Below are 144179 nucleotides of genomic sequence, written 5' to 3' on the forward strand. Positions count from 1 at the left end.
CTCTTGAATTTTAAGGGTGCATTTAGATGCTTAGTTGCAGTTGGTTATGAAAATCCAGTTAAACATAGAGGAAAGGACTAAAATAGAGATGGTCTGTTTCAACACATTGTGATGGCCAGCCCTTAAATGCAATTCCATGTAGTTTGAGTTTGGCTTGAAATAATCTGAATTGTTATTTGGGGCTGGATCTTCATTGTGGATGGAAAGGGGTTATTCCAATGACGGTCATTTCAATTTCATTGAATTGAATGATTTCAATTCAATTAAGCATTCAAATGCAGCATGGTGTGTGCGATTTATGTTATTTCAGTCTTTCTTAAACATGGTTTTTCCATACTCAACTGGCTTACCAATCTTAGAAAGAAAAAAACTCAACTAGCTTACCCCATTTGCAACAAACGAGCAAATTGAGCAAACTGAAATGAATTCCATGCTCTTGTATTCGTCAGAATTTTCTTGTTGGTTTGGACCTGCTAAGTCCTAACTAATAAGAAATTATGATTGTTTCCTATTCATGCACATAAGCACAATTGGTGGGATGTAGTTAGGCTTGGAAGATTCAAACAAGAAACATGTAACTATGGACTAGATGAGTTGGATTCATGAATTCAACAAATTGAAGTTGCCAAAAAAAAAAGATTAAAAAAAGAAAAGAAAAGAAGAAGTAATAATGCCCTGAATTGGATGGACTTATTTTGCAAAGTGATATCAGCAAATTGAATTCTATAGGCATCACATGAATAATTGCTGACTAATCCCATTTCAAATCAATCATGAAACTGAAAACTATTAGCAATATTTCTATCAATCTGATGTGTACGTGCTTATGTTATTTGTGTTGTTAGAAATTTTGACTGTTGAGTTTTGAGCAGTGGAGTGTGTTTCAATCTAAATAGAACTGATCACCAATAAATGGTCTTAGAGAATCTAAATAGAACTGATCCCCAGCAAGTCATGGTGGACCATGGATGTTATAAAGGTGTTAGATTGGCATCAGTCGAGATCTATTTGGCCCATCAGCTAATTGCAGATCCGTCTTTTATAGTTTGACCACTAGTCTTCCAGTAGCTTAGATTTGCAGTGGTATTCATCGATGACATCCTGATATATTCGAGGACCCGTGAGGAGTATATGTAGCATCTGAAGATCGCATTGCACACCCTCCATGTCCACCAGCTATATGCGAAGATGGAGAAGTGCGAGTTTTGGCAGGAGGAGGTGAGATTCCTCGATCACAGGGTGACGAGGGAGGGTGTCGCAGTGGACCCCTCGAAGGTTGAGGCAGTACGTCAGTGGGGCCAGCCCATGACTGCGTCTGAGATCCGCTGTTTCCTTGGTTTAGCGGGATATTATCGGCGTTTCATTGAGGGCTTTCCCGTATTGTAGCCCCGTTGACCAGGTTGACTCGGAACGACGCAGATTTTGTTTGGACTAACGCATGTGAGCAGTCATTCATGGAGCTGAAGGACCGTCTAACGTCCACTCTTATCCTCACTCTTCCCTCTGGGAGTGATGGATTTGTTGTATTTACCGAGGCCTCATGTATTGGTTTAGGTGTTGTCTTGATGCAACACGGCAGGCCTGTAGCCTTCGCGTCTCGTCAGCTCAAGGTCCATGAGCTGAACTACCCCACGCATGATTTAGAGCTAGCAGCAGTCATCTTTGCACTTAAGGTGTGGAGGCATTATCTCTATAGGATCAGGTTCGAGCTCTTCTCTAACCATAAGAGCTTGAAGTATCTATTTTCTCAGTCCGAGTTAAACATGAGGCAGAGACGCTGGATGGAGCTTCTGAAGGACTATGATTTCGACCTCCAGTACCACCCAGGTAAGGCGAATGTGGTGGTGGATGCCCTCAATCGTCAGCCACGAGGCCTGATGCACACATGATGATTCAGGAGTGGAGGATTCTCGAGGATATAATAGAGTACGACTTCGAGTTTGATCTACAGTCTTCTATTATTCAACTATTGAGCTTGTCGATTCAACCCTCTCTTGTCGCAAGGGTGATCGAGGCTCAGCAAATAGACGAGTCGTTATAGGATTAACGAGCAAAGGTAGCATCTGAGAGTCAGACAGATTGGCAGATTGGTTCTGATGGTGGACTTCACGTCAGAGGCTAATTATGTGTCCCGGATATTCCTGAGTTATGCAGAGATCTTATGACCGAGGCACATCGATCGCGGTTTTCTATCCACCCTGGCTCGACGAAGATGTATTGTGATATAAGGAGACAGTATTTTTAGGCGGGGATGAAGTGTCAGATCGCCAGTTTTGTGGCTGAGTGTGACACATGCCAGCGTGTCAAGGCCGATCATCAAAGACCCCTTAGTCCATTGCAGCTATTGAGCGTCCCGACGTGGAAGTGGGAGCACATATCTATAGATTTTATGATGGGCTTGTCGAGGACTCAATGCGGTCACGACGCCATCTGGGTCGTCGTTGATCGTCTGACGAAGTCGGCACAATTTCTTGCGATTCGTACGACTTGACCTTTGGACTGACTTGCGAGGTTATTCATCGAGGAGATTGTGAGATTAACGTTCCAGTCTCAATCGTTTCTGATCGAGACCCGAAGTTCACATCTCAGTTTTGAAGGAGCTTTAGAGAGCGATGGGCACTGATTCACAACTCAGCACCGCGTATCATCCGCAGACTGATGGCCAGACCGAGAGGGTCAACTAGATCCTTGAGGATATGCTTCGGGCCTATGAGATTGACTTCGGGAGTAACTGGGATGAGCATCTGCGATTGACTGAGTTCGTATAAAATAACAGCTATCAGGTGACCATTGGTATGACTCCTTTTAAGGCATTGTATGGCAGACCGTGTAGATCTCCGAGTTGTTAGACCGAGGTCGGAGAGCGGTGTCTCCTAGGTCCCGAGCTTATGCAGTAGACGTCAAAGGCTATAGATATCATTAGACAGAGGATGCACACAGCTCAGATCCGGCAGAAGAGTTTTGCTGATCGCCGGTGTCATCCCTTGGAGTTTACTGTAGGGAACCATGTGTATCTCAAGGTCTCGCCCATGAAGGACGTAGTTCGATTTGGAGCGAAGGGCAAGCTTGCTCCGAGATTCATAGGACATTTCGAGATCACTGGGCATGTTGGTGCCGTGGGCTATTGGCTTGCCTTACCATCTCAGTTGTCCAGCGTCCACAATATTTTTCATGTCTTTATACTGAGGAAGTGTGGGTCAGACATCATTCCTGTTATTGATTGGCAGCCATTGTAGGTTCGTGAGGACGCTTCTTACATTGAGCAGCCAGTTCGTATCCTTGATCGAAAGAAGAAAGTCCTCCGGACCAAGGTCATTCCCTTGGTGAAGGTTCAGTGGGGTCACCATTCTGTTGATGAGGCATCTTGGGAGCGCGAGGCTGAGATTCGAGAGCGTTATCCCCATCTCTTTGACGATTGATTATATGTTGTATCAAATATGCTATTTCCGATTTTATGTGATGATGCTTTGTTTCCTCTTCTATTATGAGTTATGTTTGCTTGCACTGATTGTGTAAATTTCGAGGATGAAATTTTTATTTGGAGGGGAGAGCTGTAAGACCCATATCCTAGACCATACCATTCCGTAGGCTTCCGCAGTCCTTCCAGTCAAATTCTGGTAACCCTCAACCTGTATCCGACACTTGCGCGCGATCCTAAGCCAAGTCCTGCATACCAAAGTCAGCTCGACCTGAAACATGTACCCTATCGACTGCGCCGTCACCGTGGTTCCAACGACGCGACTCGCACACTGATCCAATATCCGGGCTAGAAGATGTGGGCCCGCGTTTATTCTGAAGAAACATCGCGCGTTGCAAATTTCGAGGGAATCTCTACAATATGTCTCATCAATCAATCAATCAAGTATACTCCATACCTCAAGTACCAACACCCATTCCTTCTTTTTTCCACAAGTCAACTCTCTCTCCCCTACCCATCCCTCTTTTACAAAAGTTTCAAACAAGACCTTACCACTCCATCTCTTTTCCTTACAACCACCACTCCATCCATCCCTTCATCCATTATTTTTATCTCTCTCTCTCTCTCTCTCTCTCTCTCTCTCTCTCTCTCTAGCAACTTTCCAAATCCCATGAGAAATATCCAACAACCAAGCTCTCTCCCAAAAATCTAAGTGTGGCCCACCTTCTCATCTCTCATCTCAACCTTCTAATACCCATCAACCTCCATCAAAGTTGAAGGCAAGGAGCATACAAGTCTAAGGATCTAAAGAAGAAGGCTGATGGGTGGGTGATCCACTGTTGATTTCTATTTTAAGGGCCCACTTGTTGTGGGACCCACTTGATGTATGCATTGTATTTGAGAGGTCCCAATAGTGGCGGATTCCCTCCCCTTCACATCTCTCTCTCTCTACCTCTTTGTGATGAAGTGGGCCCCACCAATATGTGTTTTACCCTCGCCATCCATTCATTGCCAGCTCATTCAAGGCCTGGCCCAAACGAGCAGGTCCAAAGTCAAGTGGACTGCTCGGCAAAAAGCAGTGAAGATGAGTTCCCACCATTGAAATTGATGTGGGCCCACTGAAATGGTTTGTATATAACATATATAATATATTATATAATATAATATGTTATACTGATCCATGCATCCAACGTCCAGCGTCCAGCAATGGACGGACGGCTGGAGGCTGGATGAGTATATTATATATAATATTAAATAATATATTATAATTATAATATATAATTATATAATATATATTATATTCATCTGGTGGCCCCACGTGGGACCCACCTACCGAGAAGCCTATTGGCTGGTGCACCATATCAGCTACATAGCTGCTGATTTAATGTTAACAGCCCTGGAGGGTCTGACCGTGAGGCATGTGTAATGATCCAGATCGTTCACTCTTGTGGACCCCACGTTTCTGAGTGTATTGCTGCCACGTGTGGCCTGCCCTGATGCATGCATGGGTTTATCCAGCCGTCCATCTATTTGCCTTATGGGACGTACCTATGATGTATGTGTTTTAGCACCATCCAGCAGTTGCTGGACGGTGGGGCCCACATTGATGGATGTGCTTTATCCTGGCCGTCCACCTCCAACTACATGGGGCCCACCTTGAAGACGTACTACCTCCAGCACGTGTGACCCACCTTGAAGATGGGCTGCTTCCAGCACGTGCAGCTGCTATTATACTAGCTGGTGTACAGCAGCTATGTAGCTACTGTGTTGACATCACTAAGCTCCGTGGGACCCACTGATGTGTGTATTGTATTCCACACCGTTCAGATGGCTGGACGGTGGGACCCACCATTAATGTATTTATTCTATATCCACGCTGCCTATCAGGTGGACCATGTTGCAACAGTGGAGATTGGACATCTACCATTGAAACCCTTTTTGGGTCACTAAAGTTTTGAACCAATATGATATTTATTTTCTCAGGCCGGTCCAGGTCCTTATGACCTTATGAATAGTTTAGATGGAAAATAAATGTCATGGTGGGACCTCTAAATTTTAACAGTGGAAATCATCATCACCACTGTTATTTGTGGTTTGGTCCAGATGATCTTTTAATCTAATTCATTGTTTGGATAATGCTCTAAAATGATCTCTATAGATGGATGAATGGTGCAGTGCAAGCAGTGCGGCCTACTTATTGTATCTGAGAGGCCTAACATGACGTATTTAGAGCCCATGGGTTGAGGCCCATAGTGATGTGTATTATGCCCATTTGATTTGGCCAATTTGATCACCCAGTTGACTCGGTCCATTTGATCTACCCATTTGATTCGGCCCATTTGTATCGGTCCATTTGATTGATTCGACCCATTTGATGTAACTAAGGCCCATGATGATGTATATTAGACCTTTGTGCTAGGCCATGGGCCTCTATCCGATTGGCCCTATGAGAGTCATTTCATGGGAACAATGTTGGTTAAATGACCACATTGATGGGCAATGATGGTTGAACGTCCATATCGTGACCTTCTAGTAGCCCTTTAGGCCCATTATCATCATTCTCCAGTGGTTAACCCAAACGCTTGGGCCCCATTGATTTTAATTGGTCCATCATCGTTCGTCTATCTGTGGACCCCGCCTTGCGCCGAGGTTGATTATCGGTGCCGATTGCCAATACCGTCTACCGTTGCCGATTATGAGTTTGTGACAGCATAACATCATGATACATGCCCATACGCATCATTTGCATGATTGTTCTGAGACGTGATTAGCCATTGCATGTGCCATAGTGCGTGTGGTTTATAGACTCCCTAATAGGTGAAATTATCCCACATGAGCATACGATATGTGCAGGATTGATGCGTGATTGGACTGCGTGACTCATGCACTTTGCATTTGTGTGATTGTGATTACTATATGCCCTAGCGACATAACGGCTGTGGCCTCCACAACACATCGTGGGTGGCTGGATTAGATACCGAAAATACTGTTTCTAGCATTGAGGCATCATAGATGTCCTTGGGTAAAAATTTCTAAACCCGATGGTACCAGAGGATGACTCCAACATTGAGACCGAGTGGATGCATGAGCGCGCGAGGGCCGTATACCAATAGGCCGCGACTCCCACTATGTCATGGTTAGTTGGAAAGGGGTGTGACCTTACTTGCCTGAGTGAGGGGGCAATTTCTAGGTTGAGTTTAACCAGCTTAAGGAATCGGTCCGCTATCTACGAGCCGGGCCCGATATTGGCAGGCGGATAGTGAGGTCTCTTTCACTCACCTAGTTGTGCGTTTGGATAGGGGCGGCAAGCTGGCGTTGAGTGTACTAGACCCCGGTGATTATCCAGAATAAGAACTGTATTGATATTTGATTAGTTGTATGAGGATTTGGATGAGGATTGGCATGCTTGAGTTGCATCTCGCATCGCATGGTCTCGATATGGTTGATAGCATTTATATCTTGCATCGCATAGCCTTAGTACGGCTGATTGTATTCACATACCCATCAGCATGATTCCGCATTACTCTGGCATTGTATTCTGAGCACATTCATACTACGCACATACTTACACCACCCTCTAAGCTTTCTATAAGCTTATGCACGATCGATACGTGCAGGTGACACCCGGACACAGCCATAGCCTCGCCGCAGTTGGAGTGTGTAGTCGAGCTTCTGGAGTTTCTGTTATTTTTATTATCTTGCATTTCCCTTTCATATGCATTATATTCAAAGTTTTTAATCATAATGGATTGTGTGATGGTTTTCTTGTGATTATTGTTCGTGGGTTTGCTTATACTGAATCAAAAATCATGTTTGAAATCCCATGATCGGAACCTGGTGTATTGGTGCTGGGAGCCGAGAATGGTGAACTATGGAGGTTGTCGGTGCCGAATCCGGCGATCGGAAATTTTGTGAGCCCAATTTTTGAGTTCGAGGCGTGACAACAAAAGTATCCATTCACAAGAATAAAATCATCTTTGCCTATTATTTCATTAAGATATAAAATTCATCTAACTGTCTAATGCCCTCTCAAATGGGAGTTTATTACATTATTCAAAGTATGCATCGGAAAAATAAATAAAACTAAACATAAACCTATTTCTTCCTTTATTCAGAATAATCTTTTGTAGGAAGATCGTCATCGTCATCTTCAATCTGTACATCACACGCATCATCTGTATGGTTGGAGAAGGTCAATAACCTACTCATAGTGATGGTTATCCTTTAATATTAATAATAATTCAATAGATTCATAAGAATAATGTGAAGGTTCTGATACGTCTTGTACTCCACCACTACGAGTGGTATCGGTATATGCAACCAATCTATATGAATGTATGCCTAACATTGTGTGTGGTCCATTATACGTAGTAGTCAATACAATGTAGACTATAATTCATAGAAAACCCGGATCGCCCCGCATCTCATACTACGGAGATTCATTAGTGTGTCCATCATTAACGTGGATTTATGCGAACATCTCAAGGTATTGTAACATATGATTGGAAGATTTACGTGACATGATTTATTCATGGAGCGATTATTTACGACATCCAATCCCAAGAAGTGTTGTAACACGCAAGGCGATTTACTTATATCGATTGTGCACCACTACCTAACTCACAGGATTCTGTGCCGACCAAGAGGGTCGCTACCCAAAAAGCATTATGTCCATGATAAAATATATGAACCACTATATATGAGGCCTATAATGCATCACTTGCATCAATAGAGAAATAAATCGAACCATTAGTGTAACGACCTTGGAATTTCTGTGCTAATCTTTCCTTAAGTAGTTGTTTTGGGGTAATTAGCACTTTACTCGATTGCTTGTGAAATCCGCATCAATCACTTTAAATTGTATCTGCATGGCTCTAAACGTGTAGATTAGTGAGCGCTACGTTACTCTGAAATCTGGGATCCATTGCTAAATCCAGTTGTTCTGGGGAATTTTTGGAAGATCTGGATCGGACCTGGACCGTGCGTCGAAAGTCCGATGGCGATGATCTTAGGCTGTTGCGGTCACCGAGTTGGGCTTGATCTTCACCTCGAAAATCAAGTCGATCTGATGTTCTGGGTCGATTTGCTTGAGCTCGGAGTGAAGAGTGTGAGAACGGTTGGAATTTAATAAGCTTTTATTGAAATCTGAGTTGTGTCGCTTGCGCGACGATTTTAAGCATTCTGACCATTGGATTCTGACCCAATTTCACCCTCTGATCAGGATGGTTGGCCCAGGCATATCCTAGTGCTTGTGGACCTGATCGAGTTTCCGTGACCGTTGAATTGAGTGTGGTCCGCCACGGCTGATCTGAAGAGCCGGTCGGTATGAAATCTCTGCTTGACCTAGATCCATGGTCAAGGAGCTTAAGTCCGACCTTTCGTGGTTATAGGCCCACCAGAAGTGCTTCGTTGGATCGAGAAAGGTGTGCTTTGGTTATAACCTAAGTATACCTTGACCCTGGGGTTATTTCCATCATTTTAAGGCCTATATATAGTCCTTAAACCCTAGCTCTCATTTCCATACGAATTTTCTCTAACCCTAGCTTGGAAAGAGAGTGGAAAAGAGAGAGAAAGTGAGAGAGATAAGTTGGTGAATCATCTTGATTCTTCCTTGTTCTTCTTCATCTTCGAACCTTCACTTTGAATCGTTCTTCTGACGAGTTCCTTTGGGGTAAGTTAACCTAACCCTAACTTGTGTTAGAGCTTAGACTAGACTTGGTGTTGTGGTATCTCATTTCTATCCTTATTTTAGGGTATTCTGGCGCCGTTGACGAAGACAACTCGTCTAAATCAGTTCGACGGTTCTTTCTTTGCTTAAGGTGCGGACTTTAAGTGTATAGGTTATGGTTTTCAAGGCTTTCAATCCCAGTTAGTGATTTATTCTTACTATGGATGAGATTTCACATGCCAAATGTTGTGTTTACATTGCTTTCCTGACATGCATGTGCTATATTGAGATTTGTGTATTCTAAGTGTATTTATAAAGTACCGTATACGTATAAAATACGCACTTGTGTTTGCCATGATTATTTGTCATGTATGTATGCTAGATGCATGTATGACGACTCCTTGGTAAAAGGAATTGTCTAAGTGCATGTATTTCAACATGCGTCATGTATGTTGTTCCATGTATGCTAAGTGTTTGTAGAAATGCATGAATGATCTAAGTGTAACTTATTACACTTGTTGCGGGCGTTGAGAAGTGATTCTCAATACTCCTATGGTTGCGCATGTTTTCCTTTATGCAGTTACATTCCAAGTTATTTAAATTCAAGCATCTCCTATGCTTACATTTATGTTAAGTTGATATTCTTCAGATGTATATGTACCATGATCTGAGTTGTTGATCCATTACTGCTTTACATTCCATATGAATATCTGTAGTTGTGTAAGGTGTCTGGGACTATGCCTTAGTCCAGGAAATCGGTAATTAACCCTTTGAATCGTGGTTGAGATTGCTTTCGCCACGTAAGACGTATTAGACGAACCCGATTCGTATTAGAGTTGTCGGCAGTGGTTTGGCCACGCGGAGTGTTTGCACACTCTATGTCGCTCAATTCGACGTGCGCTCGTGCTAGTCGAGTTCGTCAAGTAACCCGATTGTCCGATGTATGTTAACCATGTATGGACGCTACTGCTTGAATCTAGGGTACCGAACTTACCAGTGAAATCCTAATAACCATGGTACCTGATCCGCTAAGACTCATGAGCCGGACATGGTGGTATGGGACATCGTGGTCGAGCTGTCGGCCTACGCTGGGGTGACGAGCCTCCCCGTAGTGACCAGTGAGCAACTAAACTCGTGATCCGATTATGGTGGTATGGGACACTATATTCGTGCTGTCGGCCTACATTGATTGGTGACGAGCCCTTTGTAGTGACCTCGAGCATACCTGGATACCGCAAGGAGGTGACGAGCCGATCTGTGGTAGTAAGGGCATGAAAGACATGCATTGATTGGTGACGAGCCCTTTGCTATGACCTCAACTATATGATCGTATGAGATATCTAGGATTGACGACCCTAGTATGGATCACTGTTTGGATGGTGATATGAGGAAGGTATCTTAGCTTCCCAATCCTGTTGTGTGAAATGGACTAATAACAACTTGGTAATCATATCCATGCACCGCATTTGCATGTGCTTTGTAGATGTGGCGCACTTTGAGGCGATGTCATGAGTAACGTAAGATGAAGACGCTGAGGGTGTACGCGTAAGGGCACGCATCATATTGCATTCATACTTGCATTAACAAGAGTACTTAGGATTTAATTACTTATCCTGCTTTATCATTACTGTTTGATTGAACTGATAACATGTTAACCAGTGCCTTATTGTTCCACTGAGTTGATCACTCACTCCCACGTTTCGGGCGGTGTTAAACACCCACCAGACTCTGTCTTAGGCCCTGATGTTGCAGATGTGGATGCGACGTCTGAGGCAGAGCGGGAGCTGGATGACGACGAGGCTGCCTTCTCCTATATGCAGTTTTCAGACGGGTTCTAGCGAGCCTCGGTCTGTTGCGCGGGATCTTTGAGATTATTTTTGAAATCTTAAATGATGTAACTTGATACTTATAATTTTGTTAAATAACACTTTCAAATGATCTGGCTTGTATATGTAATTCAGGGGTTTACACTTGTACACATATTTTCCTATAAGTCTTCCGCTTGCTTTATTCACTTATCCCTGAATCATATCTGTGTTTTGGCTTAATCTATTCCATGTTTTATGCACTAATACAGTCAACATACATCCATCATTAAATATGTTGCATAAGTGATGTTTTGGAACTCGGGAGCTGAGTTATGCTCGACCCCTGAATTTCAGGGCGTTACAATTAGGGTTTTGGAATTCCAAGACACATGCCTAAGCCATAAAAGAAGGTAACACAAGGCTGATCTAATAAAGGAGAAGAGTAGTAATAAGCTAACTCAATAAGAGAGAAGAGTAGAAAATAGGATAACTCAACAAAAATAAGGGAAAACGAGTAAAAGGCTAACTCAATATAGAGTAGAAGAACGTGTCACTTTCAAAATTTGCAAAAAGGCAAGGCTTTTATCCATCACCTCACATAAATTCATAAAAATCACTCAAAATTAAAATCATACCTTAACTATAATTCTCAAAAGGCTAAATAATTGATAGTGGTACATCAATTAATTGCATGAAAAATCACAGTAATATAAAATTATATAAAAACAAGAGTGTAAGCTTTAAAGGAATCTCTCACCTTAGCCTTAGATCTAAACCCTATAAAGATCTTGATGTGGGAAAGATTTTACATGAATCACAACATCGCTTAAGCAAGAGGGAGACACCACATATGTGGAGAATGAGAGGATGATGGGCGTCTATGCTTCTCTCTCTTTGTCTCTCTCTCTCTCTCTCTCTCTCTCTCTCTCTCTCTCTCTCCTCCTTGACGTTGTGGGGAGGTGGTGTGTGAGTGTAGAAGGGACGCACACCCCTTTTGTAAAGGAGTGGACATGTGGGAGGGTGTGTATTTCACATCCTACTTAGATTGGGTTTCTCCAATTTGACCTTTTTTAGCGATCTTTCTTTAAATCTAATTCCTTCAGTGTGTTGGGATTGTCAAATAGATTCGGGGTGTATGATTTTCTTGGTGATCCAAAATTTATATTGACCAATCTTGAAAATTATCCTAACGGGTACTAAAACAAACTTGATCTCAATTAACGGTCCACACATAATGATCAGGGCCCAATTTTGAGAGAAATGTGTAGTCAAGATAGGCAAATGGTTAGACAAAAGTTGGTAGTTAATCAATGGTGAAAAATGTCTAAATATGAAATTTCACCTTTTGCACCAAAAGGAAGGAATTAGAGTAAACACGGTCATCATTCAATGGTGTAAGATCATAGATCAAGGTCTAAATTTTGTATGATATTGTATTCACATGAAGCCAAAGTGTCATATTTAAGTTACCATTGACAGTTTTATGTGGGACAATCTGAAGCTCTAGATTTAGGAAGAGTTGATAATAGCCTAAAACGGCTTACTTCACGCCCAAGGAAAAGCCTACCCAGGTGGGGTCCTCACATTTTTCACTGGTCCATATGATAGGCAATCTAAGTAATTCATATGGAGGAAAATATCCTACTACAACTACCCACAGACTTTCCTCACTTGATTGACACCAAAATCAACAGTTAATGGGATGATTTGTTAATTGGTTCACTTTTACAATGATCTAAGGTCTAAAATTCGACATGTATGGTTAATTCATGATAAATAGGCATGGTATAAAATTTCACATGAAACGGATCATGAGAACTATGTGATTTAGAATACCCTTGGTATCGGTTAATGACATTAAGTATTTACAATTTTGCTATAGTTTATTTCTCTAACTTCCACCATCCATAACTTCGGACTACACCTATTAAAGTTTGACAGATATTCTTTATTTTTTATGCTCTTTCCATCGCCCCATTTTGGGCATTGATCACTTACAGATGACCAAGATACCTTTTTAATAGCTATATCGCCCCGAGGTCTAAATCAACGCTTTCATATATCTAATTGAGAAGTCAGTCGGTAGTTGTAGCATATACCTTACGAACTTCGAACTGAGTAGTTCATTATGATATTTAGGCAACCCATTTGGCAATTCTAAATATGATGGATGGCCATATGACATGTTAAAAATAGGAAAACTTGGTGGTTAGTAATTTGATCATGTATGTAGGTGGTTGTACGGTCGGTTTAGTAAACGGATGAATACCAATAGGTTTTTGAGGTGATCAAGAGGTAGAACATGTATACTGTTATATTCAAGTGTCTCGTTCACATGTGTAAGTTCCTCGAATTGCAGTCCTGATGGTGAGTTAAGTATATTCATAGGTGGTGAACTAGATGAACGGATCAGCATCTCGATTCGATACGTGTACAAGCAGATGTAGAGATCATATAGTTAGTTTTCCATGATCAGGTGGTCCAAACTCAAAGTGGACGGTCAGATATCTTTATTAGTTTTTTTTACACACGCACACACACCTCACACACACGCCGTGAGATTTCACCACTGATGGGTACTCGAACCCTTGACCCATTGAGAATACTTAGATATATGATGATCTTGTCCTAAAAATCAACGGTCGGATGACTTGATCTATGGAGATTATTCCCAATGGTCAAATTCAAGTTAAAGAATAGATGTAAAGTTAGGATATGCTAAATTGGCGACATACATATGTATATAATAAATTAAATTTCATGGTAACACTCGAGAACTTTCAATACTCGGGTATGAAAAAGTTTGGGGTGTTACACTCCCCAACTCAAGTGACTCCTATTGTGATCAATCTGCACTCATAGATTTTAAGTAAGCACCTTGGTAATGGAAAATGATGGATTTAAGCATATTTTTTAAGTATGCACAATTATGCAGTCTCTTCTACTTTACATGATTTTGGGATTTTTTGGGGACTAACAAACCTCTAAAGTATTAATGCATCCAAAGTCAAAACTATGAAGATCGTGTTTTCAAGTTTGCCTAATCCATCAAAATATGAAAAAGAAAAAAGTAATGAACAAAATACTATGACTAAGATTACGGAGACCAGGAGGTCGATGTTAATCTTAGTTATTATTTGTTGAAAAAGTAAATAAAGAAAGAAAGAAATGCATGAAAAGTAAATGCAAACTTGGATGAGATGTGAGAGGGAAAGGGGAGATTAGATATTCTCTTTTATTATCCCTTTATTTTTTTTCTCTTTTCTCTTTTTTCTCTACCCGTGGAGTTTTATGAGTATTCTAACCATAGCCCATTCTACCTCGACTCTTTTTCTTGTTCTTTTAAGTGAGAGGGGTGAAATGTTTTTATAAGTAACGATAGCGAGAATCGTTTTCTTATAGGTGACTACAAGATAGTTTGTGCCTCTCGAGGCATCTTTGAAGTGCCAGGAGTTATCACCCTAACATCATCTAACTTCGGATGCCAACGGTAATTGGATACTCACTAATATATAGTGCATGCTAATCAAGAATTTTCACCAAGCTACTGGTCAAGGTGCCATGTGGCAGCCCTGATCGTTATTGGTAGCTAGTGGGAATCTAATTCTTACTAGCACCCTTTTGCTATTTTTCCTTATAATTGGATTATGGAATTTGTGAGGGTGTTCTTTAACCGATTGATTTGGTCTTGTGGGCCAATCAGGTGTCTTATTTTGAGGTTTTGACTCAATTCTTATGAAGTATTCAGTCATCTCATGTGGTGTGATAAAGATGCTCCTCTATGACAAAGATCGCGGGAAATTAAATCCAAAATTGAGTGAACACCCCAACATCCTAGTCAACCACAAACTAGTTGCACTATGCCAAAAGTATGAATTTGCGACGGATTTTTCGCAGAAGTCGCTTGGTTTAACGACGGATTTAATCCGTCGCTAACGGAAAAGGTCCGTCGCCAAGCTTGTGTTTCTCGAAAATCCATAGTTCAAACGTCGCGGAATTTCGCAACGGACCAAATTCCGTCGCTAAAATCTGATTTACGACGGATTCTAGTCCGTCGTAAATTTGCGACAGACTAAATCCGTCGCAAATTTTGATTTTGTGACGGAATTTGATCAGTTCAAATTCCCACCCAAAATACCAATTGGCGACGCTTTTAAGTTGCTTTTGCGACGGATCATGGTCCGTCGTAAAAAGACTTTTGCCATGAACATTAATTTTTTCTTTTTTTTAGAATATGGTGGAAATTTATGTTTTTTTTTTTTTTTTAATAGTCTAAGAATTGTTTTTTAATAGAATTTCAGTGGTTTAATTGTACACATTTCTATCTAAGATTATTTTTTGACAATTGATTGAATGAAAAAAAAAAATTTATTTTGTTTTTATATCAAATGAGTGAATTTTTTTTTTTTATAAATTTAAAACTAATATTTAAATGATTTGTAATATCACATGAAAAAAGAATATTGAGAAGTTTAAAATTTTTAACAATGTTTGAGAAAATTTGAGATTTTGAAAAAAAAAAAATCGTGATTTAATAAAAATCTAGTGGAAAAAAAAAAGAATATTGAATAAAGTTGATAATTTTGAAAAAAAAAAAAGAATTTGATTTAGAGAAAAAATAATATCCTGAAAAAGAAAATTAAAAAAATGTGAAAATTTTGACACATTGAAGAATGAAAATATTTTGAAAAAGAAAATGAAAGTTTGTATTTCGAAAAATAAAATAAAATTTTGAAAAAAATTGACAAGTTCGAAAAAAATGCTTTTAAAAAATGGAAAAGTTCGTAAGAATTGAAAATTTTAAAATAAAACAATATTAAAAAATCGATACTTTAACAAAAAAACAAACATTTTGAAACGAAAAATAAAGAAGTTAAAAAAAATTGTGATTTTGAAAAATAATTAAAAATGTTCAAAATTTGAAATTAAAAGAAAAAATTATTTATAAAAATTGAAGAAAAAAATCGGCATTTTGAAATTTTTGAGGAAAAAATAGGTTAAAATTTGAGAAAATTTTTTGAGATTTTGAAAATAAAAATTCAGAATTTGTATTTTATTTTATTTTAAATATTTTATAATAAAAATGATATTTTGTAAAATTAAGAGTAAAAAATATACATTTTCAAAAAAATGTTCCTTTTAAATGGAAATTGGAATTTATCTGTGAAAAAAAAAATATGTTTTTTATTAAATTATTAGGCACATCCACTAATTGAACATTTAACTGTTTTTGGACAATCTAATCAGTCCAAATTGAAAAGTAAATAACTTCAGATGTTTAAATCAAATTTCACTCAAATTGTTAATCAATCTTGTATGCCTAATATCTTTCTCATATGTAGCTTGATCAAGGCAAGTAACTAGTCTAATTGAGGATATTGATCAGTAAAATAGAGTGAATGGACCAGACATGTAAAATGGCCTAAATATTCTGGTTGAAATTGTGAGCCAACTTATTGATCTCACGAGAACCTAAGAATTGATGTTAGTAAGTTTTGTGGGCCCCATCATGATGTGTGTCGAACATCAACACCGTGCATTTGATGTACCCTCTAGGTTATGAGATATCTCAAAAATCATCCGTATACAAAACTCAGGTGAGCCATACCATTTAAAACCATGTGAGACATCCTAAAAAAATATAAAAACACTTGGTGGGGCCCACATGAGTTTTGGATGCAACTGAAATTTGGTCTGACCCCTCATCCAAGTGGGACACACATAATGAGCGGGTTGGATATGTGAATCACATTTAGGCAGGCCCAATATATGATTATGAATGTTTTAAGGAAACCCCTCTCCACTAAATTTAGGTGAATTACTCATTGCCCTTACTAGAGTAAACTCTGTGGGGTTCACCGTTATTTATTTATTTTATCCACTCCGTTCATCCATGTTAACATCTAATTTGAGGTCTAAAAAACAAAAAGGAAGCATATCCAAAGCTCAAGTGGACCACACCACAGTTAATAGTGTGATTGAACCTCTACCATTGATAAATTCTTGGAGGCCATAGAAGTTTTGGATCAAGTTGATGTTTGTGTTTTCTCTCCATTCATATCTTTTTAATATTATGAACAGGTTGGATGGCAAATAAACATTACTGTGGGCCTAAGGAAGGTATCAACGGTGGAAATATTATTCCACACTGTTTCGTATGGCATGGTCCACTTGAGTTTTGGATTTACCAAAAATTTGGGATCAACCCACACCGTTGATCCATTTTTTGAGATCATTTTAGAGAATTATCCAAAAAATGAATTAGATCCAAAAATTAAATGAACCACACCACAAATAAAGGGAACAAATTGCTTACTCCCCCTGACATCGGCCAATGGCTAGTGGTTGGTGCTCTATGGGCCCCACCATGATGTATTGTTTCATCCATGTTGTCCATCTATTTTTAAAGATCATCTCACGGTACGAGACTAGAAATGAAGTATATCCCAATCTGAAATGGACCGAGATGATTTTTGTTTTTCCCCTTCATCTAGGCCTGTATGACTTAATAAAGAGATTGGATGTCAAATAAACAACACAATGGGCCTTAGGAGGATTTTAATGATGGATATCCAATCAATATTGTTTTCATGTGGTGTGGTCCACCTAAGATTTATATACCTCTCATTTTTGGTATAAATCCCTAAAATTATCTTTAAAAATGGATGAACATAATGGATGAAATACATACATCATGGTGGAGCCCACATAGCACCGACCATCCGCCCCGAGCTGGTCTCAGGGGGAGTAGCGATACTAGCTACTGAAGTGACGTTAGCAAGTTCCGTGGGCTCCAACATGATGTATGTTTTGTATCTACACCTTCCATCCATTTGGAGAGATCATTTTAGGGCAATATCCAAAGTACGAGTTAAATCCAAAGCTCCAGTGGATCCCAACACAGAAAACAGTGGGACAGTGACGCCCACCATTAAAATCTTCTAAAGGCCACAAAAGTATTAGATCAAGCTGGTATTTGTGTTTTCCCTTATTTCATGTCTTTTTAAACTTTTTAACAGGTTGGATTTCAAATAAACATTATGATGGGCCTTAGGATAGTTTCAACGGTGGGAATCACTCTCTTCACTGTTTTCTTTGGTGGGGTCCACTACAGATTATGATTTTGCCTCATTCTTTCGTTACTACCATAAAATGATATCTAAAAATGGATGGGCGGTGTAGATATAACACATACATCATAGTGGGGCCCACGGAACTTGGTGACGTCAGTATCCAAACCGCGTCCACCCTAATCCGCGATCGTCTCCTCTCTCTCTGTATCTGTTGCACCCTCTCCTCTCTCTCTCTCTCTCTCTCTCTCTCTGATCTCTCCACCACAGATCTACTGTTGCCGAACGCCCTACCAATGCACGCCCTCTCTCTCTCTCTCTCAAGCTCGGTTGAAGGCTAGCTCATTCACGACCGTGAGGCGGTTGAATGCTAGCTCATTCACGACCGTGAGGTATCTCTCTCTCTCTCTCTCTCTCTCTCTCTCTCTCTCTCTCTCTCTCTCTCTCAATCTCTCTCAATCTCAATACCGATTTAGGGATTTGGGGATTTGAGGATTTCTTGCTGTTTCTTTCTTCAAATGCATTGTAATGAGCAGCTATCTTTGTGATTGATATATGTAATTTTCTTGTACAACTGAAGGAATAATTAATAAAATTGAGAATGTAATTGGGAGATTCACTGACTCTTTTTTTATTTTTTTTTATTTTTTTGTCTTAGTGGAAAATTTCTGGCATTTTCTTTATTCGCATGCATTGTAATGAATAGGTAGCTTTGTTTCTAGATATTTGAATTTTTTGCATAAATCTCGAAGAATGTCAAAAAAAAAAAAAAAAGAAAGAATGTCACATACCCTACCAAGGAGCCTGGCACACCAATCCAGCTCTTTGCCGGCCTGAATGCGTTCTTCTACAAGTATTTTAACTCTCTGTAATGACCAAATTACTCTTATTCTGGATTGAGTAAACAGTTCTCGGAGTCAACTATATTTGATTGACTTCTTATTTCAGTTGAAGTGCATTTTCCTTCATGTACTGATGTACACTTCTTTCTCAATGAATTTCTTGTTTTTAGTTGAAGTTTTCTTGCATTAAAAAATAAAAAAAATTCCAGGGTGGGACTATTGTTTCTTGATTTTTGGAGTCTTTGTAGAATCACGGGAGTAATCTTAAAAGTCTAGAGAATATGGGGAAATTAAATGATGAAATTCAATAAATCTTTTATTTAGTGTATTTTTTCTTTGCTTTTTTATTTTATTTTCATGGCTAGCTTTGTTTCTTGAGTAATTAGCAAGAGATGGAAATTTTGATCCAACTTGTTTTCTTTCTTTTGTTTTTTCTTTTTCCAGAGGTTTGAATTAACTATTAAGTGCAAAAACCACACCAATTTTAATTTAAGATTGTTTGCTTATGGAACCATCAATATTTTATTGCATGCACTAAGCATCAATAAATCAAACCAAACGTGAAAATGGGCTCTTAATCTAAGTCAGTTTGTGACATAATTGGAGTACTTGCTTTTTTTTTTTTTATAGGTGTGCCTTTGTGGTCTGATTTATTTTTCAATCTATGTTAAGCTCATGAATTTTGTGCTCATCTTCATGATCTCTTTTTATTGATGGGAAATGTTTTTTTTTTTTCCTTTTTTGGGTGGAAATATTCAACTTTTTCTTTGGCATCAGTGATACTTGCATGGCACACATCCCTTCACGTAAGAGGAGCTTAAAAGATGTGGAGGATCCATCACCTGCTCAATTTGAGAGAAACTGAAAGTCTGGGAAAAGGAAATGGCAGCCTTCTGATAGAGGTAGAAACCCTGCTCACATGGAGCACTTTATTTCTAAAATATGGGCAGTTGGTTTGACAGATGATGTTTGTTTCCCCACTTCGGTTCGGCTGGAGTCGGTTTCTTGCGAGACCTTTGAGTGCGAAAAGAGGGAAAGACCAAAGGTTTTAGTGCATGACCATCCATCAAGAGGTTTATACTAGAAACTTAATAGACATTTCTTCATTTATGGTTGATTCTCTATCTTATTGAGAAGAATATAATTAAGAGGGTAAATATCGTTTTGGTTTCCCAGATGTGAACAAGACGTCAACAAGCTCTACGAAGAGCCCATGGCTGTTTATAGCACAGAGAAGATACAACAGGACCTACACACATCTTTTCAAGATGTGATGAATGGGATGGGGTCCCAAAAGTCCGGAGAAGTGAAGCCTTCATTTGTAGCTCGAATCGGTAAAGTCTACTTTCATGGGTAAGAATAAGATTTTCCCGTGTTGTATTTTAATGATTACAGATTTATTTTTTTCATTATAGAGTGATTTCTTTTCTTGTGGGAATTTGTTCATCGTTTGCCGGTTTCATATATGACATTAATTGCCATAATTTCGCAATAGAAGTAACTACAGGGGTTGACCATAATTTCTGGGAGCCTTGCTTGTTTCTGTGGTGGTAAAATTGCGTTTCTACTTCCCATAACCCTAGACCTTAATAGAATAGCCGTTTGGTCCACTTTTGCCATTTCCTTTTTTTTTTTTTTTTTTTTCCGATCAACTGATTTATCCTATTTTCTGAACTGAATCTTTGCTTAGAAATGGTGTGATTTTCAGCTGCATACTATGTTTACATCAGAGTTGTTTTTCTTTTCTTTTCTTTTCCCATTTTTTTCCTTTCATTTTAGTACCATGATCTTGCTAGATAGGTCCAGTATGCTTCAGTTATTTCTATTGGAAGTCACTTCGAATATGGACGAATCAAATCTCTCTCTCTCTCTCTCTCTCTCTCTCTCTCTCTCTCTCTCTCTGGTTCTTTTTCTTTTCTTTTCTGTACAAATTTTCCTACTTATATGGTTAATGATGTCCCAACTTGGTCAGTAGATGCATTAGACATTACAGAACTCGAAATTTTCTACCGGAGGTAAACTGCATAAAGACAGCGGAGTGGCAAATGTTTGCGAATCTGACCACGAACATTTGAGCAACATATGTTGGAGAATTAAAGACAATCTCTACTCATTGTGCCTTCTAAACGGCCCACACTCTGCACCATATAGCACATCCAATTGAACAATTGTCTTTTCTAAAAAAATTAGTAAGAATGTATTAGTGAAAATTAAAGACAAACATTTTAATCAAAATGGAATGAAAATCTGATATATTTCGCACTTCTAATGTAAATTGTAAGCCTACATTTATGTATGCAGAAGCCCCTTCATTAGCTTAGACACCATTTGGAAGAGTTTAGTTGCTGAGACTTCTTCTCAGAATAAACTGAAAAAAACATTTTGTACAAATGTTCCTGATGTAGATATGGAAGCTGTTGAACGTATGCTTGTACCAAAGACGAGATTTGGTAATGTATCAAGGAAAGAGCATTATAATGTGAAGGTATTATTTTAGCCTCTATGGCTACTCACTCCTTTGTTATCTATTGCCATTTAATAGAGGAAGTTATAAATTAATGCTCAGTTTTTTGTCATTTCATGTAGGTGCTTGACAAATTAGGGGCAACTATTTCATGCAAATGTTCTCCAACAGAAGACGGTGGAAAACTCGAACTTCATAAGGCAAGTATTATGCATCCCTCTAATTAATATTTGTACCTGGATACTACTATACTAGTAAAATTCACTTGATGTGGGAGATCATTCAAAGTGGCAAAGAATAGTAAAATCACGTATTGCTCCATGATTTAGGGTCAAGGTTACTCTACATGAGTATAAAACCTTTTTTTTTCCTTTTTGTATATGGCATGTCCACGTGTACTACTTATTGAATAACGAAAGGTCGATCGATGGTGGAAGCCTTGCATGGTAGCTGTGAGGCGGATCCCACATTCTATCAAAACCCACGTGGTACATATGTGATGCTTATCATATATTAATATCATACACAAATGGGAAAAACAGACCCTTCAATCGATGACCGGCAAATAGACAATTATGGAAAGAGTCCTTACTGACCTTTTTGCCCATCTTCATTTCTAGGAGAAGCTTTCATGTCATAGTTGATTGAGCACATCAAACTTCCAGCTTCCTCATTTCTTTAGCCCCTGTCTGAACTTGTCCATTTTGAAACTCCACCATTTTGCACAAACTGACTCCAACTAGCTGTCCGACCTGCCCCATTACCTCCTTGATCTAGTTACATTTCCCAGGCCGTAGTGACCTTCCCTCTACTTTTTACTGCATGATCTTCATTTGGTACCAACAACTGACCTGTCCAAATTCTGTGCATTTACTGCCCCTTCCTCGGTCACAATCTGTAAAGGATCTCCCACTTTTGCTACCTGCACGACCTTTGGCTCGAACAGTAGGAGGGCTTCTGACATCTCTTTGAATCCATCGCCACTATCGTTCTCTGCCAACTGTCGTAGCCATTCCTCGCCTATCCTTCAGTATTGAAATGAGGCCCATGGCTTGGTTATCTAGGCAACTGGTTTGTTGGGTTCCACCACAGTGGCCCATGCCACAGAAAATCTCTCAATTTGAGAAATCTTTACCATCATGGTTCCCTTTCATTTTCTCATCATCATCGTCTTCATCTTCATCTAAGCCTTGTCCCAACTACTTGGGGTTAGCTACATGAATCCTGTTCTGTCATTCCACTCTACACTTTTGCAAAAACCGATAGACAACTATGAGGACACGCTCCCACACAAAACAAATGAGCAGACAATTTATTCACTCAGACAAATACGGAGGTTTGGGAACATACACAAATGTACATGCACAGGCACATTGACAGTTCTGTGGCATATGCACCTCAATCATATCACCGTGCCCTTTTATTTTCGCAGATTGATAAATAAAGATTTACTGAAAAGATCAGAAGAAACAGATCTTACAGAGAGAAACCGACTCCAAAAATTCCTAGATGCTTATAGATTGAAATTCGTTTGTCTCATTTTACAGGCTGAATCAGTCACAGCACGGCACTTAATTGCCGATATATTGTGCCTCGATAAGGATTTTGACCTGAGGCTGATGCTGGCAAACAGAGACTTTCGGAAAACTGCATGTGAGTTCTCTCCAGCCATATATTATATACCTGTCGAACTGAAGCATGACCAGATTTTAATTGATTTTTGGCATTCATGTTTGGACGCACTTCCTCAAAAGGGGGTTTCAAGCCTGCTTTTTCGATGGACTTTGTAAAAACCAATCTCATTGGTTTTTGCTTAGTTGGTGTTTTAGCACCTATTTCGTCGAATGTGAGATGAGACGGCTTTGCAAAGTGCATCCAAACGCATACTATCAATTGTCGTTTGGATCAAAATGGCATGTAGGCCTCAAACACCCCTTCAAAGGGTGCGTCCGTACAGGCCGCCTACTTTCTGTGGCCAAACCTATGCAATTTCTTTCTTTTCTCAGGATGACATGGATCAAGAGGTAAGAGAGCTAATAAAGTCTGCAAATATAGGTCCAAATGCAAAGGGGGGGCTTAGCTGGCCTTCAGGAAAGGAGTCTTTCGGAGATGGGTTCTCTGTATCCACAGTTTGGCACACTAAATTTAAAGTTTTTAAAGGTCCAACAATGACAGTGAAGTTAAGAGATGCGGACCGCTTTGATTTCAAGAGCTCAACGGTGCAAGTTACAAAGGAAGTTATTGTGAAGATGACTGAAATAGCTAGGCAGTTGAGGGTGAGTTTGTTTGTCTTATCTTCGGGACAACTATACCATGCTTATCTGGAAAACTTATTGAAATCCCCTGAAACTGATGCATCTAGAATTCCAGTAATCTTCCTTATTTGGTTCCAGGAAGAGATAATTGCTCTCTCGTCTCTTTGTCGTATGCACCCCTTTTCTCTACTCTCATAGAATGGAACAGTTCCGGTGGCTCATGTGGCACATGTGCTATGCATGTGTACAAAGTTGCTACTCATTTGTGTATTACATCGTGTAATGATCTAGTGGGCTAGTGCATGGAAACCTTTCCATGCTCATGGTTGCATTTGGACTGCTTGGCATCTATGTCACTTATCTGGACCATTCATTAGTTCCAGTTCCCTCTTCATAAGCTTCCTTGAAGAAATCACACTGATTGGATAATCCATCCAATCAGCAGCAAGTAAAAATGAAGGTACAAGATCGCTCGTGGAAGATAGGTCCAGTCGTGTATGTATAGGGCCATCCAATTGCTGTGACTTTTTCCTAGTAATGAAAGAGGAAGGTGCTGGACCTAATGGATGGTCTAGATGCATGATATGAATGCTAGTAACTCCTAGTACGACTATGTACATGGGAGAACTATCCATGGCAGTAAATACATCTCTATCCATACGTCAGATAAACCTTAGCAAGTCTGTTAGATCTTAGATACGGAGGAAAGGTCATTGAAATGTTCCAAATGTTGTTTCAACATACTCTGTCATTTTATGAATTTATCTGGATACCTTCCCATTATGATAGTATCTACTTTGATATGATGTTGAATTCCATTCAAATTATCTCGGGGAGATATGAAGATACATTTCGTATCAGAATCGATTGACAACAGAAACAGTAGTTGTCGGTACTTATCCGTACCACAAAATGAACCATTGTATCATTTCCATGTGATTTTTTTGTGACACTTCCCCGATACAATATGATATATTTAGATATTTGAAACTTAGGTTCAGTGTTTTATGCGTATGGTGAGCTGACAGTAGCCTTTACCACTGGTTAAAGGCATGGACCTGCTTCGTGGGCCTGGGCGTTCCTAGTCGATGACCTCACTGTCTGATGATGCTTATCTGAGAGGGATTGCTCCACTACATGAAAATTTTCCAGTGGTTATACACTGGATCATTCTTCTCAAGATTATGTCAATTTTCCTAGGGAATGCAGTGAAGGCTAGAATTAAAATAGTTGACATTTTCATGTCTGTTGCTTCCTGTCATATTCCTCTAAGAACAAATGCTAGGTCATTTTAACTGCCGGTGCATGTTAGCATGGCTAGTGGAGCATCTCCTTGTTTTCCTTTGGCAAAACATGCTTCATTCAAGTTGGGCATTGGCCTGATACGTGTGTGTGTGTGTGTGTGTGTGTGTGTGTGTGTGTGTGTGTGTGTGTATTAATGCTTTGGGGAGCCTAATAACAGGATTTCCTAATTAGGCCATCCATTTTGTTTCTTGCTTTGATGAAAGGCAGCAGATTGGAAATGGGTGCATTTTTAATGTTTACTTGCTTTCAAACAGAACATTTTGATAGACCAAACACCTGATTCTTTTAATGATGAGTTCAATCACCACTGCTTTCATTAATCTAATGTTTATGTATCCTCATCATGGATGTAGAGCTGAAGGCAAGTGGTGACCTCACCAAGGATGTTGAGCTAAGGGCGTGTTCTTAGCCATTGGTTAGAGTGAGAGGCTACAGAGGCTATTGACGTCTATTGGTTGAAATTTAAGTTTGTTCAGGTAAGCATGATTTTCGAGCATGGATTTTCTCAATACTTTAGTCTATTTCTATGATAAGAGTACTCATCTATACATAAATGTGGCAATGCTTATTAGTTGGAATGGGTTTTATATGTGGCCATGTGCATTGCTTAATATAGTTGATGTGGGCATTTCCTTAACATGGTTAAAAAGTGAGCTTTAGACGAGGCAGTTAATAACTCGATTTAGAGAATTTTTTCTTGTGATACTTACTCACATATATCGTCTGTTGAGAAAGATAAACTAGACCAAATAAAAAAATGATAATAAAAAGTGTACATTTGTTGTCTATGGAGATGGGGTGAAAGGTTACAGGTTGCCAGACCATGCTTCACGAAAGATAATTATTAGTCAGGACATTAAATTTGATGATGATTCCTTGTTTTGAAAATATGAGCAAAATAAAATGGAAAAATCAGTTGTTGATATAGAATAAGACAAAGGGTGAGACACTTAAGGAACCTAAGCTGTAGGCTGATGTACATGAAGAGGTAGAGCCACCACTTATCAAGAGAAATCCACCGAGGGATCGCATGTTACTGGTGAGATACAGGGATGACTTTAATATTTCACTTGCTCTCAATATAGATGTGGGGGATATATCTACCTTACTGGAAGCTTTAGAAGATAAAGATGCAGAAAAGTTGATAGTAACTATGCACGAAGATATCGATTCTCTGTATAAAAATCAAGCATGCGATCTAGTTAAACTGCTTTTTGGGAGGAAGGTGATCAGGTGCAAGTGAATATGTCACGCTCCAAATCCGGGGACGGACAACTTCCGTGATGCCCTGAATCTGGCACTTGACTTCCATACATCAAGTCCCGAGTTCAATGCACTATAAGAAAGATTTTTGATTAAATTTTTTTATCTAATAATACCTGAGCATGAAGATCCATGATCAAAATACCAAGCAACACTCTCCATCATAAATTATGATGGTTATAAGTACAATGCTCTTCGAAAGGTACATAACATCAACATTGGCAAATAGATGCAATGCATCAAGAAAGCTGAGTCTTCTAAGCTACTCCAGCCCTGAAAAAAATGAAAAATAGGAAGCTTAGGCAAACAGGCTAGTGAGTACACACGTGTGTGCAGTGTCTTAGATGCAAGCAAGATAAATATGCCACGAAGAAATCGTGTATAGTGAAAGGCGTGTAGTATGTAAGGTATGATGTCGATGCCAATGCAATGCATATGCAACATAAGAACACCCGAGTCAATGCTACCAGCATCACTAAGTCATATTTTCATTTCTCCTATACCACAGTCATAACCGTATTACACGCATCTGCAATCATATCATCATCATCATATTGTCATGCCATATCATAACTGTATATCTCGGGAAATACTGTGATCGACACCCATGCAACAGACATTAGTAATCGACCTTGCATACCCACCTTGTGGACTTCCAGCGACTCTATATCATGGGAAATACTGTGGTTGACACCCATGCACCAGACAACACTAATTGACCTCGCATACCCACCCCGCAGTGGAATTCCACCCAACATGCTAGTAACGGACTTCATTTGCGCTTCTCCTCGCTGGCGAGTCAGACCGGTCCCTGTTTGCACCTCTGCCCTTAAGCAGGTTGGACCCACCTCTTCTCAACCCGACCTTGTCAGTGGGAGTCAAATCCATGACCCATGTATCCACTCGGCCCAACGGTGAGGTAACCCTAGCTAGCATCAGGGTTTAAGGACTTTCAACCTAAGGGGCACATCATCCCCTACTATTTCCACACTTCCGGTGTCCCGTTCATTTTCAGGGAAAAGCCAAGTCATCATCATAGATGTACATTTCGTCGTCAAGATCTAACTCATGTTATACGGCACTACTGTGGTATTTTGATCATTATGTATGCCATAATTATGCATGAATTCAAGCAATTATGATAAGGCATACGTTCAAGTGCATGTGGTATGCATATAATGCCATAAGTTTAGGGTCTGCTTAACATTTAAGGTAAAGTGACATTGTAACGTCTCAAAAAAATCCATACAAGGACCCGAGTACCACCTCAGGCAGAAATCACCCATGACCAAAACCTTTAGAGATTTGGTTAATATTAGCAAGTGCTAAACTAGAATACTTGTGAAATTAGCACTAATCACTTTAAATATAATCTACAAGATCCAAAACGTGCAGAATCATTGACGCTACGTTACCCTGAAATCTAGAATCCATCCTTAAACTTGGTTGCTCTCGGGAGCACACCGAAACTCCGTATCGGACTTGAACCGCACGTCGAAAGTCTGATTACCCCGAAACTATACAGATATGACCGCATTACTGGACTTGACAAATCCCTCGAAAATCAAGTCCTAATTATGTCTAGAAATGCACAACTTGAGCCTGGAGCAAAGTGTCTAAGAAACGTGAAAATATTTAGAAATAAAATTCTGAATTTAAGTAATCTGAGTCATGTCACTTGCAGGCCAAATATAAAGATTCAGACCGTCAGAATCTGACCCAAATACACACTTGAATCAGGAGAAATGTCATACACATGTCAGTGTACTTGTGACCCTGATCGAGTGACCGTGACTGTTGAACTGAAACGGGTCCGCCACGGCTGATCTGTAAACCCGATCGGAACGAAAATTCAACCTGATCTAGATCCATGGTCAGGAAGCTTAGGTCCAACCGTACGCAGAAAAAGGGTCACCAGAAGTGCTCCGTTGGACCGGAACAGTCCGTATTTGGATATAACCTAAGTATACCTTGGCCCCGGGGCCATTCCCATCAAACCTGGGCCTATATAAGGACCTTAAACCCCCTCTCTCTCTCACCTCATACGAATTTGAGAAACCCTAAGAGAGAGAGAAGAGAAAAGAGAAAGGAAAAGCGAGAAAGTGAGAGTGAGAGTTGGAGATTCTTTCTGGGATTCAATCCCGCTACTCCACGCACTCAACTGTCATTCCTGTATCGCTATACAGGCGACTCTGACTCCGTACTTAGGTAAGAAAACCTAACCCTAACCTGTTTTAGGATTTCTAACTATTGTAATAGATGAAATAGCTGACCTATTCCCTGATATAGGTTATTGTGGTGCCGTAGACAAAGACCTAGCTTTAAAACTGAGTTTGCTACGAGTCTACCGGCGAAAGGTGCGGACTATAAACGTATAAGTTATGGTTTTCAAGGCTTTCAATGTCGGTTAATGGTTTATTACTGATGTGGGTGCTATTTCACATGCCAAATGCGATGTTTGTTTTACGTTTTAGATATATATATATGAACTATATGGAGTTTAGTATATTCCATGTATTTGTAGAAAGGGTCGTATACGTATGGAATTTGAATGTGCGTTTGCCATGATTAATTGTCGTGTGGTTATGCTAGTTGTATGTGTAACAACTCCTTGGCAAAAGGATTTACCCTAAGACGTGCTATCACCGACATACATCATGTATGTTGGAATATGTAGTCTAAGTGTTTGTAGAAATGTCTGAATGAGCAAATGTGTAATAAATTGTACTTTATATGGGCGTTAAGAAGAGATTCTCAACTACTTTAACGATGTGTATGATTTCCTCCATGTAACTTATATTCTTTGTCTGTTTTACTCAGACACTGCATATGTGTGAATTCATGTTTAAGTTGAAATCCATTAAATGCTCACATGCTTGTATGATTGGAATTGTTGATCCATTACTGTTTTGATTAGCTTGTATGATTATCTGTTATAATTGAATGTGTTTGGGACTACGGAATAGTCCAAGCAATTGGTAACAGGCATTGAATAGGTGGCTGAGGTTATCTCGCCACATAGGACGTTCACCATGTATGGACGCTACTACTTGAATCTAAGGTACCAAACTCACCAGTGAAAACTCCTTTAAACCTTGGTACCTCGATCCGCTAAGACTCATGAGCCGGGCATGGTGGTCTGGAACACCGTGGTCGAGCTGTCGCCCTACGTTGGGGTGACGATCCTCCTCGTAGTGTCCAGTGAGCAACACAGTCTCGTGAGCCGAATATGGTGGTATGAGAAACTGTATTCGAGCTGTCGGCCTACACTGATAAGGTGACGAGCTCTTTGTAATGACCTCGAGCGTACGCTAAGACTACGTAGAGGCGACAACCCTTACGTAGCAACAAGAGTACATTAGGCCTGCACTGATAAGGTGACGAGCCCTTTGTAGTGACCTAGAACCGTAACATCGTATGAGATTTACTAAGATTAATGACCCTAAAATGGATCATTGTTTGGAAATTGATATAAGGAAGGTACCTTAGCTTCCCAATCCTGCTGTATGAAAAGGATTAATAAGAACTTGGTAATCATATTTATGCACCATATTGCATGTGCCGTTTGGTGATATGTAGAGAGCATGAGGAAGTGACTGACATGCGCGACCGTTAGATGAAGATCGCTGAAGGAGTACAGGCGAGGACATACATCATTTATTCATACCATTCCTGCATTAATCCGAGTATCTAGGGATGTTCGATTGTATTGCTTTATCATTACTGTTTGACTGAATTGATAACATGTTAACCTTTGTTTTATTTTTCCACTGAGTTGATCACTCACTCCCACGTTACGAGATGGTGTTTTAAACACCAACCAGACCCTGTTGTAGGTTCAGATGATGGCGTAGCCCGCGAGGCGAAGCCAGACTTTGAGGATGATAAGGAGGCATTCTCATATATGCAGTATTCAGGAGGGTTCTTGTAGACCGTTCTGAATCGACGGGGCTTCAAGGTTATACTTGTAGTGGACTATTACATTTTTGACATTTTGTATTTTGAAACAATACATGTAATTATTAACTTGGTAATACATACATACTTTGAGGACTTATACATATTCATTTCAGTCTTCCGCTTGCATATTACAACTGTCCCTGGATTATGTTTTGCTGATTTGGCTTAATCTTATTCATGTTTTATGCACTAATACAGACAACTTTAATCATCATTAAATATGTTGCATAAGTGATGCGTTGGAACTCGGGAGTTGGACTTCTACTCGACCCCCGATTTTCAGCGCGTTACAAGTTGGTATCAGAGCATGATTTGAATTAAATCGGACTTGGGTTATGGTCACACGACATACGCTGACGCATTTAGACCTAGGTGGGTGCGAGAAAAATGTAGAGACAAGCTTAGGATTTCCAGTTTCGCCGATTGGTGAAATTTGCCGAAAACGATTGCTGAGATCGGGTCCGTACATATCCGCAATCGCTTGAGTCGACCCCGGACCACTTCTAGACCGTCATTCGACGGGTTTAGACCATAATTTACCCAATCCCAGCCTTCAACAATAAAAAAAATACGAGGTTACATCAGAAATTAGACGAAATGACCTGAAACGTAATCGGGGGCCAAACGAAACACTTCCAAGGGGACCCAGGGTGGGCCCCACATATTTTTAAAGTCCAGGGGGCGGGAGGACCTCGCCTCATCGGCGAGCCATCGCCGAACAGTCCAGAGGTCTGCGAGGACCTCGCCGGTTCCATGAGGTCTCGCCGGCTAATGGGCCTGGCTGGGCAGGTCGGTTCGGGCCGACGCCCCTAGGGTGCTGTGTGGCCCACTAATGCATGTTGGGTTGATTTTAAACCCTCCTAACACACCTTCCCTTCATAACCTACCCCTCCAAGATTTTCTTTTTCTTCAAAAACTTTTGTATCTCTCTCTAATCTCTCCTCCATTCACCCATTTCATCATTTTCCTTCAACACATACGCCCTCCCACCATTTTCCATTAAAACCCTATCCTATCTCTCTCTTTTCCCTTGATTTGAGAGCACAAATCCCTCATTTGTGTCCCACATACCTTCAAGTTTAACAACCCCTCCTTTTTCCACCTATCTTCCCTTTTCCATGGCCTTATTCGAGCTTGTTACGGCCATCTTCTCGATTTCCACGCTTCTTTCTCTCATGGGGAAGAAGAGGACTCCTACGGATGAGGTCGGGCCTAGTCACCCTACTCGTTCAAGGAGGCCTAGAGGCGCCGCTACAAGTGCTAATATTGGTTGGGAGATACGGACCAAGCGGGAGCTTGATCCCCAGGCTCCCCTCGAAAGGATCCTCCTGATGGATATGTCTCATGGAAGATTTTAGGGTCTCAGGGTCCTCTTTGAAGCTCATGTAAATGAGAAGCTCTTTGGGGAATATCTGGTGATGGACCGCCTGATCGAAGTTGGGTGGGGTCTTGTGTTCGAGGGTGAGTATCGCGCAAATGTGGGCACAGTCCGAGCCTTCTACGCCCACATTCGAGAGCTTACATTGGAGCCCTTGTAGTTTAAGATCCCCATTGGTAGAGATTGAGAAGCCACAATTGATGCTGGGTTGATAGCTCGGCTTATGAAGATGCCGCTCGGCGAACTGCATGTAAGCGAGAAGAATTTGAAGAGTGTAAGTGAAATGGATCGCCGCACGCAATTTCTTTGTGGACAACTCGCTCACTGGAATCCGAACAACGGTCTCCTAGTTACTAACATGACTGATGACTTCGCCTGCTCCACCACATCTTCACTTACAACGTGTACCCTAAGTGAAGCAACCGCAGCGAGTGCACCCGTCTGATGGTTGATTTCCTATACCAAGTGGGGCAGGGAGAGAAGTTGTGCGTGCCTACGCACGTTTGCGGCAGATAGTTCTTATCGCATGCTCCAATAGAGCGTCTGATTCGCTCCGGTCGGCCGACTCATATGCAAGATTGCACGTGAGTTTGGCTATAGACTTGGGGCAAAAGTGTCGGTGCCGACCCATTACATCAATGAGACTACTCTCAATCAGATGTAAATTGGGCCACGACAGTGACAAGCCCGCCTCGATGAGAGTGAGGACGAGACGGTTAGTGAAGAGTATGAAAGCAAGGAGGAAAGCAGAGAAGAGATGGAAGAAGAGAAGGAAGAAGAAGTGAAGGCTCAGGACACGGATGAGAGCTCCCCTCCTATGGCAACAGAGCATGACCCTGATCGGGCTGCTAGGGAAGCCCGTTTAGTTCGACTTGAGGAGGGTCAGGCAGCCCTGCGACAGGAGATCATTGATACCCAAGCCCTCGTGAAGCATAAATTTAAGAAGGTGACTCGCACCTTGAAAGCTATCTTGTGTTGCTTGCAGGATAAGGGCGCCTCTCCTTCGTCGCCAGACTCAGATGTCTAGTCATCCATGCCGTTGTCGTGTAGTTTGTTTGTTTGCTGTCTTAGAATGTTTGTGTTTTAATGTTTAAGAGCTTAGTAGTATCGTAGGTAGATAGTGTGTTTGTGTTTGGTAGTTGCTCTACGTTTGTAGTCTTGCTTTGTAATAGCTTATATGCGTTTCCTATCATGATTCATGTAATGTGTATTTCATGTATTGTGACAATTTTGGTAAATGAAATGTATGAAGTTTCTTTAAACTGTGTGTAAATGCTGTGTGGTTGAGGTTGTGGGCATGCTGAATCTGACCTGGGTTGCACCCTACGTTGTATATAGGGAATGTCACCTAAGGCCACACGGAGTACAGCACGTATCATTCTTGGTGATTCGTTTGACGGGGCACCTCCCCTAAGCGATAGCCATACGGACCCCAGTTTGAGCCCTTCTCCCTCTGACACCATGCCGGACTCTCAGCCAGCCACTGGCCCCACCAATGGGCCTACACCTGTCGTACCACCTGTTCCAGAGCAGAACCGCGCGTCTTCCTCGACGCCACCTATATCTCAGTCGGCTCCCCCTCCTGATAGGTTGGAGCAGATGATGTTGTTGATGCAGCAGCAACAGGTACAGCAGCAGCAGCAGTAGGCACAGCAGCAACAACAGTTTTTGGCCACCATGGCGGAGATTTTCGCCCAGAGCATGGGTGTGGCTTCGCCTACTCCATTTACATCCCCTGCTGGGAATGCAGGTGCCAGCGGCCACTTTAAGCGATTCAGCGCTTATAACCCCCTACCTTTGGGGGTACTCACAGACCCGAGGAGGCCTAGTATTGGCTTGACCGCATCTCTAAGATGCTAAAGCTGCTGCACTGCACAGAGCCTGAGCAGGTGGAGTTGGTCACCTTCATGTTCGAGAAGGAGGCCAGCTTATGGTGGGATAGTGTCCTCCGTACTGTTGTGGTCGGACACATATGGACGTGGGCAAATTTTGAGACCCGCTTCCACGAGAAATACTATCCCATCACCTATCACCACGAGAAGGAGAGTGAGTTCCTTCGCTTTCGATAGGGAGGGATGTCAGTAGCAGAGTATGAGAACAAGTTTACAAAGTTGGGCAGGTACGCCTCGTTGATTCTGGCAGATGAGCCGATGCATATGCGGCGTTTTTCTGGGGGCTTGCGACCAGATATTCGGTCGAAGATGTGCTGCGGTAACATACCTAGCTGTTTTGAGCTAGTGAGCATGTTCATAAGTGCTGAGCAGGACGGGGATAGGCAGTCCCGTATGCGAGCACTGATGGCTCCTAGGCCGCGACCAGAGATTTAGAGCAGACCATTCCTCGGGAAGAGGCCACGGGCAGATTCACCGCCGAGGCTAATGGCTCCATCTGCCCTTGTGAGGCGACTTGATGTGTGGTGTATTTGCTGCAAGAGGCCAGGCCACACGAAGGTGACTTGCTTCACCAGGATGAGGGATAGCGGCTTCTCACCACTCCAGAGGATCAACCACCAGTTTCCCCAGACTATATCACCACCACCTCTACACTCGGCACCAGCTCATCCATCATTCCGGCCACCCTTGCCTCGATCTAGGCCGCCTCAGCGACCTATGGTACCTCAGCTTAACCGTTTTCAGTAGGCTCGAGTGCACTCACTTACAGCTGAAGCATCAGAAGCAGCACATACGCCAGCTATGACTTTTGATGTTACGACACATATTCAAGGTACTTCAGTCTTTTTATTAGTGGACACTGAGTCTACTGTCTTTATCATATCGTGCGCAGCAGTCAAGCGGCTAGGGTTGGAAACTAGTCCTATGGTTGGGGTGAGAATCCTTACCGCCACAGGGACTTTCTCGGATGCTACCAAGATCTGTAAGGGATGTTCGATAGATGTAGGGAGTGGGACAGCGCTCGTCGACTTGATTGTCACCCCATTACATCATTACGATGTCATTCTCGGTATGGATTGACTCACAGAGATGAAGGCAGAGATCGACTGCGATTGTAGAGTAGTGATAACTTATGGACCAGAGGGCATAGCCTTTACTTTCCCGGTGCAGGTCAGTTGGCCCTATCGCATTGATTGTTATGCTTCTATGCTGGAGGACGCTCATAATCCAGCACTTGAGGGCACTCCTGTGGTCCAAGAGTTCCCAAACGTGTTCAGGAAGATACTTGGACTACCCCCTCAGCGCGAAATTGATTTTGCGATCGACCTAGTGCCTGGTACGACACCTGTATCTCTTCCGACCTATCGCATGGATCCGTGCGAGATGGAGGAGCTGAGAAAACAGATCGATGATCTGTTGGATGCGGGCTTTATACGACCCAGCGTGTCTCCATGGGGAGTGCCCGTGTTGTTTGTAAAGAAGAAGGATGGATCTCTGCGATTATGTATTGATTATCGCAGATTGAACCAAGTAACGGTAAAGAACAAGTATCATTTGCCCAAGATAGATGACACGTTTGATTAGTTGAAGGGGGCAAGGTATTTCTCGAAGATTGACTTGCAGTCGGGGTATCATTAGTTGCGCGTCAGGGATGAGGACATGCAGAAGACGGCCTTCAGGACCAATTTTAGACACTATGAGTTTCTCATAATGTCGTTCGGCCTTACGAACGCACCGGCCGTGTTCATGGACCTAATAAACAGGGTATTCCGGCCATTTCTATTCCGATTCGTCATCGTGTTTATTGATGATATTCTGATATACTCTAAGAGTCGGGAAGAGCACGAGGAACACTTGCGAGCAGTCTTGGATACTTTGAGGAAGAACTAGTTGTTCACCCAGTACAAGAGGTGCGACTTCTGAAAAGAGGAAGTCAAGTTTCTAGGACACGTGGTGTCCAGAGAAGGGATAGTTATGGACCTTGCTAAGGTAGCCATAGTTCAGGACTGGAAGCAGCCCGGTTCGGTTGCCGAGGTGAGGAGTTTCCTCGGTCTGGCAGGTTACTATCGACGATTCATTCGGAATTTCTCGAAGATAGCTAGACCCTTGTCTCAGTTGACATGGAAGGATTTGAAGTTCACCTGGAATGAAAAGGCGGAAGCAGCTTTTCGGGAGCTGAAGGACAAGTTGACGTCCGCCCCTGTGCTAGTATTGCCAGAGCAAGGGTTCAAGTATACGATATACACGGACGCGTCTCACGTCGGTTTGGGTGGTGTTTTGATGCAGAAGGACAGGGTTATTGCCTACCTGTCGCGACAGTTGAGGAAACACGAGGAAAACTACCCTACGCACGACCTGGAGTTAGCTGTCGTCATCTTTGCCTTAAAGATCTGGAGGCATTACCTCTATGGAGAGGAGTTCGAGCTCTTTTGCGACCGCAAGAGCCTTAGATACATATTCACTCAGCGAGACCTGAATATGAGGCAGCGGCGATAGATGGAAACCTTGAAGGACTTCAAGTTCGAGGTTTCTTACCATCCCGGCAAGGCCAACCTTGTGGCAGACGCACTGAGCCGCAAGAAGGCGTTGGCATTTGCGGCTCCATTGATGGTAGCAGAGTGGGATATGGTAGCGTTCGTGCGAGACTTTGCGCAGAAACTCACGGTGGAGGAGCCGAATGAGGGCATTGCACATATTCGAGTACAGCCCCTCATTGATGATAGGATCATCACGGCTTAGACAGACGATAAGCTATTGGCGAAGATGAGAGAACAGGCTAGCAGCGATGAGGACTCAGAGTGGAGAGTTGACACGGATGGGGGCTTACGTTACCGTGGCCGCATATGCGTCCCGAACCTCCCTAACTTGAGGAAGGAAGTTCTTGAGGCCGCTCATGATTCAAGGATGGCTATGCATCCAGACAGTACAAAGATGTATCGTGACAAGAAGAGGTCGTATTGGTGAGACAATATGAAGGCTCACATAGCAGATTATGTATCCCGTTGTCTCACGTGCCAGCAGGTCAAGGCAGAGCATCGCCGACCTCCTGGACTACTTCAGCCCATGCCCGTAGCAGAATGGAAGTGAGACTTCATCTTTATGGATTTCATTTCAGGTCTACCGAAGACGAGGAAGGGGCATGATTCCATTTGGGTGATCGTGGACCGGTTGACGAAATCGGCTCATTTCCTCCCTATCAGAGTTTCGAACTCTGCAGACGAGTTGGTCAGGTTGTACATCAAGGAGATTGTACGTTTGCATGGAGTTCCCTTGGAGATCGTGTCGGACCGAGACACGCGGTTTACATCCATTTTCTGGACTCGCATCCAGGAAGCGATGTGTGTGAAGTTGAAGTTCAGTACCGTGTTCCACCCACAGACTAACGGGCAGACGGAAAGGGTGAATCAGTTTATGGAAGATATGTTGCGGGCCTGTGTGCTGGATTTCAAGGACAGTTGGGATGACTGTCTTCCTTATGCAGAGTTCGGCTATAACAACAGCTTCCAGGCAAGTATTGGCATGGCTCCTTACGAGGCACTGTATGGGCGTTCGTGTAGGGCACCGCATTGTTGGGCAGAGGTTGGCGAGAAGAGCTTGATTGGCCAGGAGTTAGTTCAGGCGACTTCAGAGAAAGTCGACATTATCAGGCGCCGACTTCTAACAGCGCAGAGCAAACAGAAGAGCTACGCCGATACGAGGCGCCGACCACTCGAGTTTGAGATCAGAGACCATGTGTTCCTCAGGGTTTTCCCTATGGAGGGAGTCCTTCGATTTGGCAAGAAGGGGAAGCTTACGTCTCGATTCATTGGCCCATTCCAGATACTTGATCGAGTAGGGGAAGTAGCGTGCCGCCTTGCTTTGCCCACTCCACTTGCGGGTGTGCATAACGTGTTTCATGTTTCTATGCAGAAGAAATACATTCCCGATCCTTCCCACATTATCAGATGAGAGCAGGTGCAGTTGAGCAACGACGATACATATATACTACGACCGATGCGTATCCTAGACAGGAAGGAACAAGTGCTGCGTAGCAAAGTTATTCCACTTGTAAAAGTGTCGTGGAAGCATCACACGGAAGAAGAGGCTACTTGAGAGACAGAAGCCGAGGTTCGAAAGAACTACCCTTAGATTCTTGAGGAGTACGAAAATGTACTAATTTCGAGGACGAAATTTTTCTTTAAGGGGGGTAGATTGTAACGTCTCGGAAAAATCCGTACAAGGACCCGAGTACCACGTCAGGTAGAAATCACCCAGGACCAAAACCTTTAGAGATTTGGCTAATATTAGCAAGTGCTAAACTAGAATACTTATGAAATTAGTAATAATCACTTTAAATATGATCTGTAAGATCCAAAATGTGTAGAATCATTGACGCTACATTACCTTGAAATCTAGAATCCATTCCTAAACCCGGCTGCTCTAGGGAGCACATCGAAACTCCGTATCGGACCTGGACCGTACGTCGAAAGTCCGATTACCCTGAAACTATATGGATATGATCGCATTACTAGACTTGACAACCCCCTTGGAAATCAAGTCCTAATTGTGTCTAAAAATGCACAACTTGAGCTTGGAGCAAAGCGTGTGAGAAACGTGAAAATATTTAGAAATAAAATTTCAAATGTAAGTAATCTGAATCGTGTCGCTTGCAGGCCAAATAAGGATTCAGACCGTCAGAATTTGACCCAAATACACCCTCGGATTAGGAGAAATGTCCCACACATGTCGGTGTACTTGTGACCTTGATTGAGTGACCGTGATCGTTGAACTGAAACGGGTCCGCCACGGCTAATCTGTAAACCCGATCGGAACGAAAACTTAGCTGACCTAGATCCATGGTCAGGGAGCTTAAGTCCGACCGCACGCAGAAAAATGGTCACTAAAAGTGCTCCGTTGGATCGGAACAGTCCGTATTTGGATATAACCTAAGTATACCTTGGCCCTGGGGCCATTCCCATCAAACCTGGGCCTATATAAGGACCTTAAACCCTTTCTCTCTCACCCCATACGAATTTGAGAAACCCTAGGAGAGAGAGAAGAGAAAAGAGAGAAAAAGAGAGAAAGTGAGAGTGAGAGTTGGAGAGTCTTCCTAGGATTCAATCCCGCTACTCCATGCACTCAACTGCCATTCCTTTATCGCTATACAGGCGACTCCGACTCCATACTTAGGTAAGAAAACCTAACCCTAACCTGTTTTAGTATTTCTAACTATTGTAATAGATGAAATAGCTGACATATTCCCTGATATAGGTTATTGTGGTGCCGTAGACAAAGACCTAGCTTTAAAACTGAGTTCGCTACGAGTCTACCGGTGAAAGGTGTGGACTATAAATGTATAGGTTATGGTTTTCAAGGCTTTCAATGTCGGTTAATGTTTTATTACTGATGTGGGTGCTATTTCACATGCTAAATGCGATGTTTGTTTTGCGTTTCAGATATATATGAACTATATGGAGTTTAGTATATTCCATGTATTTGTTGAAAGGGTCGTATATGTATGGAATTTGAATGTGTGTTTGCCATGATTAATTGTCGTGTGGTTATGCTAGTTGTATGTGTAACAACTCCTTGGCGAAAGGATTTGCCCTAAGACGTGCTATCACCGACATACATTATGTATGTTGGAATATGTAGTCTAAGTGTTTGTAGAAATGTCTGAATGAGCAAATGTGTAATAAATTGTACTTTATATGGGCATTGAGAAGAGATTCTCAACTACCTTAACGATGTGTATGATTTCCTCCATGTAACTTATATTCTTTGTCTGTTTTACGTAGACACTGCATATGTGTGAATTCATGTTTAAGTTGAAATGCATCAAATACTCACATGCTTGTATGATTGGAATTGTTAATCCATTACTGTTTTGATTAGCTTGTATGATTATCTGTTATAATTGAATGTGTTTAGGACTACGGAATAGTTCAGGCAATCGGTAACAGGTACTGAATAGGTGGCTGAGGTTGTCTCGCCACATAGGACGTGATCGATGAACCCGAGTCATACTTGGGATGTCGGCAGTGGTTAGGCCACACGGAGTGCTTACGCACTTCATATCGGTCAACTCAACGTGTGCTTGTACTAGTCGAGCTCGTCAAGTAACCCGATTGACCTGATGTATGTTCACCATGTATGGACGCTACTACTTGAATCTAAGGTACCAAACTCACCAGTGAAAACCCCTTTAAACCTTGGAACCTCCATCCGCTAAGACTCATGAGCCGGGCACGGTGGTATGAGACACCGTGGTAGAGCTGTCGGCCTACGCTGGGGTGACGAGCCTCCCCGTAATGTCCAATGAGCAACACAGTCTCGTGAGCCGAATATGGTGGTATGAGAAACTGTATTCGAGTTGTCGGCCTACACTGATAAGGTGACGAGCCCTTTGTAGTGACCTCAAGCGTACGCTAAGACTACGTAGAGGCGACGAGTCCTTACATAGCAACAAGAGTACACTAGGCCTGCACTGATAAGGTGACGAGCCCTTTGTAGTGACGTAGAACTGTAACATCGTATGAGATTTACTAGGATTGACGACCCTAGAATGGATCATTGTTTGGGAATTGATATAAGAGAGGTACCTTAGCTTCCCAATCCCGCTATATGAAAAGGACTAATAAAAACTTGGTAATCATATTCATGCACCACATTGCATGTGCCGTTTGGTGATGTGTAGAGAGCACGAGGAAGTGACTGACATGCGCGACCGTTAGATGAAGATCGCTAAGGGAGTGCAGGCGGGGGCATACATCATTCATTCATACCATTCCTGCATTAATCAGAGAATCTAGGGATGTTCGAATATATTGCTTTATCATTACTGCTTGACTGAATTGATAACATGTTAACCTTTGTTTTATTGTTCTACTGAGTTGATCACTCACTCCCACGTTACGGGACGATGTTTTAAACACCAACCAGACCCTGTTGTAGGTTTAGATGATGGCGTAGCCCGCGAGGCGGAGTCGGACTTTGAGGATGATGAGGAGGCATTCTCATATATGCAGTATTCAGGCGAGTTCTCGTAGACCGTTTTGAATCGACGGGGCTTCAGGGTTATACTTGTAGTGAACTATTATATTCTTGACATTTTGTATTTTGAAACAATACATATAATTATTGACCTAGTAATGCATACATACTTTGGGGACTTATACATATTCGTTTCAGTCTTTCGCTTGCGTATTACAACTGTCCCTCAATTATGTTTTGCTGATTTACCTTAATCTTATTCATGTTTTATGCACTAATACAGACAACTTTAATCATTATTAAATATGTTGCATAAGTGATGCGTTGGAACTTGGGAGTTGGACTTCTACTTGACCCCCGATTTTCAGCGCGTTACAGACATATAATCATCATATGCCATTATCAACTCTATCAATCCATGATCATGTGACTAAACTGAAGAGGACATCTTACACATGAACGAATGTATTCAAGTACACTTGTACATACCATCATTCCATGGTGCATGAGTATGATCAATAACAACATGGTCAAGTAAATGAATTTAGTATGATAGGAAATGGAACAACATTAATCAAGATATTAAATCATATACTTCTATTAACCATAATAACTAACATCACTGATATCATCCATAGCTATCATAATCACGAGCATTAATTGTATTCAGAGTTACACCATATCCTTCGCAAGATAGATATTCCATTAGTGGTTTTGGCCCAACGTGATTTTCTTCTATTGAAACCACATGGTTATACCCTAACTGGACTTTATGGCTAATGAGTGGTAATGATGCAAAGTACATGCACCAAGTGATTATGAGATGAAAGGCATAAACATAACATATAGTAAATGAACCATAGGATGGATGGTGCTGGCGAAACTCTTATAATGTAGTGGACTTCACCTTCACGTGGGTTGTTAGTAGATTGAATTTACAAATAATTATTGTAGTAGTTTTACAATGGTTTGGAAGGCACAGGTAAACTTCATAAGATATAGTGAGCCCTAAGTTGAACGACTTGGTATATAATATACACATAAGAGTTAGTCACGGTTGGATAATGCAGGTTTGTCTTATACAACATAGTGGGTCCTACTTCTAAGTGGTCCTGCAATCAGATGGGTCCACATACAAATATTAAGGTGGGTCTCATCAAGTAGATAATATAGGTAACTCACATATAATAATATAGTATAAGGAAGAACAGTTCAGATGTATAAGGTACACGACAGCGGGCTCCATGATCGAACTGTTTGGTTGGTAAAACAATTGAGCAGTGCAGATAAAATACGTACATTGAGTGGGTTCACAAGTTTTTGAAAGTTATACGTTCAATTAACACTATTTCATGTCATCTGACTTATTTAGGAATTGGATCTAGGCCATTTTGGAATCATATTCTAGAATTAGTTAGCCTAATGGATAAATGGTAAAATATGCAATACTCACATCAAGGTAGGGTCCATAATCAATCTGACACACGCCCTAAGTTCACATACAGAAGAGATTACACCATCAGAATAGTCCATGAGTCTGAGTAATCACACAATTCTTATATGCCCACATGGTCTTATGGCCACTCCATTACCAAAAGTCTGTATGGTTGAGTGGCCAAACAAATGTCACTTTACTTGTTATAATAAGAATTTAAGGTCACATGGTTACTTTATTTTTACTACACCATAACTCGTACATCTATGTACAACCACTTTATTAAGCTCCCTCATGGTTAGGTTGTCGATGCCATAATTTCACTTGGTTGAGTGGACATACAATTAGTATAATGGTCTAGTGACCGCATCTCAAAGCATCCAGGACACAATCACAAGTATACCCACCATACCCGGTTACACTAACTCTTAAACTATGACCGCCCAATACTTTATATAGAGAATGACTCAGATTCGGTGTCACATAATCAAGAGGTCAAGAACTAGCTTCCATCACATCAGATATAGTTTAGTGATCCTCGCATTTGCCTCATCTATGAGCATAATGTAAAGGTTGTATTTATGTCGCATGACACCGAATTGAGGGCCACTCCATTATCAAATTGTATAATTCAACCTATATCATAAGTCTCTTGATTAAGAAAATATACACGTACAACCCGATTGTTCATGGTTTAGGTGACTATGGCTATACTTATAAGCACGTGGTCATGTCATTGGAAGGTTACCAATGCCACCTGACTTCATGTAATTGGTTGGCCTTTTGTGCATTTCGTAATCATACCATTAGACGACTACATATACTCCACAATTGCATATGATTAGGTAACCATACATACGTCACATGCCCACATGATTAAGGGGCCAAACATATATATCACATCCTCACATCACTAAAGTCTACATATTTATTATAATGAAATATGTTTAAGGGTTTAAACATAAGGCACATGATCTTATTACTTGGGGGCGCACTCTAACCAAAGTGCCAAGTGATCAAGGGTTGTCCACAATTAGCCCATTTAAGGGATTAATCATCATTACTTTAAAAATTATAATACCAGTTTGTCATACATTCAATACATGGAGTTTACAAACTCTTATCGAAGAGGCCCAATGGTTGGCCTAAATAAGACTACCACTGATGGGCCCACATGACATTCGCTTAAAATAGGCCTTAACATTCTTGGGCCCACACACCAATGGAATTTATAATGAGTCCTATGTGGTGGAGTCCATGGGGATTTCCCATGAGGTTGAGTTGTGTGTGACCCACCTGAAGTTAGGATCCACTCCAATAATCCGGTGAAGTCGATGGATGGTATAGATATACATTGCATCATTAACCTCGGCCTTAGGAAAATTTTAGTGATAAGAGTTTGTTCATAACTGTTTCAGGTGGTACAGTCTAGGTGGACTTTAGATCAGCTTAGTTTTTGAAACCATACCATGTAATGGGTTGGTCAATGATGATGTACGGATTCAATAAATCAGATGCATCGTGGTAGACCCACGGGGAGTCTTTAATCGTAAATGTTCAATTTCTACTATTCGTGTGGTGCAGCCTACCTAAAATTTGGATCAGCTTTATTTTTTTAATTTCTTTTGGGGGGCTCATGTACTAAAATGGTCTATCAAAGACAATGGACAGTGCAGATCTGATGTAGACATTACATGGGCCTCTTGGCTTAAAATCAAATCAATCTGTGGCTCGTGTGGGCCACACCACACACAAAAGTTGAGAGGGTTACCCTCCATTAAAACATTCATAATCATTTGTTGGGCCATCGGAACGTGGTTCACAAATCCAATCTATCCATTTTGTGTGTCCCACTTGGTTGAGGGTTCAGTCCAAGTTTCAAATGCATCCAAATTTTAAGTGGACCCCACAAGTGCTTTTATAGACTTGAGCTTCGAGTTGTACAAACGGTTCATGGAGATCAAAGTTACATAGGTCCTAAAGTGATGTATTTATTATATCTACACTGTTTATCTATATTTAGAGATCATTTTAGAGAATTATCCAAAAATGAATCATAACCAAAGATTATCTAGACCTCACCACAAATAGCAGTGAAGATAATGATTTCACCATTGAACAATTTACAAAGCCCACCATAATGTTTATTTTCCATCCAATCTGTTCATAAGGTCACAAAGACCTGATTTAAGAGGAAAAACAATTTTCATATTGGTCTAAAACTTCTCTGACCCAAAAAGGGTTCCAATGGTAGACGTTCAATCCCCTGCTCCTTTTGTAGTGTGGACCACTTGATAGTTAGATCTATCTTATTTTTCTTCTCAAGCCTTAAGATAAGCTCACCAAATGGATGGACAGTTTGGATATAATACATATCTCATGATCAGACCCACAAATATTACTGTTTTATCCAGCTTTCTATTTTTATTTATTTATTATTATTTTTTTATGGTGTGGGCCACCTCAGTTCTATATACGGCTGATTTTTGGAGTATCCCATTTTCAAAGGGGGACCCTTTAAATGCACGGTTACATGTCCAACATACATCACGGTGGGACCAGGGGTGGGGCCCACCTTCCCTGCCCATTCCAAGCAGCAGAGGTTGCAGCGTCCTCTGGACACCGGACGTCAGTAGCCAGGGGCGTCAGCCCCTTGGCTATATATATATATATATTTGTTTTTTGGTTTTAGTATAGTTTTTGATAGGTGGGGCCCACATTCTGGCGATTCACCTCAACTACTGGTTTCTCCAACTTATAACAGGTCTAACGAGCCCAATATTCAATATTTTTTGACATATAGAAACATCACAGTGGGCCCTAACAGATTACTACTATTAAAACAATATTTTTGATGGTGTGGCCTACTAGAGATTTAGATTGGCTTCATTTTTCGACTCAATGCCTAAAATGATCTAAAAAATTGGATGGATGATGTGAATTAAATATGTACATAATAGGTAGGGCCCGTTGTGGACCCATAGCCCCTGCCCCTTGTATCATGCAACTGGGACACTACTTACTCCAACGTCCAGAGCTGGCACCGGTCTCTCTCTCTCTCTCTCTCTCTCTCTCTCTCTCTCTGGATATGTGCACGTGTGTGCATGGGTGTACATGTGTGGGTTATGGGTCCCTCATCTTCATCCAAGTGGGCCACAAGTCTTTAATCAAAACGATATTTGTATACTCCCTTCATCTAAATAGGCATGGTTCCGTGAAGGGTTCAGATTGCATCCAAATGCAATGATGGGGGCCATGGTTAGTGAGTCCCATTACATCATCATCATCATTATCATCACATTATTACCACAATTAATCATCCGAATAATCAACAAAGAAAACAAACCACAAGAGTGGAGGGGGGTGTACTCACATTGATGGATTAGATGGATGGTTGAGATGGATGGAAGGGACGAGATTGATGGAGTTGATGGCCCACCAAGATCACTCCTCTCTCTCTCTCTCTCTCTCTCTCTCTTTGTGTAAAAAAATAGTGAAATGTTAAGGAATGAAGGGATATATGAAGAGAAATTGTTAAAATGTGGTTAGATTCAATTAATGTGATCTTGGTTAGCTTAGACTAGGATTATAGCAATTAATTCATGATTTGTAATTAATGGTGGATTAAAGGGACATGATATGGCATGGTGTGATGATGTCATGTATAGGGTAAGATATGGAGAAAAGTTGACTTTACATGCACATGAGAGATAAGAGGTATGGGTGTGTGACATCACACACATAGGTAGAGATTCTCTCACCCATGTGTGGCATGTACATTGTGTATGACATGTGTTGTGCACATGTGTGGAATGAAGTACATGGTGTCATGTGCACATGATACATTAACGATTCTTCACGATGTATCTCACTAACGGAGTATCGTACAGACGCACAGGTTGTGCCTCCACGATCGCGGCGAAGGGGCGGCCGATATTAAATAGGTTTCAAGGTCTTGGGGTTCCGGTCAGACGGGTGTGCACTATGCTCAGCTAGTCCAGGTTTGGCTAAGGGCGTCAATCATCATGTACATAAGCATAAAAAGTCGTACGGAATAAACAGGGTCTTACAGAATATTTCAGAAGAATCTGATTAGGTACAAGGCTAGATTGGTAGCGAAGGGTATGCTTAAAAGGAATGTGTTGACTTCATTGAGATTTTTACGCCAATGGTAAAGCAGGTATCTATCATATTTGTATTGCCTCTAGCTACCTAATGTAATATGAATTTAAAATAATTGGATGTTAAAACTATATTTTTACATGGAGAATTAGAAGAACATATTTATATGAAGCAACCAGAAGGGTTTAAGATGCAAGGAAAGAATGATCTTATTTATAGGTTGAAGAGGTCATTGTACAGCCTACAACAGTCACCTATATAATATTATAAGAAGTTTGATTCTTTCATGTTAATCCTGAGTTTAACTAAAAGTGAATTTGATCATTGTATTTATTTTTAAGTACTGGGTGATAGAAAATTCATCATTCTAAAATTATATGTTGATGATATGCTTATTACCAGTCATACCATTTCTAAAATCAACATGTTGAAAGCTCAGTTATTCGGGACTTTTGAAATGAAAGATCTAAAGGTTATAAAGAGAATTATTGACATTGATATACACAAAGACAATGAGTGAAGTAGGCTATGGTTATATCAGTTAGAGTATCTTGAGAAGGTTTTAATCAAGCTCTAACTAGTAAAGGTAAAACTGGTTAACACTTGTTACGCTGCTCACTTTTGGATTTTTTTTTTTTCAGAATTATGTCGTATGTCATATGAAGAAAAGCGGTATATGTTTCATGTGCTCTATTCTAGAGCAGTTGATAGTCTTATGTATGCCAATGTCTGTACAAGACTGGATATTTTACATGCAATTGGTGTTGTGAGCAGATACATGTCATACCCTGACAAGTAACGTTGAGAGGCAATGAAATGGTTACTTCAGTATATATGGGGTATGACGAATTACGTCTTGTGTTTCATAGATTTAGATGAGAGACTCATAAGTTATGTTGATTTGGATTATACAGGGAATATAAACAATAGAAGGTCTACTTCTAATTACTCGTTTATGCTAGTGGATAGAGCTATTAGTTGGATGTCTAAGCTTCAGTCTATGATCGTATTTTCCACTATTAAAGTTGAATACTTGGTAATGACAGAGGCATTCAAAAAAGTTATATGACTGAAACGAATTATGAATGAGTTGGGGTTTCATCAGGAAGTCGTGCATATGCATCGTGACAACAAGAGTGCAATTAATTTGGCAAAGAACTCAATATATCATTCCCGGATTAAGCATATTGATGCACATCATCACTTTATTCAGCAAATGTTATAAGAATGAGATGTCACTCTTGAGAAGATTTACACTAATAAGAATCCGATAGACATACTTACGGAGGCTATTCTTGTAGAGATGTTCAAGTTTTGCTCGACTTCTCTGAGCTTGTCAACAAATAAATAGAGATGGAGTATACATGAAGCGATGATGGTGATGTTTGGAAGAAGATTAAAAATGTAAGAAAGTGATTTTGCTATTAAGGTTGAAATTGTTAAAATTATGACACTAAAATCACTATGGGTTTATTCACTTTTATAAATCCATTTGACCCATGTTTCACATGTTAATAAGGCCCGAGTATTAGTGGACCCTTGGAGGAGTATTTTGGACATTTCTCTCATGATTGTGTGGCTCTTAGGGTAAGTTATGTTAGGGTTAAGAAAGAGTAATGAATTTTTTTTATTTTTTTTTTTTAATGTTTTGAGATTGTCCAATCGGAGAGAGCTATGGTTTTTTTTTTTAGTAATTATGTTCTTTTCATCCCTATAATCTTCTTTGAATGGTACATTTTTTTAAAAGGAAAGGTGGAATGACCCACCAAATTTACATTTATGAGGAACAGGATTGTAAAGCCATTCAGGCGGGCCCCGACAGAAAGGAATCAGGCCTCGCCTATCATATGTATAAAAAGGGGTAGAAAACAACAGAAATAAAAGCTCAAAAAATCTAGGCAAGGATGGCCTAGGACTTCCTCAAAGAACCCAATCCAACCTTATCTAGGAAAACCAAACCTCGAATCAATGGCGGAAGAGAGGTGGGGAGGGAAAAATAGGACGAGGCCTCTAAATAGTACATTGATCATCGTTGTGCCCTGGTTTTTTTCCACAAGGATTTTTCACATAAAAAATGCCTGTTTTATGTGTGGTTGCTTGGGTTTTTTATTCTCTCTTGTTTATTTCAATCTAGATTATGGTGCTTCCACCGGGCAGTTCTCCATTAATATGTTCATACTAAACACTTTTTACACATATGATGTACTTGGTTTTCCCAGTGAATAATTTTTTTTTAATCCATGCTATGTACATTAAAGACTTGTTTTATGTCATAGCCATGAATGGAACGCCTCCACAATCAACAGAACTGCTCTAAGGGTAAAATATTTTATTGTGTGATTGTTACTTTTATAACAGATCCCCATGTTCCATAGAGTAGTTGATACCCAAAATCTGGTTGCAAACTACAAATAAAATTGCACAGGCAAATTAAAACCAATAAACACAATCCAATATGCTTAAAAGCCAAACATGTACTTGCCCCATCTCTGGTTCGTTAGTTGAGCCGGCAGAGAGTGTACTGTGTGTGCATTATCCAGGGTTCGATCCCTGGCTGTCTTACTTTGTAAACATTGCTGGTACCAAAAAAGTAAAAATAAAAACATTTACTTGCCCTTTTGACTCTAGAACTTTGGATTGCCTACCTTGGATGCATGGACAACTAAAATCTTAATTATATGAATTTATAGATCTCCCCAAGTATTCTATTCAAACATAGCCTAAATAAAGTTGGTCCAGTTAAATATTGGACATTTCACTTTATTTATTACATAGCAATGATCTTTACATCCAAATATAGCCTGAATAATTATGTGACTTCAATTGGTAATAATCACACTTTATCACCATGAGCATTACATGGGTGATTAATACTAACTTATTCTGCATAAATTTAGTATTTTAACTATTAGAAGATGCCACAGATGGAGCCACTCTCTTAACAAGCACAATGGAGCATTTGGCGAGCCATGCAGGGAAAGCATGTGGATTGAAGCTCCGAAATCGTAGGTGATCATAGAGGCTGACGAGAAATCCACCGTTGGAGCATTGCAAGGCCTTCCTTGGGTTTGTACTCTGGACCTGTGTGGCCCGCTCCCTGTATCCAAAACGAAAAGGGTCACATTGGATCAGATGTCTTTCATATATTCATGCAATTTCTTTTTATTTCACATAATAACAACATCAAGAAGTCAGAAAGAGGAATTTCTTGCCTTTAGAGTTGCAAACGTCAAGTTATTCGAATACGTCCTGGTGTACCTGTGAGACGAAAATGCTGTGAGATCATTCTGTAATGCGTTAGGCTGATGATGGGGCCCAGTCCAAGTGCCTTTTGGACTTGGACAACATCAATTGCTACTGGGCTTTGCATCAGACCCACTAGCCAGGCATGGCTAGCTAAAATTCAAGACTGTCACACCATAGTTAGAAGATGTGAAAACTGATCACGTGATCGATCTGAGTGTTTGCGTTGTGCTTGCTTTGTGCAATTGGATTACTTCACTTGATTCATCTACGTGTGTTTCTGTGGTCCCCCAACATGCCCAAATGCTGATGGTTTATGGCTATCATGGTCTGGTATTCAAATGGGATGGCCGGTGCTTTCTTTTGCACCCAAAAATAGATGGCCCAGACTTGGGCTGACCTGAATCGTAACCATTGTAAACGAAATTTGCTTCCTACATGAAATCATAATTCAAAGTTTGGGTTCATGTTACTGATGGTTATGTTATAAAAGTGGACCTCACCCGGCAACTTGTCCATCCACGAACCATGGTCGCCACTCATCGACAATGGAGAAATTAAGAGATCGAATCCATGCTTGTGTGCCCAAAAATGGCACTAGTAGGTCATGATCACCGCTGCGTCCAAAAGGAAAAAAAAAAGAGGAAGAAAAAGAAGAAAATCAGTACCACGTCACTGGATCTAGGAAGAGATCAGTCAGAGGAGATGGACCAAAGATTCACCTGTATATCAGAGCTAGATAGCCTCGAGTGGTCAAATTGAGATGGTATTTTATGGTACTTTTGACACTCTTCTCATAAGGTATGTCATAGTTGCATCTTTTCCATTCTCTGGTTGTTCCCTGTTCAATATGGAAGTTTCATAGTGGTCATCATCATATGGGCATACAAGCTGGTATGATTGGTATTGGGCCCAAGTCGCTTTGCTAAGTCTTGGACCCGAACTTTGGCCATGTGAGTGTAGGTCCAAGCTTTAATTTCTGGACCATGTATGTATGATTATCCCCAGCCTAGCCCAAGGTTTGATAACATTTCATACTAAGGCCTGCCCCGAGGCTGGGTTCAACATAAAATAGATCAAGTTGGCTCCTGATCACAGTTGGGCCCCACCGTCACATGTATGGACTAAAAATAATTAGGTCGGCCACACATGTATGAAGGTAATGGACAGTTGAATAAATTTCTACCGGTCCCCATTCGATGTGCATGTGTTCGCTGCCTGGTGAGCTGATGGTTGCAGCCGGCCACCTTATGTTATGGCCTGGTTCCAAACATGTTGACGGATGTGGATGCACATGGTGTGCGTGCGAGGGCCGGGTTCATGTATGCTAAGGAAGCCTTGTAACAAAATGTCTCTTGAGGGTTTCGGAGATTTTACCTTACGGATGTGGAGTGCCTTTCTAACACTATCATCATTAGCCCAATAATCGGATAGCAAATATGCATATTCCTGTGCAAAATAAAGGTTAGTTCCTGTAAGGGCCTGTTTAGATTAAAAGAATGGAAAGGCAAGCAAATTTGTTTTTTGTGAAACTAACACTTCCTTGCTTGTCAAGCCTCTCTTGAAATTTGTGGAAAACATGCATTGTCAGTCACTTTCTCCTCCATTCTTAAGAAAAGTATTTTCCTACCACCAAAGGAAAACAAACTTTCTAATGGTCAAACCAAAATTTCCCATCGTGTATCTTCACTAGCTTCACATGTGCCACATATGCCAAAGTCCACTTTTTGTTATGCCCCAAACATGCCACTATGCCACATGTACCATCATATATTTTCTCTCGCATTCCACATGTGCTAATGTGCCACCATCCTTCTTCTCCTGTGCTTAACATGTGCTAATGTACCAGATGAATGCTCTTGCACCATGCATGTGCAAAGTGCCCCACATGCATCAATGTGTGACGTGCTACATCCATCTTTAATTGCCCTAAATATGCCAAGAGTGCCAATGGTGGCAATGTGTATTATGCCTGCCATTTAGCAACAAGTACCCACATGTGTTAAATATGCCAATATGTGTCTTGTGTGACATGTACCATTTGTTAAGATGTGGAGCCACATCTGGGGGCCACTCGACCGGTCAAGTGGCCCACTCGACCAGTCGTGGACTGGCTCGACTCAAAGTCCAGCGAGCATAGGTTTTTTGGTTCCGCGGTACTTGACCGGTAAAGGCTCATGCTCGACCAGTTGAGGGGTTCGCTCAGCCAATCGAGCAGTCTCCTCGACCAATCGAGGTTACGCAGATTCGTTTCCGGATTTTGCACGAACTGCGGATTTTTGAGTTGGTTTTCGCAAAGGTGCAAAAGGGGAATTGCCTAAACTATAAATAGGGGTCCCTAGGGCTTTTCTAGGCATTATGAGAGTTATTCTAAGGTGTGGGTAAAAGGGTTTTCTCTGTGTTTCCAAGGGAAAGGTTAGTATATTGCCTCGTAATCTTCGTTTCTTCATAGTGAAAATTTGCATCCGTGGTTTTTTTTACCCTTATTGGGATTTTTCCATGTATATTTTGTCTTGTGGTTTGTTTGGAATGCTTTGATTCTTTTTCTAGTTTATATTTCTTCTTGTTTATCATTTGTAGGTGAGACCGGAGATTGGATCTCGGTTCACTGCGTTGTTGGCGTGCTGTGCAACACCATTGTACAACTTCAAGCACCTCATATATGTTATGATATTTAGATTCAAGCAAGCACATATGATGTTTATGCCACATGTGCACCATTCATCTTTAAGCATCCCAGATGTATCACATTTGCTAATAATTACTTACAAAAATTTCCCAAAAAATTTCTATTTTGCCAAAAATAATAATAACAACTTGAAAATAGCTTATAAATTTTTGAAAGGATCTTATTGAAAGAAAAAATATGCAAACAAGGAGAACAATATTTCATTTCACTTGTTCACTGAGAAGCATCACTTCTCTTTTTATCCTTTCTACAAATCCAAACACAAAAGATTTATCCAATTTAGAAGAAGTTGATTTCATGTTTAATGACTTCGGTGACCCCATTTTTTATTTTTTATTTTCAAAAGGAGCTATGAATATCATTCAAAGGAAACCAGAGAAAATACAAGGACTGTACTTCGGGTGACTAGAAAGCCACAAAAAACCAAGACTCGGGCCACCCATCGTAAAGAAGATTTACAAGAAAACACCCCCAAGAAGGCCCCCAAAACGAGCCCAGAGGACCCAAAAGCTACCTAGATCCACGTGTCCAAATTGCCCCAAGCCCTGCTCTATCGAGGCAAATGAGACCCCTAATCACCCGAGGGAGGTCAGAAATGGGGGAAAACAGAGCTGAATCTTGCTTGATAAAATCCAATTTGGCCATTCCATCTGCTGGCTCGTTGCCTTCCCTGAAGACAACGATTGATTCCTTTGTTGTCAAGTGGAGACACGACTCACCTGAGGTGGGTTGAATGGGTCAAGTAGCCCAAGTCCATCAATTGGACTTGGCCAACCGATGGTGTCATTGTGATGTTGTAATTAAAATAGTCGAGATGCTTAAAGAGATGACGAAATAAAGGTAATGGATATATCAATTAGATTATAAAATTTTGATTGATCAGACGGGTTCATCTACGCGTTCTTGCATAATAATCTTATTCTGTAAGTGTTTTGCATGATAAGTGGTTTCCACCCTAGAGAAAGGTTTCACATATTGCAACTAGTGTCTATTCTTTTTTTTTCTTTTTTCTTTTATATATATATATATATATTAAGAAATATTGTGGAATTACCTCACCTGTATTTTATTGCCAAAAGAAAATTTTATTGCAAGTGGTGTGTATACTTGATATGTACAAGTGTCATTGGCCCATATGGGCCTGAGACCGCAACGTGATATGTGAAAATACTTCCAGTAATATTGGTGGTGACCTTGCCTCTGAGTGCATTTTAAACGATGATGTAAAGCTTTCGTGATCTGGATTTATGTTACCGGGGCTCATAGGAGAAACATTTATTGAACGGGTGTATATGGAGATGATTATTTAATGGCCCGTATTGAAATACTAAAGTCAAAGGTCAGAATCATCAATGAAGCATTATAATACCATAGCTTCTATATGGCAGCTAAGGATCGATGCACAGAGTCTTGGGGTGGAAACAAGGCCCCTACACCTGAGAGAGAGAGAGAGAGAGAGAGTACCCTACACCCAAATTGGGGTTTAGGATCTGGGAGAAGCAGCTCTTCAGATTTCTCCGGTAGAGATCTTCTGTGGCTCACCATATTGTTTGGCCTTGGGGATGCCCTGGGGCATTCGGGCTCTAAAAAGTGGCCTTTATGTAGTCTTGAAGTGCACTGCATGTACCAAAGATCAACACCATTATCCTTTGACCATACAAAGAACACAATTGAAAATAGGAGACTGAGACAGTCCCGTTACCTCATCCACTGCCTCAAGATCCTTTGCACATTTAGGACTTCTTGGATTTATGTAATCTCCTTCACAACTTTTCTTAGCTGACTGCAATAATAATTAGAAAAACTTCATCTAGTACTTCAGAAATCTTTAAAATGGATGGAAGATACGAAGTCCCCAATTATATGACTTTCCCACAACACCTGTTACAGGGAGTCTGTGCACAAAAACTCTGTAGGGCTCACCCCAACGTCCATGTAACATTTATTCTCTCCATCATACGGTTGAATACGGAGCCCAGGATGATGTGTATACTAAATCCAACCCGTTCATCAGGTGCACAGGACAAACAAACACTCCGAATTATACTAACTTTCCAGCAACAATGTGAACATGAGATGATCTGCATGGACCCCACGGTGGACCCGATAAAGCTCTATTGGTTTACTCGCTGTCTAAAACGGGTGCTGTAGAGGATTCCCCTCTGGACACGTAGAGTAGTGAGTAATCAACAATTTTTACACGTGAGGACATTTTGACATGCTTCGATCCGAAATTCACATATGCACCCATAGTACAAGAGTCACCCTGACTCAATCCTATCCGTTGGATCAATGGATGATTTCTCATTGGATGAGGAGCAGCTAACCAGTGACACCGGCTATAACGTTCTTTAGGTGGTGAACGTGAGATTTGTACCATGGGTGTTCATGGTCAGGCTTAGAAGATTGACGGTTCAGATCATCGGGCCATGTAAACATTTGGCCCACATCATGGATAGCCCTACAATGCACAAAAAGGGGTTCACATGCATCCTATTACCTCATAGAGTTCGTCCGATACGAGACCCATCCCATGGGCGTATGGTATCACTGAATTGCTATCATATCTTTTATCCGTCACAGGGTTACCGAGGAAATAACCCTGCAATTAAAAAAAAAAAACCCCTCATTAGTAAGGGTGACTAGTGTACTATCATAGAATGTAATTATCATTCCACTACCTTCCATCACAGTGCAGTCTTGCTAATGAATGGGTCAGTGGCTTGGTGGGCCCCACCATGATGTTTATGTAAAATCCACCTCAACCATTGGGTGTGACCTCATATTAGGCCTACCGTGCAAAAATTAACTCCATTTGTCAATCACTGATGGGTATGATTTTTGGGCTGCCATCTTATTTTTTGACCCAACTGTTTCCCTTGCTTTGGCACACCAAACTCACCTGTCAGATTGATTTTTTGTCTACCGGCCTAATACGGGACTAAATCTCTAATGAGTTGAGTGGAACTTTAGTAAACATCACAATGGGCCTTTTAAAATCAAGTGCAACCTGTCCAACAATTCCCTTTTTCTCTAAATAATCTCTCCAGACAGTTGGAGAGAAACATCAGACTTGATTTTTAGTGAGGCCTGCTATGGTGTGCATTCCAAATTCAGTGCCACCATTACATGCCTAATCCTAGTTTATGCTTAAAGCTAAAAAAATAAAATAAAATAAAATAAAAATATAGGAGAGATGTCCACCCTTGATTTTTACTGGACCCACCATGATGATTCTATGAAATCTACTCCAACCATTAGATGTCACATCAAAAATTTAGTCTGAGGCTTAAACATCAGGATCATTCATAATTCAGGTGAGCCACACAAGGAGAAAGAGTTTGCAGAGTGATCATTACCTTGTACACTGTTTCCAATTATGTGGTCCACTTGAATCACAGATGGAGTGACTTTTGAATCATTTGCCTAATATAAAGGGATTTTATATTAACACCACAGTGGGATCCAACCAAGCAGCCAAGCCACCTGGGACGCAGATTTCCTGCTAAAGACTCTTGCAGGAAGCTCCTGCGCTGGGAATCTATGTAGGGCCCACCATGATGTTTTTGATAAATCCACCACGTCCATCCTTTTTTTAAAGCCCATTTTAGAACAAGAGGCTAAAAATAAGTCGGATCCAAGACTCAAGTGGGCCTCAGCAAAGGAAAAGGTTGGTAGAGAAATTCCTACTGTTGAAACCTTCCTAGGGTCTACAGTGATGCTTACATGCCATCCATGCCGTTCATAACGTCATGCCTACAGGGATGAATTGAAAACGAAAATACTAGCCTGATTCAAAACTTCTGTGGCCCCATGAATATTTCAACCGTGGACATTCAATTCTCCCCTTTTCGGCCCACTTGAGACTTGGATCCGGGTCATTTTTGGTCTCTTGTCTTAAAATGATCTCACAAAACGGATGGACATGGTGGATTTATCAAAAACGTCATGGTGGGCCCTACGCAGGTTCCCTGCCCAGGAGCTTACCACGCCCATCTAACGGGCCCTTAAAAGAAATTTAATGGAAAGCAGCGGAACAATAATTATATTGATTAATAATGTAATTTTTTGAAAAAGGTTCAAAATGTTAATTTTATATTAACTAGCAGGTTTTTTTTTTGTAAAATTTTCTTTAAAAATAAAAATAAAATAAAAATAGCATGCTGTCCAAATTCTAAGGAAAAAAAAAATCATTTTTTGGTCACATTGCAAATGAATCGCATTTTTAAAACCACACTAATCAAGACATCTAAAACAACCAATTGACCACTATCAAATGGACGGTTTAAACTAAATCGGTGAGCAGTACAAATTCCAAGGGCAACATCAGATTTTATAATGTCCCGTCGATAATTGGATCAGCTGGTCAGTTCTGATTGCCGGACAACAATCCCATGCCCTTGGTTGAAAAGTCGCCACCATTTCAAAATAGTAAGATGAACTATCGTCAGAATCTAACCGTTGAAATTTTCATTTTCATAAATTAGATACCTTGAGATTGAGGGTTGGTTCCTGGCCAGCTTCAATACCTGCAATCACATACTAAGTTTGAAAATGTGTGGTACGGAAAGTGTAGCAAAACAAAAATACCAGAAATATGAACACTGAATTGTTAGGATTTCTATATGGTGATCGATACCGTTGATTTGGTGGGCCCCCGCCCATGTAGACGGGAATACCCAGTAATCAATTGTACGTATTGGACTGGGTAACTGACCAACTAGTGCCCAGATGAAGGGATGGTCAATTCATCATATTGGATGGGCATAAATCGCAAGATTGAGGAGTGAATTGACGTGGGTCCTTTTTCTTTTTGTGTTGGGTGGTAGGAAATCAACAGGGCCCACCTCCAATTACTGCAAAGGCTAACAAGATATGAAAAAAAAAAAAACAACTTGCGAGTTTTATCATATTACTCGTTGTTTTCATTCATGTGTGGCTCTTTAACAGTTGGCTGGCCTGATTTTCTTTCGCTCACACAGTGCTTCTTAACTGTGGCTCAGATTACTCCAATATCACATGGACAAGATCGGTTGACGCGTTTAACAAGGAGCCCTTTCTGTTAAGGGATTGCTAGCATCCACAACATAAAGAACTCTCTCTCTCTCTCATGTCATCTTACTTTTTATCTCTCTCATCTTTCTCTTACTTTTTTATGGAGTTTTGCTTTTTGTTTTTTTTATTTTGTTTAAAAATAAATAAATAAATAAATAATCTTTTAGCCTCTTTCTCCTCTTTTCCCTTCTTTCTCTTCACATACACTTTCTCTCAGTCCACTCTTGATGTCTGATATGGCATGGATGCATTCCTAGCTAGCATGGCTGCATCGAAAGAAGGCTAGAAGCAATATATCGTACCCAAGCCTAGTTCTATGTAGGGCATAACATAATTAGGCACCGGCTACATCTGGTTCAAAGAAATTCAATTTGAATAGGGAGAAATTGTCATTTGAAGTGTGAACCGTAAATCTGTCATGACTTTTGATCTGGGTATCCTTACGAGACATGAATTATCAATCTTTATAGTAACAAACCATCCGGTCAACTAACATCACCCTAGATCCAATGAATATAATCGTGGGGAACCACTTAATTAAAATATAATTAATACTAAGTATGCATTAATGACGCAGGGGAGGACGTGAGGTCGAGCACCGTCTTCCTCAAGAGGATAACTATTCCGAATCCACGGAACTTCTCTGGACTCCTCACAGAGACTTCTCGAATCCACGAGGAAAGAAAAGCAGAAAATAGAAATAAATTCTAATAAAATCGAAATTGATTGATGAATGATTAAAATCGAGTTCACAACCCTTTAAATAAGGGTATCAAGCAATGGGAAAGAAATCATAATCAAACTACAACTCAAACTCCTAGAATCCGCGACTTACTATAAACTACAACTAGTGCGCAAGGTTTTCGGCCAAAAATAGTAAGTGTCCTATTTGGCTTCACCAAACCGTTCCCTAATTATTCTAAGCTCTTTTCACGTTGGGCGCAACTCCTAAAGCCCAACGGATGAAGATTTCTGATCCATCTTGGCCATGAAACTGTCCGCGACCCGCTCTACATCAATTAAGCAGAGAAAGATTACCATTTGCTATTTCCTGGACAAAAATTGGAAGAATTATGCCAGAATATGAGTCACCTCCGATATATAGAGGATTCGAAAGGAATTGTGGGTGACCAATTAACCACTGCACCATAAGTTAAACAAACGAAAAAGGTTAACATCCATCCATCTCAATGGGCAATAAGGTTGTCGTCACATGCAACATGTTACATGTGTTCATGATGCAAGCTACTAAAAAGGAAGCACCTTGCAGAAGATGAATTCGAATTTGGAATCCATTGATTCCAAACTCACAACTAATGACAAAGTACCAGCAAAAAGAAACCATAATAAATAAATAAATAATAAAAAGAAATTACCATAGTGTCTTTGGGATGCAAGCTGTTGAATCATAGACCAATTCCATTTTTGGGCTCGGTGCCTAAGTGGTCATTTGATAGCTTTAAGTCAATGGTAATTGCTGATAATTTGTGTGGATAGTATTTATTTTTTTTTAATTTTTAATTTTTGCATTTAGCAGTGTGTACAACAATGTAAATTCAGTCGTTTTGAAATCACTATGCAGAGGCATGATTCATGTGGTAACATTACAAATGAATCACCCTAAATCCACTACAACAATTAGTAGGCTCATCATGATGTTTAAGTGAAATCTACCTTGATCACTAGGCGTGTCACTCCATTTTTGTTGTAGGACCCAAAAATCAGACTATTTCATGATTTATGTGGGCCATTCAAAGGGAAACAATTTGGAGGGGGACTCCCACCCTTAATTTTTTCAGGGACTACAATGATGATTATATGAAATCCACTCCAACTATTAGATGACAATCTAAAGTTTAAGCATCTGGACAAAAACTAGGCCCATCCGTGATTTAGATGGGGCATACGAAGGAAAATAGTTTAGAGGGTGAGCTTTGTCCCGTATGTTGTTTCTAATCATGCGGTCCATGTAAATCATGGATCGGGCTAATGTATCTAGTGATCGGTAAGAATTTTACATGAACATGTTTACATTAATCAGCATGAAAATCATTGGAAATCAACTTAAAGGTGGGCCCTACCTTGATGTTTAAGTGAAATGCAACTCGATCACCAAGTGTGTCATCCCATTTTAGTTACAAGGCTAAAAAATCAGCTTAGTTTGTGATTTAAATGGGACATACGAAGGGAAACATTGGGTAAAGGGATACCTACCCTCGATCTTGTCAAGGCCCACCATGATAATTATATGAAATTCACTCTTAACTATTGGATGACAAGATAAAATTTAGGCCTTGGGACAAAAAACCAAACCCATCTATAATTCAAGTAGGCCACATGAAGGGAACCAATTTAGAGGGTGAGCGTTGCCCCATATACTGTTCCAATCCTATGGTCAACGCGAATCACGGAATATGCTGATTTTTGGACCCTAAGGGTAAAATGGGGAGATATACTCGGTGCTCGGCTTGAATTTCACATAAACATCAAGGTACGCCATGTGCAAGAATTTCTTTTAGCTATTCACTTCGTTGACGTCAATCAACTTTTGCATGAAAACCGCCTCGAATCCTTTTTAAGAATTAGCAGGCCCCATCATGATGTTTAAACCCCCATCATAATGTTTAGTGAAATCCCTAATCACTAGGTTAATCACCCCATTTTAGCCATAGAGCCTAAAAATCAACCTGGTCCGTCATTCTGGTGGGCCATACGTACGTGAGGCCTAAAAATCATGTTGGTTGGATCCAGCTCCCTTTCCAAAAATGATCAATATGCCAAGCACTACATAGATTTATTACATCGGTTACTAAAATATCAATATTTAACCCAAAACTCCACTTGGTTAGTAACCCAAGGAAATCAAAGAATCAGTCACACTTTCATATGCTCTCCTTTTATAGACAGGGCTAACAAAATGGAATAGATCGAGTTCTTTTTTATCACTTGGTCCCTTTATTATTATTTATTTATTTTTATTAATTGACTTATTTTAAATACGAATATATTAATTTCATTTGAAATCATTTTTATTCCTCATTTTCACTTATATATTAATTTCATTTGAAATCATTTTTAATCCTCATTTTTGCTCGTAAGTTCTGTCGGATACATTCGTTTCTAATTTTGTTATTCCTCATTTTTCCACTCATCTATCTTAACATCCCCATTTAATCAAAATCATCCTGTGAACATATTATTCTTTAATTGCCTATTATTTTATCACGTAAATCATTACTGGTCTTATACCTACCCTATAAAAATTTTCTTTCAATTTGAATGATACATAATGATCATATGAATCTCCGTAGTATATTTCCATTTCTTCCACCCAGCTTGAATTATAAGACCAATATCCTCTTCAATCTCCCCACTTTCATATATTATTGACCTAGTGAATCAAAAGTCATCATTTTAAGTAATTTTTTACTCAACAATCTTAATTAATTCATCATTTTCGCCCATATTATTATTAGAATTTCTCTTCATATACTTTGTTTTAGTTAGAATAATTTTAAATTATTTAGATTCTAAAGCTATCCTCCCTCATCTTCTCAATAAAAAATATTTCATTTACAAACAACATATACCGTGGGATCTCTTCTACAAATATTTAATATTTTCTACACGCTAACTCACAAATAGTATCTATTCTTGGTGAGTCTAATCAAATCTTCGTCGAGTTTCATTAAGATGTTCTTCTCTGAGTTGGTTCATGCTTTCTTCCTAGCATCGCTCCAACAGAGGTTTTTTTTTTTTTTTTTTTTTTGGGGGGGGGAGGACTTGTTGAAAATTTTTCCAAGTCCAGCTTACTCGTCAGAGTCTTGTCGAGTTTTTTCATGTTTTAAACTATGGCATGCATTAGACCCTAATATGTGTGGTGCCACTCACCTTCCTTAGAAATTGGTAGAGTTCCTTGGATGCTTTTACATCTCCAATTATATTATCTTTTGAGCCACTTGAATATGAAAATCCAGTCCAAACAGGTGAATCCACGAAGATGATGCTGGAAACCTGAAAATCCAGTCCAAACAGGTGAATCCACGAAGATGATGCTGAAAATCCAACCCCACGCTTCTTAACAAAATGGGTGGGCCATGAAGGGTGAGGACACCAAATTTCATACCTTTGTCCATGAGTGTTGTCTCAACTTCAAAGTTGGAAGAGACCCATCATATCTGACTCTTGGAAAATACAGAGGACCTGCAAAGGTAAGATAGAAACGATAACATTTTTTTTCAGAAGGTAAGCAGGAGAGTTTATCAACGGTCCAAGTGGGTCAAAACCCCTTAAGAAGCAATTTAAAAGCAATGACTTGTTTTTTTTCTTTTCTTTTTTTCACAGCGTGGTTGGTTTTGATAGAATGTAGGCCCACATCATAACTGCCACGCACCATCTTTCCACGTCATGTGTTTCAAATCTAATCCAAACCATCCATCAGGAACTGTATACTATGAACAAGCCCTGATTCAAAAAGTATTTTTGGTCATTGAATATAGGCCACTGGTGATTTTCCCTCCGATCGTCCATCTAATGAGTGGTCATTCGAGACCATTCGCAGGCTTTTTTGATCGGTGTGATGTACGGTGGAGATGGTAAAACAAGGATGTGATAGAACCACCTCTTCAAAATAAACATAGATGGGAAGATCCTAGCCATCTGATCAGTTGGGTCCCACTTCATGGATGGCCTTGATTGACACATCACCCTGATAGGTTTGTCGCTTGTAGAGATAGCTCTACCATATTACGGTTCCATCCTCCCCACGGTACCAACTTCAATCTCTTAGCTGGAAGGGTAATTGGTCAATCCTATCCCTCCATAAATTGAGCTTATGATGGGTGGATTATGTTTCAAAATCACACTTATTAGATCATTCTATCCACACATTTTCAATAGCTTCCCCGCTGAATTCTTGACCATTAGACAATTTTCATTTCCCACCGTTGATTTGATAGCCTACCAAACGGGTAAGATCATCTAATCAATGTTTACTTTCTACCATTCGTTATCATCGGCCACGCTTGGGATATCTAGATGAACAGATGCAACTGACTGATATTTGTGCTCCAGATAGATGGGTATTCCTCTGCCCTAGAGCTGATTCACAACCAACTTTGGTAGAGTGATGTAACAATCTGTGCCATCCATATAGTGACCATACTTAATAAAACTCAGTTGATATATCATCTTCAGAGCGGAAGGATGGCTGACTCAGTATTCCCAATGTATCAATTTCCTCGTGTTTGCTTGGAAAAAAGAAAGGATTATAATTACCATCCGTTGGGACGCATGTGATCATTGCCCATGGACGACAATCCTCTGCAAAAACCGTCTAATCTAAAACTCACGAGGACCACAACACACGGGGGAATGGGGGAGGAGAAGACAACCGTACATGAGAGATCTGCTGCACACCAACTAGGGTGCTCTGTCTAATGTGGACAAATGTCATTTAGGTATGCCAATCTACACCATACAGAGCATGGGCATTGATGTAAATGGAAGATGATCCAGAGGAGGCAGTGATTGGGCGGAGCCTAACACCACATGTGGCAGCCACCGAATGGACGGGTATAAAGGAAAGTGTACATGTGTAATTTTATCCGGCGGAATCGAAAGGAATCGATGCCTGTCAGATTTCTTTTTATGCACGGTCCCATGAACGGACGCCGATTGTTTCCTACCCTAGCCCATCTCCAGCTGGGAATAGGCGGGAGCTTTGAGTTGCCACCGAGGTGTAGCTTTGACTTGCCACCGAGGTGTATGGGTCTTATCCACACCGCTAATTCATTTCTTCATATCGTGCTAGGATGTAAACGCAAAAATGAGGTAGGTACAAGTAGAGCAGGCACGGCGCGACTTGTCTTGCCTAACTTAATTCATCCAACTCGTTTAGAACCGACACGACCTGAATCGAAATGGTGAGTCAATCTGAACCAAGTAGTCTTCGCACAATTCAGTCAGACTCGACTCGACTCAAATTCAGGTATATATATAATAAAAAATCATAAATTTTAACTATATCTAATTCTATACAATGCACCCGACCCTAACCCAATCTTAAACCCTCTCTCTCCCTCCCTCATCATCCTCTTCTTCCAAGCTCGACAACTAGCTACCACCATCACTACCTCTTCTCTCCACTCCCTCCCTCCATTCTCTTCGAAGCTTGGCAGCCACCCGCCACCATCACAAGCCTCTCTCTCTCTCTCTCTCTCTCTCTCTCTCTCTCTCTCCTCTTCCAAGCTTGGCAGTCACCCACCACCATCACCACCCTCCTCGTCTCTCTCTCTCTCTCTCTCTCTCTCTCTCTCTCTCTCTCTCTCTCATCTCTCGATCTGAATCGGTGCTAACTTGAATCGACACAGTTGACCGGGTTGGACTCGGTCAGATTCGGATTTGGATCGGTTCAGGCATGCTGGACTCGGTACCGAGGCGAGTTGAGTTCAGATCAGGCTTATTTCAAAACTAGAGCAAGTCAAGTCAGTCCTAACTCGATTCGACTCAACTCGATGCCCAAATCTAGATACAAGGCTTAAGTGGACTACACAATGGGGATTAAACTCTTACCGTTGAAAACTTTTTAGGTGTCACAAAAGTTTTGGATGGAGCTGATATTTGTTTTTTCTCTTCATTCAGGTTTATTTAACTTTATAAATAGGTTGGATGCCAAATAAACATCAAGGTGAGCCCTAGAAAGTTTCAATGGTGAGAATCATTATCACCGCTACTTCCTGTGGTGTGGTCCACTTGAGCCTTGGAGCTGCCTCATTTTTTGGTTTATAAACTAAAATGATATGAAAAAATGGATGGACAGTGTGGATAAGACCCATACATCACAGTGGCCACTCAAAGCTCCCGTCCATTCCCAGCGTTCCCAGGTGGAGACGGGAGGGGGTAGGACGCAATCCGCTTTCCCCATGAACGGTCCAAATATGCACAACAGGTGGACCGTGGATGAGTTGCACCATGGCCAAGTTCGGGATGCTAGGTGGGACATATTGTAATGTTTTCGAGAAATCCACACCGTCCATCTGCTTTTCCAGATAATTTTAAGGCATAAGAATAAAATTCAGGTGGATCCAAAACTCGAGGCAACCATACAAGAGGGGAGAGGGGAAACTGAGGAAAGAGTTATCTATCGTTGAAACATTCCCACTGGGATGAAGTTAAAACACCAAAAACATGCCCAAACAGTTTATAAGGTCATTCCCACTTTTTAATGCTCTACCTTGATGTTTATATGTCATCCAAACAGTTTATAAGGTCATTCCCACTGGGATGAAGTTAAAACACCAAAAACATACCTGATACAAAACTTTTGTGGCTAAACTAATGTTTCAACAGCTGTCGCTGAATCCCCACTGTTTCCTTTCCTACGGCTGCATTGAGTTTTAAATCTTCTCAATTTTTGGTCTCTAATCTTAAAATGATTTTTTATTTTTTTAAAAAAAAGAAATAGATGGACGGAGTAAATTTAAAACCATTACTCTGGCCCCACCTAAGCATCCGCAGGAACTTCGCTCTAAAAGGAAACGGATGAACTGCATGGATACACCATACACATTCACGGTGGGCCCAATCCGATTTTAAATCGCGGTTGGACCATATTTTAACTTTTTATTGCGGTTGGACTATATTTAAAGGGTTTAACGTATAAGCCCTCCCTTCTTCACCTACCGCAAAATAATCGTCTCATGCATGCGTACTTATAAAAGACATTGTCCGTTTTTCCCATTCGACCACTAGACGAAGAGGAAGGCAAAAGACACCTAACTTTCACATCCACGCTTGTCTGAAATGACAGCAGAATAGGTGAGACAAAGACCTTCACCAACACAGTACGGCATTACTGCGGGGTTACCACGGGCCAGCTTGATGCATGTATTATGTATTCATGCCGTCCATCCGTTTTTTCATACCATTTAAGGACATTATCCTTAAAATGAAGCAGATTAAATTAACAGGTGGACCATACAATAAGAAATAATGATAATTGACCGTCCAATCTGTCAAAAACTTTATAGATCTCAACTTAATGTCTCTGCAGTGTTTATTTACCATCTGATCTATTAATAGGGTCACATAAGCCTGGATGAAGGGAATAAACAAATATCAGCTTGATCCAAAAACTTTTATGGCCCATGAATGGTCAATCACTACTGTTTCTTATGGTAGGGTCTGACTGATAATCTGATCTACTTCATTTTTAGATTAATTTCCTAAATGATATGGAAAAAAAGGATAGACGGCGTGGATATATAATACATACATTAAGGTGAGCCCCAAAGTAGCTCCATCGTCAGGGCGGCACGTCTTTGGTGAGGCCGGATCTCACCTAATCCGTTCTCAGACCCTGATCCAAGGAAGCGGCACCACCGACCTAGATATGATGGTGCGTTGACGTAGCCTGGACGTGTGCATATCCGCACTACCATTCCATTTGGCGGTATCATTTCAAGGGACGCGGATTGCGTCCTGCCCCCGCCCGGGCATGGCTCTGTAGGGCCCACCGTGATGTATTTTATCCACGCTGTTTATCTCTTTTCTCATGTCATTTTAAGGTATGATTCAAAATACGAGGGAGGTCCACAGCTCCAATAGACCACAAAGTGGGGATTCAACGTCCGCCATCAAAAAGTTCTTGGGAGCTGGAGAAGATTCGGATCAAGTTTTTACTTGTGTTTTCATTTCATCCACGTCTACATGACCTTATTAATATTAATAGGTTGGCTGGTAAAACAACATCACAGTAGCCCTTAGAAAGGTTTCAACCGTGAGTGTCATTATCACTGCAGCTTACTTTGGTGTGGTCCACTGGAGCTATGGACCTGCCTTATTTTTAAGATGATAGATTAAAATGGTCTGATAAAAGCGATGAATGGAGTGGATAAAACACTTACATATCTGTGGGCCCCACAGAACGCTGCCCGGACGGATTAGGTTAGGACGCAATCCGCGTCCCATTTCAAGGCATGCTCGTTGCAATAAGTCGGAAGCGGATTGGCTGGTCTAGCACACACCAGATGTACAGCTGATGTATTGTCGTCAGCAAGTTTTGTGGATCTCATCATGAGGTATGTATTATATCCAAACCGTTCGTCCATTTGGCGAGCTAGTATTAAGGCTTGAGATAAAAATAATAAGGATCTAACTATTATCAAGTGGTCCACACTGCAATAAACGTGCCATTGAAACCCTTTTAGGGTCACAGAAGTTTTGGATCAATATGAAATTTGTTTTTCCTCTTCATCCAGGTATTTGTGACCTTGTGAACAGATTGGATGGAAAATAAGCTTTATGGTGGGCCCTACGAATTTTCTAATGGTGAAAATCATTATTCCGGCTGCTATTTGTGGTGTGGTCCATTTGATCCTTAGATATGATTCATTTTTTGAATAATGCTCTAAAATGATTTGAAAAAAATAGATGAACAGTGTAGATATAATACACACATCACCGAGGAGCCCACGTAACTTTGTTCTCCTTTAAACCGTTTATACAACTCCGAGCTCGAGTCGTGTCAGCACTCGTCTTCGCACGATGCATACCTCCACCAGCCAATCCGCTTCGAAAAAGCCATATCCAAAGCTCAAGTTGGCCGCGCTACAAAATGCAGTGGGCCAATGATTCCAACCGTTGAAACATTTACAGGGCCCACCATAACTTTTATTTTCCATCCAACTCACACAAGCTATGATTAAGGGAAGAACAAACATTACATTTATCCAAAACTTTTGTAATCACGAGAAGGTTTCAATGGTAAACGTTGAATCCCCACTGCTTTTTGCAGCGTGGTCCACTTGGGCTTTGTATATGTTTCTTTTTTCAACTCAAGCCTTAAAAGATCTTGCCAAATTAACGGACAGTTTAGATATAACACATGCATCATGGTGGGGCCCATATAACTTTTTCACATCAACACACCACCAAGGTCAGTGGTGTCTGGCACACCACGCAGTTAGTTTACCTAATCTACTACTGGGTTTTGTTCTCTGCAATTCCAATCTCTGAGATATTTTTTTAACAGTAATTTTCTTTAATTTAATTTATTTTATTGTTTTAAAGGCAACGGTGAGTTAACCGCTGGATCACTCGCACATACCACACTCTCTCTATCATCTCATCAAACCAAGGAGACTTTCCAATAATAATTTTCTTGCCAGCATTAAAAAAATCAGGTGATACTCAACAAAGGAAATCTCCAAGCTTTCTAAGCCCAAAAGACCTAGTTTCTTTCCATCCCTTGTTATTACATTGGAATCAGACATTTTAAGAATAGGTTTCTATTTTGTCACCTCTTTCGTTTACTCTAGTTCCATTTTAATTCTGCTTAAATTTAAAGTATTAAAACTATATTTTTATAGATTTTTTCTAGGTTTTTCATGTATCAACTTTAAAAATAAAATAAAAAATAAAAAATAAATCATGTCAAAGCTCTCAACATCAGATTTTTTATGGGACTTGGCGTATCTCCATTAATTTGTAAAATCTATAATTATTTTTTCTTTGGTAGAGTTCTTTACTCCTCATTAATCCTCCTATCCATGAATTGATGTATATCATCTTTTTCATCAATATATAAATCAACCAAAGTTCAAGCTTACGTGACTTTAAAAAGGGATTTTCTTTTTTCAGCTAATGAATTAATTTATGATTCTTCCAACGTCAGATCGTGTAATAGATAAACCACCACCATTTCAGAAATGGCTTTGAACTGTTAGATGTTCTTATCAAATCTTCTTGTATTTGCATACCATGAATGTTCCCTGACAATATCTTGTATGAAAAATATGGAAGCAGTGCAAACAGCAGGATGCATCACAAAGGTAACCAGCAACTATAACCAGGATGGTCCATTCATAAGGCAGGCAATACCATCCAAATCAATGGAAAGCTAATGTCGGACTCAATGTAAGGTGGCCCACATCATGAGTAGGTTTATCTAATGTTTGCTCCAGGTGATCTTCATGATATGGCCCGGATCATAGCATAAAATGAAGAAAAAAAAAAGACGTTGTATGTTATATTTCCCATACAATGACTCTATGTGAACACGCTTCTCTGTACGTACCTATTTCAAAGACAAGACCACTCCATGCAGAGCAACCAGGGCCGCCAGTGAGCCACACAACAAGAGGGTCCTCTTTTGGGTTCTTTTCGGACTCCACAAAGTAGTAAAACAGCTGGTTTTCATCCAATTCTCCCACACCGATGTACCTAGATCAAGACCATAGAATTAGTAGACCACAAGCTGGATTATTGCATACCCAAAAATTACACCGAGTGGAAGTTTACAAGAATCTGGTCCATTTCACATTTCGAGATGGACAAAAAAGGCTTAGATCAACAGCCCAGAAAGAAATTTATTGATCGAATGGTTAGAAACAGGTAAAGGCTGCAATTTTCACAGATTTGACCATTTATAATGTGGCCCATATGTGGGTCTTAAATGGAAATAATCAGATGCTAAGTGTAAGAGATCAGATTTACAAATTACCCGGTTTCTAGATGGAAGGGGAGAGGGCCAGGAAAACCAGGTAGAGATCGAACCGTTGATTGAGAGACTACAAGCCATGGATAAGGGGAAGAAAGCACTATTATTAGACAAGCGAAGACTGCATGCAACCTTACTCTGGTCATTTTGCACCTACGCTATGCAACTTTACTTAAGCTGGGAATAACATATATGATTATCGACCCCAGGACATGGATAGTATTTTATACAAGTGGGGCAATGGTCCAGTGATGTAAACCGTACCATTGATCTGATGTAACCTACGGTGGACGACCCTGGCCACAAATCTTGGTCCTTTCATCTACAGTGGATCTATTATCTTCTTAACCATCTATTTAACGTCTACAATTTGAAAGGTTAGGATTAAACTACGGTGACTTTTAGGGGCATGATAAATCAGTAGGAAGGTCCAACAAACCTCTGAACAATTTGCACATATCACGTTGTCAATGTTGCTGATGAACGTTTATAACGTGAATTGGAAAAATAATTATAAATAAATACATAAAAGAAAATAAAGACACGTGTATTGATACTCCGGCCGAGCAGGGGTATGCTTGTGCCTGCTCATACACCCCGAAAACGGCGCATACACACACACACACACACCTCAATCCAATACCTCCAAATCATTGTTATAATGTTAGATGGACCACCATTAATTTGATAAATAATTCTATATTTGCCGGTAGAAGTTCATTAATTGAAATTGGACCATTCATTATTTTTATTTAAGCATCCTTGGCCACGACCAGTGAAATAGAATTTTTCAATCAATTTATTTCTGTATGATGGTCCATCGATTATTGGTAGCGCTGTTTCAACGGTTTGGATCAAGGTAGCGAGTGCCACCTGTATGGTTAGCTGTGTGTATGTGTACAGAAAATCATAGACGCTCATTGTAAAGAAGTCGCATCCATGATCCGCGTAGGACCGAGGTTTGCGATTCTTTCACGCCACAGAGCGACAAACGAAATCTGAGTGCGGATTGTCCGTGTCGAATGGAAGCGGATTGGCTGGTGTACCACACACCAGCTGTATTAACGTCAGCAAGTTCCGTGGGTCCTATCTTGAGGTATGTGTTATATCCAAATCGTCCGTACATTTTGCGAGCTCATCTTAAAGCTTGTGACGAAAAACAAAACAGTTATAACCATCAAGTGGACCACACTGAAAAAGCAATGATGGATTGAACGTCTGCAATTAAAACCATTTCGAGGTTCAAAGAAGTTTTGGATTAATACGAAAATTGTTTTTCCTTCATCCTGTCATGGGCAGATTTGATAAAAAATAAACGTTATAGTGGGCCTACAAAAACTTTAACAGTGAAAATCATTATCTCAATTGCTATTTGTGGTGTGGTCCAGTTAATCTTTAGTTATAATTATTTTTTTGATATTATTCTAAAATGATATTAAAAAATAAATGAGCAGTATGAATATAATAAATACATCATCGTGGGTCATGTAAATTTGATCTCCTTTGAACCGTTTGCACAACTGGGAGCTCGACGAGCGTAATCGCTAATCTTCGCAGGACACGTGCACTATCATTGGTCTACGTTACGGCATTGCCGATGACTCGGCTAACCATATATGCTGATTTTTATCTCCCGTACAAGGAAGCGATAGATGGCATGGTACACAACACAAGCGGGAAGACGTGCGGGAGAAGACGTACGACTTTTAATGTGCGGAGTGAGAAGACGTGCACAACTTCTCACCCAATATTGTCTTATGTTCGGGATATGTACTGACCATCAATTTTTATTTAACATGATTCGAAAAATGACGCACTTCCTTAGCTCAAGTGGATCACATGTAATGATAGGGATTAAATGTAATTAACATACATATGTACATACATACCAAATCAAACTATACACGCCATATACCTTTCACATGTCACACACACACATGATCCTCATGCGAAAAAAGAGAAGAAATAAATGAATTTAATTAATTTTTATTTTAGAGAAACATAAATAACGGTTGAATACTACACACTCTGCCCATGTAGACCATCTACATCTCACTATATTTGCCTTTATCAACTAGCCAATGTGTCCTCGTATTAATCTGAAACATTTAAAGAGTTCAACCCCTAGTCTACTTTCCAATAGATGGTCTAACCAATTAAAATCATCTAGTCGCGGACTGTATCATCTGGGCTATTGAATTGGAATCTATCATGTGGAGTGTCCATCTAGAAATCTAAACCATTCATTATCTGAACCATCTAAGTATACATCTAATAAACGGTATTCTAACTTCAGATCTTGCTTATGTACACATTATTTTAGATAGATGTAAATGTATTAGCATAAGAGGTATTTACGTAAGTTAGAAATTTTTAGTTTTGACATTATAAGTAGAATTGAAATTAATAATTAAATTAGGAGTTTTTAAATTTATTTTAATTTTTCTCTTCATGCATGAAACAACATTAATTAAAAATAAATAAATAAACAAAACTCATTTGCTTCACATATGAAGTACGTGCATGCAAAACATTTATGGCATGGGCCCTATAAATAGGTGTCTACCCATTAGCTTACAGCATGAAGTGAGAGTATGGGTCCAATAGAGTTTAAGTGTGGGCCGACCCTTAGAATCATAAAAAAATAATCCGTGTGTGCATGGTGCATATGTGTGAGTTAGTCAAGACTCACTCTTAGACATCGTGTACATCAAGTGTATACGTCGGGTGTGTACTGCATAAGGTTTGGCCCACCACTTCAATTAAGTAGAAGATCTTAACGTGAAGTTTAAAATTTTCAGTTAATTATTATGTTCTCTTATTACAAATTTTAATAGTAATATTGCTTAAATTAATTATTTATGTGATTGATCTTTTTATTTAAAATTTATTTAATTATGTAGTTTAATTATTAAAATTTTGAAATATACCTTGAAACAAATGTTAAATTAAATCGGTTTGATTCTTAATTAAATTTTTTATTCAAATTATATTTAAAAAATCTTAATTAGCTTAGATTAATTAATAAATTATTGAAAGTATAATTTATTTATTTTTTTAAAAATCTAATTTTAATTCAAAACTTTTAGAAATTAATAATTTAAATAAATTTTGTTATTGAAATAATTAAATTCATTGGCTTTGGAATTTATTTAGTAAATTAGATTATAATTTGATTGATTTAAATCAATTTCATTAAAAGTTAAATATAAATATAAATATAATTTTTGTGTAAAAATACTTGATCTATATAAATTTATTAAATTTTTATTTAATATTATAACAATAAAAAAATTATTTGTTAAGTTTACATTATAATTAAAATAGAGTTTAAATTTTAGAATTTAGTGAATAAAAATAAAAATAATTTGTTTTATGCTAATATGATTTATTATATTTAATATAATTGAAAAAAGATTTAATTAAGTTAGAATCTAAAATAAAATTTCTTATGCAATATCATATCTCATTAATTCTTAAATTTAATAATAGTAAAAAATATATTTTATTTAAGTATTTTAATTATTAAAGTTTTGACAAAATTATATCTAGAATTATTAATTAGAAATAAAAAATTATATTGTTGATATTTTGATAATGCAAAAATTATTAACTCTTATAATAATTTTTAAAAATAGTAAAAGTATGTAAATAAATTCATGATAGCTTTATGTTGGTATTTGCGATTATGAAACAATGATTCATCTTATATGCATGTTTAGCATTAATTGAGTATTGATATTAATACGTTGAATGTAACGTAAGTAAGTAGGACGATCGCGTCCATTGGGTGAAAGATCCTAAAGCTAGCAAGTAGGACAATTGTGTCCCTTGGACGAAAGACCCTATAACCCACTGGATTCTTTAGAATCTCCTTTGTATATTGGGTATGCGTACAATTATATACGCGGATATACGTCAGAGGTACAATTGGAGCAGTAGTCTAACTACCTAACGTATAAATGAGTCCCTTACCACGAGGTATCGGTGCGTGGGTGTTAATACAACGTGTTATCCACTTAGGCACGATGTTGTAAGAGATGACATATATTGTTTATGAGAATTCATAAAAAGTATCACATGCATAACATGTTTAAAATTTTATTACTTAAATTCATGTTATCTTATTATCCATATTCTATTTTTTTCTCTTGTTTATAAAAATTTAATATAATCTGAACAATTTAAATTTCGAGTAAGAAATGACTATGCTAGGCTGTTATGCTTATCCTAATACAAAAATGCATAGGTGCAGAGCTGAAATACTGCGAGAAGGCAAACCTCTACTATTAGTTTTAAATTTTTTTAAAAAATTAGGTTTAGTTTAAATTCTAAATTTCAATGTAGAAAAAGAAAATTACCAAGAGAGTTGAATTTAATAAACATTTCAGCAGTATTTTCCTTTTAGATGACTTTGAATATCTATTAAATTTGATTGAATCAATGTGAATTGTAATAAATATCGATATATTCACAAACTTGGAATTCGGATCCCGAATACCCTATTTGGATACCGAATATTGGGGCGTGACACGACATCAAAAAAATTAACGCAGATTGAACAACCACTATTGAAAGCTTCCTAGGGTCCACTGTTAAATTTATTTGACATCTAACCTCTTCATAAGGTCACACAGAGCTGGATGAACGGAAAACACATATATTAGCTTCATAGAACCTTATGTGGCTCGTCCAATTCTCACCGTTTCTATAATATGGCCCACTTTAGCCTTGGATTTTTCTCTTTTTTCTGTCTCATTCCATAAAATGGTATGAAAACATGGATGGGCGGTGTGGATTTGATATATATCATAATGAGCCCACAATAGATCTACATGTCGACGCTACCCGTATGCTTCCCTCGACTTGGAATATGCTGCACCAAGAGTGGATTAGGTGAGATGCCGGCTAGTCATTGCGGCATTTATCATAGTGTCCATCTTAACGTGTGTATTTTGTATCCACTCGGCCCATCTATTTTTCTAAATAATTTTAGGGCATTTTCGACAAAAAATAAAAAATGAAGTAGTTCCAATCATCAAGTGGCCCATACTATAGGAAACATATTCAATTGACCATTAACGGACCACAGAAGTTTTGTATGAAGCCTATATTTATGTTCCCTTTTCATCCAGGCTTATCTGAACTTATTAACCGATTGGATGGAAAATAAAACCTATGGAAACATTAAGGTGAGCATTAAAAGGTTTTAACAATAGGGTGTTCAATTGCCACTGTTTCCTGGAATATGGTCCACCTGATATTTTGATCTTCTTAAAATTTGGTATCATGCTCTAAAATGAAAGAATACACAAATCAAGATGGGACCGGAGATAAGGTCTGCACCGTCCTGGGTGAGGCCGGGTCTCACCTAATCGGCTAATTTTCTCACCTGCATGGCATAGCAAGCAACCGAATTTTTTGGAGTGTAAAAGTTATGTGGCCCGACGCTGATGTATTTCTTACACCCACACCGTCTATCCATGTTTTCAGATCATTTCAGATGATGAACCCAAAAATAATGCAGATTCAAACCAAAAGTGAACCACGCCACTAAAGACATTAGGAATTGATGCAACCGTTGAAAACTTCTCAGGACCATAGAAGGTTCTGATCAAGCTGATATTTGTATTTTAACTTCATCCACACTGTCCATCCTATGTATAAGGTCAGTTGGAAAATAAGTCTCATGATTGGCCATAAGAAAGGAAAATAAGTGATTGGCCATGAGAAAGTTTCAATGGTAGTTTGTTCAATTCCACTGCTTTATGCAGTGTGATCCATTTGAGCTTTGGATGTAACTCATTTTTAAGATGGTTTTCTAGATTTATCTGAATAATTTGATGTGCGGTATAGATCTAACACAAAAATCACGGTGGGACCTGAAAAAGTTATACACGTTAAAATTGTGCTCTACATTTATTAATTTATTTGGGAGAGAGAAATGCAGCGTCTCTTGTTAGCTGCATCATCGTAAATGACGTCGTCGAACGAGAAGCGACCGTCAGTGGAATAAAATACCGGGATAAACACTCCAGCACAGCCTCAATTATTGTCCAAGTACTGTATGTGGGGCCCACCAAGCGTGTAAATACATCCAACCTGCAAGCGGATTAGGTACTACTCCCGCCTGTTCGGAGCTCGGAACAGGCAGAGGCTGCGAGGGCCACTGAAGGGTCACCGTGATATATGAATTTTATCCACACCGTCCATCCATTTTTCCATATCATTTTAGATTGTATATCTCAAAATTAGAGCAAAATTAGAGAAGATCCAAAGTTCAAATGAACAACACGGTGGGGATTGAATTCCTACCGTTGAAAAATACTTAGGGGCCACAAGTTTTGGATCCAGCTGTATATGACTGTATCAACAGGTTGGATGGAAAATAAACAACACGGTGGACCCTAAGAAGGTTTCAATGATGAACGTCCTTGGCACCGCTGCTTCCTATGGTGTGGTCCACATGAGGATTGGATCTGCCTTATTTACAATCCAGTATTCTAAAATAATATTAAAAAAAATGAATGGACGGTGTGGATAAAAGTCATACATCACACTGGTCCTTCAGTGGCCCTTGAGCCTCAGCCTGTCCCGAGCTCCAAACAGGCGGGGTGGTATCTAATCCGCGCCCATCCAACCTTTCCAAAAAAACGTTTCCAACAGAAAATTTCGATAACACTAGAAATCATCTTGGTCTAAATGTTTGCCAGTTGTTTTCTACGGTGAGTCCGTCTGTGAATATGCTAACTGATGCAATAGCATCTGAAGTGGGGCCCAACAGTCACCTTGGCCCCACCCCCATTCAAAGCCCCCTCTCCCTAATCTCTCTCTGTCCCCAACGGCTAATCCTCTCTCTTTTCCCTCCCCTATTCAATGTTGCTATCTCTTTCCCCCTTCTAATGGCTACTTCTCTCTTATAAGTAAAGCTTTGTAATTGTTAGTTTGGAATTCGGCCATGTGGTACATGTGTAAAATTTTCGGTTGTGCCAGAACTGATTGGTCTGATTCAAATCAAAACCACTGACCCGTGGCATGGAGATAGAGTGGTGCTTGGTCGGGAGTGTGACCAGCCGTCTATTTAGCCAATTATCGAGTGCGATATCAAGCAATTTGTAGAGGTTGAGGATACTTGAATGAGTTATTTTTTGTGTTGTAAATCATGAACTTTTAAAGGTACAACAATTGCGTGAGTGAGTGAAAGTAAGTTCAAAGATGGATGCGGAGATTACTTACCACTAAATCGGGTTTGTTGCTCGTTGCTTTTAACAATTTGGTCACGTGAGAAATGCAGGCATACTAGAATTGAATTCGTAGCCCAATTCAAACCGAACAACTACGATCCCAAGCGCCGAGATAAGTAGATAAGTAGTATATGACTGAAATCAAATGAGATCGGTTGCTTATTCAGCCACTCGCTTAGTATGTAAATAAGATTAGGCAATATTCAGATGGTAGGGTTCGTCCTCTGATAATGTGTTGCAACTTTTCCTTCTGTACTAAAGGATTTTTTCAATAAAAAGAAATGATAAAAAGTTCTTACAGTCAGTCGTGAAGAACAACTACAAAACACATTCCTGAATGAAGAACTGAATCCAGCCTATGAGCATAGACCCAAATTATAGCTAAGATTATTAGCTACTTGATTAATATTACAGATTACACTATGAAATGTAACCAACCGGCAAAAGTAAAGGATTACACTAGAAAATGTAACTAATTGTTAGATAAGTAGAGTGATTACACACTAAGGAATGTAAATGATATGTAATTGAAATGATAATATAAAGATATGTTTGGGTTTGATTGGGTTGGTATGAGACAAAAATTTCCTGTTGAATTCGTCTGCTATTTATATCCTTACCCTAGCCATTAAGATCCTTCCCATGTTCTGACAGTTGCTGCTATGGGTAAAAATGGACCGACTACGAAGGTCATAATGAGAGACAATACAAAGCATAGGGAGGTCGGATAAGAGCTTGGCTTTGACAACCGAGCACGATCTCTACAACTAGCTCGAGGATCGAACACCAACAATGAGCTTAGCTTTGGCTGACATCTTGCTATCTTGACCTCGGATGCCAGCATCGACCTCAGGTAAATACCAACCTCAACCTTAGATATTGACCATGACCGACAGTTCAGCTCGGTCTGTGGACCTCAGCCAATCCAACTTAGAGGTCGTCCTTGGCCGTCTACCACAATGTCCTCAGAAGCCGACCACCGGGAGATCTCCTTCTTAAACGGGGAAGATCAGTCTTTCAAGATTTTCGCTGAGAACCAAGTCGAGGTTAATGCCATGGATTTTTGGGACGATCCCTTATACGATACGCAATTGAACGATAGATTCATTGCCATATAAATTAACGGCATCATGAGGATATAAATTAGAGCCTCATCTATGGTGAAATGTATGTACAGATAAACCCTAAGTTCTACTGACCCAGTTTCCCGCTCTAACTTTGGCATCGGAGGGTCCCCAACTGTAGACAGGGTATCCATTGTTGTTAGCTTTTGCAAGTGTACAACGGTCTAGTAGGGACATCCAGATCACAATATTAAACAATTGGTGCCATATGTAGGAATGATAATAAAACTCATTCTCATCTCACCCATCATCTATAAGTACTTCAACAATGGCCGAAGGAAGAAAGAAGACTCTAGTAGCCATTACTGCAATAGCTGCCACACCAATCGCTCACATAACAGTCGAGCAGTCCGCAGATCTCTAAGGTCCACCTTCACAACAAGAAGCTGACTTTGCTCTTTTAGCGCATGTTCATCGATCCCGTAATCGGGGTGGCCAGCTTGTCTCTCTAGATAACCAAGTCAAAGCCTTAACCAACAACATGAACCAGTTAATCCAGATACTGGAAAGACATAACCCACCCCCCCGACCATGGACCAGAGGAAGGCACACCTACTGAACAATCCCGACCTCCATAGGCTCCCGATGACTCGCGCAGGGCCAAGCAACATGCAAGGCAGCATAGTCATGCACCTATCCGCACCGCAGAACTATAGAGCTCGCCGAATTCGACTTGCGAGACACCTTGGATGAGAAAAGACGCGGGAAAGTGCCTGAGGTAATGGCTGAGAACGAGGTTCCCTAGGAGGCCAAGCTCAAAGAGATTCGATGTCACATCGATGATATCCAACAGGCTTACCGAACTCAAGCCTTGACCTCAGTTGATACCATGTTGGAGGAAACAGAGCCATCATTCACCAACGACATCATGACATCTCCACTTCCGCCAAGGTTCTGAATGTCATAGATTACTCCTTACTATAGAACAAGAGATGCTGTCGAACATCTAGAATCCTTTAAGGTGTGGATGGAGTTACACAGCGTAACTAATTCGGTAATGTGTCACGCATTCTCCTTGACCTTGTCTGGAACGATACGAAAGTGGTATAGGTAGCTAAAGCCGAGATCCAACAACTCTTTCACACAGCTCGGCAAAGCCTTTATCACCCAGTTCATCGGTGGAAAAGATAAAAGAAAGTTGAGACTCATCTCCTCACCATTACCCAAAAAGAAAACGAGCTGTTGAAAGACTACATCATCCGCTTCAATGCAGAGGCAATATTGGTGGACGGTTATTCGGAACAAATAGACTTAATTGCCATGATATCTGGCCTCAGGGAAGGCCGATTCCTCTTCTCGATTGGCAAGAACCCTCCTACCACATTGGTCGATCTCCTCAACCGAGCACAAAAGTATTTCAATGCGAAGGAGCTTTTTAACTCATGTAAAGCTACTCGAAGTGCGGGGAGCTGGGTTAAAGATCGAAAGCGCAAGGAGGAGCTACCGCCCATGGTCACTAGCAAAAAATGAAGGGATGATGGTCTGAGTAGGGACTAATGTCAGAACCAATGACCAAAGAGCAAGTTTCACTCTTACACCCCACTAAATGCGATTCCTAAACAGGTCCTCATGGAAGTGCACAATAAGAGGATCCTGAAATGGCCAAGTAGAATGAGAGCTGTTGTGGGTCAAATATTGCATATCAGACCCAGTTATTGCATGGATTTACAAACATGATACCGCTTAATGGCCTGATTTAATCGTGTTTGTGATGCAGAGTGTATGTATGAGTATGGATTGAAAAAGGGTGCTTAAAGCATGGATTTAACGCTCTGATGACACCAAAGCATGGGACGGACTCCAGAGGACCAAGAACGACGGAATTACACGCCAGGGATCCGCGAAAATCGAGAAACTGAAGTTCAAGCGGCCTGAAAGTCAGCCAGAATGCAAGATCACTGGGTTTCCATCATCAGTTTGGCTCAAAACTTTATACATGGCTCGAGTACCAAAAACTAACTGTACACGTCAAATTTCAGCCATTGGATCCCTCTGGAAGTGGCCCAACGGACAGATCAGCCCATAAATTAGTGATTTGGGGCCCACTTGATCTCTGGATGCGCTTCAGTTTTGGACTCAACGTCTTAAATTAAAAGGGGAAGAAGATGGACGAAGAGGATTATACAGATACATCACGAGTGGACCCCATTGACAACGCCAGTGCACAGTGCACAAGTGCACTCGATGTGCACTGAATCGAGACGATTGGTCAGCGCCGCTGACCCGATCCATCTGGCGCACGGAGAACAGCGGACGGACGCTATCCGTCCATTTTTGTGTAGTGGGCCCTACCCATCATCCATATCATGAATCTGAACCGTCCAAGGTGTTCAGGGAGGGGGTATTACCCTTGCCTAGGTGGCATAAATACAGAAGATAGTGAGGGTTACAATTCAGCCGTCCAAACGGAAGATGGACTGTGGACTGAACCGGCTTGTGGGCCACACCGAAATCAAACCGAAACTATTCCTTCCAGAACGGTTTTTCATCCTGAATCCAGTGGACGGTGTGGATGTCATAACAAGATTTAATCATGGGACCCACCAGAAGCACAGCGGACGAAGTCCGTTCTCTCTGTTTGCGCACGAACAGAGCTTGCGGACGGAATTTGTGGGCCACCATGGCCCATGATCCAGATAATCGGGATCGTCCGTCAGGGGTAAAAGGGCCCTATAAACATGGCCTAGGTGTCGGAATCGCGGAATGAAGTGCTGGCGGCTGTTGATATTCCAAAACGCAGAATAGACGGTGTAACAAAATAAACTATGGGCCACCATGGTTTTAACCTAGAATCGATCAGGTCTGAACAGTTTTTCGTCCTGAATCCGGTGGACAGTGTGGATTTCTCGAAAGATAGCCAAAGTGGGCCCCATCGAGAGCACAACGCAGCTCTTGTGTGTATGTTATGCACGTCCGAAAATTTCGGGCGTTCTGGACAGTGGTGGCCCATCTCTGCTGATCTATTTGTTGATCCAGACCATTCAAGTTGCAGATCCTGGGGTCTAAACTCCTCCTAGGTGGTCGGATCGACCGGACTGGTTTCACTTTCATCGTGCATTCGATCCAAACGCAAGTCCCCTTAGCGCTTCTTTTGCTGCGCACGCTGCTGCAGCGCCTGGCTGCGTAAAGAGGAGTGCATAACTCCCTCTCCAGGGGGCTGGATGACTATAAGAAGGAGGCAGCCGTGAGAGAATGGGAGGAAAAAAACAGAAGAAAAGAAGAAAAAGCTGTGAAGATTGAGAAGGAGAGAGGGAGTTCTAATTATCAGGTTTCCTTTTTGTTTGATTTATTTTTATTAGCCTAATCATGTTTATGTTAGGCTAAACCCCTTAGCTAGGGCTAAGGGGTGAAGCTTGTAGCGTGATGGGAATAATTTTATGCCTTTAATTCTTGTTTAAACTGAACGGATTTGGTATTGGGTTAATTGTAAGGGAAGGTTTTCAGTTTTTAATGGTCTGTTGTGACTAAAATTACAATAGGTCTGCGATGGCTTTAAGCATATTTCTTCATTATTTTTTATGTTTATGATGTCAGGAAGCCCTGTTGTTCACCATAGTCTCATGGGCATGGTCGGATGACGTTGCCCTTCCTAACCCTCATAACATGTTGATTAGTTGATAATTAGTTTAATTCTTTTGTCTACTTTGTCTCCTGGGCATGGTTTGGTGAAGGAATCCATTCTAATTCTTATACCTTTCATCTCTTGAAACTTATATCAGATAAGTTCAGTTAATTTCCATGATTCTTGAAGCAGGCGTAAGATCTCCCTGATCTCTACAAGTGGATCCTCTGAATCCCTAGTTTCCTTCCTCTCAATTCCTTAAGTTTTAAATTAGTATTTCACCATTATTCATCAATTTATATTTGATTTCGATTCCATCTTAGACTAAGTTGTAGTTCTACTTAGTTTCAGACAACGTACAGGTATCAGTCCCTTGGGATTCGACCTCGGTCTCACCGAGTTTATTACTACATCACAACCCTACACTTGGGGAATGAACAAGAGCTGACACCAACAAGTATGATAAACGAAAGTATTGTCACTTCCTCCGCGATCACAGCCATACCACCGCAGATTGTTTTGATCTCAAGGAAGAGATTGAGTCCCTCATTCGCAATGGGCATTTATAAGAGTACATCCACAAGAAAAGGAACGAGCGACCGGATCAGAGGAACGAATAAAAAAGCAACGAGAATGAAAATGAATTAGTGAGTGAGATCCGCACGATATTCGGAGGACCCGTAGGAGGAGGAGACTCAAACAAAGCTTAAAGGCCTCATGCTTGGAGCATCACTGGTAATAACTCAGAGCATCACATCAACTTCACAAGTAAGGCTGCCAAGGAACATAAGATGGTTTCTTGCAGCTTTACCTTTATCGAGAAAGACACCTGAGGAATCCACCACTCACACGATGATGCCCTGGTTGTGAACTTGGTAGTTAAGAACCACAAGGTGCACTGTATACTAGTGGACACCATACTTTTGAACACCGACAGCTTAACCGACATTCTCTACATCGTCGCTTTTGACAAGATGGGAATTGGGAGACCCCGACTACGTCCAATCCGAATTCCACTGCACGGGTTCATGGGAGAGACAATTTCCTCTGAAGGAAGCATACTACTGCTTGTGATTGCTGGGGAGGGTCACAACCAAACTACAGTGATGATCGACTTCCTCATGGTCGACTGTCCCCCTGTCTACAACATCATGCTGGGACATTTATCCCTGAATGTCATGGTAGTAGTAGTGTCCACCTACCATCTCTCGATGAAGTTCCCGATCGAGCATAGGGTCAACCACGTTAAAGGTGACCAGCACGAGGACCAATAGTACTAGTCGACACCATTAAGGGCAGGGGTATGACAACATATGATGGTTGTCTCCTCCCTTGACCCCCTAAAAGAATAAATCGAGAGAGGATCCCCTGTGGAAGACATGGTGGTTGTCCCCCTCAGCGAGATAGACCTATCTCGCACTGTACAAATCGATTCTCTGCTGGGCCCAAGTCCGTGGGCTGAGATCATCAATTTACTGAAGTAACATGCTAATGTCTTCTTGTGGTCCCACTAAGACATGGCCAGCATCAAACCCAAGGTAATGGTTCACAGGCTGAATGTCGATCTCGACTACCGACCAGTGAAACAAGCGACAAGTGTTTGAACCAAAACGGTATGCCATCATCGAACAGGAGGTCAAAAAGCTCCTTGAAGCTGGGTTCTTTGAAGAAATTTACTATCCCGATTGGATCGCCAACGTCATGCAGTCCCACCAAGACATGCCCGACATCAAACCCGAGGTAATGGTTCACGGGTTGAACGTCAATCCTTACTACAGACTAGTGAGACAGAAGTGACGAGTGTTCGAACGAGAACAATACGCCATCATCAAAGAGGATGTCAAGAAGCTCCTCGAAGCTAGGTTCTTTGAACAAATTTACTATCCCGATTGGATCGCCAGCGTCATGCTGGTGAAGAAGTCCAATGAAAAATGGTGGGTGTGTGTCGACTACACAGACCTGAACAAAACATGTCCTAAAGATAGCTTCCCTCTCCCAATGATCGACCAGTTAGCACTACCAAAAAAATGACCAAAGGCTACGGACTATGCTGGTTTTTGGCTACGGATATAGATCGTAGCTATATTGCTACGGTTTAAATTCGTAGCTAAAAATGCCCAAACCATAGCTGAAAGTTAATCCCTCCACACATTCATACAACCCTACGAGGCCCATTAAAATGTATGTGCTCCATCTAATACGTCTATTCGTTTTGAAAGAGAATGTTAGGGCAAGAGCCCAAAAAAGGAAGTAGATCGAACGCTCAAGTGGACCACACGGCAGGAAATAGTGGAGATTAATACCTACCATTGATTGATGGTGTGGTTCAATTGGACTTTTGATTTGCCTAGATTTTGGGGTCGTTCCCTATAAAAAATTACAAAATTAATGGACGGAGTGGATATATCAAATGCATCACGATGGACCCCATAAAGCCCTTAACAAGACCGTCCGTCTAAAACCCGTCAAATGTGTGTACGTGGAGGGGCTACAAAGGATAGTGCAATAGCTACGGTCCAGGAGGCTTTTAGCTACGGTCTAAAACCATAGCAAGACTGTAGCAGGTAAAAATGCGGAAACCGCTTTGCCTTTTTCTTTTCCCCCTCTCACGAAACGATTCATTTCCCTCCACTCCTTGTAAACAAACCCCATTCCCGGGCTTGAAAGTTTCTCTATCCTCCCTTTTGTTTAGTTTGTGGCTGCCATCGTCCATCCATTTTCCTCTCAAATGCTGGATCTGGTGTGGCGTCTGCACTGAGAAGTGAAGCATCTCTCTCTCTCTCTTCTCTATCTGTATCTTTGTAGCAGATCTCAAAAAGTAATTTTCACTCTCTTTTGTTATTTTATCTTTTTCGGCCCTAATTTCTTCGATCTCTGTTTGTGATGATTTGAGGAGAGGATTTCATTCTGTTTTGAGAAATCTAACATGATTTTTGTTTATTTTTTGACGATTTTGCTTCTTGCTTGGGAGTTCTGAGGCTATTTATTGGAGGTTCTTTTCAAATTAGTAGTTTTGGGTGTGTTGTTTATATTTTTTGCTTAAGTTTCACATTTTCTACTTTTAAAGGAGATTTCTATGGATATTTCACATTTCTAGTGGTGGTTTCTATGGAGTATTTAGGCTTCTCCCTTTTTTTTTTTTATACTAAGAAACTAGATCAAGCAAATAACATGGGTCTTCAAAAAACTCGAAGAAGGCCTGCAAATCCATACGCATGTTTCCCTCATTAGGCTCGACTCAAGCCCATTCGTGCAGACCAGGCTGTTAAATTTTTATGCGAAATCTGAAGAGATTGGGTATGAACGTGGGGTGTTTGATGAAATTCATGAGAGGAATTTAATCGCCTAGAGTGCGATTCAATCATTTCAAAATCTGAGAACCTTAAATTAAAAACTTCATAATGATGAAAGTTGTTAAAACCATCACAGCAGAGTGAATGGTTCAAGCTACTTTGCATAACTAAACATGCAAAATTATACTTGAATCTTCAACACTTTGAATTTCACAAGTTTGGTGGTGTTTTATATAAACAGCACAGTGGGTCCCCCCCACCTAATCAATGGTGGATGTTCATCTCAATGCATGGTCTTGCGGCTGATTTAAGATTTGGATTAGGCTGATTCGTAGGCTCTGGATATCAACCTTGCCACTGCAGATGTTGTCATTCTCTATGAAAGCGATTGGTACATGTTACATTCTGCTTTGCTAGTAGCATTTTAAATTGGTATTTTTTTATTGTCTGTCTTCATCTTGTTATGTATATGCCAGTTTTTCCTGGTTGAGAGAAAAATCAAGCTAATGGGTCTACTTTCTCATATTGGTTTTAATGGTGGATGCCATGCTCTTAGTATATATGTTTTTCATTGATTTCCTTTTTTGTAGAAAAATAATGCCGCCTAGATGCCTAGCAGTGTTGATAGCAATCAGGTTGTAGACCTTTATCCTATATATGCATTGACAGATGCAGGTGAAAAGTTTAGAGCTCTATTATGAGCATTATTTCTTTGATTTCTATTTTCTTTCTAGAATTTTCATGGGGCTTGTGTTGTTATTGTCAGGGCTCAAAGGAGAATATATATTCCTTACAACAACAAAACAAGGAAACTTGCAAAAGCTATGCCATGAAAATATGGTAACATCCATAGATAACTATTCTTTTCGTAAATGGGCCTTTGAGGAATTCCATCCATTTGAAATGGAGAAATGCAATCTCTCTTTTTATAATAGGCCTATTTCAAATTTCTTAAGATGAAACCCTTTAAGAAGCTTTGATTTCGTTCAAGTTTCTCCTTTTTGTTTTATTAACTTGGTCTTATTTTGATGAAAATTTAAGCCTCCATAAGAACTTTATGGCATTGGGTTTGGATTACAAAACTGATAATTCTGCCCCCATTTTTAAATGCACTAGTATGACTTCAATTCAGAGGAGCTTCATACTTGGAGTGTGTTTTAAGAAACATGGCTAGCAAAACCATTAAAGCCAATTTGTTTATTGTCCGAAATGTCAGAAACTTCTAACAGAGTTGATCAAACATCTGGTGAGCAAAGATCATTTTCAAACTTCAACATGATACTTGTTTTTTAGTCTGATTTTGTACACATTTCCCTTCTATGATATTAGATTTTTTGGTTACATGCCTTTGGAACTCGAGGAAAGATGTTATGAGCAAACTATGTTACCAACAATACTTTATTAACTGAGTTTTGGGTTGTCAGAAGGCAAACATGCACCAGGTGGAAGTGTGGGAAGAATATGAAGGATAGAATAGAATTAAGGAAGAGGTAATCCGATGTATCTTGAAAGTTTTCGCTTGGGAGATAAAATGGAGGATGCAGTCAGATGGTTCATCATGTGCAACAAAGTCCAATGATGAGCTCGATAAGGAAAAGAACCCTAATTTTTAAAGGGTCTAAAAAGAGGATGAGAGGAAGACCTAACAACGTGGATTTTGAGGTGGTGGGAAGGGATGTGAAGGCTTGTTTAGTTACTGAGGAATGGCCTTAGCTAGGAATGATTGGTGAAACAGGATTTGTTAAGTTGACCTGAATAGCTTGGGCAAGGATATGATGACGATGATGGTGATGAATTGGATTCTGTTGAAGCAATAGAGTTTTTTTTCTTCCTAAGTTCAAATACATTTGACTGATAATTTCCTTCTCATCTCCTTTAGAACTGTACTTCTTATCTTGGAATCATCTTTAAATGTTGTGGTTGTGGTTACATTCATGCATTAAGGATCTGTTGGGCCTTCTTTGTGAAGAACAAATTGTGCTTAAAAATAGAGAACAATATGTTGCTGTTATTTTAGAGATTTAGGGATGTGTTTTAGGTTCTTCTAATAATTCTTTGGAAATTTGGAATCTGCCTTTTATAAATCTTCCCATCTTCATCTGAACTGCTACATCTTGTCTTGGAATTGTTTTAAAATTTTGTGGTTGTGGTTGTGGTTGCTGTTTTGTTCATGCATTAAGCATCTGTTTGGCCTTCTTTGTGAAGAAAAAAAAAATCAATCTTCATTCTAAGCAGCAACAGGGAGAGCAAGTGTCTAGAAAATTGAAAATTCACTTTTTGTAAAGCTTGCTTGATGGGAACAAGCACTTGAATTTTCAGGAACTAAAGATCAATGTTTGTTTCACTGCTTTTCATCTAGCTTCACATAACTGCTTGCTTTCTGAACTGATTGTATTCCGAAGGAAATCCGGGAACTCAGCGGAGTGATTCTTAATCGAGGCCCAAAGCTTTGTAATTTCGTTGAGTGGAGAGGTTACAAAGCTGTATATAGAAGGTAGTAAAATTATAGCTAGTCAACTATGTTTTGAGGGAGCCTTATTTATTTATTTATATGCATGTTGGCTTTATGGAAGTTGAAATCTTGAAAATGTTGGTATAGCTGTTGAAATCTTAAAATCACCCAATTGATAAATAGGACCATCTTTTAAAAACTTATTTGAAATCATCCAAAAGAAATACCAAACCTTATTCTGTTGAAATTCCTATTAAAGATACCAAATTAACAAGGTAAAATTGTCATCCCTTGAGTACTCTTGTTCCATGAATTGGATTTGCATGACTCTAGAAGGATGGAAGACTAATGACCTGTTTGTTAAATTTGAAATTCGAAGTCTGAATCTGAAGTCTGAATTTGAAGTCGGAAAACTAATCACATATGGATTTCAACGAGCCAGGCCTGGGGTCAGCTTTTGCCCTGATTTTGAACTATTCAGGCTAGACCTATTTAAAGTTTTGATTTTACTTTGCCTCATGCAGCCCTTTGACAGTCCTACTTCCACATAATATGATCTAGACTTCCAAAATCAAAACCAACCATTTTAACTCTCCTACCTGATACGGTTTTCAATTTTGACACATTGGTTTTAGATTTCAGATGGGTTAAACAACATTGCATTTCAGCCCTTCCAACATTTCAGCCCTTAAATTTAGATGTTTTCAGTTGTAGGCAAATGCTTCTTATCTCTGTTAATTGGGATATCCATTGGTCTAGATTGTTGAACATAGGCCCCATTTCAAAGATTTCCTTATCTATACGATGCTCACATGATGGAGCAATGCAAAGGTGCAAGATTTGGTGAGCTAAGTCCACATGTTTTTACAGTTGCAGGTGCTGCTTACTGGTAGGATCATACTCATGTTTTGTAGTGAAACATATTGTTTCTTCTTCTTGTTTACTGATATGATTCATTGGAAACAGGGCAATGATTATTCAAGTGATTAACAACAAATGTTATGATGGGGCTAAGGCAGATCTCTGGTCATGCAGGGTAATCCTTTTTGTTCTTATGGCAGGTTACTTGCCTTTTGAAGAAATGAACCATATGGCATTATATCAAAAGGTGGGTTTGGATCTATGATCCTTATGTACACTCACAAATACATACATGTATATGTGTGGCTGACATAACCCTTGTTGTTCACCATTGTCTCCTGGACATGGTTGGATGATGGAATCCTTCCCTACGTTCATAACTCTCTCAGATTGGATGTAGATTGGTTAAATTCTATTGTTTACTTTGTCTCATGGGCATGGTTTTGTGATGGAATCAAGTCTAATTCACATCCTTCTTACCTTTTGAAAACTGGATCAAAGGAAATTCAGATTTGATTTTTAAGGTTATATCTCCTAAGTGGATTAAGATGGGACTCTAAATCCAGTTGTGTTTGTGAATCAAGCATAGATCTCCCAAATCTCTACAAGTGGATCCTTGGAAATCCTAGTTTCCCACCTTTCAATTTACAACCTTTTAGTTTAATCATTCACAATTATTCTCTTAATTTTCCTGATTTAGATTACATCTTCTTCTAGTTCTAGTTCTTGTTACTTTTAGAATACGTGCAAGGTTCTGTCCCTGTGGATTCAACCTCGGTCTTACTGAGATTATTACTACATCGTGACCCTACACTTGGGGTTGTGAACAATTACACAATAACATTCCTTAGCCCCAAATCAATGCAATACTAATCAATGTTATCAAAGACTGCATGTGTTTCAACCACAATATTAGTGACCCTGTCATAGAAGTTATGAAAAGCAAAGATAACTTAACCCAATAACTTAACCCGAGTGATATCTAAAGACTCTACCCCCTCCACCATCATCAGGATTCCCACAAGAGGATCCATTAAGATTTAGTTTTATCCATCCCTGTTCCAGCTTAGCCCATTTTATATAAATCCATTTCTATTCTAGCCTAGCCCATCCTTGTTGGTATTCGCAGATCCATTCCATCAGAGACTACCATGGTTTGATAATTATAACCATCTTGTTAGTTGTACATCAACATACATTTGAAAACATAGCTAGCAATGATTCACATTCTTTAGGCAAAAGAATAACATCTATTAGATGAACCTATTGGATCATACAAGTTCATTCCTTTTTGTTTCTTTTTGTTTTTTTTTTTTTTGTTTTTTTTTTTTGGCCAAATCCATGGTCAAACTCATTGGATGAATACCTCATCAAACTAATATCCAGTTGGTAGTCCAAATGCTAAACTAGTTTCTTAAGATTGTAACGTCTTTTTGAAAACTTTAAAATAAAATATATTAGTAATTAAACATCTTAGTAATTCAATATTATTCTTATTATAATAAGAGGATGTCTTTTTCTTATTAAATTCATGATACAATCTCCCTTTGCCTAACATAAGATAAAAAAAAGACATACATCTTCTCATATATTCAATATCAATACAAGTACACTCTTAACCTAAGACTAAATAATATATCTAGAGCTTGTTTAGGGAAGTATTCAACAAACTCATTTCATTTGGAAATCTTTCTCAATAACACTACTAATAATAACTTAGTAATGCCTGAGGTAAGACAAACCTTCATCTAATATTTGCAACCTAACTTGTTTGCCTAGGCAAATCTTGACCCCGAGATACAAGTCCTTGATTGTATGCATTTCAGCAACAACATCTCTCATTTGCATTCGTTTACTTGGAGATTTTGCAGAGCACAACACACCAATTTTGACCATTGAAATCAAACAGTCATGCATTCTATTTCTTATATTGATTTGATTTTCATTGCCTTGAATAACTTCAGCTTCTTCTAAGAGTAGTTGTGGATTAATAATCTCCATCACTCGTACAACCAAAGACTGCTTAGCAAAATGATGAAGGCTTAGATTGTCCTTAAAAACGTCATCAGTCGGCCCCTTTCCAGTGATCATCTCTAGTAGAAGGATTCCGTAGCTGTAAACATCTCCTTGTGTAGATGCTTTTCCGCTCATTGCATACTCTGCAATTTATACAACTTATGTTAGAATCTAAGTGACCATGGCTCACTGGTAGACAATGAGTTTCAACACCGAGGTCATGGGTTCAAGTACACATGTGGTGCATGCATGTGGACAAAAAAGACTATTTGGATACAAATAATATCAAAAGTTAGAATTTTGAGAGAGAGAGAGAGAGAGAGAGAGAGAGAGAGGAAATATTCTATTTAGACAAGTAATTTGCCTTGTTTCCTTTACTAAAGACCTGAATTCCTATTATCAATTGGTGTGCTATGAAGTTATATGTTCTTGTAAAGGTACTCTACATTGAATAAGGCTTTGTTACTCAAATGAAAGAACTAAGCTCCTCAATCATCAAGAGAATATATAAGTTGTTATTTTTAATGTAATAATTAAAAAAAATAAAGAGAGAAAAAAAAAAAAAACATAAAGCCATTAACAGAAAAGAAATCATCATAGCTTATTATGGTGTGATTCATGTGGGGGGTGCAAGTGAGTATGTATACCGCTTTGTATATCTAGATCTTAGAGAATCTTGCCAGGTGTGGTTCCTTCAATAATAATAATAATAATAATAGGAAATAGATGAAATTGTTACCCGGCGCGATGTACCCAATAGATCCCTTCATCCCAACTGAGCTGCTTTGAGCAACCTCCGATAAGAACCTGGCTAGCCCGAAATCACCAATATGAGCAATCATGTCATCATCAAGAAGAACGTTGCTTGGCTTTAAATCTTGATGAATGATTGATGTTTGGCAATGATTATGTAGATAATCCAGTGCAGAAGCCACATCTATAGCAATGTTTAGCCTTTCAGTAAACTTCAAGTTCCTTCTCGGCTGGTCATGGCCCTCCCTGTGCAACCACTTCTCTAGACTTCCATTGGACATGTACTCGTAAACTAGAGCTTTAAAATCATTGCCCTTAAAATCAATGCTAGAGCAACAAGTTAAGATCTTAACAAGATTCCGATGCCGCATGTTTCTCAAGGCATCACATTCAGCCATGAAACTCCTCAGAGCTCCTTGTCGTTGAAGGTCGAAGACTTTCACTGCTACCATAGTCCCAACATGATCTAGAATCCCTTTATATATGGCGCCAAAACTTCCAGTTCCGATCAAATTGGCAGGAGAGAACTCATCTGTTGCTTTAAAGAGTTCCGCATAAGACACGTTCATAAAAGTATCCTCCATAGAAGGCGCAACAAAAGGTTTCCTTCTTGACTTTCTTACCCTATAAAGAATGGTAAAGAAACATGATAATGAAATAAGACCCAGGACAGCACCAATTATTGAGAATTTGACTTTCGAAGCAAGAGAGATCCCCCTTTTCTTGGAAGTTTGGCTAGAGCATGGTGGCAATTGTAATTCATGAATACCCCCACAAAGCTTACTATTTCCAAGCACTGAAACTCGACTGGCATTTCCAAAGACCCCTTGTTTTGGTAATTCACCCTCAAAATGATTGAAGGATAGATTTAGATACTCTAGAGCAAACTTCTCCAGATATCTTGGAATCTTCCCAGATAAGTTATTGCGTGAAAGACCCAGGTATCGAAGACCTTTTAGACTACTGAATGTTGGTGGAATTGATCCTTGAAAGAAGTTCCCATCCAACCCAAGATACTCTAGGCTGAGACAATTGCCTAGCCAGCTTGGAATTTCGCCTGACAACTTGTTATTAGAAACATTGAATGTTCCAAGAGCTTTCAAGTAACTGGCTTCATGTGGCAGATTAGTGAAAAAGTTGTTTTGAGCTTGGAGATCAATCAGAGATGGAATGCTGGAAAGTTGTTTGAGTAAGGTACCGCTAAAGTTATTATTGAAGAGGTATATGAAGTTCAGCTTTATACAATTACCAAGTGTCGAAGGTATGCTCCCTGATAGATTGTTTTCATGTAAATAGAGTCGGTACAATCTGGTGATGTTGCCCAAGGAAGATGGAATTTGCCCTGATAATCCATTTGAATTCAAGTAAAGTACCTCCAACTTGTTAAGCTTCCCAACGCCATTGGGAATGGCACTTGTTAAAAAATTAGTCCCCATATCCAGTGCTGTTAAGCCGACAAGATTCTGAATTCCAGATGGGATGCTTCCGAATATCCTGTTACTACCAAAGGATAGCCATGCCAGTTGAGTCGAAAGATTAGCTATGGAGTCTGGCAACATGCCGCTGAAATGATTATGGTCTAACTTCAGCACTTGTAAGCTACTGCAATTGGTCAAAGAATCGAGAAAATTCAAGTCATGAGCTTTCCCAATTCCAAGTTCATTGCCCCCCAAATTTAAATAGAAGAGACCCTTGAGGTTTCCAAAATTCATGGGCACGGATCCACTAAAACTATTCATAGCAAGGTTAATAACTGTAAGTCCGGAAGCATTGGATAATGAAACTGGTATGGGTCCTGTGAATTGGTTTCCTCGAACATAGAGGCCTTGAAGATTAGGAAGGGTGAGGCCCATGTTAGGTGGAAGATTTCCATGCAATCTGTTCTCTGTCACGTCCAAAACGTTAATAGAGGAGAGATTGTAGAGCCCAGGCGGAATCGTACCTGACAGTTTATTAATACCTATGATCAGAAAATTTAAGCTCACCAACTGACAAAGGTCATCTGGGATGCTGCCCTCCAGACTATTTTCTGAGAGACGAAGAAACTTGAGAGACGAAAGGTTTCCAAGTGAAGGTGGGATGCTTCCTGCAAGACTGTTGCGACGAAGGCTTAAGTAGGAGAGATTCAAATGAGAGCCAAGCTCAGTCGGAATCCTCCCTGTGAGCTGATTCCCGGAAAGACCAAGAAATTGGAGTTTGAAACAGTGGGTCAGATTTGCTGGAATTTCTCCCGTGAATGTGTTATTGGTCAGAAAGAGATACCTCAAGCGGAACAACCGGCCAATCTCTTCAGGAATCCTCCCATAGAAGCTATTGGCTGAGAGATCGATTATCCTGAGGAAGGTGAGGTTTGCTATGTAGGGAGATATGGGGCCCACCAATTTCTGGGCAGTGAGGTTCAAGGCCATGACCCTTTGAGGATGCCGGGGACCACCGCATGTGACTCCTTGCCAGTGGCAGAAGTGGAGAGTATGGTTCCATGAGCTCAAAGAATGGAGAGGATCGTCGGTTATTAGATGTTTGAATTTGAGCAAAGCAAGGAGATCACTTTCGTTGGAGAAGTGACCGGCAGATCCAAAGAAACACGGAAGGTGAATGGAAGAGAGAAGAAGAAATGACCAAATTGCCCATAAGCTGATACGTGGGAGCCCCATTATGGAGTTTGTGAATGCAGGAAAGGGAAAGCGAGGAGACATGTCATGGATTCTCCCATATATACAGAGAAGGGCGACTTCTCGTCCGTTGACGATTTTTTTTTTTGGCCCACTTTCGGCTTATTTTTGGTTTTTGTTTTCGTAAACCGCCTCTACTTTGGTATATCGACCGAAAAAGTCCTTAGTCTTAAACTATTGTCCAAAAAACTAACCCTGTTATTTTTTTTAATTTTTTTGGAAACTAACCTTGTTATTTTTTTCAATTTTTTTTGGAAACTAACCCTGTTATTTACATATGCAGACCTGCCACCACACCTTTCAACTAAAGCAATGGTACTGTTAATTAAGAAAATGACAAATTTATCTTTCTTTAGTAGTCCTTTGAATGCCTGTAAAGTCTTTAAGTTGTAAGTGGATTAAAGATAATATAATTACAAAGGCTACTCAGATGTATATATTTGCCTGGAAAAGCTTTACAAGCTATAAACATATTACAGCTTTTCGACCATGTTTCATATTTCACATAAAGTCTTATGGCTAAAAATACATTATACATGTCAGAAACTAATGATTAATATAAACTCATGATATTTATATGATACATCCAATCTATCCATCATGTGCCCTAAAAAACAATTCATTCATTATTAAATGGACCACGTGAGGGAGGGATGGGACGTCCATCATTAAAATCTTCTAGATTGCATTTGGAGTCCATCATGATGGGTGGAAGACATCCAATCCATTTAGTGCTTGTATGCTTTAATGCTTTCTTAGGGCCCTAAGAAAAATCAAATCCGCGTATGATTTGCAGATTTTGGAAGGTTCACCGTCCAAGCTCTGTTGTATGAATATCTACTTTATTCATTGCAGACACTTTACCAGCTAGTCAAACACACAATCTATTCAATTTACATTATCACTTAAAAGCCATATAGAATAACATGTAAACCGATTACAGCCGAAAAATAAGTTGAGGGACAGAACCAATATTGCCCTATCCCCTTTTGTTTGAAAAATATGCCCCATCTCCACCCTATGGGTTTAATATTTTAGGAATAATCCACTAAACTTCAACAATCATGTGATAATATGGTATAGTCTGTGGAGCAATTGATGCCATCTAAAATGTTTTCCTTGCTTTGGATGGTCAAATGGTCGAAATATAGAATCTGCACTGCTCAAAAGGGTAGGGAGATACGAAGAATTTCTGAATCAGCATCAGCTGTTATGGAATCTGCACCACTCAAAAGGTCAATCCAACATTTCAATATTACACCACCGATCAATCACCCCAGTATAGAGCATGAACCATGAATGAGCCCTAAACATTTTAAGCATTTCAAGCAATCCACCACTTGCCACACAACAAAAGCACTATTCACAATGGCAAAATTAGCCTTGCAGTCACTCATCAGATTCAATCCAACAATTGGTTTAAATGACTGGCAACAAGCAGTAAGAAAAATATTTAACAAATTCATTCCAATAGTTTCTTTCAACTTCCATGGATTATATGGTTAGATAGCCACATCAATAAATCAAGCACATGTATGGATTAAAAGTAAATTAGGGAAATATAAGGGAAAGCAGAAAATGCACTGGAATGATCCTGACATAATTAGCAGGAGGTTGGTGCAGATATTACTGGGATTGTACGATTAAAATTTCCCAATAATAGAGTATTACAGATGGCACACATGTATGAATCCAAAATCTTCTTCTAATGAGGGCCGTTGGAGAAATTTTTTCTCATTTGAATGTTGACCATTGGCTAGTCTTGTGTTTTCTTTTTGCTCTTGTCTTCATCCGATGTGGAAAGACGGACAAGTCTACTGAGAAAAGCCATCCACAAGTCTACTGAGAAAAGCAATGTGGATAAAACAATGCCGTGTATCCTCTGCCACGAGTGAAATGTTCAAGAGAAAGAAGCGATGCCCTGTCTCCGCCCTATGAATTTAATCTTTTGAGGACCAACCCGCTCAACACTCAGAATCCTAAGATGATTTGATATGGTGTAGCCCATGGAACCTGAGCATGCTTAAAGCTATCTCTTCACATAACAGGTTGAATGAAGATGTATGGGACTAGCTCATGTCTATGATTTTTATTCTTAAAATCCATTAAATTGAATATCTACACCATCAGATCTGCTCAGACATCTTAAAATATTCTGGTAATGATAGGAAGAACTTCTAGATCCACAGATCCACCTATTACTTTTGCCTCCCCGTGACTTTGAAGGTCAATCTCACAGTTCCATAAGACAATATGGGAAAAGGATTGGCTGGTGATCATGCCACCATGGTGCTGTGAGCCCCACCATAATGTATGTGTTTTATATCACACGGGCCATTTATTTTGGCACCTCATTTTAGAGCATGTTCTCAAAAAATAAGCAGATTCAAAGCTCAGGTGGACCACACTACCAGAAACAGTGGGGATAATGACATACTCAACTGAAACCTTCCTGTGGCTACTGTGATGCTTATTTGCCATCCGGCATTTTGATTAGGTTGCACAGACTTGGATGATGGGAAAACAAAAATATCAGCTTGATCAAAAACTTCTATGGCCCCCAAGAAATTTTTATTGGTGGAACATTTAATCCCCAATGTTTCCTTTGGTGTGATCGAATTAAGCTTTGGATTTGCTTCATTTTTGGTCACTATCTAAAAGGAGCTCACAAAATAGATGGATGGTATATATATATATATATATATATATATATATATATATATATATATATATATATATATATATATATATATATATATATATATATATATATATATCACGGTAGGCCCAATAGAGCCAAGAGGACACTAACTAAGATCACATAAGATCTTAGTTATAGTTACACCAATACAATGATAAGCCAGCAAAACATCATACCATGCACCATAAAATCCATTGCAGCACCAAAATCAGCTTATAGGTAACTCATCACTGCACCAAGTTTCTATCCAACTAGTGGTATACGATTTATTATTATTATTATTTTTCCACATACCGCCACATGAGCACTTGAAACTAGTGGTATGCCAATTTTTTTCACACAGCCTCACATGAGCACTTGAACCCATGATGTCAGTGTTGAAAAGTAACACATATACAACTAAGTCATACATCGAAACCCACAATCCCACTACTACTAATATGAATAGCTGACAATAGACGACGAAGAACAAGCTTGAGTTGGCTGATTTTTCCTGACCCAGGCTTGGCCTATTGCCAGCCCTAATCATTATGTAGATCCAATGTCTATGTCTTACTAATAAAAATATTCATATTCATATTCATATATATATATATATATATATATATATATATATATATATATATATATATATATATATATATATATATATATATATAATTAATATCCACACCGTCCATCCATTTTGATAAACATGCCCCAAAATTGTAGTAGATCTGAAGCTCAAGCGAATGAGAAATCGGTGGGGATTGAAAGCTTGTCATTGAAAATAATTCATCTAAGTCCGTGTGACACTATGAACACGTTGTATGACAAATAAACATAGTAAGTGCCCAAGAAAGATTTCAACGGTGATCGTCATTGCCCTCCTCGATGCTTTCTGTGGTGTGGTCCACTTGAGCCTTAGATCCACCTCATTTTTGGTCATGTGGCTTAAAACGATCTGGTAGAATGGATGGACAGTTTGAATATAACACATACATCATGGTGGGGCCCATAGAACTTTGCCACATCAAGTGTGTGACACACCACGCATTCCTAGTGGGGAAAGTAATGGATGACTTCTATAGACTTCCTTTCCACATCCGGTCAAGATTCAATGGCCCATGGAGTAGGTGGATCCAACCGCTGTTACTTTTCTTTTCGCACATCATGCATCCATGTCGTGGTAAAGATAAAACAGTGTTAAGTCATACATGTACATCACATTCATCATGATCCACTCCAATTTAACTTTTGACTTGGAGGCATGCAGCTTTTTTCTTTTCCTTTCTGGTCATTTTCTATTTTTTCCCCCCTTAATTTTATATTTGGATACAATGGACCATAGACTGCCCTTAATTTTCCATCTCTCACTACAACAACTGGGATTTTTACCGGCGCTCATAAGCGCCACTAAAGATCCATAAAGCGCCGCCGATTCTATTAGCGGCGCTAGTTAAGCGCCGATAAATGGGTATGTCGCTAAAAGTAATAGTGGCGCTAGTCACCTTTTCTCGGCACTTTTCTGAGCGCCGCAATTGTAGTTTTTCCCCGACACGAATAAGCACTACTAAAAATCACTCAGAGCACCGGATAAAGTGGTTTGTGGACACTTTTTCTCACGAAAAAGCGCCGTAATTTTTACACAAGTGCCGGTAAAAGCATTTGCGTGGATTTGAGAGGCCCTAGCATGCCAGTAGTTTTTTATTATAAATTTAATTAAAACCTGTATTTTTTAAATATTTGAAACATAAAAATGATGCAATACAAATAAAACTGAATATTAAACAAAAATTATTACAATAAATGGTCTTGAATATAAATAAATAAATAAAAACAAATACTCTATATGGTCTACTCCTAGCACGAGTGGCGTCAAAAGGCTGAAGTGATTTGAACTCTAGATTGCCCCACTTGTATGCAACGAGAAGAGTGGATCACCCACCATTAGCCCTTTGAAAACTGCTCCTATGATAGTCAGAACCAGGCTAGTCCTTAGCTGCTCCATGGAAGTTGGTTTTTCGGCGCTTAACATGCTGATCTGTTGGGTGGAAAGAATGGTATGTGGCAATATTCCTTCATGACTTGAAGATAGCTCTTTCCATAGCTCATCAAGCATCATCTCTAAACATGATGACATGCTACGCTTGGTAGCTTTTATATTTCCAGTGTTACCATTCTGTCCAATGCATATTTCAAGTTTAATTGTCTTCTTCCCTATCAGATGACAATAAGACATGCATCAACTGCTTCCCACACAACTAATGAATATGGATTTTCCATTGAATTTGGATACACTTAAGTGACATGAGATGAGATGAGACAAAAATGGTTTGAATCATCTAACAAAACCTTCTTAAAAACTCCAAAGGGCAGGGCAACTGATGTTGGAATTCCTATCGAGGAAGGCACTTTTCCTTTTAGATATGAAAGTTTATCTGAATACCATCCCTGATTTTTCATATGCACATAGATTAACTCCAAAATGCCATACCGATGAAAGAAATAAAGAAGTGGAAGGGAAAATAGATATTCAAAAAACCATTCCATATATTTTACAAGACTAACCATTTAACTGATGAATTTATGAGCTGGTATAGTATATCTACCTACTTTCTGATTAGAGTTAGGGACGGTGAAGATCCATCTTCTTTCAAATTTGTTGAGCTTGCATCAGAGAGTTCACTTTCCTCAATCTCACTATTGTTAAGACAAATGGATAAGGATCCGTTCTATATTCATGTAGCTGATAGAAGTAGCATGAACACAAAATTACACAGAAAAAATAGTAAAAGACAATTTGTCAAATTAGACCATAAGCTCATTTTATGAGGAAAATATAGGCTTATCTTGTAAATCATGAGATATATTGTCATAATCACATAATCCACAAATTCAAGGGATATATTTAACTGTAAAGTATTTCTGCAGATGTAGCTTTCAGGCATAACAACTTTGGCAAGATGTGATGGTTGATATATGTGGCATACAAGTAACTCAAATTAATCTGTCAGCACCACCTTAGATGCATCATAATCCAAAAATTACCTTGAATTGATTACCAAACTAGCCAATTGGTGGACAAGTATCAGATGGTTAAAATTGAAAAAAAAAATAAAAAAATCCAACTGTTCAACAAATAAGTTATTTCTACCAAAGTATGAATTAACTTCCCATGCCCCAAACAGGGATGAATATTTTTGAAGATGTGCTCTTCTTTATTATGATTATAAGAGAATGCTATCTTATAGACATTTGAAGAATCTCACTTCCATAAAGCAGGATATCCCCAAAGAATATTATTGTAACTGTCAGTGACATGTCTATTGTAGGGAACAATTTAACTAAGCTTTAGTTTCACCACTATTTGCATCTACCACACATGGCATGTACATACAAACTTCCAAATCATACTAACTGGGGTTCCAATGATGTAGAATATACCTTAATGCTTAATACTGATGGGGCTCCTATCCTTACAAATGGTGGCCCATCAAATAAATGGCTAAAGATAATCAGCCAGTGTCCCACAGAATTGGTAAAACAAGCACCTGTAAACTGGTTTGAGTGAAGAATAATGACAGATGAATAAGAGCATAGTAAGTCAAAGACAAAGATTAAAATTGGGACCTTAACATTCCTAATCTTCAAATCCATAATGAATAAGAGCATAGTAAGTCAAAGGCATCTTGCCATATCAAGAACAAAAATTATGCCACATCAGAACTGAAATGAATATGAAAATGGTAAGGTCAAGTAATGAACCTTCATCTTATTGGATATGTCCTCATAGTAATGAACTTTCATAGAGGAAGACCTTCTCATACTCCTGTACATGATACCTTAAGTAGCTATTTACTCTTGTAATTTGCATAAGCTTGTTTGGTTCAGCTTTACCAAGTCTCTCAATGTAGACCGGTCTTCCTTCTTTAACAACTCCATGGTATCCCTGAACGTAATAATGCAAGACTTCTTCCAGTGCTACATACTCAAAGTCCTTCAGATTAATATATGTTTACAGTGTCAGAAATATAAAACTTGAAATCTCTATATTCTAGAAATAATTTGAGAAAGAAAAAATATATTGAATCATTCTAATACAATAGTAGCTCCAAGCACCTTCAGCTTCTTGATGATAGGGATTGTGAAACAGAAGAGTAAAAAGGCTACAAAAATGAAGAAACCCGAGATATTTCAGGTAGAGTGCATTAGATTTGTTGGCTTGCCACTCCAGCAGATGCATGACAGCATAGGGTGTAAAATCATTCATCTAGTGGACTCAGTTTGGATGGGCCACATAAAAGAGCAGCATCCTTCAGAAGTTCCTAACCATCTGACTGGTTGGCCCAAATATGGACAGCTAAAAACAGAGGCCAATGGTTTACATTGAACAGAAAAATCCATTGAAAATCCAGTGCTTGAGCATCGGTCAGGTAATTACCAATGCAAAACGTCCCTTATCATCAGAAACAGAAGCATATAGATCATCTTGCTTTCCTTATTCCCAATCTACAGAAACACCTCAGCAGCATCCACAATAATACAATGACACATTTCTTCGCATCTTATTCAGAAAAATTCAGATAATTGCCCTTAAGGCTATATGATGTTAAATAGGAGCTTGAAACTTGAATGTAAATAATGAGTATCATAAAGATGTAAGGGAAAAAGTTGAATGAAGTTATGTGCCACTCACATCGAGATACATTGTGGGAATTATCTTTATAAAGAGAACCTCAAGATTAGGGGAACATATCCAAAATAAGAAAGACTACTCTTTTAAATGCATTAGCAATGGAAAATCATAAAAAGCCCCTCAAAGCCCTTCTTCTTCTTCTTCTTCTCCTTTTTTTCTAGAAATACAATTTTTCATTGTCAACTCAACCTCTCCAAATGATTGAGCCAAATTTAGTTTTGGAAAATGGATATTGTAAAAGGAAAATATGATTTTAGAAAGTAACGTAAACCTAGAAAACAATATTGTTCCTTCAAGAGGCATCCATAAACAGGGAAAGTATGAGAGAATCATGATCTATAAGAGGTCTGTGCACCCTACATGGACAATTACACACAACTTGTGCCAACTTGGCAAATTTGAGGCGGCACAAGCTGGAACCGACCATCAAGACGACCATATATCACCAAATTTGAGGCTGCACAAGGACATCTAAATAAAACATGCTAGATGCTATGAGGATAATTGATTTGTCATAGCAAAAGTATATGGTAAGGCTAAAAAAGCATGATTTGTCAGAGTACCAATCAAGACTTTGCAGGTGGTTTATACAATTTGTCAGAGTACCACTTCAACTTAAAGTGGGTGTCACACAATTGCCATTTGCCAAAATTTCCAACTGGCGCCCGATAACACAAGTTTGAAACACATGATGTTCATTTATCCAAACTTCTGCAATTGGCATCTCAGAATTAATCATTTTCTATTGTATCTTGATTTTGATTTTATATATGTCTAGCAATATGACAATATGATAATCAAATATTTCTCAATTAAATGCAAACAGTCATATTCATTGAAACAGTCAATTGCCTTCTGTGGGCCACCTGTGCTTATCCAAAAGAAATATTAGATACCTTTCCTCAAGAGTCATGTTGTTCTGATCATCAGGTGGGTCGTGGGTACAAAAGAAATGGATGGTAAAGAGAAAATTGACCAATGATTCCCATTCAGTGTACACATTGGCCCCACCTGATGATCAGAATCACTTGAATTTTGAGAAAGGAATCTACACAGTGGGGTTCTATGTGATGGCATGATTTGTTGAAATTTGTAATCCCCACAATTGGACAGTTGAAGCTTTTGAAGGCACATCACCATACAAGACCTAGTCAGCACTTTAACTTGCAAGATTATCCCTTGATACTTCTCTCCAAGTCTGGATCATTTTTGGAAAGAAACAAATACATTGTAGGTTTCAGACTTTTAGTTTTCCTTAGGCATACTCGATCGTTTTGAGAAGAATTAGCAAGAAAGGATGTACAACAAAAGGAACCGGACTTCTCAAAAAATACAACTAAAGGAACTAGCCTTTGGCATATAGTGGTTGATAGCTGGATGCCAAATGTTGAATGCACATTGCGATGGCTATCAGGAAAAACCACAATTTTGCAACATGGCTATTTAAATAACATGCTTTCCTAATATGTTGCAGATGTGTTTCCAACATGGCTATTTAAAGAAAATGAAGCATTTCATTTACATAACTAAGAATTAGCTTGAAAGTGAATGATCTTCTGCTGATGGCATGGCCCCTTATATACATATCTACAACAATAAATACCAAACAATAAAAAAGCAGAAAGCAAAAAATAGATGCATCTCAAATGGTACATTCCCCAAGGATAATGCATAAAAGTTTAAAATACAAACAATGTACCCATCTTAATATGTAATAGATGATTTAAAACATTGCAAGCATAAGGAGAAAATTGAAAATGTGGATTATCATGATGAACTCAAAATTTCCTTTACGTTATTCATTAATTTTCTGTTGGTAAATAACTTACAGAAAAAATACGAAGGTCAGCATGTACAACAATGATGACATCATTGACATTGTGTGACTTGGCTGTCTCTTCAAGAATTCTTAAGCAGCCCTTGTTTACATCAATTGCATACACCATCCCTACATCATGACAAGGCATTAGTGAAAGAGCTTTGCTAAGCCCACACACATGTTAAAGGTAGCCCATGTACACGCCAGGTGTACCAACATGCAAATAGGAATGAGATACAATCTACCCATCATAGGGCTACCTCTACATAGATGCCCTGGGCCAAGTATCAGGTCAGTCCACTAGTCAGGCGGGCAATAGTTCACGATACAAATTTATGGCTGATAAAAACTAGGTTGAAGTTTTCTAACCCATCAGCTGTTTCTAATATAGTGGTCCACCTGGACCAGATTTATTTTTGGGTAAGAACAACAATCCCGTCAAACCCGCTTAATGAAGAGCTTGGATATTGTACCTTTCTGCCATCGTAGAATGTATGGTGGTGTGTAAATGGTATGCCTTGTGCACAGATATGGCTCATAAAGCTATGAATGAAATGTTCAGATGCTATATTCACATATAGATAAGAATTACAAGATCCCGTGCATCAGGACAGGATTAGTGACCTGATGCAGGCAATCCATACAGGTGAAGCCCATAGTCCCCAGATCTAGATTGCTAACTAGATAGGCCTATGAAATCAAATATCAAGGAAAAAAATGAATCGACTCAGTTTCGGTCATGACCAAGTTGATGTGATTTTAGTCCTGAATAAGCAATTATTTTGGGTAGTTTTAGCAGGTTTTGGCCCTTCACTCATCTTAGATGGACCAAAAGCAGGAAGACTCGATTTCAACATGGAACAAGGAATAAAAATTTAAAGCATGGATGGGCCCCATTGTGGATGGTGAATTCAAAAATCATTCAGACTTGATGACTCTAGATGTCCAATCTATAACCTTTTTTATCGACTGATGCAGCATCATCTTCTTTTTACCGTCAACAACCATTTAAAATTTAATTTATTTATTTTAATTAGGACATTTGTATTTGGGATTTTTGAGGAATGCCCATCCATGGCAGGGCCCTTCCCTTTACATCTACAGTCCTTGACCATTTCATGGGACCTCTTATATGACATGGCACATCAGGAGTTTGGATGTTATACACATCTTAATGCATTGAGAGAATCAGGACTCAATAATTCCTCACCCATCCTATACGGAGGATCAGATTTCATTGAAGATCACCTTAGCCTCTCAAACGTGATGCCATGAATAGAGTCTTTCCTCCAGGCGCAACACAACAGTCAACAATGGTCTCTCCAGGTTGTGGATCCACAACAGACACCACCAAACTTGCAGTTAAGTCTTGATCTGTTAGGAAATATATACTTACCAGAAGCCCCAAATCCCAACACAATTGAGCTGAAAGATTAATGTAGGAAGTTACTCCTAGATTTTCACTAGGAAAAGCAGACAAAAATAATCTCAAAGACAATGAAGGTGTTACTTCTTTTCACTCCCTAGTCAGTCACTAATCTTTGTTTGAATTTCTTTTTCTTTATTTATTTACATCACCATCATCATCATCCTAGCCTCATCCCACCATTTTGGGGTTAGCTGTATGATTATGCTTTGTCAATCATAAACCAAATAGAAATTCTCATGATTTCATAGCTAAAGTTTTATGTCTGTGGTCTCCTTGTGTAATCGTGCTCTGGTCCATGGTGTAGGTATAGCGATGTGCTCTATGCCTCCTCACCTATAGCAGGTCCTGAAGAGCCTTAGCCCCCTATAGTTTCTGGCCCGATTGCTTCTCCTCACTGGGGCAAGTGTTTTCAGCATGATGGGAGAATAAAAGAGATGCATGCTAGTACTGTACAAGTACAGATAAACAAAACATGAAAACAAAACCATTAAAAAAAGACCTACCAAACCATTAAAAAAGAAAAAGAAAAAAGAGATGCATGTTTCAGGAATTTCGTCAAACATGTGACATGTTTATAGCTCAAATTCTATACAAGCATGCTTTGTGTAAGAAATAAGTGGCCTGTAAAATCCCAAATCTAGTGAAGTAAAAAATAAATCCATTAGTGATTAAAAGAGAGAGGAAAAAAGCCACTTGACCAGTCTCTTCGGTTCAGGCAGCTGCAGAGTTGGAATGCGAATAAGGTTTTAGAAGATTTAGAAAAATCAACTAAAATCTCTAGGGCTTTGGGAGATTTGGAGAAATCGGGAGATGCATGAGAGGATTGAGGTTCAGAGAGAGAGAGAGAGAGAGAGAGAGAGAGAGAGAGAGAGAGAGAACCGATCGAGTGCAGCAGACATAGCAAACGCATTCAGGTGCAGTGGCATCGAGTGACGTTTTCAGGGTAGCGATCACAGATTGCCAGATCTGAAGGCGTTGCTTCTTTTCAAACGAAAGGAAAGCTGGAGAGAGAGAGAGAGAGAGAGAGAGAGAGAGAGAGAGAGAGAAAGAGAGGGATGGGATCAGGGAGGGAGGGAGGGAGGGAGGGAGGGAGACAGAAGGATATGGCACCGAGAGAGGGACGGGATCGAGGATGTAGAATACGATAGATTAGGGATCGAGGCTGTCATTGCATCTAAAGGGAGAGAGAGAGAGAGAGAGAGAGAGAGAGAGAGAGAGAGAGAGAGAGAGAGATATATATACCCGATCGCTAATCGACGCCCATTTTAATTAGCGCTGGTAAATTAGCCACATAAATCGTCGGCTAATCCAGTTTTTGTTGTAGTGTCTTTCTAACAAAAGCTTTTCTTTTTCTTTTTTGCTTTTTCTTTTCTTTTCTTCTCTTTAAATAAAGAAGTTAGATTTTATTAATCACTAAAAGAAACCTGATGCCAAAAGCAAGGCCTCTTTTTCTCTCTTTAAATAAAGAAGTCAGATTTTATTAATCACTTAATCTACCAAAAAAACGGGCAAAGGCTACGAATAAAATCCGTAGCCATAGACCTATGGCTATGGTTTTAGTCCGTAGCTAGTCCGTGGCACGACCGTAGTCGTAAGTGCCGTAACAATAGGTTTCGAACCTATAGCTACGGATTTAATCCATAGCTATAGGTTACAACAGCTATGGATATAATCTGTAGTAATTATATCTATAGCAATAAGTATAAACAGCTACGGATATTATTTGTAGTTAAAAGTCCATAGCATTATTCCAAATTTAATAATGGCTACAACTGTCGGATTATCGGCTGTGGTCAATATCCATAGCTATTTCGTACATTAAAAAATATATATAATCATTTTTCATTCAATTACCACCTACATAATCATTCATTTATTCCATTACAATCAATTACAATTGTTCATTCATTCAATTACAATCCTTCATTCAATTAATTACAATTACAATTACAATAATGCTGAAAATACAAATCTTTGGCTACATTAGAGAAATTTGCTCGACTTCACCCTGAAATTTCAATGATAAAGAATTAAAAGAGAAGATATATTTTGACGGTATGATATTTTTTTTCAAAAGTAAATATGCCTTTTTCAGCCATCACCCACCGGAAAAATTAAAAACCGATTGTTGTCCAAGTCCACTCCTTTTGCTTTCAATTTCTTAGTGACCTCTATAAAATTACTTCTATAGTCATTTATGTAGTACTTTGAAGAGTTGTCTCAAAATGCAACTCTAGTAATGACAAAGTCACTTCCTGCAACAGTTCCGTATATTACATCATCCTACAAATAGTCATGGCATTCATAAATTAGAATGACCATTGGAGGAAAGAAAAATAAAGTGAAAGAGGTGCATCATGTATAACCTTTTTTTTTTTTTTTTTTTTTTTTTTTTTTTTTTTAAGGTTTAGTTTATAGGTTAAGGTTTGGGTTATAGGTTAAGGTTAAGGTTATAGGTTATAGGTTATAAGTATAGGTTTAGGTTTAGGTTAAGGTTTAAGTTTAGGAAATCGGGTTCGGGTTCGGGATTGGGTTTAAGTTTGGGTTTTCAAGTTTAGGTTTAAGTTAAGGTTTAGGTTTAGGAAATCGGGTTCGGGTTCGGGATTGGGTTTAAGTTTGGGTTTTCAAGTTTAGGTTTAGGTTTAGGTTAGGGAGTTGAGATTAAGATTAGGTGTAGGTTTAGGTTTAGGGATTTGAGAATACATTTAGGTTTTAAGTTTAGGTTTTAGGTTTTAGGTTTAGGTTAAGGTTTGGTTATAGGTTATAGGTTATAGGTTATATGTTAAGGTTTAGGTTATAGATTTTGGTTTAGGTTAAGGTTATAGGTTTATGTTTAGGTTATAGGTTATATGTTTAGGTTAAGGTTTATGAATTCAGGTTCGGGTTCAGGTTTGGGTTCGGGTTTAGGTTATACGTTTTGGTTTAGGTTATAGGTTATAGGTTTAGATTAAGGTTTAGGTTTAGGTTATAGGTTTTGGGATTTGAGAATAGGTTTAGGTTATAAGTTTCGGTTTAGGTTGGGTTATAGGTTAAGGTTTAGTTTTAGGTTATAGGTTTTGGGATTTGAGAATAGGTTTAGGTTATAAGTTTAGGTTTAGGTTGAGTTATAGGTTATGGTTTAGGTTTAGGTTATAGGTTTTGGGATTTGAGAATAGGTTTAGGTTATAAGTTTAGGTTTAGGTTTAGGTTATAGGTTTAGGTTAAGGTTTAGGTTAAGGTTATAGGGTTTAGGTTAGGGTTTAGGTTATAGGTTTAGGTTATAAGTTATAGGTTTAGGTTTAAGTTATAGGTTTAGGTTTAGGTTTAGGTTTAGGTTTTAGGTTTAGGTATAGGCTTAGGTTATATGTTTAGGTTAAGGTTTAGGGATTCGGGTTCGGGTACGGGTTTGGGTTCGGGTTTAGGTTATAGGTTTTGGTTTAAGTTATAGGTTATAGGTTTAGGTTAAAGTTTAGGTTTAGGTTTAGGTTATGGGTTTTGGGATTTGAGAATAGGTTTAGGTTATAAGTATAGGTTTAGGTTGGGCTAAATGTTAAGGTTTAGGTTATAGGTTATAAGTATAGGTTTATGTTTAGGTAAAGGTCTAGGTTTAGGTTATAGGTTTAGGTTTTGGGATTTGAGAATAGGTTTAGGTTAAGGTTATAAGTATAGGTTATAGGTTAAGGTTTAGGTTTAGGAAATCGGGTTCGGGTTCGGGATCGGGTTTAGGTTTGGGTATAGGTTTTAGGTTATAGGTTTAGTTTATAGGTTAAGGTTTGGGTTATTGGTTAAGGTTTAGGTTATACGTTATAGGTTATAAGTATAGGTTTAAGTTTAGGTTTAGGAAATTGGGTTCGGATTCGAGATTGGGTTTAAGTTTGGGTTTTCAAGTTTAGGTTTAGGTTTAGGTTAGGGAGTTGAGATTAGGATTAGGTGTAGGTTTAGGTTTATGAATTTGAGAATACATTTAGGTTATAGGTTTAGGTTATTGGTTTAGGTTTAGGTTTTACGTTTAGGTTAAGGTTTGGTTATTGGTTATAAGTTTAGGTTATAGGTTATAGGCTATATGTTAAGGTTTAGGTAATAGGTTTTGGTTTAGGTTAAGGTTATAGGTTTAGGTTTAGGTTATAGGTTATAGGTTATATATTTAGGTTAAGGTTTAGGGATTCGGGTTCGGGTTTGGGTTCAGGTTTGGGTTATAGGTTTTGGTTTAGGTTAAGGTTTGGTTATAGGTTATAAGTTTAGGTTATAGGTTATAGGTTATAGGTTATATGTTAAGGTTTAGGTTATAGGTTTTGGTTTAGGTGAAGGTTATAGGTTTAGGTTTAGGTTTAGGTTATAGGTTTAGGTTAGGTTTTGGTTTAGGTTATAGGTTATATGTTTAGGTTAAGGTTTAGGGATTCGGGTTCGGGTTTAGGTTTGGGTTTGGGTTATAGGTTTTGGTTTAGGTTATAGGTTATGATTTAGGTTTAGGTTTTGGGTTTTGGGATTTGAGAATAGGTTTAGGTTGTGTTATAGGTTAAGGTTTAGGTTTAGGTTATAGGGTTTGGGATTTGAGAATAGATTTGGGTTATAAGTTTAGGTTTAGGTTGGGTTATAGGTTAAGGTTTAGGTTTAGGTTATAGGTTTTGGGGCGCAGGGTCATCGATGAGCGAACGCGCAGGATCTGGCCTGGCTAGACCCCTCGACGATTGGCAGATAATTCGTCGGCGAGGTCATTCTATTGAGGGCAAAAGGATCTCCCCAACAAGGCTTGTTTTAAGACGAAGAACTCCCCTCGCCTATCTTCACTCTCAGATTCAGAAGTGCAGTGACTTTAGCCTATTCATCTGAAACATCACCTATGACACCACCATGGTCGATCTGTTTTGGATATTTAGTAAATACAGAAAGTTGATAGATGTTTACATCCCCACTTTCCCTGGCACGCAGAAGCCGAGGGGATATGGTTTTGCTAGATTCAAATATGAACAGGAGGCAAAGAATGCCATGGATATTCTCAATGGCAAACGAATAGATGAACAGTAGTAGAGATCAGATGGGCCAGATCTAGGGCGATACTTGATAGTTAAGCTCACGACCACCGTAGCTCAAATCAGGGGAAATAGGGAAGACAATCGTCTTCAACCAAGACCCTCTGGCGAAGCTCAAATCAGAGGAATCAGGGAAGTCACCCATCACCATCCAACACCTATCTCGAGGCAGTTCGAGTGGTGATCAGTGCGGGATTGCGAGAGCTACCCCAAGAGGTCGATGAAGTGACGATAGCTGATCAATGTACAGTGGAAACCAGGCTCCACGCCTTAAAATTAAGCGTGGTAGTTACGGCTTCCACCCCATACATTTCCATTCTAAGGGTCAGAAGTGCAATCTTGGCATCCTCTTACAGCTCTTCTTTCATTGAAGTTACTCGGACATCCCCGGAAAAGTTTCTCATAACTTGGAGATCTAAAAAGCACTACGAAAATTTCTTGCTTGATTCAGATGTTCACCAGAGCATGGGTATCATCTCGGTCAGCAAATGGAAGCCAGAGGAGGTGTTTGGAGGGGAAGATATTTGGCTGCGATTATATGGCATCCCAGCTCATGCATGGATGGAATCTGTGATTCTGGATTTGGGAAATCAGATGGGCAGAGTCACTCAGATCGATCCTATTAGTGCATTCGGTATTTTTCAGGTATTTGCTTAGATTAAAGTTGTCATAAGGCCGGGAGTTCATATGCAAACTGTTTTGAAACTTGTAGTTCTTGGGAAAATCTTCCCCATATTCATGGAAATGGAGTCAATGGTGTCTTCATATAAGGCACATCCCAGATCTCCAAATAGGGAGCCAGCGGCGAAGGAGAGCACGAGACAATGGGTGGAGAGAAATTTCAGCTCCAAAAAGATACATCCTCAGGATCGCACAGTAGGTGTTTATGAAAAAGCCAAGGCGGTAGAGCTGTCGGCTGAGATTCTAGATACGGACGCTGATGCATACTCAAGCAAACAGGATATGATTGTAGAAGAGGATGCTGACCCTACGGTGGAAATTAGTGCTGAAATCCCAGCGCATGCAGTTTCTTGGGTTGAGGAGTTTCAGGGATGTGAAGCAGGCAAGTTAGATGATTCAATGGCTAAAACACATGAATGTGAAGGAGCGGAACAGGGACAAGGTACCGAGACTGATACTGTGGAAGAGGAGGCTGCAATTGTAAAGGAACCTCTTCAGGAGCCCTGTCGAACTGAGATCAGCAAAACAATTATAGAAGGCATTCAAGACAGGTCCTTTGATCATTTAAAGGGATCTGCCCCAGAGAAGGGTACACCACAGACATGTTATTCCAACCCGTCCATTCTATAAATCACAGAGATCTCTCTCGCTCAGCCCTACCTTTCGGTAACAGATAAGATAGGTAGGTCTGATATAACAAGAAATTTGTTCCTCATGGAAAATGAGGCTGTCACAGGTCGTAGACAGCAGGTCTTTTCTCCAGAAAAAAAAATAGACTAATCAGACAACAGACCCCAACACACCGTGCAAGATCATTTGGAAACTCGCCAATCAGATTTGGGTCTCATAAACAGGAGATATCTGGGGAAGCACATCCAAACACTGATATACATTCAACAGTCCCAACCAATGAAAGAAGAGAAGATCACAACTTTTACCAACTACAGGAGACACAAGCTATTTCCTTCTTACCAGGAGAACATCTCTCACCAAGGGGTTTTGCGAGATACAACAAAGAAAGTTTTGAAATCGATCTATCCCCTTACTTCACCTCTCCTTGCGAGAAGACTTTGAATCGAGAACAAAGCTCTCCATCCCAATATCTAGACCCAACAACTGGACAACAACAAGGAATAGAAAAGGGACAGGTTGCTCAGACCACAGAATTACAGCAAAGGCAATCAGATACAATTTAAGAGGCTCACAATATCAGGAATTCTACAGAAGCTAAGAGGAGAGTACGAATATTCTATTCCAGGGGCGACGAGAATTCCAGATTAAGAAGACTCAAACGGAGGGCAATGAACACAGGTTGTGTTACGGATGGATAACATCCTCGTTTGGAATGCTCGCAACATTGGAAACCAGAGAACAATCAAAACTTTGAAAAGAGTAATCAGTTTTTATAACCCCTAGATTGTGGTTATTCTCGAGCCTATACTCAGGGATACCAGCAGAGTAAGAGTGGGTCTATCTCTTGGCTTTCATCTCTCCTTATTGAATGGGGAAGAGGGAGGGAAAATATGGTTTTTCTATAGAGAGATGATAACATGTTCTCTACTTAAAGTGACTAACCAAACACTGACAGTTACTATTGATGTGCAGAATTTACAGTTGTCAGCCCATTTAACCTGTGTATATGCCAGATGTTCGAGGTTACTCAGAAGACCTCTTTGGGAGGAATTGGAAGCCCTTTCGACTTCTCTGCTTGGCCCGTGGGGAGTGTGCGGGGATTTCAACGCCATAACTGAAATTGCTGAAAGAAGAAGCAGAGGAGAGTTTGATGTCAGAAGCACTAGGGAATTTTCGAAAGTGATTGAGAACGCGGGACTGATTGACGCAGGTTTCTCGGGGTCTCTCTACTCATGGTGCAACAACCAATCAGGCTCAGCCAGAAGCTGGGCAAGGCTAGATAGGGTGCTTATCAACATCCCTTGGGTTTCCAATTTTACACGGTTCAAAGTCGATCATCTACCTCGGGTAAATTCAGACCACAACGCAATTCTCCTGTCTTTCCCTCCCCAACAGTCAAGCAGCTCAAAACCGTTCAGGTTCCAGAGGATGTGGACGAAGGATGATTCTTTCCTTTAGGTGGTCAAATCGGCATGGGACAAGGTAGAATCTTACCACCTGATTTACAATCTTCTGGCCAAGATGAAAAGTGTGAAAATGGAGCTAAAGATCTGGAACAAGGAGAGTTTTGGCAACATCTTTGAGCAAGTGAAGACAACGAAGGCAAAATTAGCAGAAATTGAGATGCAAATGCAGCAATCCAGACCTACTCATGAGCAGAACCATGATCTAATGATCACATATCAAGAGGCGACTGATAGTCTTAATCAGTTAGAGGTGAAGCATGAACTTTTCTGGAAACAGAAGTCCAGGATAAGCTGGCTACAAGAGGGCGATAAAAACACAATTTTTCCATGCGGTAGCTACAGAGAGGCAGCGAAGAGTGTCGATAAATAGGATAGAGCTCGAATCAAGAGAGATAGTCACCGATCTGGAGGGCATAAAAAAGGATGCGGTGCGGCACTTCCAGACGTTGTTTTCAGGAAGCACAGGAGAGATAGCGACAGTGTTGTTGGACTCCGTTCCCCCTTTAGTGACGCAGGAAATGAATGATATGCTATTAGCCCCTCCTTCCATTCTTGAAGTTCATCAGGCAGTGCAGTCTATCCCGGCTGATAGTGCACCTGGCCCTGATGGTTTTTCAGGGATCTTTTTCTCATCGTGCTGGCATATTATTGGACAAGATATGCACAAGGCGGTCTCCTATTTCTTCCAGGGAGGGAAAATTCCTCATGCAATCTCTTCCACTTTGATTTGTCTGATCCCCAAAGGGGCTGCTCCTAAGAAATGGTCAGATTATCGCCCCATTAGTCTCTGCAATTGTATATACAAAATTTTCTCAAAGATCATTACAGCCAGGCTCAGTTAGGTTCTTCCTCACTTGATTTCCCCGGAGCATGGAGCATTTATAAAGGGCAGGTCAATATCAGAAAATATAGCACTCTCACAGGAATTGTTCAGGGATATTAATAGGAAGAATAGAGGAGGGAATGTGGCCCTAAAGCTGGACATGGAGAAAGCGTATGATAAGGTGGACTGGGCTTTTCTTAAGCAAGTTCTAATTCGCTTTGGATTCTCCTCCAAGTGGATTGGGATTGTTGAGAACTGCTGGGACAGTAGTTGGATGTCCGTACTCGTTAACGGTGAAGCTATAGGTTTTTTCAAGCCCTCAAGAGGACTGAGGCAAGGGGACCCACTCTCTCCAAGTCTTTTTATTGTTTGTGTGGATGTCCTAAGCAAAGGTCTAAACCGGTTAGTATCACAAGGAATTTGTTTACCTTACAATGTCAGGAGAGGCTGCCGTACTGTTTCCCACCTCCTCTATGCTGACGACACATTGCTTTTTCTTAATGGAGGAATTGCTTCTCTACGGAAAATCATGGCGTTAATGGAAGATTACCAGAGAGCTTCTAGTCAAAGCATAAACTGTTCAAAGAGCTCCTTCTACTGCTCAGACAAGATATCGGCTTCCAGAATCAGGTCCATCTCAAACCTGCTAGGCATTAACAGGGCTGGTAGCGCTTTCTGTTATCTTGGGGTCCCACTGACAATAGGCAGGCTGAAGGTTAGCGCTTTTCAACCTCTGATAGAAAAAGTTGAAGGCCACATTAGGGGTTGGAAAAACAGGTTCTTGTCTTAAGCTGGGAGAGCGGTTCTCATCAAGCATGTCTTGGGGAGCATCCCCATACATTCCATGGCTGCTACCTCTATTCCAAAGAGGGTAATCATAGAGCTAGAAATCCAAATCTCTTCTTTTTTCTGGCGTTGGTGTGATGGTAAAAGAAAACTGCATTGGAGGAGTTGGAAATCCATAGCCAGGTCGAAGGAGGAAGGTGGGCTCGGAATTCGAAAATTATCGGAAGTTATGTATGCGTTTCAGATCAAAATGGCTTGGATCTTGAAATTTAAGAGGGAAACTAGCTTATGGGCCTTGTTCATGGTGGCAAAGTATGGTCTGAGGCAGGAATTTTCGACTTCAGGAATCAACGATCAATATGGCTCCCCATCCTGGAAGAGGATGAGAAATCTCCTGCCATTTTTAAATGAAAAGGTACAATGGAGCATAGGTGAGGGAGAATGCAGGTGTTGGCAAGAAAATTGGACCGGTCTTGGGCCCCTTCAAAACTACGTAATAGGAGACATTCCAGCTGAGATAAAGACGTTGAAGGTGAATCAGATTTTAGGCCCGGGTGGCCCATTCCCTCCATTAGTGGTCTTTTTAATGCTTCCTCAACAGATTGTAGAAAATAATTTTCAAGGGGGTTACTGCTTATCAGAGGGCCCGGACTCTCCTGTGTGGCCGTTCACTACATCAGGAAAATTTACAGTTAAATCAGCGTGGGAAGTAACCAGACTGCAGTCACCCAGGAAAGATTGGGCAAGGTGGGTTTGGCATGGGAAGTTGCTTCCAAAAATTTCACTTTTTGTGTGGAAACTCCTTAACAATTCGGTTCCGGTGGAAATGGCTATTCAATCTAGGGGCATTCAATTAGCATCGAAATGCATCAACTATAGACTCGGATCAGATCAGGGCCCAGCCGGTGAGTCTCTGTCTCACCTTTTTCTGGAAGGCGAGTTAGCTGTTTCAGTTTGGAACCATTTTGGGAGGTCTTTCGGTATCAATATTCTACAGGCCTCCATAGTAGAAGCTAGGATTATGTTATGGAGGAGGGCTTATTTGGTCAATAATGTGCGACACTCCAACATGCAATTAGTTCCAGCATTCATTTGGTGGGAATTGTGGAAACAAAGAAACATGTCAGTTTTCGAGGGCAAACCCCCTGCAGCGGGTCCAGTGATAGCTCGCGTCTCCTGGTGGTTATCCAAAATGGGAAAAAAAGAAGTAGGAAATCGGACAGGTTCCATCTCTATCAGTCCTCCTCAACGTGTAATTGGCCCAGGCGAGGCGAGGAAGGGTTGTCACTCTATAGCTACCTAGCATAGACCACCTATGGGTTGGGTCAAAGTGAATGTGGATGGCTCTTCTAGAGGTAACCCGGGCCTGGCAGGGGGCAGCGGTGTCTGTAGAAATGATAAAGGACAATTCATTTTCACTTTCTCTCTCGGTTATGGGGTTCTGTCTAACATTGGGGCCGAGGTGCGCGCGGCTCACGATGGCCTAGCAATGTGTATAGAGAAAGGTTTTTCTAAGGTGGTAGTAGAATCGGATTCAGAAATGGTGATCAAGGTGTTTAAAGAAAATTTCAGCCTTGGATGGAAATGGAAAGGCTAGACAGCAAGGACAGAAGCTTCACCTCCTTGGACAGATAGAGTTTCATCACATCTTTAGAGAAGGCAACGCCCCGGCTGATGCGCTCACCCGTGACGGGAGCTTGTCCCAAGCTCGGTTCTCTAGCAGCTCTTGGACCGAACTTCTCAAGCAGGTGCGTGGTCTGATTTTCTTAGATAGGGTGGGTCTAGGAAACATTAGGGAGAGGTAGTTTTTGTTCAAGTTCCTATTTGGGGTTGGCCGGTTTTTTTATTGGATTTTTTGATTCGTATGGACAGGAAGCTGTTACGATAGGTTTTCTTCAGGTCCTTTTTTCCTGAGAAGACCCGAAATTGTAAGTTTGTGTTCAGAATGAAATACATGCTGACCGGTTTCTTAAAAAAAAAAGGTTATAGGTTTTGGGATTTGAGAATAAGTTTAGGTAATAAGTTTAGGCTTAGGTTGAGTTATAGGTTAAGGTTTAGGTTTAGGTTATAGGTTTTGGGATTTGAGAATTGGTTTAGGTTATAAGTTATACGTATAGGTTTATGTTTAGGTTAAGGTCTAGGTTTAAGTTATAGGTATAGGTTTTGGGATTTGAGGAATAGTTTTAGGTTAAGGTTATAAGTATAGGTTATAGGTTAAGGTTTAGTTTTAGGAAATTGGGTTCGGGTTTGGGATTGGGTTTAGGTTTTATGTTATAGGTTATAGGTTTAGTTTATAGGTGAAGGTTTGGGTTATAGGTTAAGGTTTAGGTTATAGGTTATAGGTTATAAGTATAGGTTTAGGTTTAGGTTTAGGAAATTGGGTTCAGGTTTGGGATTGGGTTTCAGTTTGGGTTTTCAAGTTTAATTAGGTTTAGGTTTAGGTTAGAGAGTTGAGATTAGGATTAGGTGTAGGTTTAGGTTTAGGGATTTGAGAATACATTTAGGTTATAGGTTTAGGTTTAGGTTTTAGGTTTAGGTTAAGGTTTGGTTATAGGTTATAAGTTTAGGTTATAGGTTATAGGTTATAGGTTAAGGTTTAGGTTATAAGTTTTGGTTTAGGTTAAGGTTATAGGTTTAGGTTTAGGTTATAGGTTATATGTTTAGGTTAAGGTTTAGGTATTCATGTTCGGGTTCAGGTTATTGGTTATAGGTTTAGGTTTAGTTATGAGTTTTGGTATTTGAGAATATGTAAGACCCGTGTCCTAGTCCGTACCATTCCTTTGGCTTCCGAGGTCCTTCCGGTCGAATTCTGGCAATCCTCGACCCGTATCCGATGTTTGCGCGCGATCCTAAATCGGGTCCCGCATACCGAAGTCGGTTGGAACCGAAACTTGTATCTTAGCGACCGCATCATCACCGCGGTTTCAACACCACAACTCGCGCACCGAACCAATACCCAGGCCAGAAGATGTGGGCCTGCGTTCATTTTGAAAAAAATGCCGCGCATTATAAAATTTGAGGGAATCTCTACAAAACATCCAAGCAATCAATCAATCACTCATGTCAAGTACAAGTCAAGTCACTCCATACCCCAAGTACAACAACCCATACCCTATCCTTACCTATATCTTACACAAGCTACTCAAAGTCAACTCTTTCTCTCTCTCTCTACCCATCCCTTTCTTACAACCCATCACTCCACCCATCACCCATCACACCTCACTAATCCTTTTCTCCCATCACTTCTCTCTCTTCCTCATTTCTCAAAAATCTCTCCAAGTAACAAACTCTCACATGTCCAAGCTTCTCCCTCCCAAATGCCAAGTGTGGCCCACATTCCCTACTCTCTCATCTCCCATCTCAACCGTTGATCCATCATCTACCACCAACAAAAGAGAAGGCAAGGAGCTAAGGAGGCTAAGGGAGCAAGAAGGAGGCATAGAGGTGGGTGATCCATCATTTATTTCAACTTTAAGGGCCCACTTGTTGTGGGACCCACTTGATGTATGTGTTGTATCAATGGAGGGCCCATGGTGGCGGGGTCCCTCCTCTCTATCACCGTATCTCTCTCTCTCTCTCTCTCTCTCTCTCTCTCTCTCTTTCCTCTCCCTAGAATGAAGTGGGCCCCACCAAATCTTGTTAAATCCACTCCATTCATCAATGGTGTGGCCCACCACATTTAGGCAAAATCCATCGTCCATTTTTTGGGATGGTGGGAAGTTCTTCATGCTATATATAATATATTAAAATTATTTTATATTAATACTATATATATGCGTGGTGGTGGGCCACGTACATGTGGGACCCACCATGGTGCATGTGTTGTATCAACACTGTCCAGCGTTTAGGGATGCTAGACGTGCAGCCATGGACGGGCGTGGCTACATGGAGTGCGTGTACTGACAGGGTGTGTACTTCAGGCTAACAGGAAAAAAGAAGAGAAGAAAAAGGTGCTTTTGGGGTGGGCCACTTATGCAAGCCCCACCTTGATGCATGTACTTAATCCAAGCCGTCCATTCTCTTCCTCATATCATTTTAGGCGTTGAGCTAAAAAATGAGACTGATCTGGTTTCCTGGCGGGCCATAGTATAGAAAACAGTGTTCCTACCATTGAAATACTCCCTGGTATTTTTGTACATAAAAAATCATCCAATATTGGACTTGATAAGTTTGTATTGAGCTGCGGGGACCAATGGCCAGAGTGGATTTTGTTGATGTGGGGCCCACCTAGGAAAATCTGTAGAAAAACATATTAGAAAAAAAGAAAGCAGCAGCCCCTGCTGTTGCAGGACGTGCGCAGGCAGCGCCTGGGCCTGACGGATGGGCGGCTAGGCAGGGACCCACGGGTCCCAGCCATGGACCCCACCATGATGTGTGTCGACCATCAACACCATGCATTTGATGGGTCCCCTCGGACCAGGAGGCCACTCTAAAAATCAGCCGTATACGGAACTCAGGTGGGCCACACCATCTAAAATCATGTGAAGATAAGCCTAAAACATATAAACTCACTTGGTGGGGCTTACCTGAAATTTGGATGCGGCTGAAACTTGGTCTGAACCCTCAGCCAAGTGGGACACACACAATGGGTGGGCTGGATTTGCGAACCACATTACGGTGAGCCCCTGACCGTGACCCTATGAACAGTTTAGGTGGCAAATAAACATTTCCAGTGGGCCCCATTTTTTCCAAGTCCACGTGACCTTTTAAATAGGTTGGATGTCAGATAAATATCACGGTGGGCCCCATGTATACGTTGGATGGCAAATACATATCACAGTGGGCTCAGGTCTACGTGACCTTATGAACAGATTGGTTGCAAATAAACAGTACAGTGGGCCCCCAGGTCCACATGACCTTATAAACAGGTTGGGTGCAAATAGATATTATGGTGGGCCCCCAGGCCTGCATGACCCTATCAACAGATTGGGTGGAAAATAAACATTTCGGTGGGTCCCAAGTTGGGTGGGAAATAAACATTATGGTGGGTCCTACTTAGGACCCACTTGTGTATGAATTGTGTCCACACCTTTCATCAGTGTGGACCTCCACCCTGAAGTATGTGATTTATCTATGCCTTCCATCCCTATGGGACCTACCATGATGCATATGTTTCATCTAAACCGTCCAACCATTTTAGAGGTTATTTTAAGGCCATGTGATAAGGCCCATCTTGGTGTGTTTGTGGGCCATTCGTTGAGGCCCACCTTGATACATACAAGGCCCACCTTGATTTATATAAGACCTATATTATGAGGCCCATTGTGATGTATGCAAGGCCCATGGGTTGTGGCCCATTGCAATGTACGTAAGGCCCGTTGGTCTGGCCCATTGATACGGCCCACTTGATGAATATAAGGCCCATATGATATGGCCTAATTGATGTATTTAAGGCCTAATGGGGCACAATTAGGTCCATTGCAATGCGTGATTCCTCTGTGGTGTATATAATGATCTTTATAACGGGTAGTGCCTTGGGAACAATGATGGTTAGAAGCCCACATTGTAAGGATGATGTCAGTTAAATGTTCGCATTGTCACTCTCCTTAAGGCCCATTGATAGGCCCATAATTGTAGTGAGTAGGACGTTTAGGCCCATATCCGTTATGCACAAGCCATCACCCTATGACATGTTTAGTATAGATCCATGATTCATGATCATACGCATCATATGTATGTCTGATATGACGAGTGACTGATCATAACATATGCCTTCGAGTGGATTGTTTATAGGCTCCTTGATAGGCGGAGTTGCCCTATATGAACGCGTGGCACGCGCAGGATTGTTGCATGTTTTGTAGGGTGATTCATGCACTTGCATTTGTGTGATCATGATTATTGTATGCCCTATTGACATTAGGGTCAAAGCCTCCATAGACATATCGTGGGTGGCTGGATTGGATACCCAAAACATTATTACTAAGCATCAGGGCGCCATAGATGTTCCTGGATGAAAATCCCTAAACCCGATGGTACCAAAGGATGACTCCAACGTCAAGACTGAGTGGATATATGAGCGCACGAGGGCCGAATACCAGGATGCCACGTCTCCCACTGTGTCATGGTCAGTTGAAAAAGGGTGTGGCCTTACTCACCTGAGGGTAGGGGGCAATACTAAGCTGAGTTTGACCAACTCATGAATGGGTCTGCTATCGCCATGCTGGATAGTTATTGGCAGACTATTGGCCAGACAGATAGTGAGGTTTCTTACACTCACTTGGACTGTGAGGCTAGGAGAGCGGCAGTGCCACTTGGAGTGTACTAAACCCCAGTGATTATCCAAAATGAGAACTATACCGATATATAATGAGGGTTGGCATGCTTGAGTTGCATCTCACATCGCATGGTCGTGTTATGGCCGATAGCATTCATATATTACACCGCATAGCCTTGGTACGACTGATTGCATTCATGTACTCATCACCAGATTCCACATTACTCTGACCCTGCATTCTGAGCATGCTTATATTGCGCACACACTTACACCACCCTCTAAGTTTTCTATAAGCTTATGCATGATTGATGCGTGCAAGTGATGCCAGGACGCAGCCGCAGCCTCGTCAGAGTTGGAGCGTATAGTCAAGCTTTTGGAGTTCCTGTTATTTGCATTATCTTGTATTTCCTTTCAGACGTATTGTACTTAAAAGTTTTTTATCATAGTGAATTTTATGATGGTGTTCTTGTGGTTATTATTTGTAGGTTATGCTTATGGTTATACTCATTATGAATTAAATTGATATTAGAAATCCTCCTTGTAGGATCCCAGGATCGAAACATGGTGTATGGGTGCCGGGAGCCGAGAATGGGGTACTGCGGAGGCTGTCGGCACGGGATTTGGTGATCAAAAATTTTGTGAGCCCGGTTTTCGAGTTTGGGGTGTGACAGAATAGGTTTAGGTTGGGTTATAGGTTAAGGTTTAGGTTTAGGTTATAGGTTTTGGGATTTTAGAATAGGTTTAGGTTAGGTTGAGTTATAGGTTAAGGTTATAGGTTTTGGGATTTGAGAATAGCTTTAGGTCATAAGTTTAGGTTTAGGTTGGGTTATAGGTTAAGGTTTAGTTTTAGGTTATAGGTTTTGGGATTTGAGAATAGGTTTAGGTTATAGGTTATAAGTATAGGTTTATGTTTAGGCTAAGGTCTAGGTTTAGGTTATAGGTATAGGTTTTGGGATTTGAGAATAGGTTTAGGTTAAGGTTATAAGTATAGGTTATAGGTTAAGGTTTAGGTTTAGGAAATCGGGTTCGGGTTCGAGATCGGGTTTAGGTTTGGGTTTAGGTTATAGGTTATAGGTTATAGGTTTAGTTTATAGGTTAAGGTTTGGGTTATAGGTTAAGGTTTAGGTTATAGGTTTTGGTTTAGGTTAAGATATAGGTTTAGGTTTATGTTTAGGTTATAGGTTTAGGTTAGGTTTAGGTTTTGGTTATAGGTTATAGGTTATATGTTTAGGTTAAGGTTTAGGGATTCGGGTTCGGGTTTGGGTTTGGGTTCTGGTTTGGGTTATAGGTTTTGGTTTAGGTTATAGGTTATAGGTTTAGGTGAAGGTTTAGGTTTAGGTTATGGGTTTTGGGATTTGAGAATAGGTTTAGGTTGGGTTATAGGTTAAGGTTTAGGTTTAAGTTATAGGGTTTGGGATTTGAGAATAGGTTTAGGTTATAAGTTTAGGTTTAGGTTGGGTTGTAGGTTAAGGTTTAGGTTTAGGTTATAGGTTTTGGGATTTGAGAATAGGTTTAGGTTATAAGTTTAGGTTTAGGTTGGGATATAGGTTAAGGTTTAGGTTCAGGTTATAGGTTTTGGGATTTGAGAATAGGTTTAGGTTATAAGTTTAGGTTTAGGTTTAGGTTATTGGTTTAGGTTATAGTCTTAGGTTATAGGTTATAGGTTATATGTTTAGGTTAAAGTTTAGGGATTCGGGTTCGGGTTCAGGTTTGGGTTCGGGTTTAGGTTATAGGTTTTGGTTTAGGTTATAGGTTATAGGTTTAGGTTAAGGTTAAGGTTTAGGTTATGGGTTTTGGGATTTGAGAATAGGTTTAGGTTATAAGTATAGGTTTAGGTTGGTTATAGGTTAAAGTTTAGGTTATAAGTTATAAGTATAGGTTTATGTTTAGGTTAAGGTCTAGGTTTAGGTTATAGGTATAGGTTTTGGTATTTGAAAATAGGTTTAGGTTAAGGTTATAAGTTTAGGTTATAGGTATAGGTTTTGGGATTTAAAAATAGGTTTAGGTTAAGGTTATAAGTTTAGGTTATAGGTTAACGTTTAGGTTTAGGAAATCGGGTTCGGGTTCGGGATCGGGTTTAGGTTTGGGTTTTCAAGTTTAGGTTAGGGAGTTGAGATTAGGATTAGGTGTAGGTTTAGGTTTAGGGATTTGATAATACATTTAGGTTTTAGGTTATAGGTTTAGGTTTAGGTTAAGGTTAAGTTATAGGTTATAGGTTATAGGTTAAGGTTTAGGTTATAGGTTAAGGTTTAGGTTATAGGTTTTAGTTTCGGTTAACATTATAGGTTTAGGTTTAGGTATAGGTTTAGGTTTAGGTTATAGGTTATAGCTTTTAGGAATTGAGAATAGGTTAAGGTTTAGGTTTAGGAAATCGGGTTCGGGTTCGGGATCAGGTTTAGATTTGCATTTTCAAGTTTAGGTTTCAGTTTAGGTTAGAGAGTTGAGATTAGGATTAGGTGTAGGTTTAGGTTTAGGGATTTGAGAATATATTTTGGTTATAGGTTATAGGTTTAAGTTTAGGTTAAGGTTAGGTTATAGGTTATAAGTTTAGGTTATAGGTTATAGGTTATAGGTTAAGGTTTAGGTTATAGGTTAAGGTTTAGGTTATAGGTTTTGGCTTAGGTTAAGGTTATACGTTTAGGTTTAGGTTAAGGTTTAGGTTTAGGTTATAGGTTTAGGTTAAGGTTTAGGTTTAGGTTATAGGTTATATGTTATAAGTTATGGCCTTTAGGAATTGAGAATAGGTTAAGGTTTAGGTTTATGAAATCGGGTTGGGTTTCAGGTTCGGGATCGGGCTTATACTTGGGTTTTCAAGTTTAGGTTTCAGTTTAGGTTAGGGAGTTGAGATTAGGATTAGGTGTAAGTTTAGGTTTAGGGATTTGAGAATACATTTTGATTTTAGGTTATAGGTTTAGGTTATAGGTTTAGGTTTTGGTTAAGGTTAGGTTACAGGTTATAGGTTAAGGTTAAGGTTTAGGTTATAGGTTAAGGTTTAGGTTATAAGTTTTGGTTTAGGTTAAGGTTATAGGTTTAGGTTTAGGTTTAGGTTTAGGTTTAGGTTATAGGTTATATGATATAGGTTATAGCTTTTAGGAATTGAGAATAGGTTAAGGTTTAGGTTTAGGAAATCGGGTTTGGGTTTGGGATCAGGTTTAGGTTTGGGATTAGGTTTTAGGTTAGGTTTAGGTTATAGGTTATAGGTTATAGCTTTAGGGAATTGAGAATAGGTTTAGGTTGTGGTTTAGGTTAAGGATGTGGTACCCATAAATACAGATATAAACATGGCTTGTCCAAATGGCCAAGCCCCTCCAATGCTTTCCATAGGAAATGGACAGCTTCATCATGGTCATAACAGCGGTTCCCACCTTCTAGGGACCCCCACTCATCCGGATAGCTTCGACGCACATCCGGGTCTGCTCTATTAATTTCGAGCAAATACATAAACACAGCCTGTCCAAATGGTTAGGCCCCTCCAACGCTGTCCATAGGAAATGGGCAGCTTCATCATGGTCATAACAGCGGTTGCCACCTTCCAGGGACTCCCGCTCATCCGGATAGCTCCGACGCACATCCGCGTCTGCTCCATTAATTTCGAGCAAATATATAAACACGGCCTGTCCAAATGGCCAGGCCCCTCCAATTCTGTCCATAGAAAATGGACAGCTTCATCATGGTCATAACAGCGGTTCCCACCTTCCACAGACCCCCGTTCAACATCCGGATAGCTCCGACACACATCCGGGTCTACTCCATCAATTTTTATGGAATTATGCATGTCCTGCTCATGAGTATGCCTAATATTGCCAATGCATGTGGTTCTTCACAAATACCTTTTCATGATTCAAAGAAGAGAACTTGAGGGTTTTCCTTACCTTCCATTATATGCTTCCAAGGTGCAGATGACCCCTGAAATACATATACATCCTGGGAATCACTTCTCAAAATCGCAGAATGTTTTATTTTGAAACTCGTTCATCTTACGTGAAAACCTGTCACATAATGAATAACTGTAACCACAATGATAACTATTGTGAATGCATTATAATGAACAAATTATTATTATTATAGATAATTGTAATTACAACATAGATATCGTGCACACGATATCACATAATGTATTGTTTGATGAATTACACATGTGCATTCTTGATAAGAGACATACCGGATGCTTGAATCTGAAATATGCAGCTTCCATCCTCCCACATGCAACATCCACCTGAAAGAATGCTCATAATCGTCATGCTTGAGTAATCAATACAGGATTATTATTTTTTCATACATACTCATACTCTTCACATGATCTTTAACAACTTCACAAGTAGATACCACATTTAGTAGCATCTTAAGCAAGAGATTGGCTGACAATTATTTTAAGGAAAAAATCATGTGTAAAGGAAATTAAGAATCAACATTATCCAATTCGTATTACATTAGAAACTTTCAAGCAATTCCCTTCATTAAGGGTAAACTATATATACATGTCTATTGGAAGATATAGACAGTTGTAGGTGCTAACTTGGTTGAAATGTGAAAAAATAAATCCCAAACAAATGAATTAATTTCATATATTATTGAATGCTGAGAATTTATCAAAGCCAAACAAAAGGTTTATTTTATTTTAAAGGGTCAGCATATTAAGAATTTAGTTAAAAACTGTCTAAGAAAATCATCTCACATGCAAATCCATACCTAATAAAATAACATTAAGTTTCATAAGAGGGAAGTATTTCAGCATTCAAAGAGTATATCCATAGGAGCTTTCTAGTTGTGCAATGAACAAAACTCATGGTCCATTGCCAACTCGACAGTAAATGTGGCTATACAGTCAATGAATCCTGACTGTCCAAATGGTTGGCACTAGTATGGATGGCCCATGGTATAAAGGCCAATCTAATTGAAAAAATAATAGCAAGCAGTTTAAAAACTTCCCCCTTTCTAATACAGAGTTAAAAAGATTCGAATCAAGGATATAATATCCTCAGATACTATTACCTACATGGACTTGAATAAAAAAAAATAGAAGATACAATGGAATATTGATTTTTGGTTGAATGTAACCATCATTATACTTTCTTTCTTCCCTTTGTAATTGTTGGCCACGATCTTTCCATCTTGGAGATTTTGGTTCATGCCAATCTAAAGTGTGGCCATATATCAGTAGTCCAGATCACTAAATCATGGGCCCCAATTGTACGAACCAAAACCTAGAACAATATGGTGTAAGCATTCTTTAATAAATCAAGTAATAACCCCAGCCAGCATGCACATAATGAATGGCAAAACATAGTAAATAAAAGGCTAGTTATATGAGCAAAGAACCAATGTCATCTCTTACTCAAATGGACAGGCCTTAACAGCTAAAATACACCATTCACATGATCCTGACCATTGGATTGAAGGACTTCCAACGGTTACAAATGAACAATTGCAAAAGATCTGGCCAAGGGTCCACATTCAATAGACAAAAGTCACCAAACAGGCACTTGGGAAAATCTTCTCTTTATCCATGAGATTCCCACCACCTCTCTTCTCGGCATTTCTTCAAACAAGCACTGTGCATCATCCATCTTCCCACAATTTGTGTATCGTTCAACTTGTGTATACTTAGTTACCACTAGCATTCCTATGGTAACTATGTGGAGCTTAAGAAGTAACTCATACTCATTTGTGGCACTGATGTACAGGTTTCTACATCAAATGGTGAATCCATTGGAACTGTGCATATTTAAATTCACACTGATAGAGCAATCCCAACCAATGAGAACCAAATACCCAAAACAAACAATAGGGGCCTCAAGTACAATTCCACATACAACAAGGAATAACTTAAGGAAATAAGCAAAAGTAATATTAAAGTAGCACCAGAACAAGAGCATTAAAAACAAATCTCATGAAATGCACAGAGATATTAGATGAAAATGCACAAAGATATTAGACGAAAATGCACAAATATCATGATTAATCATTCTAATTTCAGTATAAAATCTCATGAAATTTTATGATAATTGAATCAACCCAAAAATTGAAGCAAATTCAAAACTCAAGTGGGCAAATTGAACACCCACCATTGAGACATTCTTGAGGCCACAAGTTTTTCATCATGCCAAAGCTGTCGTGTGTTAAATTCATGCCAATGAGAATGACCTTGTGAGCAGCTTGAATGCACGTAGACATTACAATAGACCTCAGAAAGGTTTCAACAGTAAGCTATTATCTCCCACTTTTTGCCATCAAATGGTCTACTTGAGCTTTGGATCCACCTCAGTTTTGGGCTCATGTATGGCACTGTAAGAAAAGTCCATATGGTACTGCCACCAGCTTGACTGAGCCTCGAAAGTTTTCGATTGTGAAGATATATTTTTTCTTCCATCTTTTATCTCATGAACAGGTTGAATGGCATATAAACATCACAATGGGTCACTGGAAGTCTCCCTTGGTGTGGCCCACTGAGTTGTGGATCTGCATGATTTTAGTGCATCATGTGGCTCACAATCCAAGATAAAAGCTGTGAAAATGGGGAACTGATTTAGGAGGAATTACATATGTGGCGCCATGTGTTTGCGGATGGTTCAACAATCTAGACCATTCATGTCCATTTCGTCCATGGTTAAAAAGACTGATCAGTGACTCCCATCAACTCATTTGGCCCTGAGTCTAGTTCTCACTCGCCCAAGTCAGAGCTGTCTCAGCCTATCTTGCTTAAGTTGAGGGTAACTCAGATTTGACTTATGTTGTCAAACCGGATTGGGTCCAACTGAGTCAGCGTTGACTCGTCAGAGTAGCACTCCACACAGATGATTCCTAAAACCATGATTCCACAGTTGGGATTGGAGCTAGATATATGAAAAGTTTATAGACATTATGTCTACAGTTCATTTGAAGAGCTCTATGACAAATCAACCACCATAAACAAATAGAAGAAAATGGAATAGGGTTTGGACATTCAATATGAGAGAGAGAGAGAGAGAGAGATACCAAGGGCGACGAGGGGCTAACGTGAAGAAACCTTTCGTCCACAACGAGAGTGGCAGCGAGATGGGAAGAAATGCTCTATTTTTTCCTGACAGGAAGAAGGCCTTTTGTCCACAAGGAGAGTGGCAGCAAGATTGAGTGAGTGAGCATGAGAGAGTGAGAGGGAGAGGGAGACGGCGAGGGAGAACGTGAGAGCGAGAGCGAGAGGGAGAGGGAGGGTTTTTTTCTTTTGGAGCGAGAGGGAGAGGAGAGAGAGAGGGTTTAGGCGGCCAAAATTCTATTGACCGCCAAAATGGTTTCAAGGGCAGGCGTTCAATCCTCCACTGCTTTATACAATGTGGTCCACTTGATTTTTTGATCTATCTTATTTTTTGTCTCAAGCCTTACGACGAGGTGGCCAAGTGGACAGACAGTTTGGATATCACTCATACACCATGATAGGACCCACACAACTTGGTGACGTCAACACACCAAATCACGTGTGTGCGCCAATCCGCTTCCAAGCTTGGGCTATGTTTCGGACAGTGATCTTTGGGGCGACGTGGGGGCCACCTTAATGGATGTGTCTTATCCACGCAGTCTATTCATTTATACAACCATGGATAGGACAGGAAACAAAAAATGAAGCAGATTGAAGGCCCAAGTCAACCACACCACTACAAAATAATTTTCAACAATCTGCACATAATTTTCAGTATTTACTATTGTGTGGTCCACTTGATGTTTCATTATGCCTCCCTTTTTGGGCTCATACACTAAAATACGATATCAAAACAAATGGACGGCTTCGATAAAACAAATACATTACAATGGGCCCCACTGAGACCCCTATGAGACTGTAAATGTGGTGGTGGGTAGTAGGCTATAGCTACGGATTAAATCCGTAGCTATTTAGCTACGCATTAAATCTGTAACCATAGACCTTTATAGTCTGTAGCCTTTGCTCATTTTTTTGATAGTGTAAAGAAACCTGATGCTAAAAGTAGGGCCCCTTGTGAGACGACAACAAGCAAAATCGAGTGAGAGGAGAGCGTGGAATGACTAAAGGAGACCAAATATTCGTGTGGTCCCTTCATCTAGCTCTTCGTGACCTTATAATAAGGGATCTTGGGGCCCATTGTGATGTATGTCGTAGGTGCATGTACATTCGTTGAAGTAGATCCAAATCTGAACCAAACCACAGACTACGCCAAATCGCAAATTTACAACAGACCAAATCCGTCGTAAAACCAAATAAACGATGGTCTTGGTCCATCGCTGTTTATCGGGTTGTTTTTTCTGACAGATAAAATCCATTGTTTAGTCTGCGACGGATAAGGTTCGTCGCGTCATGGCGACAGATAAAATCTGTCGTTTAATCTGAGACAGATAAGGTCCGTCGCATCATGGCGAAAAATAGAAAAAGAAAATCCATCACTAAAATTAAAAAAAAAAACAATCATTAAAAATAGAGCGACAGACCTCAAATCCGTCGTTTTTCAACTTGTTCAGAAATTAGCGACGGATTTAGTCGATCGCTACAATATTTATGAATTAAAAAATATATATATCGCCAGATTTTTTATTTTTTTATTTCTTTTATTTTGAATCTTACACCTGATGGTCATTCAAAAAATAATTCACACGATTGTTTAATAAGAATCCTATTCAAAAAATTGTAATGAATCTTGTTCAGCCATCCACTATAGCAAAGAAAATGATAATTACAAACACAATATGCCATAGAACAACATCTAAAGCAAGAGAAAAAATGATTAGGATGAGTCCTGTGACTCTAGTCGAGTCACTTTGTTGAGTTTATGGTCTTGTTTTAGGTAGACTCGACGAGTTGTAGAACTATGGCTGACGATATGCCTCTTCGACACGGGGTCAGTCCCTTAAAATATGAACTCACGATAAGCGATTGTGAAAACAATTAATTAACCAACTGATTTTCTAAGTGCATGAAGAAATCAAAAAGGGAAATATGATCTCATAATGTCACAAAGAGTTGGAGATTAGCTTTATGAATAGTGTTTTGTGAATAAGAAAGAAACCACTAATTTCTGCGAATGCCACACATTGTTTGAAAAAAAAATCAAAGAAAAGATTGGACAAGTGAAGTTGTTGCAATTACTTGTAGCAAAGCAAAAGCAGCACATGACCTGTGAATAGAAGAAGAATTCAGAACCATAGCAACAAATCTCCCAATCTTAGCTCCATTGAACAAAGTGGAAAATGGAATAAGGCAAGAGTTACGGAGAAAAATGCATAACAAAAAAGCATACAACTAATAAGCCAATGGCAATGTTAATGAACAAACTTTAAAAAAGCATCAACTTGTGTCAGCATAAAAGGTTTTCCTTTTTTCCTGGAGGTTAACTCAAGCTTTACTAAGGAAAGAAAAATGGGAAGGCAAAGATTATGAATCAACAACCCTAGAAAACAAGATGGTGAAAGAAAATAAAAGATTCATGTGAACAACTTGCAAAATGGCTCAAGAAAATCATGCCCAAAATTGCACTTTAGCTTGACTATGGCGTATTGCCCATAAAAAGAACAAAAATCCGTGGATAGTTGAGGTCTAGAGCATGCAACACCAAACAAGGTAAGCATGATAATTAAACTTGGCTTTGTGTGTTCTAGACCTTAATTATCCACAGATTTTCTTCTTTTTTCTTTGGGCAATGTGCAATGGTTAGGATAAAGTGCAGTGTTGGGCATGATTGTGTGGCCTGTGGGTGGTGTTCAGAAAACATTTCTCATTGGGCTCCCTTTTATTCTTTGCAGCTAACTAATTGCATACTACCAAAAAAAGAAGAAAATATGTGGATAGTTAAGGTCTAAAGTATGCTCCAATGGACGGTATGGATTTTAAAAAAGAGAAAAAACAATGTGAAGGTGGCCCTCATCTCTTCGCACAATATACAGGGCATAGACCCATGGTAAGTTGTGTCCCACCCTAGATAGGTTGTCTCAAAAACATCCCCAGCAAAATACTCCTTCAGAATGTTAGAGACAGAGGCAGTAAAGGAGAATTCTGACTTGGTCTCTAGAATCATGGTCCACCTAAAACCAATGGGCTAGATTTTTGACCGATAATACATCATCCCAATGGCTATGGATCAAAGGTTCGGCGCTCCAAACTATTGATATGACAAGATAAATAGGAAAAAGGTAATTTTACATATGAATCCTCCAAGATTAGAAGATCCTAATCTTATTCTTCTGATCTGTCCCTTACAAGAGAGAGAGAGAGAGAAGAGACAGAGAGAGAGAGAGAGAGAGAGAGAGATTGCAGCAGTGTAAAAATGTCAACCTGCTAGTGTAACGTCCTATCCAAACCATAATAGTGTCCTATGGCATCCACGTAAGATTTGCCACAAGACCATTCACTTAAACCGCCTGTATATAGGGTACCACCAGCAAATTAATCCAGGTTATCCCGTTATGGTGGACCAGTCTAGTGGAGTTCGAGTCAAGTGCAGGCCGTCAAGTCAGATAGCCGTTTGTGCTTGACAACAGTTTGTGCGGGCCGTGCAACGGCCAAGGAAGGTCAGAAAAATCTAAAAATTGGGAAAACTGTAGATCTCATTGGGCTTGTGGTCCTTCGCGAACCACGGGCTCAGTTGATGCCTAGAAATTAATTATTCATGCCGTCCCAGTGGCACTTGCCAAACGCAACTCACCCCAGCCTTGACCTAAAGGGCTAGAATTGAAATCTGACATTTTTAAATGAAACTGAGATACTAAGCTTTATAGCTGTCAGATTCATTATACATTTATGGTGAAGGCCTAAGTATTTTTCTACACCCATCCCCAAAATCTGGAACCCGATCGTGAAACGGTAACTGTTGATCGTAAATTGGACCCGTACGGTAAAGCCCCACGTCCGTTTGCCTTCAAATTTTGCATGACACTTCATCAGGCCATGGAGCACTTATCCTATAAATTTCATGGCCAGGGGGGCATCAGAGCAACCCCAACCATCAGAAGAGACCTCATAGGGCCATTTAAAGATCGAAACAGTACGACAAAACCCCGCATCCATTTGTCTTCAAATTTTACATAGCCCCTCATCGGGCCATGAGACACCTACACATCAAATTTAGTGGCCAGACCTGCCCCAAAGCCAAAAGGGGGTCCTAGAGGGCCATAGAAGAAAGTTGTTGGAGCTTAGGGTTATTTGGCCCAAACCTAGGAAATAAAGCTATAGACTCTTTCTCACTCACTCCCATACCAAAAATCCAGCAACAAAAGGGAGAGGAGAGAAAAGGGAGAAAGAAGAAAGGAAGAAGAGAGTGAAGGAGAGTGTTTTCGGAGGAAGGGCCCAAAGGAAACTTGGAACCTTAGCAAATCTCCTTCCTTTCCCCCACATCCATAACTCCAAGCTCAATTTTCAACCGATTGGGAAGGTAAGCACCCATCTTTTTGTAATCCTTTGTGTTGAACTAGGATTTGCATGTAATTCTAACATGCGAGTTCATTTGACTCAGGATCTCTACGAATCCACCTGCGAGTTTGGCAACCCTAGATCATTTCTTAAAGCTCTCAATGATCCAGAGGTGCAGACGATTATTCTTAGGTGACCTAGCACTAATTTTAGTATGAATCTAATGATTATGAATATTTGGGTGATGTATTTGAATAATCTAGAGAAAACCTAGGCAAGACCTTACATTTTAGATCCTCCCAATCAACTTGGAATGATTATGGCATGATTGTTGTTCCTCAACATGATTGGGCATGAATTTAGTGATTGCATGTTCATTTCTTATTTGATTCTTGCACAATGTTTCCTTATAACATATATGATGAATATGGTGATTGCATGTTCATTTATTATTTGATTCATGTACAATGTTTCCTTATAATAGGTATGATACATTAACCCTTGTGTATTTTCGTGCTATGAGATATTTGTAATTCTTACCCTCCTCACTAACCCACACCACACACATACACATTATTTCATAGAGAAATCTGAATTCATATGTTTGATGTATGAGTGCATAACATCACTTGTGTTAGATGATGAATTCTGATTCGTTGAAGTGTTAATATATACCCCCAAATCCCTAGGTTGGTTAGGAAACTGAGGTGAGAGAAGGTAGTCCCGTTGGTAGGACTTTCCTGACGTTAGACTGATGAATTTGGGCAAATGCAAATGAACAACTTTAGTTGGACTACATGGGTCATTTGTACCCGATGTCGTCCATTTCGTACTCGCCTGGACTTGCACGGTCTAGTCCACATACTGACCAACCATGTTTGTTAACCCTGTCTGCTCACGCCTATATGGAACCTGGAATATCCTTTAACCATTGAAGCCCACTGATAACCATTTGAAATCGATTCCCTGACTCAAGAGCGGGGCATGGTGGAATAAGACACTATGTCCGAGTTATCGGCTTACGCTGGGATAATGAGCCTCCCCGTAGTGACCACAAGTAATCCCTTTTCTCAGCACTCCCTCTTGAATCGGGGATGGGGAACCCGATAGGATCAAGGATCACGGGGTCCTGACCTCACACGTTAAAGGGCCTTGGCCTTGCAACCAGTTGAGGGCAATGATATGTGAGGTGTACTAGTTTTCCTAATCTGTTGGATGAACGGAATTAACTAAATACTTGGCTAACATTATTCACGCATTGCATTAGTTAAGTTGACGACTCGGCAGTCGAGGTCGCAATGAGGAAGTGTTGGTCATGCGCAATCGTTAGATGAAGTCACTCGAGAGAGAGGGTTGTTGTGAGGCCATATATTATATCATATTACATGCTTTTGTATTAATAAGATTAATTAAGACTTTATGAATGTATGCCTTTCATTAAATTCATAATATAATTGATGTTTGTCGTAACTTAAGACTAATAGCACCCACTGAGTTGATCACTCACTCCTACTTTAGAACGGTGTTTTAAAACACCAACTAGACTCTTCAGTAGCTGCAGGTGGCGCTGAGTTCGAGGAGCCGAGCTGCGCTGGCATTGACGAGGAGGATGAGCTGTCCTACTACCAGCTGATGGGCAGCTCGCCATAGATTTAGCAGCCTATTTTGGATCGTTGAGTGGTGGACTCAGCGCAATATTCTTTTAGACTTATCATTCTTTTGTATTTTTATTGGGCAGCTTGTGCGATCCATTGATATTTTTGGACATATATATATATATATATATATATATATATATATATATATATATATATATATATATATATATATATATATATGGCTACCACTGCACAGCAGCATAGTTATGTTTATGAATCATATTTCAAGTAATTTCATACTGCTCATTAAACCGGATTAAATGCAAAACAGTAAAATTGGTTATAAGTGATACCCGGGAACTTGGGAGTCGAGCGTATGCATGACCCCCAATTTTCAGGGTGTTACAGCTAGTATCATTACATGACCACTGATCTGACTACTATAATCTCGACATATCCTCCAGCAGTGTGTTGGGATGTACACAAGTAATGGACTTATAGTAATAAATGGGGATGTATTCTCTATCAACTCTCCAGCTGAGTAATGGACTCCACTTTTCAGAATCACATGCATTGGGCGCCTATTTGTATAATTCCTCAATATAGAATGATTGTTGGGATTCTGATAGGCTGTCCCCCCATGTGGATTAAGGTTATCTCAAAACAACATCTGCTAATAAGCACATATTGATTGACATATGTATTGATGATCTAAGAACATTGGTTGAAATTGACATGCACATATGTTGAAAAATCATCATCATTTAAGTATTTTCCTAACTAATTTGGGTCCACTGGATGAATAGTGTTTCACTATTTTGCTTTATCCAGGACTTATATTCTCATTAAACCATAAGTAATGGAGTCTTTTTTTACTACAACCATATTTCCTTTGCCCTTTTAGAGCCTTTAACTTAAGTGAGCAGATTAGGTGTCACTCAGGTAACACCTTAGTGAGTGTTACCCTTATCATGTGGGGCCCACCTTGATGTATTTGTTGTATATCCACACTATCCATCTTTTTTCCCATCTCATTTTAGGGCGCGATCCCAAACCTCAAGCAGATCGAAATCTTGGGTGAACGTTAGGCCCTAAAGTTTCATGGGTGCCGCATCACATGGCTAAGCTTATATCACATGAGATGATATCCCAAAAAGTTCTCCCGAGTTCTTGTAAGAACTGGTGCACTCGTAAGAATGGTGCACAGGTGAACATTTCACCATATAAACATTACAAAAACCATATAATGGGCCCTCTGGAAGTTTATAATGGTGGAGCATTCAATCACCACTCATTCCTATGGTGTGGTCCGCTTGAGATTTGGATCTGCTTGATTTTTGGGACCACAACCCAAAATGGGCTGGAGAAATGGATGGACAGCGTGGATATACAACTCATCATCAAGGTGGGCCCCATGAAGCATGGCCCATCTTATAACTATCGTACAAAAAATATCTGTTCAATAAGTAGGACTCACATAAAACTATAGGGGCACGTCCACCTTTGCCTCCTAACTTGAATTCTATGAGCAACATGCACTTTTCAATCTCACCCCTCTCATGCATTATCGACCAAAGATATTGAAAATGGTTATTTGGATATTAAAAGATATACATCGAAAAATGTTGATACAAAAATAAAAAATTACACACAATTGCCATTTTTAGAAAGTGAAATAGTATTAGGTGTACTCTATCAGTTCCCAAAATGGAGAATGGGTATATGCAATGGCTCCCTTCACAAAAACCACAAGTCAAAATACATTTTTTATGTGCATAATTTAAAATACAATTTCAAATATCAATTAAAAAAAACACTTGTCAGAGTGCAATTTCATATTTGTGGGGCCTACTGTGACGTCTATCTGTCATCTAACCTATCCACTAGGTCACTTGGACTTGGATGTAGGGTCAGGGTTTTAACGATCCTAATGTTTATGACCCATGTAAGACTTTGACTAAATAAATTAATAATTTGATTTTACTCTTATTAATAAAACCAAATGTTGAGGGTCAAATATTACAAATATTGCATATTAGACCCTAGTTACTACCTAAATTTATGAACATGATACTGCTTAACGGTCTATTCTAATCGTGTTTGCGGTACAAGGTGTATTTACGAGCTTGGACTGAAACAGGGTACTAAAAGCACGGATTTAACGCTCTGATGACACCAAAGGCAAGGGACAGACTCCAGGGAACCAAGATCGATGAATTTACATACCAGAGATCTGAGAAAATCAAGAAACTAAAGCTCAAGTGGACAGAAAGTCAGCCAGAATGCAAGATCACAGGGTTTCCACCATCCCTTCAGCTTGAAACTTCATGCATGGCCTGAGGACCATAAATTAACTGTATACGTCGAATTTCAACCATCAGATCCCTAAGGAAGTGGCTCAATGGACAGATCAGACCCTAAAATTCTGATTTGGGGCTCGCATGACATCTGGATATGCTTCGAGTTTGGTATCAATGCCTTTAAACGAGTGGCACATCAGATGGACCGAACAGATTTCACATAAGCATCATAGTAGACTTCGCACTTGAGGTGCGTGTACACCATGTACACGCACGCTGGACGCGCACCGCACCATCTAAATTGGTCAGCGTTGCGTTGACCAATAAAATTTCTAAAATCTTAAAGAGCGCATAGCGTCCTTCACGTGTTCAACCAGATGTTGCTAGTGGGCCCCACCCGTAATCCTTTTTACTGATCTGAACTGTCAATTGAGTCCAGATGGTGGGAAAAACCCACGCCTAGGTGTCCTTTCGGCCTCGTGCATGTGTACCCACGTGAAATGTTGTACAACACAGGACGGACGGCGGAGTAGATAATCTCATGGGCCACACTGAATTCAATTCATAAATGACCAAATCCAAATGTTTTTTGAGTAGATCACATTGGACGGCATGGATTTTCCATGAAACGTCGTCCTAGGGCCCATCGATCATCACAACAGCGTCCGTAAGCTCTGTTTCGCAACAGAGCTGGTGGAGGAATGTTGTGGGCCACCATCATGCATCCTTGGTCTGATCCAAACCGTCCATTAAGATCCCACGGTCTCTATCATGAAAGCATAGGTGACAGAATTGTAGAAGACAATGAATATCGATTTTTAACCGTTCAAAAGGAAGACGAACGGTGCAAGAAGAACTTTGTGGACCACACCAAAATCAGTCAAGAACCATCCTTTCCCGACTAGTTTTTCGCCACGCTTCCAATGAACGGAGTGGATTTCTCCATTAACTTCAATAATAGGCCCCACTAATCAATCAGCGCAAACACAGTCTCCGTAACTCTTTACGCACAGATCACCACCTCTTTGTTGTGCGTAAAGAAAACTTATGCATGAAGTTTTTCAGCCGACCCTCACAACTATAAAAAGAAGAGAGAGTGAGGGAGAGAGGCATTGAATTTTCCAAGGAGTACTTGAAGTCAGAGAACGTCAGAGATAGAGAGTTTGTTCTTTAGAGTTTTAATTTATTTATTATTATTTGAGAGATCAAGCCCAATCATATTGGGCTAAACCTCTTAGCTAGGGCTAAGAGGTGAAGTTCGTAGCGAGATGAGAGACTCTATTTTATGCTTTTAATTTAATTTAAATTTATGAACTGAATTTGATTTTAGTTTGATTATTAAGGGAATGCTTTTTTTAGTCTTTAATGGTCTGTTGTGACTGAAATTACAATGGGTCTGCAATGGCTTTGAGCGCGTTCCTTTCCCTTTTTATGTTTATGACTTCAGGAAGCCCTATTGTTCACCATCGTCTCTTGGGCATGGTTGGATGATGGTACCCTTCTTATCCTTCATATAATGTTAATTGGTTGTTAACTAGTTTAATTCTATTTTTACTTTATCTCCTAGGCATGGTTTGGTGATGGAATCCATTCTAATTCATATACGTTTCCTCTCTTGAAAACTATATCAAAGGAAGTTCAGTCTTGATTTCCATGGTTACACCCTTCAACTGGATGAAGATGGGACTCTAAGTCCAATTGACTTCTTGAAATAAGCATAAGATCTCTCTGATTTCTACAAGTGGATCCTCTGAATCCCTAGTGTCCTTTCCTTGAATTTTTTAAGTTTTAAATAATTATTTCATCAATATTCCACAATTTACACTCGATTTAGGTTTCATCTTAGTCTAAGTTCTAGTTCTATTTAGTTTCAGATAATGTACAGGTATCAGTCCCTTGGGATTCGACCTTGGTCTCACCGAGTTTATTACTACATCACAACCCTATACTTGGGGAGTGAACAAGTTTTTGGCGCCGTTGCCGGGGATTGACGGTTTCGTTTTCTGAAATTAACTAGTTTTAGGACTAGTTTAAGATTAGAATTTTTCTAACTTTAGGTTTAGGTTTTTTTGATTTCTAGAAACTAACCTGTTTTCCTGTTTTGTAGGATCCTGACATAAACTTCTAAATTGGTAATCCCTTTCTAAATTCCTCTACTTTTTCTATTTTTAGAATTAGGGTTTGAGTTTTAGAAATTTTCTAATTCTAGTATTTTTCTATTTTTGGGAAATAGGTTATTTTTAGAAACTTTTCTCTTTTGTTTTTAGAAACTAACTTAGCTTCTAGGTTTAGGGAACTTTCCTTTTTAGAAACTAACTTTCTATTTTTATTTTTAGAAACTTTCTAATTCTAACTCTTTTAGAATCTAACTTTGTTTACTAATTTATTTTTTGAAAATTTCCACTTTCCTTTAGGAATTTCTTCTTTTAGACACTAGTTTACTTCTATCTTTCTTTTTAAAGGATTTTCTAATTTTAGACCTTCTCTTTAGAAACTGACTTGTTTTATTTTCTTTTGCAGGTTTTTAACTTAGGGACTCCAATTTGGTAACTTTTTTCCAACCCTCTCTTTCTTTCTAGATTTTCTTTTCCTTTCTTAAGATTAGGTTTCAAATTTGATTGAGGGCTGCGAGTGTTTCATGCCCAAGTGGGCTCATGACAACACTCGACGTCTCTTGACTGAAGGAGGATTGGTTGAGGGGTTAACTATCCATCGCAGGACTAGACACCACTCGAAACCCCCTGAGTTAATTGAAGTGATGGCTGAAAACCAACCTCCTCTATCCCAACCTAGGGTGAAGGACATTCAGGATGAGAATGAGGTGCATCAAGCACCCCCGCCTCGTACTTTACGCGATTACTTATAACCAGCGGGGGTGAGTACGCCCTCATGCATGATTTTTCCTGAAAATACTGGACATATGGACATCAAGCCAGAGGTTATCCAACTCCTTCCTAAGTTCCATGGGCTTGAATTTGAAGAACTATAAATACATTTGAAAGAGTTTGATGAGATCATAGCCACTTTATATTTTCAAAATGTGTCTGAGGACACAGTCATGCTGAAACTCTTTCCTTTTTCCATGAAGGAGAAGGCTAAGACGTAGTTACATTCACTGCGTCCTAGATCCATTGGCACATGGAATGATATGTAGAGGGAATTTATAAAGAAATTTTTTCCACATCATAAAACGATTACCCTTAGAAAAGCAATCATGAACTTCACCTAAAAGGAGGATGAAACATTTTACCAATGTTGGGAAAGGTTCAAGGATTTGGTCAGTTTATGCCCACAACACGGCTTTGAAACGTGGCGCATTACAATTTTTTTCTAAGATGGACTGACATCTTCCATGCGCCAAATGGTCGAGATAATGTGTAATGGAGAATTCATTAATAAAAATGTCGACGAGGTATGAGATTACCTCGATAGTCTTGCTGAAAAAACACAATCATGGGACTATTACCCAAAATCGTACACCACGTCTAGGCTGACTCAATCTAAGGAGAAAAGTGGATTGTATCTCTTAAAAGAAGAGGATGATCTCAAGTATAAAGTAACTACGCTTATAAGAAAATTTGAGGCCATGGAAGGAAAGAAGGATAAGGTTAATGAAAGTCTTTGCGGCATCTGTGATTGCAACATTCACACAACTGAAAATTGTCCTACAATACCTGCCTTTCGAGAAGTGTTGAATGAACAATCAAATGCCGTAAATACTTATCAAAAACCTTTCAATGGACAGACCTCTAATACGTACAATCCTGGTTGGAAAAATCATCCAAACTTTAGTTGGAGAAATGGACAAACTGCTACTCTTTAAGGTTTCTTTAATCAAATTCCAAATCAAGGAAAACCTCAAGAGGATCCAGTTCAAAAACATATTTGAGAACAAGAGCTACTTAATCAAAATTCGGCACAAGTATTTCATGATGTCCACACAGCAATAGGATCACTTGTGTTGTCTATTCAAAGGATAGAGTCACAATTAACAAGTGGAGGGAAGGGGATGCTTCCTGCTCAACCTCTCCCCAATCCCAAACCGCAATATGAAATAAGTAACCCTAGCTCTTCAAATCAAATGGAGCATGTTAAATCCATCATCACTCTTAGGAGTTAGAAGATCATTGATAAAACCCTTCCGGTTAGGCCCGAAAAGCCTTAAGAACCAGAAGAGGATAATAATGATGGACCTAGTGATGCCCCACAAAAATTAGAACTGGAACTTCTAGAAAAGCCAGTTGCTCCATTTCCCCAACGATTGGTCGCACCTAAACCTCTTTCTAACTCTCAGGATATCCTGGAGGTTTTGAAACAAGTGAAAGTCAATATTCCCCTACTTGATGTCATAAAACAGATACCTTCATATGCTAAATTCCTGAAAGACTTATGTACAACCAAATGATGACAGAGTATTCAAAAGAAGATCTTCTTGATCGAGAAAGTGAGTGCCATCCTAAAGTAAGACGTGCCACAGAAATTCAAAGATCCTGGTAGACCAACCATATCATGTGTAATTGGGGACCATCGAATTGATCATGCACTTCTTGACTTAGGAGCGAGCGTCAATCTGATTCCCTACTCGGTATATAGACAGTTAGGTTTGGGGGAATTAAAACCCACCCTAACCACACTACAACTTGCCGATCGCTCTGTTCATGTGCCAAGAGGGATAATTGAGGATGTGTTGGTCCAGGTCGATAGATTTTACTACCCTGTAGATTTTATCATCCTGGACACCGAACCCATCAATAACATGAACACTCAGATTCTTGTTATTCTTGGTCGCCCATTCCTTGCCACTTCAAACACAATTATCAATTGCAGGAATGGTGTCATGACTATGTCTTTTGGGAATATGACATTGGAATCAAACATCTTTTTCAATAACGACAGAAACTTAGAGGATGATGACGACTTCCATGACTTAACATGATTGACTCTTTTGTGGAAGATACGACACCTCTGACCTTATCCTCTGACCCTCTAGAGACGTGCCTGGCCCACTCCCATGATTTTGCTGATGACATGATTAGGGGGACGTGTGTCTTGCTTGATACTGCATCGGTACTTGAAGTTAATCGGTGGAGGCCACAATTTGAACAGTTGCCCCAAACTGATGCAGTGCCTCTACCATCTAACCTCAAGTCGCTGAAGCTTGACCTAAAATCTTTGCCATTTGATTTGAAATATATTTATTTAAGTCAATATGAGACATACCCAGTGGTGATCTCTACCCACTTGGAGAAAGAACAGGAGAGTATGCTCATATCTACTCTCATTGAGCATAAGGGAGCCCTTGGATGGACGATAGTGGACCTCAAGGGAATCGACCCCTCGATTTGTACTCACCGCATATATCTTGAGGATAATGCGAAGACCGCTCGACAATCACAACGTAGACTAAATCCAAACATGAGGGAAGTGGTTAAGGCCGAGGTTCTTAAACTATTAAATGTGGGTATCATATATCCCATATCCGATAGTCAATGGGTGAGTCCAACTCAGGTGGTTCCTAAGAAGTCCGGGATCACCATCGTAACCAATGTCAATAATGAACTCGTGCCAACAAGAGTTACTACTGGTTGGAGAATGTGCATTAACTAAAGGAAGTCGAATACCGTCACGAGGAAGGACCACTTTTCTTTACCCTTCATTGATCAAATCTTGGAAAGGCTAGCTGGTCATTCCTATTACTATTTCCTTGACGGGTATTCGGGCTACAATCTGATTGAAATCACCCCTGAGGACCAGGAAAAGACCACATTTACATGTCCCTACGGCACATTTGCCTACAAAAGGATGTCATTCGGATTATGTAATGCTCCTGCCACCTTTCAGCGATGTATGATGAGTATCTTTTCTAACATGGTGGGGAAATATCTAGAGGTCTTCATGGATGATTTCTCTATTTTCGATTCATCTTTCAGCGAGTGCTTAGAGAGTCTTAAATGTGTGCTGAAAAGATGCAAAGAAAAGAACTTGGTACTTAATTGGGAGAAGTGTCATTTCATGGTTCATAAGGGAATTGTTATTGGACACATTATCTCATCTAAAGGAATCGAGGTGGATAAGGCAAAAATTGATCTTATCTTTAACCTACCTTTACCCAAGAACATACGGGACGTGCTATCCTTCCTAGGACACGTTGGGTTTTATAGAAGATTCATAAAAGACTTTAGTCTCATCTCTCATCATTTATGTAATCTACTTCAAAAGGATGCACCATACGAGTGGACTGAGCCATGTCAGGAAGCTTTCACTAAGCTTAAGGGCATGTTGACTAGTGCACCTATCATACAACCACCTGACTGGAGCATTTCTTTTGAACTTATGTACGACGCTTCTGATTATGCTCTTGGAGCAGTTCTAGGTCAGAGAAAAGATAAGAGGCCCTACGTCATTCATTACACGAGTAGGACTTTAAATCCTGCCCAAGTGAACTACTCGACTACGAAAAAGGAACTCTTAGCCATAGTGTTTGCCTTGGACAAATTTAGGTCCTACTTGATCGAATCCAAGATCATTATCTACACAGATCATGTGGCACTTAAGTATCTTCTTTCTAAGAATAATTCTAAGCCCCGCCTGATACGATGGATCCTTCTACTCCAAGAGTTTGATTTGGAGATTAAAGATAAAAAGGGAGTAGAGAACGTAATGGCCGACCATCTTTCTCACCTTAATACTTCTGATTCCCTTGAGGTGACCCATATCAATGACATGTTCCTTGATGAACAATTTTTTAGAGTCTCCCATTCATCTTGGTTCGCTGATATTGCTAATTATCTTGCCACGGGTTCCATACCGACACAGTGGACTGTACAAGATAAGAAGAAATTCTTTACCGAGGTGCGCAACTTTTTCTGGGACGATCCATATTTATTTAGATATTGCCCAGACCAGATCCTAAGAAGATGTGTGCCAAACAATGAGCATCAGAGTGTTATCTCCTTCTGTCACTCACAGGCCTGTGGTGGTCACTTTTCTGCTAAAAAGATCACGGCTAAGATTTTGCAGTGTGGCTTTTATTGGCCCACTATGTTCAGGGACACTAATGAGTTTTGCAAGGCTTGTGAGCGTTGTCAGAAATTGGGAGCATTGTCCCATCGAAATATGATGCCTTTGAATCCCATCATTATTATAGAAGCATTTGATTGCTAGGGCATTGATTTCATGGGACCATTCCCCCAATCTTTTGGAAATCTATATATTTTGCTCGCTGTAGACTATGTCACTAAATGGGTTGAAGCGATTCCGTGTCGGAATAATGACCATCGCACGGTCATTAAATTTCTAAAAAAGAATATCCTTTCCCGATTCGGAACGCCTCGAGCTATCATTAGTGATGGGGGCTCACACTTTTGTAATAGACCATTCGAAAGCTTAATGAAGAAATACGGTATCTCTCACAAGGTGAGCACCCTATACCATCAACAGACAAGCGGACAAGCTGAGATTTCCAATAGGGAGATCAAACATATCCTAGAGAAAACGGTTAACCCTGATCGTAAGGATTGGTTAACCCGATTGACTGATGCCTTATGGGCATACCGTATTGCTTTTAAAACCCCTATTGGAATGTCTCCCTTTAAACTTGTCTATGGGAAGGCTTGTTACTTGCCTGTGGAGTTGGAACATAAAGGGTACTGGGTGATCAAAAATCTGAATTTCAATCTAGACAACGCTGGCTCGCTACGCAAACTTCAGTTGAATGAACTTGAAGAAATCCAGAACGATGCATACGAGAACTCGAGAATTTACAAGGACAGAATGAAGGCGTTTCATGACCAACGTATTCTACGGAAATCATTCACACCTTGTCAGAAAGTCCTTTTGTATAATTCTCGATTACATCTCTTTTCAGGTAAGCTTCGATCTCGTTTAACTGGCCCTTACATTGTGGTCACTGCGTATCCTCATGGGGCTGTTGAGATAAGAGATCCTGACAGTGGCAATGAGTTTAAAGTAAATGGACATCGCTTAAAGCTATTTGTTGAGAAATTTAATTCAGAGGACATGTCCATACCTCTAACTGATCCTGTTTACCAAGATTGATCTCCTAGTCTGATGGAGGTATAGGTAGGTTTCCTGTTTTCATAGGATTAGGGTAGTTTGCTTTATGTTATTCTAGGTTAATTTTCTTTCTATATTGTTTTAGAATAGTTTTCTTTTGTTGGTTTTTCTCTTATGCTGACTTGCTTTCATGTTGAGATCTTTGTGTAAAAGCTTCTTGAATCCCTCGTCCAGATACAATCTTCCCATCACTTCTCATTTACTTTCATTGTCTCATGTACATTGCGAGCATATCTTTTACATTGAGGACAATGTAGATTTTTGGTTGGGGGTGGGAGATTAGGTTACTTAATCAGTGTTTTCTTGGTCTTGAGCAAAAATTGTGAAAATTTTTAAATTTTTTTAGAATTTCTTGTAAATTCGATGCGATTTTGACGGCCATCTTTGATTTAGAATTAGAAGACACATGATGTTGGTAATTTATGATTCTTGGATTCGGTTATTTATTAGGTTTCACAGTTAAGTTTGAATTGTTAATCCATGATTAGAGGTTTTAAATATTGATTGAGTCATGATTTCACAAAACACATCTCGCTTGCACGTTAAGGGTTCAGTTCAATATTAAAGGATTAACTTGGTGATCATTAAGCTTGAAAGGAACCAACCTGAGAAATTGAAAGGATTGGGTGAATGGTCTACACCATAGGTTTGCTCCCTATAGGTGTAGATTTAATTCCCCATGGATGATATGTGAAAAAAGTTGGGTGTACAGTCTTCACCATAGGTGCCCCTTATAGGTAAGGATTTGATTCCCCTTCTTGGCGTTACTTTTAATAGAAAAATCAAAAGCTAAAAAAATGAAAAGATGATCTGTGAGGTAAGTTTTGGTTATCATGAATTATCTTGTTGGTTACCAATGATATCCTAAAATAAAGAAGTGAATCTTAATGATGATAAGTCGAGACTACACTATACACCCATGGAACTCAATGTTTAGAATATTTTCTAATTGATGGTTAATACATTGAACTTGATTATGAAGTTTACCATGCGTTTGAGTCCAAGAGAAAGTACTGCCCAATATTCATGAATCTTAGAATTCTAAGATATGGATTGTTTTTCATAAATCACTCAAGTTTATGGAAATCATCCTGTAAGTCTCACTTATTTTTCACATAATTTGCTCGGGACTAGCAAGATGCTGGTTGGGGGTTGTGTTGAGGGTCAAATATTGCATATTAGACCCTAGTTACTACCTAGATTTATGAACATGATACTGCTTAACGGTCTATTCTAATCGTGTTTGTGGTACAAGGTGTATTTACAAGCTTGGACTGAAACAGGGTACTAAAAGCACAAATTTAATGCTCTAATGACACCAAAGGTAAGGGATAGACTTCAGGGGACCAAGATTGATGAATTTACATGCCAGATATCTGAGAAAATCGAGAAACTAAAGCTCAAGTGGCCAGAAAGTCAGCCAGAATGTAAGATCACAGGGTTTCCACCATCCTTTCAGCTTGAAACTTCATGCATGGCCTGAGGACCATAAATTAACCATACACATTGAATTTCAACCTTCAGATTCCTGTGGAAGTAGCTTAACGGACAGATTAGACCCTAAAATCTTGATTTGGGGCCCGCATGACATCTGGATATGCTTCAAGTTTGGTATTAACGCCTTTAAATGAGTAGCACATCAGATGGACCGAACAGATTTCACATAAGCATCACAGTGGACTCCGCACTTGAGGTGCGTGTACACCATGTACACGCATGCTGGACGCACACCGCACCATTTAAATCGGTCAGCGTTGCGTTGACTGATAAAATTTCTAAAATCTTAAAGAGCGCACAGCGTCTTTCACGTGTCCGACCGGATGTTGCTAGTGGGCCCCACCTGTAATCCTTTCTACTAATATGAACCATCAATTAAGTTCAGATGGAGGGAAAAACCCATGCCTAGGTGTCCTTTCGGCCTCTTGCACGTGTACCCACGTGAACTGTTGTGCAACACAGGACGGACGTCGGAGTAGATAATCTCATGGGCCACATTGAATTCAATTCATAAACGACCGAATCCAAAGGTTTTTTTGAGTAGATCACATTGGACGGCATGGCTTTTCCATGAAAATTCGTCCTGGGGCCCACCGATCATCGCAGCAGCGTCCGTAAGCTCTGTTTCGCAATAGTGCTGGTGGAGGAATGTTGTGGGCCACCATCATGCATCCTTGGTCTGATCCAGACCGTCCATCAGGATCCCATGGTCTCTATCATGAAAGCCTAGGTGACAGAATTACAGAAGACAATGAATATCGGTTTTTAACCGTTCAAAAGGAAGACGAACAGTGCAAGAAGAACTCTGT

General features: G+C 39.8%; 3 protein-coding genes, 2 long non-coding RNA genes and 1 other non-coding gene across 8 annotated transcripts; 2 read left to right on the forward strand and 4 right to left on the reverse strand.

The window, feature by feature from the left end:
* Positions 1-48529: 48529 nt before the first annotated feature.
* On the reverse strand, positions 48530-68537 carry LOC131218875 (serine carboxypeptidase-like 18). 3 transcript variants are annotated; one of them, XM_058213742.1, is made up of 13 exons: positions 68343-68536; positions 67917-68062; positions 60966-61042; positions 60731-60853; positions 57878-57980; positions 56276-56313; positions 54285-54386; positions 53487-53567; positions 53249-53401; positions 50473-50544; positions 49818-49936; positions 49599-49712; positions 48532-48949 (listed from the first exon to the last, which is right to left on the reverse strand). In XM_058213742.1, the coding sequence occupies exons 1-13, from the start codon at positions 68483-68485 to the stop codon at positions 48754-48756; spliced, it is 1467 nt and encodes a 488-aa protein (XP_058069725.1). In that variant the 5' UTR covers positions 68486-68536; the 3' UTR covers positions 48532-48753. The 3 variants fall into 3 exon arrangements, with proteins under 3 accessions (XP_058069726.1, XP_058069725.1, XP_058069727.1); XM_058213744.1 differs by lacking the exon at positions 48532-48949 and adding an exon at positions 49029-49110 and having other exon boundaries at positions 68343-68535; XM_058213743.1 differs by lacking the exon at positions 54285-54386 and having other exon boundaries at positions 48530-48949; positions 68343-68537.
* Positions 68538-84137: 15600 nt separating this feature from the next.
* Positions 84138-84672, forward strand: LOC131218270 (uncharacterized). Its single transcript, XR_009157593.1, has 3 exons — positions 84138-84237; positions 84329-84402; positions 84604-84672. It is a non-coding gene; the product is annotated as an uncharacterized LOC131218270 (long non-coding RNA).
* Positions 84673-88439: 3767 nt separating this feature from the next.
* LOC131218876 (putative receptor-like protein kinase At3g47110) lies at positions 88440-92313 on the reverse strand. The gene is made up of 2 exons (XM_058213745.1): positions 89631-92313; positions 88440-89034 (listed from the first exon to the last, which is right to left on the reverse strand). Exons 1-2 carry the CDS (start codon positions 92296-92298, stop codon positions 88592-88594), a joined length of 3111 nt encoding a protein of 1036 aa, XP_058069728.1. The 5' UTR covers positions 92299-92313; the 3' UTR covers positions 88440-88591.
* A 4980-nt stretch (positions 92314-97293) lies between these two features.
* Positions 97294-98994, reverse strand: LOC131218272 (uncharacterized). Its single transcript, XR_009157594.1, has 3 exons — positions 98765-98994; positions 97609-98006; positions 97294-97450 (listed from the first exon to the last, which is right to left on the reverse strand). It is a non-coding gene; the product is annotated as an uncharacterized LOC131218272 (long non-coding RNA).
* Positions 98995-110175: 11181 nt separating this feature from the next.
* Positions 110176-110724, forward strand: LOC131218035 (uncharacterized). Its single transcript, XM_058212717.1, has one exon. The coding sequence runs from the start codon at positions 110176-110178 to the stop codon at positions 110722-110724; it is 549 nt and encodes a 182-aa protein (XP_058068700.1).
* Positions 110725-136993: 26269 nt separating this feature from the next.
* LOC131219743 (small nucleolar RNA R71) lies at positions 136994-137100 on the reverse strand. Its single transcript, XR_009158388.1, has one exon. It is a non-coding gene; the product is annotated as a small nucleolar RNA R71 (small nucleolar RNA).
* Between the last annotated feature and the right edge of the window lie 7079 nt (positions 137101-144179).

Source organism: Magnolia sinica, chromosome 11 (genome assembly GCF_029962835.1).
Source record: "Magnolia sinica isolate HGM2019 chromosome 11, MsV1, whole genome shotgun sequence".
NCBI lineage: Eukaryota > Viridiplantae > Streptophyta > Magnoliopsida > Magnoliales > Magnoliaceae > Magnolia > Magnolia sinica.

What these genes read in the sequence shown, in the direction of transcription:
- LOC131218875 (XM_058213742.1), bottom strand. Translation starts at nt 68,485, where the DNA reads ATGACCAGAGTAAGGTTGCATGCAGTCTTCGCTTGTCTAATAATAGTG. An exon ending in ATCTTGAGGCAGTGGATGAG is followed by an intron (nt 53,402 to 53,486) that starts GTAACGGGACTG and finishes TGGTACATGCAG; the next exon opens with TGCACTTCAAGACTACATAA. An exon ending in GTGGATGGACAAGTTGCCGG is followed by an intron (nt 48,950 to 49,598) that starts GTGAGGTCCACT and finishes TTTTGGATACAG; the next exon opens with GGAGCGGGCCACACAGGTCC.
- LOC131218876 (XM_058213745.1), bottom strand. Translation starts at nt 92,298, where the DNA reads ATGGGGCTCCCACGTATCAGCTTATGGGCAATTTGGTCATTTCTTCTT. An exon ending in TATTGGGTACATCGCGCCGG is followed by an intron (nt 89,035 to 89,630) that starts GTAACAATTTCA and finishes TATAAATTGCAG; the next exon opens with AGTATGCAATGAGCGGAAAA.
- LOC131218035 (XM_058212717.1), top strand. Translation starts at nt 110,176, where the DNA reads ATGATAACATGTTCTCTACTTAAAGTGACTAACCAAACACTGACAGTT.